We start from the raw sequence: 108,711 nt of genomic DNA, 5'->3' as shown, positions 1-108,711 counted from the left end.
AAACGTAACACATTTTCTTTATCCATTCTTCTGTTGAGGGACATCCAGGTTGTTTCCAAATTCTGAGTATTATGAATAGAGCAGCAATGAACATGTTTGAGCAAGTGTCTCTATGGTAGGATGAAGCATCCTTTGGGTATATGCCCAAGAGTGATATAGCTGGATGGGTTCCAACCACACTGGTTTCCATAGTGGTTGTACAAGTCTGCACTCCCATCAGCAATGAAAGAGTGTTCCCCTTGCTCCACATCCTTACCAGCATGAGCTGTCACTTGCTTTATTGATCTTAGCCATTCTGACAGGTGTAAGATGAAATCTCTAAGTAGATTTGATTTGCATTTCCCTGGTGACTGAGGATGTTAAACATTTCTTTAAAGTTTCTCAGCCATTTGAAAATCCTCTATTGAGAATTTTCTGTTTATATCTGAACCCCATTTTTAATTGGGTTATTTATTTTCTTGATATCTAGCCTTTTGGTTTCTTTGTGTATTTTGGATATTAGCCCTCTGTCAAGTTTGTAGTTGGTAAAACTCTTCCCCCATTCTGTAGGCTGCCCCTTTGTCAGAAAGATGATGTCCTTTGCTGTGCAGAAGCTTTAGAGTTTTATGAGGTCCCATTAACTAATTGTTGATCTTAGTGCCTGTGCTAACAGTGTTCTCTTCGGAAAGTCTTTTCCTGTGCCGATGATTTAAGGCTGTTCTCTACTTTCTCTTCTATCAGGTTCAGTGTAACTGGTTTTATGTTGAGGTCTTTGATCCATTTGGACTTGAGTTTTGTGCATGATGGTAAGTATGGATCTATATGGTGATATTTTATTTGTACTGAAATGTAATTTTATTTGTATGTTAATAAATAAAGTTGCCTGGGGGTCAGAGCTATTAGCAAGCCATAGCAAAACCTGGGCGGTGGTGGTGCACGCCTTTAATCCCAGTACTTGGTAGGCAGAGGTAGGTAGATCTCTGTGTGTTCAAGGATACAGCCAGCATTGGAGACACACACCTTTAATCTCAATACCAACCATAGAAGACCTGGAGGTCTGTACAGACAGGCAGTGACTAGGAGGTCATATGGTTGGGTTTACAACCAATGAGAAGGCAGAACAGAAACTCTATAAAAAAAAAAGACAGACACAGGAAGTAGCTCTTTTTCGGAGAGGTACAGCGACAGTGAAGGGTAAGGTTTTTAGCTCTTAGCTATTGCTCTGACCTCTTGGCTTTCATCTCTGTATTGGCGCTGTGTTTCTTATTTAATAAGATGGTTGGTTACATCTACAGATCTATTTGCATTCTTCTACATGCAGCTGTCCAGTTTGAACAGCACCATTTGTTGAAGATGCTGTCTGTTTTTCAGTGTGTATTTCTGGCTTTATAAAAATTCAGGTGTCCATGGGTGCTGTGGATTTTTGGCTGGGTCTTCAATTAAATTTCATTGATCAATATTTCTGGTTTTATGCTACTACCATTCTGATTTTATTACTATAGCTTTGAGTTATGACTTGAAATAAGGGACAGTGATATCCCCCAGCAATTTTATTATTCAGGATTTCTTTAGCTATCCCGGGTTGTTTTTTTTTTTTTTTTTTTTTTTGTTTTTTGTTTTGTTTTGTTTTTTGTTTTTTTTTTTTTTGGTGTGTGTGTGTGTGTGTGTGTGTGTGTGTGTTTCCACATGAAGCTGAAAACTGCCCTTTCAAGAGCTGGAAAGAACTGTGTTGGAATTTTGGTGGGGATTGGGGATTGTATTGAATTTTTAGATTGCTTTTGGTAGGATGGCCATTTTTACTATACTAATCCTAATGATCCATGAGCATGGGAGATCTTTCCTTCTTCTGACATGGAGGACGAGGGGAAGAAGGCTTCATCAGGTGTTCTGCTACAGAGCTGTGGATGAGACTGGGTGTTTGGACTTGGAAGGGTGGAAGGAGAGGTGAAAATCTGCAGTTATTCTACCTGTTCCCCTTGCCAGAATGAGAACATTTCCTAAAACTTAAGCAAGGATCTGGGTTCAATTCTTGGCACTCCCTCCCCTTGCCAAAGTATAAGAAGTCTTTCATCTTGTTCAAACATACTCAAGAAATTTAAAATGGGCCAGGCGGTGGTGGCGCACGCCTTTAATCCCAGCACTTGGGAGGCAGAGCCAGGTGGATCTCTGTGAGTTCGAGGCCAGCCTGGGCTACCAAGTGAGTTCCAGGAAAAGGCGCAAAGCTACACAGAGAAACCCTGTCTCGAAAAACAAAATAAATAAATAAATAAATAAATAAATAAATAAATAAATAAATAAATAAATAAATAAACAAAAAAAAAGAAATTTATAATGGGATCCAGGGAGCATTCAAGCATTACATTTTTAGGGGCTGGAGAAATGGCTCAGCAGTTAAGGGCTTTTCTTCCAGAGGTCCTGAGTTCAATTCCCAACAACCACATGGTGGCTTACAGCCATCTATAATGGAATCTGAAGCCCTCTTCTGGCATGCAGACAAACTCATATACACAAATAAATAAATCATTTTAAAAAGATTCACACTTGAAATTTTTATTGCATCTGTCTATTTATTTGTTTGCAGGGGTTGGGGGTTAGGAGTCAGCTTTTTCCTTCCATTATGTGAGATTCAGGGATTGAACTCAGGTAGTCCAGTTTGGGGACAAGTGATTTTAGCCACTGAGCAGTCTCACGGCCCCAGCATCCAAGATTTAAAAGAATCTTGTCCTAAAACAAAATTGACCTGTAACTTTTCTTGGAACCATAAGTAAAAGGAAATGAACACTTACAGAATGATTAATATATTCCAGAAAGTGGGGGGGGGGGCATGTGTACCTGTACATATGGAGACCAGAGGCTGATGAATGTCTTCATCTATCACTCTCCACCTTTTTTTTTTTTTTTGAGAGAGAGAGAGAGAGAGAGAGAGTATCTCACTGAACCTGGAGCTCACTCATTGGTTAGGCTGGTTAGCCAGTGAGCTCCAGGAATCTGCCTGCCACCATACACACTCACACCCACTCAACTCGAGGTTACAGATGCAACACTACCCAGCTTTTATGTGAGTACTGGGGATCTGAACTCAGGTTCTCATACTTGTGTACCATAATGATGAACCAACTCCCTAGCCTGAAATTTCAGAGATTTTGCTGAACACTTTATAAAGCTGTGTGGTGATATTTTATTTGTACTCTAACAAATAAAGCTTGCCTGGGGATCAGAGGACAAAGGCAGCCACTATATTAAACATAGAGGTCAGGCAGTGGTATCATACACCTTTAATCCTAGCATTCAGGAGGCAGAGATCCATTGGAATCTCTGAGTTCAAGGCCACACTGGGAACAGAGCCAGGCGTTGTGGCACACGCCTTTAATCCCAGCACTAGTTAACCATAGAGTTCTGAAAGTCTGTACAGACAGACAGGAAGTGATAGAGCTGGGCAGAAAGAGGAAGTGATGTAGCTGAGCAGAGAGAGGAAGTCAGATGGCGGGGCGCAGAAAGGTATGTAGGTGTAAGTATCCAGGAAGTAGCTCTCTTGGGCTGAGGATTTCTTAGCAGTAACAACTTGTGGCTGGCTTCTTCTGTTCCTCTGATCTTTCAGTTTTCACCCCATTATCTGGCTCTAGTTTTTTTTTATTAATAAGACCGTTTAGCCACTCGGGAGGCAGAGCCAGGTGGATCTCTGTGAGTTCAAGGCCAGCCTGGGCTACCAAGTGAGTTCCAGGAGAGGCGCAAAGCTACACAGAGAAACCCTGTCTCGAAAAACCAAAAAAAAAAAAAAAAAAAAAAAAAAAAAAAAAAAAAAAAAAAAAAAAAAGACCGTTTAGCAATTCGTGTTACAAAGCTGTCTTTACTTGATTTTCACACCCTCCTTGTGGTTTTGGTTTTCAATGATCTTTGCTTCTGGAATGTTTCTTTATTAATTTTTTTCATTTATTTTACATCCTAACCACAGTTTCCTCTTTCTCCTCTCCTTCCATTCCCTCCCCCTTCCCCTCTGCCTCTCTCTCTCTCTCTCTCACACACACACATCTACTCCTCCTCTGTTACTATTCAGAAAGGGGCAGGCCTCCCATGGGTGTCAACAAACATGGCATATCAAGTTAAGGTAGGACTAAGCTCCTCCCCTTGTATTTAGGCTGGGCGAGGCAGTCCAGTATAAGAAACAGGTTCCCAAGAGCCAGTCATAGCATTAGGGACGGCCCCTGCTCCCACTGTTAGGAGTCCCACAAGTAGACCAAGCTACACAACTGTCACACGTATGTAGAGGGCCTAGGTTGGTCCCATGCAGGCTCCCTGGCTGTCAGTTCAGAGTCTGTGAGCTCCTATGAGCCCAGGTGAGTTGTTTCTGTGGGTTCCCTTGTGATGACCTTGACATCCTCTTCCCCCCACCCTTCATACAATCCTTCCTACCTCTCTTCAACATGATTCCCAGAGCTTTGCCTAATGCTTGGCTGTCGATCTCTGTGTTTGTTTCCATCAGTTACTGGATGAAGTCTCTCTGATGACAATTAGGAGAATGTTTCTTAAAATTATGGGTTTTTAAAGGTTTGAAAACCACATAAATGGAACAAATGTTTTAAAATTGAGCAGATTAGTCAAATATATAAAAGTGACTTTAGGGGCTAGAGAGATGGCTTAGAGGTTAAGAGCACTGGCTGTTCTTCCAGAGGTCTTGAGCTCAATTCCCAGAAACCACACGGTGGCTCACAACCATCTACAATAAGATCTGGTGCCCTCTTCTGACGTGCAAACATACATGAAGGCAGAACACTGTATACATAATAAATAAATATCTTTTTTAAAAAGTGACTTTAATGACAGCATTTCTGTAGGAATAGGAATTTGTCTAATTTTAGATCCTAGTAATCTGAATACAGGACAATCTAACAGGTTACATTTGAAGATCAATCTAAATTTCTATTTATTTGTACAATTTATTTCACTGATATTTTCAATACATTTGCAGTTGCCTAGAAATGATGAATCAAAATATCAAAAAACATACTGTTTCTTAAAACTACTTTGAAAACCAGCACTCAGGAAGCAAAGGAAGGCAGATGTCTATGAGTTTGAGGTCAGCCTGGTCGACATAGCCAGTTCCAGGACAGTCAGGGGTACATAGAGACTTTGTCTCAAACAAACAAACAAACAAACAAACACAAAGACTATCTGAAAAAAACTGGCTATGTTCTGTCCTGAAAGACCAATAACTTACATCAAGATTCTAGCATTTGATTTGAGTAATAATTTTTTTTTGCCTATAGTCTTCATATTGGAATGAACTACATTTCATTAAATATGCATTATTTATACAGAGGCAGCAGAGAAATCTGCACGTCTATACATGACATTAAAGTTCAGATGTCCAATTTGAAAGGAGCTAGAGTACCTCCTTCTCGAAGCAGATGTAGTTTACACTACCTAATCACATCGATTCTCTCCTTTCCTGTAAGCCTCAACAGAATCCCAAAGTGTTTCAGAAAGTTCATACTGTCCTTCAGTCCAGAGGGCGGCTTGGCGCCTGTCGGTCCCTATAGCGGCCAAGTGCTGCAACAGAGCCAGTTTTAGGACAACCTAAGACAGAAGAAAATGGCTCAATGAGAAATGACCAAAGCCAAAGCGATGAATAAGGGTTCCCCGTGGGGTGCTAGGGAAGAGGCAAACTATCTTGGGCTTCAAGGCCACTTGAAGTCCTCCCTTCCCACTCTGCCCAGGGACTGGTGAAAGAGGCCACCAGCTCCTCTGCCCTGCCGGAAGCCAAACAGTCCCCACAACGTTTTACTTTAGTTTCTGCTTAGGGGAGTGGTGGCGGTCAAGGGGAGCTTTGCAATGACCTACTCGCAGGGTAAGGATGAAATTGACCAGTTGCATAATTGCTGATAATTTGCCCTTGACAGAGCAGGCTTAGCCACTGACACCCTAACAGCAGCATATCCACAGTGCAGTGCAGGGGATGAGAAAGCTCCTCTCTGGAAGTGGGGGAGGGGAGAGTAGAGAGGACCAGGAGGGTGACAGAGAGGGAGGGAGACAACTACTGTTCCTCTTACCAGTAGTCCTTCTTCCCCATTTGGCCTCCTCCCACTTTTGCTACCCTGCCAGGACCGGCCTGCCCTAGACTTTGACTAGCTTGGGAGTCCTAAGCTGTCTGTTCTCCTGAGCTCCCTGAAGCACAGAAGCATGTCTGAACCACGTGCACGTGCAGGTGTGTGCGTGTGTGTGTGTGTGTGTGTGTGTGTGTGTGTGTGTGTGTGTGTGTTTGCCCCATCTGCGGAGAAACAGAGAGACACAGGATCGAAGTGCCTCCAGTCCACCTCTAGCACGCCCTCCCTCCCCACCCCCAATGCACCATGAACACCTAGCAGTGGGAATGTTTGCCCTTAGCGCAATAGCCAACTAATTGTTTGAAGTTCCCTGGCCTAAAGAAACAGGCCTGGCTTCCTCCTTTACCACCAGTGGTCCCTTTGTCCAGCGTAGGCCCTTGAATACGTGAAGAGGAAGCTGCCTGTCCCTCAGAAAAGAGAGGGGGAGCCAGGACACATAGCTGCAGAGGCATGCTGTCCATGCTAGAGATGGCTGTCATCCTGCTGTCCTTAACTCTTGGAAGCTCAGATACAGGGAGGCTGAGCCCTAAGAGGCTCAAAATGGTGCTTAGCTCACAGAAAGGAGGATTGAGTGTCCTCGGTCAGATTGGATGTGTGCCCAGTTTTCGCAAGGCAAAATGGGCTTTAAGTTTCCAAACCCAGAACTCACTCAATTCCCCATGTCTGCAATACTTTCCAATATGACTTGGGGCCCCAGAATAACGCAGCAGGAAGGAAAATGGATCAGAAACAGTGCTCTTCATTTTACAGAATAGGAGCCGCTACCATTCTGACACAAGTTATGTATTTGGCCTGAGGAAGAAGCTTAAAACAGAGCAGAAAGGAACAGACTTCAATACTGTTCAATTCGGGAATGGAAGTAAAAATTTCCCAGAGACAAGCAGTCAATTTTGGGGTCCGTGGATGCAGTTTAGATTTAAAAGGCCCATGCAGAAGAGACATTGCTGAGAAAGAAGGCAATCTGGAATAGCAAATTGCAAGGAAAAAAGCAAAGATTGAGGACAATGGCGGGCATGGCGCAAAGGAGCCACTTGAACTCTGGGTTGGAATATAATGGAAATAATTTATTTTTCATTTTTTTTCTTTTGGTTTTTTGAGACATGGTTTCTCTGTGTTGCCCTGGAACTTGTTCTGTAGACCAGCAGGCTGGCCTCGAACTCACAGAGATGCACCTGCCTCTGCCTTCAGGCTCAAAATGATTTCTTACAACCCAGAGGTATTCAGCATGTGTGTGTGTGTGTGTGTGTGTGTGTGTGTGTGTGTGTGTGTGTGTATGTGTGTGTGTGTGTGTGTGTGTGTGTAAGAGGCAATTGTAGTTAGGGATTTCTGTGATGATGTCAATGGTTAAACCATGACCCAGTGTCAGACCCTGTTGTAGTCACCCCCAGTTCATTAGTGTCACATACTTGCCTGAGTATGTAGGTTTCCATTATAAATGAATTAGTATAATCCCAGCTTCATTCTAGGCTATTGTTTAGCTATGATGCAATTGAAGACAATGAGAGTTGGTTTTAGGAAAGTGTTTTTATCTTCTTCTGGGGGAATGTGCTGGCTATTTTTATGTCAGCGGACACAGAGTAGATAGTTATTGGAGAGGAGGGTGCATCAACTGAGAAAAATGCCTCTATAAAAACCAGACTGTACACAAACCTGTAGGGCATTTTCTTAATTAGTGATCGATGGAGAAGACCCATCCCATTGGGGGTGGTGCTGCTGGTCCTGGGTGCTATAAGAAAGCTGGCTGAGCAGGCCAGGTGGAGCAAGCCAGCAAGCAGCAGCACCCCGCAATGGCCTCTGCATCAGCTTCTACCTCCAGGTTCCTGCCCTGCTTGACTTTCTATCCTGACTTCCTTCAAAGATGAACAGTGATGATGAGAAGTCAAACAAACCCTTTCCTCCCCAGGTTGCTTTGGTCATGGTATTTCATCACAGCAACAGAAACCCTAACTTGCACAAGGAGTTTTAGAAGCAACTAACTCTTCTACATGGATTCAGAGAAACAAGGGACCCTAGGGCTGTGGGCAGCCATCTTCCAGCCACAAGAAAAGGCAAGGTAAAATTAACCAGACTTTTTAAAAAGGATAGGCAGAAAGCAAATCTCATTTGATTCCCCCATTGAGCCCCCAAATAAAAAACTTTCTGAATACAGTTCTACATTTACTGATTAGGGCATTAGAATTTGAGGTTTCTGTTACTTATAATAGAGTTGTTTCTAACTAGTATGGGTCCAATGGCCATTTTCTTTTTTGTAACAAAGACCCAAACATGAAATGAGTACATGGATTGGGTAAGTTTTGAGATTCCACAATCAATGGTATAATTCCACAGCTCAGTGGTGAGGCTACAGACCCCAGGGAGGAAGAGGCATATGATCATATCTGATAGATTAGCATTTCTTTTCCAGAGGAATGAGTACCAGTTTGTCACCTCTGCCAGACAACTAGTTCAGAAGAAGAAACAGCCATTTGCTCAACTCCTCAGCCGTGTCAGCTCCTGTGGGGGACTAGCTGGTGAAATGTTCTCATATTTATTATGACCCATAGTTTGCTTTATACTTCTTTCTCCTTGTTCTATGATGGATTTCTTGAAGGTTAGGGCTGTCAGGCATCATTTCTGCACCATTCAGTGGATGAATAGGACACTCGAAAAGTGAGGGCTGGCAGGAAAGCTATCTGTCTTCTGACGCACACCATTTTTGGATTTGTTTGTTTGTTTGTTTCGAGCTCTAATGCAGCCTGTCATTTTGCATATGTCATTTTGATGGGAGGATATGCTATTATTCCCACCAATGTAATTCCTATAATAACCACCTACTTAGTGTTAGAAGAAACAATATGATGTTTTTAAAAATGGTTTAATAACAATCAGATTCGTCAGTTCATGGCATACCAATCACAGCTGAATTCTCACTATTTTCCTCTACTGGGCAGCAAAAATGTACCACTTACATGGTTTCTTGATAGAATTATTTGCATTTATAATTATTCACATTGTCAGATACAAGAAATTCTCTAAGCTCTGTTAGTGTTCATATTTATTTTTAAGATGAAATTCAACTAACATACAAAGAACTGTTTTACAGTGTTCAATTCAGTGGCAAGCAATATTTTCATCCATCACTTCTCTAGAGTTTTAAATCCTTTTATTATCATAGGAACAATTCCTGCTCACTAAGTAATCACTTCTCATTCACCCTCCACCCACACCCTGGCAACCGCTAATCTGCTTGTCTCTATGGATACAACTATTCTGAATATGTGATATTTTTAAACATCGGATAGCATATGACTTTTGTATCTGGCTTCTTCATTTTAGTACTATGATTTCAAAGCTTACCTGTGTCGTACCATTTACTGGAACTTCATTCCATTCTCAGGTTAAATAATATCCCATTTATGAATGCATCACATGCCCCATGGGATGCCATGAGGAAAAAAAAATAGTATTTCCACATAACAAAGAAGGATTTTGTAACACACCCCTTAATACAAACATAAATCAATACAAAATAGACCAAAGACTTAAATATAAGAATTAAATATCTCAAAAGGAAATATAGATATGTTACTTGGACCTGGTATAAGGTCATAGCTCTTTAAACTTGATATCAGAGGCAAAAAAGAAAAAGGAGATAAATTGAGCTTCATCAAAATAAAAAAGAAATGTTTGTGCCTCAAAGGATACCCGCAAACAAGTAAAAATAAGGCCACACAATGAGAGAAAATGTTTGACAATTATTATTATGAAATTATGATTAAGGCTATTAAAAGAACTCCTACAAGTCAAAAATATAGGCAATTTAGTTTTAAAAATGGGGGGTGGGGGCAGCAAGGTGGATCAGCAGGTAAAGGTGCTGGCTGCCAAGACTGACAACCTGAATTCAATCCCTAAGACCCATGACATAGAAGGAGAAAACCAAAGTTATCCCCTGACTTCTCCATACAAGGGTTTTACACACACACACACACACACACACACACACACACACACACACACACACACACACGCACAGAGATTAATTAATTAATTAATTAACAAATAAACAAATAAATAAATAAAATGTAATAAAAATTTTTAATGGAAAAAGGACTTCAATACTTCAATATTCCTCCAAGGAAGATAAAATAATAGCCAGTAAATACATGAAGTTTTGCCCATCAATATTAATCCTGTGGTTTAGATTTGGTTGTTACCCAAGGACTCAAGCGGTTGAAATTTAGCCCTTACCATAACAAGGCTAAGCAGTAAGGGGAACTGAAGAGGTGGAGCCTAATAGGAAGTCTTTGTATCATTGAGGTTCTGGCCTCAGAAGAAAGTGACATCGATCACATTTACTTTGGTTAGTTCCCACAAGAGAAGTTTGTAAAAGGAAAAGCTGGACTATACCACATATGCTCTAGCTTCCTGTCTTGTCCTGTGATTCCTCTTGCTAATGCTTCCTCCATTTTCCTATCCACCAAAAGGGACTGACTTTTCTGAAGCTTTTATTCCAAGATAGCTCAGGGTTCAAAGCAGGGACAGAGAATGAATGATAAGCAGAGTAATTCCTATCATTTTCACCAGTTGTGCTCAGGGGGTAGAAAGTCTCACCCCTGGCTGCATGGGAACCATTTGCATAATGTTCTTGAATACTCTTAAGTCAGGGAAAGGAAACCTCCAACAGGAGGCATTCCTTGACAGGAAGAGGCAATCCTCCCAGGGCAGTAAACAAAGGTCTAAGGGAGCAAAGTTCATATGGCAGGCTACACACACACACACCACCACCACCACCACCACCACCAACAACAACAACAACAACAACAGCAACAACATTTTTTTTTTTTTTTGGTTTTTCGAGACAGGGTTTCTTTGTAGCTTTGGAGCCTGTCCTGGAACTCACTCTGTAGCCCAGGCTGGCCTCGAATTCACAGAGAACCGCCTGGCTCTGCCTCCCGAGTGCTGGGATTAAATGCTTGTGCCACCACTGCCCGGCTCAACAACAACATTTTAAAAAGAGAGACTGTGAGTTTGAGAGAGAGCAAGTACATGAGAGGGGCTGGAGGGAGGAAAGGGGAGGAGAGAGAAATGATGTAGTAATTGTATTATAGTATCAAAAAATATTTAAATTCAAACAAAACACTACTGCTTCAGGGATAGAGAGGCGGCTCAGTGCTTTAGAGCACTTGTTGCTCATATGAGGGAATAAAAAGAGCGAGAAACAAAATGACTGATGCTGATAACTCTAGTTTGACTGAGGCCCAGAGATGTGGTGGTTATTCAGAGATCAAACAGGAGACCCCGAAGAAGAGACTCTGGAAATAAAGTTGTAGGAAAGCCTTTAGTAATAAAAGAACATTAATAGCAGATACATATACTGGATAAGTTATCTGATGTCTTAGTTACTTCTCAGTTACTACGACAAAACACCATGGCCAAGATAACTTCTAAAAGAAAGTGTTTGAGTTGGTGCTCACAGTTCCAGAGGATCACAGTCAATGACCATCACAGCAGGTACCATGGCCTCAAGCCAGCAGGAGTAATGCTGGAGTAGTAAGTAGGAAGACCTCCTATCTCCATCCACAAGCCTGAGATGCAGAGAGCTAACTGGGAATTCCTTGAACTGTTTGACTCCTCAAAGCCCATACCCACTGACATACCTCCTAATGAGTCCCAAACAGTTCCACCAACTGGTGGCCAAGCATTTAAATATATGAGCTTATGGGGATCATTCTCATTCAAACTACCACATCTGGTCAGTCTTTGTCATCCAACCAAAGTATACTAAGGAAGAGAAAGGTAACATGAATGAGAAAGTTCTTCACTGACTAATCAGTTAATGTTCAGCACCATAAAGTTCATATCAGACAGAAAAATTGGGAATGTAACCATTAGGACAATGCCTTTGTAATCATAGTGTCCTCTGCACTGAAAATCAATGAGCTAACCAGAATTAGACAGAAGTCATGAAGGTAGGAAAGTGTATAGTTGGAACTCATACTGTGGTGGTTTAAATAGGAATGAGCCCCATAAACTCATGTGTTTGAATGCTTGGCCCATAGAGAGTGGCACTATTAGGAGGTGTGGCCTTGTTAGAGTAGGTGTGGCTTTGTTGGAGGAAGTGTGTCACTGTGGGGGCCAGCTTTGAAGTCTCAAATGCTCAAGCTAGGCCTAGTGTGGCATTCACTTCTGCTGCCTGTGAATCAAGATGTAGAACTCTCAGCTCCTTTTCCAGCACCATGTCTGCCTACATGCTGCCATGCTTCCTGCCATGACAATAATGGACTAAACCTCTGAAACTGTAAGCCAGCCACAATTAAATGTTTTCCTTTTTCAGAGTTGCTATAGTCATGGTATCTCTTCACAGAAATAAAAACCCCAGTTAAGACACATACTTTGCCAAATATCACTGTGAGAAGTGTAATGTACATGAAAGAGCCTTAATTCAGAACACATTTTTCATTCAACATCAGAGAATACAAAATGGAGAGAAATCTTATAAATGTAATGAATGAAGAAAAACTTTCAATGATGACTTAGTCTTTACTAAGTGTTGTGAGATATTTGTACACTGCATTACATGAAGGTGTATTGCTGTGGTTAGTGTAATAAAAAGCTGAATGGCCAATAGCTAAGCAAGAGGTATAGGTGGAACTTCCGGGAAGAGAGAGGAAGAGGAAGAAGAATGGAGGCTTGCCAGAGACACCAGGAGACAGGGAAGAAGTAGCTTGGGCAGTTCGGAGAGATGAGATAACGAGCCATGCTGCAAAATGTAGATTAAAACAAATGGGTGCTGAGATCAAAGGTGTGCGCCACCACTGCCTAGCTCAGGCTTTCATTTTTTAAGTTATTTAGACTGTTACAACTATCATACTTTTTAATTTGGAAGGATGGCATCCCCCACATAATTTCTCCTGCAAGGTTCTGTCTGCTAGAATATCACACATCCAAGGGAAAACCGATGATCCAAAAATCTAGAATAAACTAATCAAATCTCAACATAAAAGATGGTAGTGCTTTCTTTTTTAGACTGTTATTGTTGTTGACAATGTGCATTTATCCTTCTGAGAAATAGTGGTGACTAAGGCCTGAAGAGAACACTGATCACTTGGAGGATCTCCATACAATACCAGAGAAAAACTCAGCCTAATAGATGCAAAAATCATAACATAAAAAATATAAGAAATATGAAAACCAAGATAATGTTAATATTATAATATTACAAAGCTTAAACATTTCAGTTCAAATATATCAAAATGATTGAAATGCCAACTAATAAGTTCAAAAGCCTAGAATTAAAAGTTATTAGCTATCATAGTATCAAAGAAGACACAAATGAGCAGGTAGATGCAGGAAACAATTCAATTCAAGACCCGAACAAGAAATTTGACAAGTTGGATGAGAAATTCAATAAAGAGAAGAGATTCTGAAAAATGAAATCCAAACAAAAATCTCAGAGATGAAAAGCTCAATAAAAAACTCAATGAACACCAGGCAGCGGTGGCATGTTTCATCAAAATTAAAGATGATGGTACTACAAAAGGTACTTTCTAGGAAGCAATAAAAGAAACTACAGAACTGGGGCTGGAGAGATGGCTCAGAGGTTAAGAGCACTAGCTGCTCTTCCAGAGGACTTGAGTTCAAGTCCTAGCAACCACATGGTGGCTCACAACCATCTATAATGAGATCTGATGCCCTCTTCTGGCCTGCAGGGATACATACAGGCAGAACACTGTATACATAATAAATAAATTAATTTTAAAAAAGAAACTACATGGGCTGGAGAGATGGCTCAGAGGTTAAGAGCACTGACTACTCTTCCAGAGGTCCTGAGTTCAATTCCCAGCAACCACAAGGTGGCTCACAACCATCTATAATGAGATCTGATGCCCTCTTCTGGTGTGTAGAGATACATACAAACAGAACACTGTATACATAATAAATAAATAAATCTTAAAAAAAAAGAAACTTCAGAACAGAAGAAAATATTTACAAATCATTTTGGTTCAGATATGAAAGGTTCTCAAAGACCTCTAAACAGAATGATAACACTATTATACTAATATTTTTGTAATTATAGTAGCATGAATAACCAATAGTCAGATACTCTTCCAACTGTACTGAATATATTTTTCTTATGGTTTGTTTGATCAAACTGAGACTCAGGTATGTTCCACTAGCATACAGAAATACATACTGGGTTTCCTCTGTAGAATGACTCCAGCAGTTGAATGATGGACCCTAGTTTATTTTACAAGCCAAGTCTCTAGGGGCTTTGCAAATACTGAATTAAAAGTGGCAGCAGATATGAATAAAGTCTGAGGGAAGGAAATTATTTACAAGTAGCTCCTGGTACTCATTACTCCCTTAAGATAGTCTTGTAACATAATTCCTCTGAGGGTTCCTGGACCTTTCATTGTTAGTCAAGAGATAAACCTTGGTGAAAATGACAACTGAAAGATTATGTTGCTTGCTAAGCTTCATTGGAAATAGCTTGCTGCATGCTCATCCACATAAGTAGTTTTTAATCTAAAAACTATGCTGTTGCCACTAAAAATTATAGATAGAAAGTCATTCTCTTCAGACCACATAGAATTTGCTATTTGGTTACTTGGCAATGTTTATTGGCTAAAATGTAAGGATAAATTAAGCCATCCTACCTACACACAAATGGAGTTGGGTATGTATTTTATAGCACTAAATTTTTTTCTTTAAAATTTTTTGACATTGTGCTTCTGATTGACATATCATACAAACTGCCTCTTTCTAAACTAAATGTTTGAGACCTTTTTTTTGAGGTTTTTAGAGACAAGCAATAGTCTTTGTTTAAAAAAAAAAGTAAATGTTTTACAGAGGGAACTCAGTCTGTAGTGCACGTTCGTGTGCATGTGTGTGTTTCGTGTTCCTGCTACGGGTTGCATGTGGAGATCAGAGGACAACTTGAGTAACTCTGTTCTCTCCTTGTACCCTATGGGTCCCAGGGATGGCCCTTACCTACTGAGCCATTTCTCAGGACCGAAATTCTTATTTAACTTGCTGGAGGTACCAAGAGCAGAATCATTTGGGTTGCAGATTTTACCTTTTTTAATTTTTTCTGCCCACATCAAAACAGAAGCTAAGAATGATAGGAAATACTGTTTAAAATTTAAAAGACAAGGTTTAGAAAATGATCACTTAAGTGGTATTTTGGCAAGTGTTTTTCTTGTATATTTTTAAAAAGCCGGGCGTAGTGGTACATGCTTTTTAATCTCAGCACTCAGAGGCAGAGGCAGGTGGATCTCTGAATTCGAGGCCAGCCTGGTCTACAAAGCGAGTTCCAGGGCAGCCAAACAGCATGGCTACACAAAGAAACCCCGACGGAAACAAAACAGAAATTAAAAGGAACTTTATATAACTATAGGACTCTACACGACAAGAGTGACAAAGGAAAACAAAATTGTGTTTAAAACAAATGTGGTGGATGCCTTCAGTCAATGACTTAAATAAATCAACTTAATTTCTGTTTTCTGTTAAAACCTGAAAGACACAAACGTGGTAGATGCCATCAGTCAATGACTTAAGTCGATTTAATGTTTCTTTTCTGTTAAAACGTAGAAAGTGTATCAAGTCCAGTATCTTTATTCACAGGGAGATCTCAGAATTTCTATTTGCGTGTGTTCAGATACAGTATGCAGCCCAAATTAGGGGCTCAGTGTTCCCGCCGCTCCCTTCGGTTTTCCCAAGGCGGGTACCCCTGTCTAGCGCCAGAGCCTTCGAGGCTGCTTGTAGCGAGGCACATGTTAGCACCCACCATTGTCAAAAACGTGCCCGGATGTACACGTTAGGCGTCGCGATCTACCCATCAGGCAGTGCGCATTGTTATATTCTGGGTTTACTCAGAGTAGCTCCTGTGGCACTGGAAGCCGTGGGGGCTGTGGCCGCCGCCATCTGAGTGGCAGTTACCCGGTGTTTCCGCGCTCCTCCCTTTCCGCTCTTCCTCCGCCTCGGCCGCCTCCCCTCCTCTTATCCCCTCTCCCCCCCACCCCCGCTCCTCCCCTCCTCTTCCTCCTCCTTCTGCTCCTCCTCCTCCTTCTTTTCCTCCGCCTGCTCCCACTCCTCCTCCTTCTCTGAGCTCCCGACGTCCTGCAGCGTTGTGGGTAAGCCTCTCCGCACCTCCCCGCCTCTGAAGCCAGGGCAGCGGCCGTGGCACGCTGCTGGGGTTTCCATGGCCCTGGAGATTGGGGACCCGGCGGCACGATGGCCCGTGGCCTACCATCTTGTTTCGGCCCCGGGGAGGGGAGGGTTTTGGGAAAGGTCGGGGCAACACGGAGCTGGGGCTGGTCGCGGTGCCCGCCAGCGGCCACCTCCAAGGCCCGAAATGTGCGTGCGCCCCTCGCGGGCCGGGCCGCATGGGCCGAGGTCTACCATGGCCCGGGAGGCTGGGTGGCCTCCGTACCTTTCTGGCTCTGCTTTCTTGAGATCCCCCTCAGTCTGCTTTTTTTGTACATTGGATATATCTTTTGTACATTGGATAGCGACGAGATCCTCCCATCCGCTGGTCTCTGCAGCCCTGGGAAAAGCTGGTGGGCCAATCTGAACTTTCCAGCCTCAGGCTCCTGAAGCCCTTGGTTCTACCCAACCCCTTTCCCAGGACCCTCAGTAGTTTTTCTGTGCTGGTACCCTTATTCTTCCCAAAGGGGCTGCCCTCCTCTGTCACAGAAATCTTGCTCTATGTAGTTATTGTCTAGACTCTAGAGGATAAAAGCCCTGAGGGGACAGATGTGGGCTTAGATGCACGATTTTCCATCAGTGAGCAGTGCAGGGTTTTATTAGCGATGGGGCAAGCATCTCATCGGAGGAGAAAAACCTGCTGCAGACATGGGAGTCCCTCTCAATGCACCTCAAGTTTGAATTCTTTTCAGGAAGAAGTCTCAGTGTCAAGGGAACCAGTTTCTTCCAAGTGTGGGAGATTATCCAAAGATCTCTCTTTGTTTGGAAGATTTGCTAATTTTTCTTTTAAATCTATGAGCTTGAAATGTTGGTTTTGTTGGTTGGATTTTGGAATTTTGGGGGTTGGATTTGTTGGTTTTGTTTTGGGGGTTGGGTTATGAGTTTTAGTGTCTCTAAAACTGTATTTGATACCTAAAAACAGTTTTAAACTACAAAAATCTCCTAGGTATTTGTGAGGTGTCTTGCTTTGAGAATTACAGTATAAATTTAAGCCATCTTATGTAAAAAAAAAAAAAATACCGAATCTATGAAGGCGCTAGTTTGCTTATAAAATTCAGTTAGATCTGCGTGATTTGCTTTAATATTTGTGCAAGTGCGATTATCATAGCATTTGAATGTCTTATTGATGTTGCTCTTTTACAGGGCTATGAAGTATTAAAGACCTGTTTTACAGGTGAAGAAATAGCCTCAAGCAGTTATGTGGTCCGTAAATAGAACCAGTTGTGGTGTTTTTTCTTTTAAATTACATTTATTTATATTCTTTCTTTTTTGGTGTGTGTGTGTGTGTGTGTGTGTGTGTGTGTGTGTGTGTGTGTGTGTGTGTAGGTGTGCGCACACCACAGTTTGGAGGCCAACTTGGTGGTACTAAGTTCTCTCCCACTGTGTAGGTCCCGAGGGTGGATCGCTGATAATCAGTTTTTGCCTGCAAGCCCCCTTACCTGCAGAGCCCATCTCATTGACCTCCCTCGCGGTTTTTGGTTTTTTTTTTTTTGTTCGTTTGTTTGTTTTTGTTATTTGATAGGGTTCCATGTAGCACAGGCTGAACTTGATATGTAACTAAGGCTATCCAGAACTCTTGATCCTGTTGGCTCAGCCTCCCTAAAACAGTGATCACAAGTAAGAGCCCTCAGGCCTGTCCCCTTAGAAGCAGTTCTTGAACCAGTGCCTTCTGACTTTCACCTAAGGTTCAACTCATTAAATAATACCTCACTTTTTATTTATGGGCATCTCAAAGTGCTAGAGAAAGATAAGCAAGAGAGTCACCTAGAAGTTTTAAAGTATTGTTCAATTTCCCCTCTCTACATTTTTTTTTTTTGGTTTTTGTTTGTTTTTTGTTGTTTCAAGACAGGGTTTTAGCCGGGCGGTGGTGGCGCACGCCTTTAATCCCAGCACTCGGGAGGCAGAGCCAGGCGGATCTCTGTGAGTTCGAGGCCAGCCTGGTCTCCAAAGCGAGTTCCAGGAAAGGCGCAAAGCTACACAGAGAAACCCTGTCTCGAAAAACCAAAAAAAAAAAAAAAAAAAAAAAGACAGGGTTTCTTTGTGTAACAGCCCTGGCTGTCCTGGAACTCACTCTGTAGACCAGGCTGGTACTCACAGAGATCCACCTACCTCTCTGCCTCCTATGTCCTGGGATTAAAGGCATGAACAACCACGCCTAGCTCCTGTCTACATTTTTTTTTTTTTGAGACAGGGTTTCTCTGTGTAGTTTTGGTTACTGTTCTGGATCCCACTCTGTAGACCAGGCTAGCCTCGAACTCACAGAGATCCTCCTGGCTCTGCCTCCCGGGAGTGCTGGGATTAAAGGCATGCACCACCGCCCGGCCCCTACATTTTGTCTACATTTTGTAGACTTTATATTTTTGTACATTTTAGCATTTGAATAATAACTGCATCCAAGTATGTTGAAAATTGAAGACTAGTATTGAAAAAGTCCTGTTGATGAAGAGTTCCAAACCTCACCTTTTCCTGTTCAACTTCTTTCCTCCAGTTGTTACATTTTTCAATATAGACTGGCCTTTTCAGCCAAGTATTTTACCATTTAGCATTGCCTTTTTATTAAGGAAAGGGAAAGAGGTATAGAATTCTATGCCTTCCTTTTCTTCTTATTTTTCTAGGAGAACATTTAGAACCACACAGAATTTTGGGGGAGTTCTAGAGATCACTTTGTATGTACTAATTCTTTCCTGTTTCTTCATGCTTTAGAGAGGACTTTAAATTAATTGTTTTTCTGGAGCCAGCAAGATGGTTTACCAGCTACCACTAATCCTGACAATTTGACTTCAATCCCAGGGACCCACATGGTAGAAGGAGAGAACCAACTTCTTCAGGTTGTCTTCTGACTTGCACACGTGCTACGGCATATGCAAACACACACACACACACACACACACACACACACAATTTGAAAAATAATTGGTTTTTAGTTAGATTGTTGTAAGTAACAGTTTAGGAAGACTTGATTTACTCAGTGACTTGAATAAAAATGTACATCTAGACTTTTAAAATTCATTCTCTACAAATCAGTTTTATATTAAAGGGTATTTCTATTATTTTTATTGGGAAAAATTGTCATCACTATCTACCATCTGGGTTCAATGGGCCACTTTAATTTTTTTATATATTTTAAGTTAATTCACAAATAATTTACATAAAGGTAAAAGAGTTGCAGAAACAGCTATTTGATTTAAAAAAATTAGACATGGTATTCTTTTTTGTACTTATAAAAATGAAACACATCCAGGCATGGTGTTGCACACCTGTGATCCTGGCAATTGGGAGGCAAAAGCAGGAAAATCACTGCGAGTTAAAGGCTGGCCTGGTGTACATTACAAGTTCAAGCCAACCAGGGTTACATAACAAGACCCTGTCTCAGCGGGAGTAAGAGAGACAGTATGAAAGGGAAGGAGAGGGGAAGAGAAGAGGAGAGAAAGGAATGGAACTATAAACAAAGGCGAGTATGCATGTGGAAGTCAAAGGAGAGCTTGTATAGTTGGTTTTCTCCTTCCATTGTATGGGGCTCCAGGGATTGAACTTAGGTAACCAGGCTCAATGGCAAGTGTCTTTGCTCACTGAGCCATCTGGCTAACACAGCTAATGCATTTTAGGAGCTGAAACAATCTGTTTTCCTCTCTCAATCCAAAGAATCAAACCCAGACCCTAGTGCATGCTAAGCAAATGCCCTGTCACTGAGCTACATATCTAGCTCTTGATTTTTCAAGCCAGAGTTTCACTATGTAGCTCAGAATAGCATTCTCGAACTCATGATTTTTACCTTCTCAAATTCTGGGATTACAGTTGAAATGCCACCACATCTAGCTATAACCAAGATTTTTTTTTTAATTTTTAGAGAAAATTTGTAGAGTATATGGTATGAAAATTCAGGATATGACTTAAACTGAAATTCTTTTTTAATGAAGCTATTCAAAGTTTTGATCATTTTAATGTAACATTTGTTTGAAAAGGTGCAGAAAGGGCTGCAGGATGTTGCTTATGGAAAAGCACTAACTTATCACTTGTAAAGCTTTAAATTTGACCACCAACACCATAAAAATCGAAGCCCAAATACTTAGATTGTAAATTTCTGAAGAATAGGACCATGTTTTATTCTGTATTTTCCCCTAGAGTATAGAAGGTAATGGGGATTTGGTAGTAAATTAATCTATGAAGAACTAATTTTCTGTTACTTTTCAGCTAAAAAATGATGAAAATATATATGAGCAAAACATTTATATGTGTTTTCTTATAGTAATAATAACATTTATTTTTAAATTGTGAAAAATAAGTCATAGTTAAAGATGTCACTTATATTGAAATTCAGATTTACTAAAACATGGCTGGATAATTACCCGTTTTTATGTAGCCTTTTAATTTTTATTTCTAATTCTATAATTCATCCTATTTCTTCAAGTAGTAATTGCTTAAAATATTTATCAGTTTATTTGCTAAATTTACATTCACTCAGGAGTAAACCAATTTTGGAAAGTGAGATAACTATATATTACTATAGATTAGATGATGTGTACATTTAATTTAGTAGTCCCTATTTGGGGTGGGGTTACAGCTGTGAGCAGCCATGACTAGTTTTTTATATGGTACTAAGGCTTCAGAGTTAGGTCTTTATGTTTGCATAGAAAGTACTCGTACCCACTGAGCCATCTCCCCAGCCCCTAGTACTATGTATTTTTATTTTAATTTTTTATTATGCATTGTGTATTTGTGTGTGCAGGTGTGAGTGTGAGTGTGTGTGTGTGTGTGTGTGTGTGTGTGTGTGTGTGTGTGTGCATGGATGTATGCATGGCACATCATGCATGCAGTGATCAGAGGACAACTTGCAGAGAAGTTGGTCCTTTCTCAAACTAAGGTTTTCAGACAGCAGCACTTACCTTTATCGTGAGCAGTCTCAGCAGCTGATTTTCTAAGCACCTTTATTTTCTAAGTCCTAACTTGCTACCTTGTCAGGAGTTATATGATAAGTTTGCTCAAGATTGAAATTAGACCAAAGATTTCAGAGTCAAGTGTCATGGTTTTAGTATTTAGTATTATTTTGAACTAAAAAAAATTGATTGGCATCATGTGCTTTTTTTTTGTTTTCTTTCTTTTTTTTTTTTTTAGGATTTTTAAATTTTTTACGTACATTGGGGTTTTGCCCACACAAGGATGCCAGATCCCCTGGAACTGGAGTTACAGACAGTTGTGAATTGCCATGTGCGTGGTGGGAATTGAATCCGGGTCCTCTGGAAGAGTGGCCAGTGCTCTTAACCACCTTCAGCCTCCCATGTGCTTGTTTTTAGTTGGTTCTTCAGTTGGATAAAGACAACTGTTTTCACCACCACCAACAACAAAAAAATAGTTTCTGCAATTGATACTAGTATATATGGCTTCTTAAACTTACATTTATTTATTTTTTTTTTTTTTTTTTTTGGTTTTTCGAGACAGGGTTTCTCTGTGTAGCTTTGCGCCTTTCCTGGGACTCACTTGGTAGCCCAGGCTGGCCTCGAACTCACAGAGATCCGCCTGGCTCTGCCTCCCGAGTGCTGGGATTAAAGGCGTGCGCCACCACTGCCCGGCCTACATTTATTTTTTGTATGTGCCTGCAAACATGGCAGTCAGAGCACAGCTTGGGGACGGTCTTTCCTTCCACAACATGGGTCTTGGGAATCAAACATGTCATCAGGCTTGATAGCAAATGCCTTTTGCTGCCTGAGCCTTCTCGACAGACCACGAATGGTGTTTATATTGATAATCTTTCTTTAATAGGACTGCTGAGAGACATTTCGTGTTTACTTAGATTTACTTAGATTGATTAAAGTAACCCATATAGTAAAAAGTGAGTGATCTACAATAACAGTGTAAATAAATGGGCTAAGGTGATGGCTCCTTGGGTAAGAGTGCTGTTGTACTACCATGAGAATCTTGGTTCAAATCCTCAGAAACCAGGTGAAAAATCTAGGTGTGGCTGGGTTGGCATCTGCAATCCTAGCACTGGGTATAGGGGGCCAGGGAGATGTGGATTATTGGAGCTAAGTGGCAGCCAGCCTAGCTCCACATTCAGGGAGAAATCCTGTCTCAAGGAAATAAGATGGAGAGTGACAGAGTGAGCATGAGACTCTTAATCTCAGGGTCGTGGGTTCGAGCCCCACGTTGGGCGCCAGTTGCCCCGGCCAGCAGGGTGTCAACGGGGGCGACCCACCTGTGGGAGAGAATGAGAGGGATGGGGGAGACATGAGAGAAGACAGCAAGACAGTTTGTTCTGATCAAGCTGCAAATTTTATTCTCCTCAGCAAGGCTTATATAGCATGAGAGGGGGCAGGAAGGACCGAAGGAGTGCAGTACGTGCAGGTGAAGGGGGATGTGCAGGTGAAGGACTACGTGCAAGTCGTGAGGCTGCTAGGTGGTAAGGTCACTGGTCAGGGCCCATTGTTCTGTTGCTATGCTACCTGACCTGCCTGACCTGTTCTTTATCTTTGGGGGCATCTGGTTTAGGGTAGGGGCTTGTTCTCTGGCTTAGCTAGTACTTTTCCATGGTCCATGTTTGGTCTCTGACAACAGAGCAAGACACCTGAGATCTTCCTCTGGTTCTCATGGACACACACAGGTGCACATACATCACACACATACACACACAAATGTAAGGTAGGAATGAAATGTTAACTACTCATCCCCAAAGATAACTTTTATTTTTTAGGTTTGGTGTACATCATCACAATTTTCAAAATGATTCCTAAATAAGATACAGCTATGTTATTACATATTTTTCCAATTATAATATGTGAAATAGTATATTCAAGGATATATCTTTACATTATTGATAGAAAAAATATTCAATTAAATAGAGTTGGGGGCAAGTCCTGTGGGCATATGCCAAGTAGTGGGAGAGCTTGATCATATGATAGATGCCTTGATTCTTCAGTAGCAAATAATCACTCCTGAAAACATACGTATAAGTAACATTATAAAGGCTAAGCAGGTATTTAGAAATACATATGTGTGTGTGTGTGTGTGTGTATACATATCTATATATAAAACAAAAAATAACGAAAAAGAGGCCATGAATTTGAAAGAGCAAGGAAGGATATATAGGAGGGTTTGGAGGGAGAATAAGGAAGAGAAAAATTATGTAATTATAATAAAAATAAATAAATAGTTTAGCCAGGCGGTGGTGATGCATGCTTTTAATCTCAGCACTTTGAAGGCAGAGGCAGGCAGATTTCTGAATTTGAGGCCAGCCTGCTCTGTAGTGTGCCAGGAAAGCCAGAGCTGCTACACAGAGAAACCCTATCCCAGAATAAATGAATGAATGAATGAATAAATACGCGGATAAATAAATAAATTTAGGAGGCAGAGTTTCTCTATATAGTCCTGGCTGTCCTTAAACTCACTATGTAGCTGTCTGCTTCTGCCTCAGGAGTGCTGGGATTAAAGGCATGTGCCAGCTGAAAAAAATTCAAAAAAATTTTTTTTTAATTTTTCTTTTTTATTTTTTTTAAAATTTCATTTTACATACCAACCACAGTTCCCCCTCATCCCTTCTCCTGTTACCCCCTCCACCTCCCCCACTAGTCACTCCTCCAAAAGGGTAAGGTCTCCCATGGGGAGTCAACAACTGACAACCATCTGTCCAGGTCATCTGCCCAGCTTTTTCGTGGGCTCTGGGATCTGAACTTTGATCCATATGCTTATACAGTAAGTACTGTATCCGCTGAGCACTTTCCTTTGATTACCCTCCATTTCCTCTCAGTGTGTGTGTGTGTGTGTGTGTGTGTGTGTGTGTGTGTGTGTGTGTGTGCAGGCCTGTAGCATTTAAGGAGGTGAGAGGACAATTTGTCAGAGTCATTTCTCTCCTACTATGTGGGGTACTGGTACTCAAATTCAGGTGGTCAGGCTTGGTGGTAGGCATCCTTATCTACTGAGCCATCTTGCATGCCCTCTTTTTTTTTTTAAACTAGGGTCTCATGTATTCCAGGCTATACTGTAACTTTACTCACAATTAGCCAAGTGTTATGGGACACTGTGTTCTCTGGGAATGACATAGCCTTTACCTTCTTGAACTGTCAGCAGCTATGATTTCCTGAAGGAGACCTCCACAAAATTGGATCCATTAACTTTTCTTCACGGAATGGGAAAGGGGCTTATGACCCACAGGATTTATAGACAGTTAACAGTTACTAAAGGAGGGGGCTTGTGAGGCCACATCCTTCCCCAAAGTTTTATAGGCAGAAAGATGCTAGGGAGAGGAGCTCATAAGGCCTCTTCCTCCCGCAAAGATTTATAGGCAATTAAATATTGATGGGATTGAGAACGTGAGATGGCTCAGTGGGACCAAGCCTGATGACCTGAGTTCAGTCCCTGGGACCCACATGGTGGAAGGAGGGAGAGAATCAGCCTACTGAGTGATGCCCTCACAAATCAGTGTGAAACAAAAAAGTTGGCAAGGGAGGGGCTCAGTTAACAATTGCTAAGAGGAGGGCTCATGAGGCCTGCCCCTCCCCAAGGAATTATAGACTGTTACCAGTTGCACAGTTGAGGTTGGCAAGAAGAGGGCTTGATGGTTTTCTAGACAATAATTACTAGGGGAATGAGCTTCAGAGGCCAGAGATCTGGCCAGGATCCCTAAACAATAGGGGAACAGGTTCAGGGGCCCCAACCCTCTTCAAGACTTACAGGCAGTTGTTTCTGGGGGAAGGGTTCATGCCTGTCTCCAAACAGACAGAAAGCTTTTGCATGGGGGGAGGGGCTCAAGAGACTACTTGCTAGGTGCAGAGACTTTTTCTTCAGTAGTGAAGCCACCCTCCATAAGTTGCTCATGAGCTTGTAAATAACCCCCAATTAAAAAAAAATCTAGAGGCCAGATGCATGTGCCTTTGATCCCACTGCTCCAGAGGCAGAGGCAGAGGAAGTTGGATTGAGTTCAAGACCAGCCTGATCTACATAGCCACTGCTAGGCCAGCCAAGACTATCTATAAAGGAGAATGAGAGGGTTAAATAGGGATGAGGAAGGAGCTGGGGAGAGGAGAGTACAAAAGGATGTATAAAACAAAAGAGGAAAATGGGGGGGTTGGACAGGGGTAGCAGGGTAATTGGGAAAATTGGGAGGGGTGAGAGTCTACTTAAATACACATTGTTTGAAAAAACATAGTAGTACTGCTATCTAATACTTTGTATGCTAATTTAAAAAAACTTCATTGGTTCACCAAATTACACTTGCATTCCATTGGTTCCCTGTCTGGAGTGAGTGGACACCTTGTCTGGGTGCATAGACGTTTTTGTTCAGGAAAAAATGTTCACGAAACACTTAGGATGATCTTAAACTGCTGATCTTTCTGTCTCATCTCTACAATACTGAGATTGTTGCAGATGTGTGCTTGGTTTATATGGTTCTAGGAATTGAATCCAGGGCTTTGTACATACTGGACAAGTACTCTATCAGCCGAGAGACATCCCTGGCCTTTTTTTCTATTCATTTTTTTTCCTGGAGTTTTCATTAGATGACTTTGTACATTTAAAAATTGTATTTCTGTTTCTAGCTGAGCATGGGGGCATATGCCTGTAACTCTAGCATTTGGGAGGCTGAGGCATTATTTTATTTGTGTGTGTGTGTGTTTCAGTTCCACATATACTCAACTTTTACTTTTAGGAAACATTTAGTTAATGTCACCTGGTTTATTTTTAATCATTTTCTGAATGTTATTGTTTCTATGCTTAAATTTAATTTTATTGTTATTGGTGTGTGTATATTCTGTGTGTGCACACATGTCATAACACACATGTGGAGGTCAGAGGATACCTTTTGTGAGTTTTTTTACCTTCCACTTTTTTACATGGGATCAGGGAATTGAACTCAGGTCATCAGCCTGGTGCAGTAGGCACCTTTACCCACTGAACCACCTTTCCAGCCCCTATTTACTAAATTTTGTCAAATCTCTAGAAGATTCTCATTATATAGTCTTTAATATTTTCTCCTCCTCTGTATTATCTGTTTTGTTTACAGTCTTTTAATTGGTTTTATTGCTTTGGTCTTTCACATTAGAAGCTTTCCTAAAATTTTTGGTGCTTATTAGTTATGCATATCCATTTTTGTTATTTTTTTCTTAATAGACTTTTAAAGATATATTTATTTATTTTACTTCATGCGTGTTTTGCCTGCATGTATGTATGGGCACCATGTACTTGCCTTGTGCTCTCAGAGATCAAAAGAGTAGGGGTCAAATCCCCTGAAACTGGAGTTACAAGTAGTTGTGAGCCCCAATGTCAATGGTGAGATATGAACCCAGGTCCTCTTGCAAGAGCAGCAAGTGCTCTTAACTGCTGAGCCGTCTCTCCAGACATTTTGGTTTTGCTTTTTGTTGTTGCTGTTTTTGTTTTGAGACAGGTCCTTGGCTAGCCTGGAACGCACTGTATAGACCAGATTTGCCTTGAACTCAAAAAGATCCACCTACCCCTGCCTCCTGAGTGATGGGACTAAAGGTGTACACCACCATGCCTAGCTCATCTCTATATTTTAAGAATGTGGCGGGGTTGGGGATTTAGCTCAGTGGTCGAGCGCTTGCCTAGCAAGCACAAGGCCCTGGGTTCGGTCCTCAGCTCTGAAAAAAAAAAAAAAAAGAATGTGGCACTGAGCTGGCATGACAGCACACACTTGTAATCCTGTCACTCAGGCTGAGGCAGGACAATTGTGAGTTTGGGGCCAGCCTGAGGCTCCATAATGACTTCCAGGACAGGACAGCCCAAATTACATAGAAAATCCCTATCACAGAAACAAAACAACAACCCCAAAGGAGTGAGGCACTAAAATGTTTGTTATGAGCTGTGTGATTATGCAGAACTGGTAGTATTTGCAGTACATCCTTTGTTTAATTTCTTGGGATGAGAAATGTCTACTCTACCCTGGAATAGAATAAACTTCTCCATTTTCCCTGTTTTCATGCTAGTATCTCATTTTTCTTTGTTCTGTACCCTAATATCTCTGAATCTGATGCAGTATTTTCCTTCTTCCAATCTAATTGCCTCTTATTCTTGGTTTATATACCTTTTTAAAATATAAGTGATGGGTTATTGTTTCAGGTAATGATTATATATCCTTTTTATAAGTATAATCATATCCTAGTCATGTAACATGAACTTAGTTTGATTGGATTTGATCTTAAATTTTTGGCCACCTGGGGCTAGAGAGATAGCCTATCAGTTAAGAGCACTGGTTGTTCTTCCAGAAGACCCCACTTTGTTTCCCAGACCCCACATGGCTACCAAAAAACTCCAGTTCCAGATGATCTCACCTCTTCTAGCTTTTGCAGGTATCACATGCATGTGGTGCACAGACATACATGCAAAAATGTAAAGCAAAAATCTCCAAGAGAAAATTTTGGCCACTGTAACTCAACTGCTGTCCCCAGTCTTCTAGCTACTTAGCCATTTTTTACTAGATTTGTTTTGTGACAGGGCTTCATTGTGTAGAGCAGGCTGGCCTCAAAAAATGCTATCCTGTTAACTACAACCTCCTGAATGAATGGTAGGTAGAGTGGCAGGCCTACACCACTACACTGAGCTCCTAGTTTAGATATTGCAGATTGTTTTCTCAATTTATTCTTGCTATGATATATGTTATGTAGTTATTCAGTTATTCAGTAGTTTCCTTTAGGATTATTAAAGTTTACCTTTAATTCGCATACTTCCTATTACAAAAAAGTATTTTTCCTTTTGAAAATAAGGGTTGTTTCTCTCCTTTTGGAAATTAGATAATTCAAAAATGGCAGAACTTTTCATGGAATGTGAAGAAGAAGAGTTGGAACCATGGCAGCAGAAAGTAGAAGAAGTTCAAAATAAAGATGATGATGATGAGTTGATCTTTGTTGGAGAGATATCAAGTTCTAAACCAGCCATTTCAAGTAAGCATTTATTTCAGTGAAGTTTCATATGATGCTTGTTTGTTGTTGTTGTTGTTGTTTTTGAGTGGGAAAAACCTGTGACTTTTATTTTTAGTATTTGATGTATATGTTCGGTACAGAGCTTAGATGAAAAGCAAGGTAGGGCTAGGGAAATGCACTTGCCATGCAAGCTGCAAGGACATGTACTGGGATTTGGATCCCCAGAAGTCATGTAAATGCCAACTGGGACTGGCAGCCTTCCTCTACTCCCAACTCTTGGAAAGCAGAGACAGGGGCATCCCTGGAAGGAAGTGACTGGCTGGACTCTAGACTCATTGGCCAGCTCTGGATTTAATTCTTTGCCTCAGTGAATAGAGTGAAGAGAGATTGAGGAAGACCCCAGCATCATGATGCTTTGGGCCCTCTACAAGCACATATGCCCACACAGGTGTGGACATGCATGTACACACACATACATACACATAACACCGAAAAAATTTAAAAAAAAAAAGCAAGGTAAAGGTCAGTAAGAACTTAAGATGTTCATGGGAGTGATGTGGTTGGGACACAATAATGAAGGTGAGAGGTTAAAATATCATGTGTAAGAAAAGGGGAAATAATTAAGTCAACTAAGGATTAAGTTTACCTGACTGCATTATAGGGCTTATATGATAGAGATCCTACTTTTAAAATATTTTATGACATACATTTTAGTGCATGTGTGTGTGAGAAAGTGTGTGTGTTTGTGAGAGTCTATGAGAGTATGTGTGTGTGTGAGAAAGAGTGAATGAGTGTGTGTGTATGTATGTGAGGGAGTGTATGTGTGTGTGTGAGAGGGTGTGTGTGTGTATGTGAGAGAGTGTGTGTGAGAGAGTATATGTGTGTGTGAGGGTGTGCATGTTTGTGTGTGAGAGAGAGTATGTGTGTGAATGTGAGAGAGTGTGTGTGTGAGAAAGTGTGAGAGAGTGTGTGTGAGGAAGAGAGAAGGTGTGTGTGAGAGAGGGTATGTGTGTATGTGAAGAGAGAGGGTATGTGTGTATGTGAGATAGAGTGTGCGTGTGTGTGAGAGTGTTTGTGTGAGAGAGAGAGGGTGTGTATGTGAGAGGGTGTGAGAGAGTGTGAGAGAGTATATGTGTGTGAGAGAGTGTGCATGTGTGTGTGTGAGAGAGGGTGTGTGTGAGAGAGGGTGTGTGTGAGAGAAAGAGTGTGAGAGAGTATATGTGTGTGAGGGAGAGAGGGGATGCATGTATGTGAGGAAAGGGTGTGTGTGTATGTGAGAGTGTGTGTGTGTGTGTGAGAGAGAGAGAGAGTGTGTGTGTTAGAGAGTGTATCACAGAGTGTGAGAGAAAGTGTGTGTGTGAGCGAGTGTGTGTGTGTTAGAGAGAGAGAGTGTGTGTGTGTGTGTGTGTGTGTGTGTGTGAGAGAGAGAGAGAGAGAGAGAGAGAGATGTACATGTACATGAGCTTGCTGTGGCATGTGAGTGGAGGTCAGGGGTCACCCTGCAGAAATGGGTTTTCTCTCTCTACCATATGGGTCCTGGACATCAAACTTAGCTTGTCAAGCACCTTTACTTACTGATCCATCTCACCAACCCCCCTAGTTTGTTTGTGTATGGGGGGGTTCCTTTCATTGAAAATGTATATTTTTCTCACATCATATATCCTGATTATGGTTTCCCCTCCCTCTACTCCTCCCAGTTCCTCCCCACCTCCTCTTCCATCCAGATCCATACCCTTTCTGTCTTTCATTAGAAAACAAATAGACTTCTAAAGGATAATAATAAAATAAAGTAAAAATTAAAAAAAACTCTAACACATCATAATAGGACAACATAAACAAACAGAAGGAAAGGAGCCCCCCACAAAAGGCACAAAAAACATATAACTGTAGAGACCCACTCTTTCACACACTTAAGCATCCCATAAAAACATTAAGCCAGAAGCCATAATATATATGCAAAGGACCTGTAAGATAAAAAGAGAGAAGAAAAATATATACATATATATTAAATAAAATAAAATGAAAATGAAAAATAAGATACAGTTTTAAAAAGAAAGAGCCCTGAGACGACATTATGAAATAAGGAACCTCCAAATATGTGTTGAGTTCATTTTCAGGGCTTACAGCCTAGTCTTAAGAGTAGTTAGTTCCCCCAGTGAGACTCTCTAAGAGAAAACTTAATTTTCATTTGCAAGTGGTTGTCAATTGGAGAATGTTTCTGGGTTAGTGGTGGTAACATGTATCCACTTCTCCTTCAAGCTCTAGGACTCCATCTGATGCAGCCCTGTGCAGGTCCTGTGCATGCTGCCTCAATCTCTGAATTTATATGTGCATCAGCCTTGTTGACTTAGAGGGCCTTGTTTCCTTGGCGTCCTCCATCCCCTCTGGCTCTTACACTTCTGCCTCCTCTTCCCAAGGGTTCCCTGAGTCCTGAGGGGAGGGATTTGATGGAGACATTCTGTTTAGGGCTGAGTGTGCCAAGGTCTCTCATTCTCTACATGATTCTGGCTGTGGGTCTCTGTATTTGTTCCCATTTGCTGCAAGAAGAAGCTTCTCTGATGATGGCTGAATAAGGTACTGATCTATAAGTATAACAGAATATCATTAGGAGTCATTTTATTCCTATACTTAATTATTTGTTTGTTTGTTTGTTTGTTTGTTTGTTTGTTTGTTTGTTTGTTTGTTTTAGAACAGTAGTATTTGGTTTTACCCTAGGTCCCTGGGCTGTCTAGTCTCAGATTGTCACCCAAGCAGTGTCAGATATGGGTTCCATCTTAAATCAAATCAGGTATTGTTTGGTTACTCCCACGAGCTTTATACTACCACTGCCCTAGCATGTCTTGCAGGCAGTACCCCATTGTAGTAGAGGGTTTGTGGCTGGATTGGTGCTAGCGTTTGTCTTTTTAGAGCATGTCTGTACCAAAGACATTGGAATGTAGGGGTGAAGGCTCTATGAAGGCACCAGCTCAACAACTCCAAGTTCAATGAGTTGTGTAGGTGTTGTCTTCAACTATGAGGCCTGTTGTCAGTTTGCAAAGAGCAACCTTTTGTATTGGCAACAGCCTGGGTTATCTGGGGATTCCCATGGGACCCTTTTGGCCAACAACTCAATTAGATATAACCCAGTCCCAGTACTGGAAGCTTCATGTGGTGACAAGAGATACCCAGTTGTGACTCTGTCTCATCCATTATTTCGTAATTTCATTAGATTACTATAGTAGACTCCCCTAAAACTCCTCAAATGGCCCTTGATTTTAGCTGTCTTTTCCCATATTTTCTCCCTCATCCCCCACTACCCTCCCAATCCCTACTTGATCCTCCCCATTCCAGTTCCCCCATGCATGCATAACTATCTATTTCTCTTTCCTTATTAGTCTGTGCTCCCACCCCCAGTCCCTTACCCCATACCTAACCTCTGTGAGTTTATGGATTGTAGCTTAAATAACATTGACTTAAAAGCTAATATCCACATATAAGCAAATGCATACCATATTTGTCTTTCTGGGTCTGGGATACCTCGCTCAGGATGATTTTTTTTCTAGTGCTATCCATTTATCTGCAAATTTCAAGATTGGATTTTTTTAAACAATTGAATAATATTCCATTGTGTAAATGTATCACATTTTCTTTATCCATTCATCTGTTGAAGCATCTATATTGTTTCCAATTTCTGGGTGTTATGAGTATGGGCATGGTTAAGCAAATGTCTCTGTGGTAGGATGAAGTGTCCTTTGGGCATATGCCTAACAATGGTGTAGCTGTATCTTGAGGTAGATTGATTCCCATCTTCCTGAAAAACAGCCACTCTGATTTCTATGGTGGCTGTACAAGTTTGTACTCCCACCAGCAATGGAAGAGTGTTCCCTTTATTCCACATCCTCTCCAGCATGAGCTGTCACTTGATTTATCAATTTAGCCATTGTGATAGGTGAAAATGAAATCTCAAAATAGTTTTGATTTGCATTTCCCTGATGGCCAAGGATGATGGACATTTCTTAGTGTTTCTCAGCCATTTGAGTTTCCTCTATTGAGAATGCTCTGTTTAGATCTGTACCCCATTTTTAAATTGGGTTATTTATTTTCTTGATATCTAAATTTTCTAGTTCTTCATATATTTTTCATATTAGCCCTCTATTGGATGTATAGTTGGTAAAAAAAAAAAAATCTTTTCCCATCTACAGGCTGCCACTTTTTCTGAATGACAGTGTCTTTTCCATGGAGAAGCTTCTCAGTTTTATGAGGTCCAATTAACTAATTGTTGATCTTAGCACCTGTGCTAACAGTATTCTCTTCAGAAAGTGCCAATGAGTTCAAGGCTAGTCTCCGTTTTCTCTTCCATCAGGTTCAGTGCATCTAGATTTATTTTGAAGTCTTTGATCCATTTGGAGTTGAGTTTTGTGCAGTGATGAGTATAGATCTATTTGGATTCTTTTATCTACAGGCATCCAATTTGACCAGCACCATTTTTTGAAGATGCTTTCTTTTTTTCAGTATGTATTTCTGGCCTCTTTGTAAAAAAAAAAGTCAGGTGTCCATAGGTGTATGGATTTATGGCTGGTCTTCAATTAGATTCCATTCATCAATATGTATGTGTTTGTGCCAATACTATGCTGTTTTTATTACTATACCTCAGTAGTTCAACTTGAAATCAGGGTCTGTGATACCACCAGAAGTTCTTTTATTGTACAGAATTGTTTTAGTTATCCTGAGCATTTTGTGTTCCCATATGAAGTTGAGAATTATCTGCTCAAGATCTGTGAAGAATTGTGTTGGAATTTTGATGGGGATTGCATTGAATCTATACATTGCTTTTGGTAGGATGGTCATTTTTACTGTATTAATCCTACAGATCCATGAGCATGGAGATCTTTCCTTCTTCTGATATCTTCTTCAATTTCTTTCTTCAGGCTTTAACATTTTTCTCATACAAGTATTTCATTTGTTTGGCTAGAGTTATTCCAAGATATTTTATATTATTTGAGGCTATTGTGAAAGGTGTTGATTCCCTGATTTCTTTCTCAGGCCATTTATCATTTATATATAGGAGGGTTATTAATTTTTGTGAATTAATTTGTGTTCAGCTACTTTGCTGAAGGTGTATATCAGCTGTAGGGGCTTTCCAGTAGAATTTTTATGGTCACTTATATATACTATTATATCATCTGCAAAATACTTTGACTTCTTCCTTTCCAGTTTATATCTCCTTGATCTCCTTTAGTTGTCTTATTGTTCTAGCTAAGACTTCAAGTACTATATTGAATAGGTATAGAGAGAGTGGATGGCCTTGTCTTGTTCCTAATTTTAGTGGAATTGCTTTGTTTCTCTCTATTTAAATTGATGGACTTGCTGTAAATTGCCTTTATTATGTTTAGGTATGCCTCTTTTATCCCTAATCCGAGTACTTTCATCATGAAGGCTGTTGGATTTTGTCAAAGGCTTTTTCAGCATGTAATAAAATGATCATGTGGTTTTTGTCTTTCAGTTTGTTTATATGGTGGATTACATTTATCGATTTGCATATGTTGAACCATCCCTGCATCTCTGGGATGAAGCCTACTTGATCATGCTGGATGATCTTTTTGATGTGTTCTTGGATTCAGTTTGCAAGTATTTTATTGAGAATTTTTGCACCTATGTTTATAAGGGAAAATGGTCTGTAATTCTCTTTCTTTGTTGGGTTTATGTGGTTTGGGTATCAGGGTAAATGGCCTCAAAAAGAATTGGGCAATGTTCCTCTGTTTCTATTTCGTGGAAAAATTTGAAGAGTATTGGTGTTTACTCTTCTTTGGAAGTCTTGTGGAATTCTACACTAAAACCATCTGGGTCTCAGCATTTTTTTTTTGGTTGGGAGACTTAATTACTGCTTCTATTGCACTAGGGATTATAGTTCTGTTTAAATTGTTTATCTGACATTGATTTAACTTTGCTAAGTGGTATCTATTAAGAAAATTATCCATTTCTTTTAGATTTTCCAATATAGTAGAATATAGGTTTTTCAAGTATATTTTTATGATTCTCTGGATTTCCTTGGTGTCTGTTGCTATGTCCCCCTTTTCATTTCTAATTTGGTTAATTGAGATATTCTCTTCACTTTTTAGCTACTTTGAATAGGGGTTTGCCAATCTTACTGATTTTTCTCAAAGAACTATTTGTTTCATTGACTCCATTTTTTTGTTTCTATTTTTATTGATTTCAGCCCTTAGTTGATTATTTTTTGCCATCTATTCCTTTTGAGTATAATTTTTTCATTTTGTTCTAGAGCATTCAGGTAAGTGACTAGTGTGAACTCTCCATTTTTTTTTAATGTAGGCACTTAGTGCTATGAAATTATCCTTAGAACCACTTTCATTCTGTCCCATAAGTTTGAGTATGTTGTATATCCTTTTTTGTTCAATTCTAGAAAGTCTTTCATTTGTGTCTTGACCCATTTTTCCATTCAGTAGTGAGTTGTTCAGTTTCCATGAGTTCTTAAGTTTTCTGTTGTTTTTGATATCCAACTTTAATCCATGGTTATCAGATAGGATGCAGTGGTGTTATTTAATTTTTTTGTATCTGTTAAGACTTGCGTATGTCTGAATATGTGGCTAGTTTTGGAGAAAGTTCCATGATGTGCTGAGAACAATTTATATTCTTTTGTGTGTGGGTGAAATGTTCTGTAAATATCTGTTAGGTTCATTTGATTTATAAAGTTAGTTAGCTCCTGCATTTCTATGTGTAGTTTTTGTCTGGATGCCCTGTCTATTGGTCAGGTAGGGTATTGAAGTTTCCCACTATCAGTGTGTGAGAGCCAATATGTGATTTAAGCTGTAGCAGTATTTCTTTTATGAATTTGGCGCTTGTGTTTGATGCATAGATGTTGAGAATTGCAGTGTCCTTGGTGGATTTTTCCTTTGATGAGTATGTAGTGTCCTTCCCTATCTCTTCTGGTTAGCTTTAGTTTGAAGTCTATTTTGTCAGATATTAAAATGGCTACACCAGCTTGCTTCTTAGTTCCATTTGCTTTGAATATCTTCTTCTATCCTTTTACCCTAGGTGATGTCTATCCTTGATGTTAAGGAGTGTTCTTTGGATGCAGCAGAAGGATAGATCCTATTTTTCCATCCATTCTGGTAGTCTATGTCTTTTATTGGAGAATTGAGACCATTGATGTTGAAAGATATCAATGAGCAGTGTTTGTTGATTTCTGTTATTTTTTTTTTTTTTTTGGTTTTTTCGAGGCAGGGTTTCTCTGTGTAGCTTTGCGCCTTTCCTGGTACTCACTTGGTAGCCCAGGCTGGCCTCGAACTCACAGAGATCCGCCTGGCTCTGCCTCCCGAGTGCTGGGATTAAAGGCGTGTGCCACCACCGCCCGGCCTGATTTCTGTTATTTTGTTGTTGTTGTTGGTGGTGGTGGTGGTGGTGGTGTGTGTGTGTGTATGTCCTCTTTTGATGTGCTGATCTGGGATTATTTATTCTTTGTGTTTTCTTGGGTGTGGTTAACCTCTTTAGGTTGGGGTTTTCCTTATAGCACCTTCTGTAGGGATGGATTTGTAGATAGATGTTGCTTAAATTTGGATTTATCATGGAATGTCTTTTTTTCTCCATCTATTGTGATTGATAGTTTTGCTGGGTATAGTAGTTTGGGCTGGCATCTGTAGCCTCTTAGAGTCTGTAGACTATTCAGACCCTTCTGGCTTTTAGAGTTTCCATTGAGCAGTCAGGTGTCATTCTTATATGTCTGACTTCATATATTACTTGATCTTTTTCCCTTGCAGCTTTTAATATTCATTCTTTGTTCTCTAGGTTTAGTGTTTTGATTATTATGTGCCAAAAGGAATGTTTTTCTGGTCCAGTCTATTTGGTGTTCTGTATTCTTCTTGTACCTTGATAAGATATCTCCTTTAGAGTAGTGAAATTTCTATCCATTATTTTGTTGAAAATATTTTCTGTGCCTTTGACCTGTGTTTCTTCTCCTTCCTCTATTATTATTCCTAGATTTGGTCTTCCCATAGTGTCTCAGATTTCTTGCATGTTTTGTGCCAGGATTTATGTTTAGATTTATTTTTAGATTTTCTTTGACCCACGTATCTATCTCTTCAATTGTGTCTTTAATGCCTGAGATTTTCTTCCATCTCTTGTATTCTGTGAGGCTTGCTTCTGAGGGTCCTGTTCAAATTCCTAAATTTTTTCATTTCCAGATTTCCCTCAGTTTGGGTTTTCTTTATTGATTCTATTTCCGAGTTTTAACTCACTTGGTAGCCCAGGCTGGCCTCGAACTCACAGAGATCCGCCTGGCTCTGCCTCCCGAGTGCTGGGATTAAAGGCGTGCGCCACCACCGCCCGGCCTATTTCCGAGTTTTATTCATTTCCTTCCAGTGTGTTTTCATAGGCTCTTTAAGGAATCTATTCATTTCCTCTTTAAGAACTGCTAACATATTAATAAAGGCTATTTTAAGGTCTATTTCTTATGCTTCAGCTATGTTGCAATATCCAAGGCCCATAGTGGGGTCGCTGAGCTCTAGTGAAGAGACATATTGTCCTGGCTGTTATTGTGTTTTTATGTGGGTGTCCAGGCACCTGGGTTTGGGAAGATTGTAATTCTAGGTGTTGATATCTGTTCTTGTCTTTGTTGGGTGCAGGTTTTCTTCCTTGATTTCTTTTCCTCTGTCTGTTTTGTTTGTTTTAGTTTGTTTTTTCAAGACAGGGTTTCTCTGTGTAGTCCTGGCCTTCTCTGGTTCTTATTGCCAGGTAGGGAATTCTTCTGGAGTCTTGATTGGTATGGCCACTGAGGGTTCCAGGTAAAATATGTTTCTAGATATTGAGATCTGATACTTAGGGAATGGGAATGGGCTAAGCGAGTGGCAGGGGAATCCCACAAGAGGATGAAAGCAGTGTGTACCACCAGGATCTGCTTAGTTCTCTGGGAATGGTGGCAGAGAATGCATAGAGGCCTGTGTAGAGGCCCTCAGATGGTCTGCTACAGAGCTGGGGATAAGACTGGGGCATTCAACTTGGATGAATAGAGGGAAAGGTGAAGATTTTCAGTTAGCCCATCTTCCCTGGACAGAGTGCACCCCCTAGTTTTTAAAGAACTCAAGTATCCTGTTAATTCTTTGTCTTTTCTCCTTTTAGTTCAAATGTGCAGAACAAGAAGTATTTGGAATGCTTAGATTGTTTGTGTCTGAAAAGGATTCTCATATCCAGATAACTGCTTCATCATTTATACAGTTTTATCAGAGGTAGAATGATGGAGTACAAGTTGTAAGATGAAATAAACCCTTCCCTCTCCAAGTTGCTTTTGGTCATGGTGTTTTATCAACAGCAATAGAAACCATAACTTAGATATCACCTTCTTGTGATAAGAAATTTTAATCAAATTTTAAAATTCTAAATTTAAATATGATTCCTCAGTAATCAGAAAATTACATTCACACAGGGACAAGAGATAACAGTCTGAAATGATCTAAGAGTATCCTGTCAGGCCCAAATTGACTTCTAGAGTAGTGTATTTAACCACTGAAACTAATCAAATAATAAAATCTAGGTTTGACTTACTCTGTTATCTGATAATTTTCCTTTCAGAGCTCAAGTAATGATATTGAGAATCATGAGATAAGCAATCCAGTCAGCTGGTCCATAATGAAACTTCCAGACATCTAGAGGTGTAAAATGTGGCATGAGGATTGGGCATGGGCTTGATTTTTGAGTAACAAGAACTTGAGTCTTAAAATCTTGTCAACATTAAGAGGAATAAATATATTTCTATCATTGGTTGTGTATGTCTATTTTTAGACAGTTTTCCATTATCTTACTGTGTTTCGTTTCAGTAATGAGTTTTTAAATATTCTTGTAGATATTTTGAACAGATGTAGCCCTGGCTCATCTTCAAAGGGACTAAAGAATGACTCACTCAATCCAGGTACAGTATTACTGTACTGTCTTACTACTATAGATTTGTTTAATTGTTTATTTATGGGTATGTATTTGTACCTGTGTGAGTTTTTTGTGCACCATGTATGTACAGGTACCCATGAAGAGCAAAAGAGGGCATTGAATCCCCTGGAAACGGAGTATATATACTATATGGTTGTTAAACACCTGACATAGGTGCTAGGAACTGACCATGGTCCACTGCAAGAGCAGTGGGTGTGCTTAATGGCTAAGCCCTTACTATTCATTTTAAATTCAACTATTTGACACAGTTGTATACCAATATGTTCATTATATATTTTTTTTTACGTATAGCTATTTCAAATATATTCAAGCCTGCAAATCGACACTATAGAAATCCATCACCTAATCCAGTGGCTGCTTTGCCTAGATTTCATCCTGAATCCAAATCTTCAGAGAGTTCTGGTATTCAGACTGTGTCTAAACCTGTAAGTATTTTTTTAACTTCACAGTTAATTCAGAAACACATTGGATAGTATATATCCAGCTAGAATTGAAAATGGTCATAGCTAAATACCATAGCTAATTACCCAAAGAAAATGTCATTATCTTAAGGTTTTCTTTCTTTTTAAAAAAAAAAAAAGATTTATTTATTACATATACAACATTTTGTCTGCATATATCCCTGCAGGCCAGAAGAGGGCACCAGATCTCATTACAGATGGTTGTGAGCCACCATGTGGTTGCTGGGAATTGAACTCCAGACCTCTGGAGGAGCAGCCAGTGCTCTTAACCTCTGAGTCATCTCTCCAGCCCTAGGTTTTCTTTTTTGTTTGTTTTTTTCTAGAAAGGGTCTCACTATGTATCTCTGGCTGTCCTAGAAATCACTATGTAGACCAAGCTGACCTTAAACTCAGAGATATCCACCTGCTTCTGCCTCCTGAGTAATGTGATTAAAAAGCATGAGCCACCACACTCAGCTTCATTTTTAAACTAAAATTATTTCATTGTGTTAAAGAACACTATTATGCTGACACAATTATATAGCAATAAAATCAATATATTTTGTGATTTTTATATACAGCTTTTCCCGGTATATTAAAGTCAACACTACAAATCCAGTGGCTACTTTACCTAGAATTTTTTGTATCAAAGTCTTGACTATCCCCCTTTGCCTTTCCCAGCCCCAGTAGCCCATATTCTACTCCTAGTATTTGACAAAGAAGCCAAAAACACATCATAGAAAAGCTAGCATCTTTAAGCAATGGTTCTGGAAAACTGGATATCCACATATAGATGATTGAAATTAGACCCATATCTATCACCCAGCACAAAAATTAACTCAAAGTGGATCAAAGACCTCAATTTGCAACTTGAAACATGGAAACTGCCAGAAGAAAATATAGGTAGTACCCTAAGTGATACAGGTATAGGAAAAGACTTGAATTGAAAAGTGGGACCTCATAAAACTAAGAAGCTTCTATCCAGCTACAGAAAGAATCAAGTAACGAGGAAACACACAGGAAATCAACTTTTTAAGAGAGTAAACTTAGGTGTTCTTAAATGGGACGATTATTCCAACAAATCATGGCTGTTTATTCTCAAAACCCTTTTCATTGTTTAGTTCTTAAACATTTTAAGCCAGCATGGTTGTTACCATGCCTGTAGTCCTAGGACTTGGGGAGCTAAGGGCAAGAGGATTGGGAGTTTGAGACCAATCTCCTCATAATGAGTTCTAGACTAGACTGGACCACATAGTGTGACTCTGTCTCACAAAACAAAATAACCCCCCAAGTAGAGCAATAACAAAAGACTTTTCATAGAAGTAAGAATTAGTGGTAATTCTTAACATTTGGAGGGAAGCTGTTAATATGTGTAAATGTAATTCTCATATAATCCTTAGGACATTCCTGTGAGGCAGGCTATTATTCCCAATTTATGGTTGAGGTGACTGAAACTCAAAGAACATAAATGATTCTCCAAAGGCCAGCTAGTAACTAATAGACATGGGATTTCAAACCATATTAACCCAGAGGTTTATACACATATCTGATCATACATTTCAGTACATACTTTTAAAAAAGTTATGGGTCACCACTGCCCAGCTGATTTAGGTAATTTCAATAGCTGTCTTTAGAATTATTAAGTCTATGTGTATGTATGTACACCATGTATGTGTTTGGTACCTACAAAAGCCAGAAAAGAGTGTCACATCCCCTGGAACTAGGGTTGTATTCAGTTGTAAGCCTCTATGTGGGTTCTGAGAACTGAACCCAGGTCCCTAGCAAGAACAGCAAGTATTCTTATCCACTGAGACAGCATCTCTCCGGTCTCTGTCTCTGTAACTTCCTAACAAACTTATATGAAAATTCAGTAACAAAGCCAGGCATGCTGGCATATGGCTGTTACTAACACTCAGGAGACTGAGACAGGAGGGTGAAGAGGCCACTCTCTTCTACATAGTCAGTCCCAAGCTATGCAAGGTTATATTGAGAAACCCTGTTTCATCTCCTCTCCCTCAATTAAAAAAAAAATATTTAGTAAGAAAGTAAAATTCTTACAACCTAATCATCTCTCAACTTGAAAACATAAAACATGCAAACAAAATCTTTATGTTCCTATTGTGAAAGTTATGTATATGAAAAGAATTAGAAACAAGGAAATATATTTTATGTTTTGATTTTTATTTTCTATAGATAGTATAGTTTGCCATTCAGGACCATATTTACCTAGATTTGATAACTATTCCTCATCTTTCACTGAATATTGTATTGAAAATATATTTCTTTGTCATTCATTGTGTATTCCTCAAAATTATGATGATGCTTAATCGTCTGTCAAACTTATTTAACTGTTCTGTTGGTGAACACACAGGTTTTCATATTTTGCTATTATAAATACTCTGTTAACATTTTCATTTCCTTAACACAAATTCTTAGAAGTGGAATGATTATATCAGAGGATAACTACTTTTTGTGTTGTTTTTGTTTTTTTCAGACAGGGTTTCTCTGTGTAACAGCCCTGGCTCTCCTGGAACTTGCATTGTAGACCAGACTGGCCTCGAACTCACAGAGTGCCTCTGCCCGCCAAGTGCTGGGATTAAAGGTGTTCGCCACCATCGCCTGGCTGGACATGTATTTTTGAAAGCCTTTAGTAGATGCTGCTAAAATATTCTTGCAGAAAAGTTATACCAAAATGAAACCTTGCTAGTGTTATCACTTTTTTTATTTTAACAATTTTTACAACTCATTTTTAGTTTTCCAGAAAAATTACAAAAATAATGAAGAATGCCAATATGCTTCTCACCCAGTATGAGCTCATTTTAGCAGAGAGTAGTAATTGGATTTGTGTTTTCTAACTTGTCTTTGTAGTACTAGCATCCAGTTTGGTTTACATTTCTAATAATTGACAAAGTATCTTTAATGTTTTACAGAGTTTTTCAAAGACTTCATCACAAGATGATCCAGGTGCTTCTTCTGTCTTACAGTTAGACTCAACCAAGGATACACCACCCTCCAGCATACTGAAAAAGAGTACAGAAGGTTGGATTTAGTATTTCTTCTTAAAATCTATAAAAAGAGACTTTGTTAATGTTCACATAGGATTTCTATACAGGGCCTGAAGATGGCTCGGCAGGTAAAGGTGCTTGCTGCCAAACAGATAGCCTAAGTTGGATCCCTGGAACCCACCTTGTAAAAGCAGAGAGTCGACTCCATGCCATGCACAGATGCACATTAAATAAACAAATTAATAAAGATTTTAAAAGCCAGCAGGATGGCTCAACAAATAACGGCAATTGTCGCCAAGCTTGATGATCTGAGTATGATCTTTGAACCCACAAGATAGGAGGCTAGAACTGACTCAGGCAGGTTATCCTCTAACTTCCACAAATACACCCACATACATACACACATATATTTTTAGCTCTCTTCTGATCCCGGTGCCTTCATGTTATTTTTGCATATAAGATGGAAATAGAGCTGGTCATTCCTGAATGCTTTTCATGTACAATCTTATATTATTTAATAATAGACTATTTTAGACTATTTTCTTTCTTTCTGTTAGTTTAGCTGGTGTGTGCTACTGGAACTTATTCTCCCTTCCTTTCTTCCCTCTTTTCTTTCTTTCTCTCCTTTGTTCTTTCTTTCTTTCTTTCCTTTTTTGACTTTTCAAGACAGGATTTCTCTATGTAGCCCTGGCTGTCCTGGAACTCAACCTGTAGATCAGGCTGGCCTCGAACTCAGAAAGCCTCCTTAGTGCTGGGATTAAAGGCTGATTCACCACCATACCTGGCTGAGCTTATTCTCATTTAGAACTATCTGTGAGCTGTGAAATCTTAATATAATTTCTGTGAATCAGAGAAGTCACCTGATGTCTTAAATACTCTGTAACAAATGTATTTGTTATTCAGAGACCATTAATTTATGAAAATTGCATAGCTTTAGTTTATTTCTTAGTAAACTTTCTATATAATAAATGACATATACACATGAGATAGTTAAATGTGATACTTGAGTGGTATGACAGGACTAAAGAGATAATGATTTGCATATGACTAGTACATACCCATTGAAGGAGCAGAAATTGGACAATTGAAAGAAAACTCATTTTTGAAATTTTTTTTTACCATGACAAAATTCTTCGTAAATGTAGAATAAATTAGTATGATAGTGGAAGAATGTTGCCTAGATAAAAAAGGAATTCCCTATAATGGAATAAAGTAGCTTCTCTATTAGCTAACTTGATATATTTCACTAGAGAGGGACATAATTATCTTTTGAATTTTTACTTACTAATAAGCAGTATGGTACATTTTATCAAATGAATGAAAAGGGATTTAGTGATTTGGGCGACAAAATATTTTCTCATTTTGCTAAATAAATACTTCATTTGATATTAACCTATGTCCAGGTAGCAAAATAGACAGGGAAATGAAATAGTTGTCTTAAATTTGATTTTACTAAGCACATGATCTCATTCCTAGAACAAGTCTCAATTTGTGAAGCTTCTAGAAGTCAAAGATAGTAACTCCTATTCACTATTTAAAGATTTCCCACTGGGTGTGGTGGCACATGCATGAAATTCCGTCACTTGGGAAGTGGAGCCAGAAGGCCCAGGAGTTTGAGGGCCAGTCTTGGCTGCATAGCAAGTTCAAGGTCAGCATGGGCTAAGACCCTGTCTCAACAGAAGGGTCTTAAACTGTAGAGGAGAGCTTTGTCCTGAATAATAGACACTGTCAAAGTTGGAGTAAAAGATACAGGTTTAAACTTCGGTTATACAGATTTGTGTAGGCTTTATCAAGTCACCTAACTTCTTTTTTTTTTTTTGGTTTTTTGAGACAGGGTTTCTCTGTGTAGCTTTGCGTCTTTCCTGGGACTCACTTGGTAGCCCTGGCTGGCCTGGAACTTACAGAGATCCGCCTGGCTCTGCCTCCCGAGTGCTGGGATTAAAGGCGTGCGCCACCACCGCCCGGCGTCACCTAACTTCTTACACTTCACTTTTCTCACATTGTTAAAGTATCATTTTATGTTTCTCATATAATACATTCATTCTCTGGACCAAATATGAGCCATTTGGAGATAATGTTACTCATCTTAGAATTTTACTGAGTTTGGAAAAATAAGAAAAGTGAAAGCTGTTTTATAAACTTTAAATGGTTTATTAAAGTTTACCATAATAATTATAAATATGTGATATGTTTGAAAGCACATCTTGTCTAGGATGACCATAGAAGATTCTTAGGGAAAATTAGATTTGAGCTTGAATTTGAAGAAGAGAAATAGGATTTTTATGAGAATAAGATACTTGTTTTTTTAGCCAGGCATGGTGGTGCATGCCTTTAATACCAGCAGAGACATACACATTTCTGTGAGTTCAAGGCCAGTGTGGTTTACACAGCAAAGTCCAGGATAGCGGGAGCTACAAAGTAAGACTTCATCTCAGAAATTAATTAATTTCAAAAAGGTTCTTTTTTGCCAGGCGGCGGCGGTGGCACACGCCTTTAGTCCCAGCACTCAGGAGGCAGAGCCAGGCAGATCTCTGTGAGTTCAAGGCCAGCCTGGTCTACAGAGCAAGATCCAGGATAGGCACCAAAACTACACGGAGAAAAACCAAAAAAATAAAAAAGCTTCTTTTTCATCAATTTATTATTGGACAATTTCACACATGTATGCAATGCATTCTGACCACATTCATTCCCTCCTACCCCATACCTGTCACACCCCCATCAACCCCCTAGTCCTCTAACGAAGTCCCCATCCCACTTTTTGTCTTTTTGTTTGTTTTTGCTTTTGCTGTGTGATCCACTGGATTTAACTAGGTCCACCTGCTCGTTTTTATTTGTGTAAATAGGAAGACTTGAAAGTAGGGAATAGCAAAGACCAAAAGCAAAGAAAATTAATAACTTGAAGGATCAGTATTTAAAACTCATTATCTCAGAGTAATTTTCTTGAATTGAGATATCCCTGTGCTTCACAAGTTATTTATTAGGAGGCTGGTGAGATGGCTCAGTGGTTAAGAGCCCTTGCTGCTCTTCTGGAGAACCTGAGCTTGGTTCCCTGCACCCATGGCGTGTTAGGCAGCTCAAAACCACCTGAAGCTCCAGCTCCGGGAGATCTGACACCTTCTTCTGGGCTCTGAAGACATGTAACATACATTCACAAAGATGCACCAACATGCATGTACGGTGGTGGCGCACGCCTTTAATCCCAGCACTCGGGAGGCAGAGCCAGGCGGATCTCTGTGAGTTCGAGGCCAGCCTGGGCTACCAAGTGAGTTCCAGGAAAGGCGCAAAGCTACACAGAGAAACCCTGTCTCGAAAAACCAAAAAAAAAAAAAAAAATAAATCCTTAAACCTTATATATTAAAATGGTCTATTTTTATTACCTAGCATATTGTGTAATACTACCTAGTGCAAAATGCCAACATTTATTGATTATTCAAGTGACACAGGAATCTTAAAAAACATTAAAGTAACGAAACCAAAGTCAGTTTCAAGTGCTGGCAGTAATCAATCATTCAGTAACCATAGCCTCTAATGATAGGGAAAAGAATTCTGTCATCTCAAAAAAATGAAAAAAAACATCATAATTTGACAGAGGAGTCTCTTACTTTCCAAGAATATGTCTCCTGCTTCTCCTGTGAATGTACACTTGAGAGCATTAAACTATGTATGGTTTTAGAGCCTTTGTCACAAAGTACAATTTATTTTGAGTTATTTTATAAAATAATTTTTTGGCATAAAATAATTTTTCCTGTGTCTGTGCCTCTTTCTCAGACAGATACCATGGATTATTTAATCCTTTGCGTGCTAAGATGATAGTTTTCAAACAGAACTTTCTCCCAAGGAAATCCCTAGTTTTTAAATCACAAAAGTGAGATAAAACATAAAAGGAATGGCCCTGTCTGAAATGCCCTTTATATCTAATTAACTTGGGATAGTGGTTGGTAGGCCATTGAAGACATTCCAGATTTTTTTTTTTTTTTTGGTTTTTCGAGACAAGGTTTCTCTGTGTAGCTTTGCACCTTTCCTGGATCTCGCTCTGTAGACCAGGCTGGCCTCGAACTCACAAAGATCCACCTGCCTCTGCCTCCCAAGTGCTGGGATTAAAGGCGTGCGCCACCACCGCCCGGCAAAATGAGTATTTTTTAAGTTTGAATGTATTTAATCACCAAAACATAAACTCATTTATAAGAACTTAGCTCAGAGAAAGTTATCTACCTTTTATTTCTCTTTCTTTTTTGTTATATTGTTGTTGCTTTAGGTTTTGTGGGGTTCGTGCTTTTTTTTTTCCCTCAGTCTGCCTCCTTTAATGGATAGCTTTATTTGAAAGTATCTTTATAGTTTTCCTGCATCAAGTTTATTTTGTGAATCTAAAATATATATGATCCAAAGAAGCTGCTTCCTTGTATAGTTTCTGCTTTCTTATTATATAATTTTTTCCATTAAGTTGGCTCCAAGGCATTTTTACTAAATTTTAAATCTAAGGACATTTTTATAGCAATTCTAAAAAGTAATATTCTATACTAAAGCACTTGTAAATATCTTTCCTGATGTTCAAATCTTTGTAGGTATCGATCAAGCTTCATTAGGATTAAAACATCCTTCTACTTCCAAAGTAAACAGTGTTAATCCAAAAAAGCCAAAGACCAATACAAGTGTTTCTGAAGCAAGTCCTTCCTCTCCATCATCTTCAAGCAATTCTCCTTCAGAGGCTTCCTCCCAGCTTACAGTAGCAAGTAAGTATGACATCTCACATAGAACAATTGATTAATTAGAAACAAATTTTAATAACTGTGATGGATTTTTTAAACATATTTAAGTTTTTTAAAAGATCAATTTTTACTCAAAGTCCTCAATTTATTTTAGATGAAAATACCTCATCAATTCAGTCTGAAACTGGAGCCCCTTCACTAAGATCTTGCCCAAAGTGCAGTGTGAAGTTCAGTTGTTTGGATCCTCTGAAATGCCACATGAAGGTAAAATAGTTTCAAATTCTGAGTTTTAAAAATGTTTACGAATCAATGAAATATTAAGAATAATAGAGAGTAAATATTTGTTTGTCTAGATATTTAAATAATAAAGCTCCTTTTATTGTCATTTTCATATGAGTAAAAAATTAATTTTCATAATGATTATACAAAATTTAAATTCTTCCCAATCATGAAATTATAAAACTTAAGTTCATCATACACACACTGTAGTATGTGTGCATTGCATTTTAATTTTAATTGAAAATTAATAAACCATTGTATTTTATTGAATAAATAATGCCATTCTTTTTACTTCTCATAAAGCAGGCATTTTGTTAATCTTTTTTTAAAAGATTTATTCATTTATTATGTATAGTGTCCTGTCTGCATGTATGCATGCATGCCAGAAGAGGGCACCAGATCTCATTACAGATGGTTGTGAGCCACCATGAGGCTGCTGGGAATTGAACTCAGGATCTCTGGAAGGGCAGCCAGTGCTCTCAACAGCTGAGCCATCTCCTTAGCCCCACATTTTATTAATCTTAAATATAACTTAAAATGTCCTTCTATTTTACTTTTTCCATGTTGTCATATTTATTTCATATTTCTCAATGGAAATCTTAGCTTTATGTCATAATTTTCCACAATTTCCTAATGGAACATTTCTTATGAAATGATAGTTTTAACTCAATCCAGAATAGGATATACAGAGTTATAAATGAATTATAGCTTTATATTGGTATTTCAAGCTCCTGAACTTAGGTTTTACATAAATTTGAAGCTACTAAGAAAGTATGGGATTTAGAGGGATTTCTACTTAAAGTATGTTACCAGATAATATAGTATTCTGTTGTATCTTCGTAAAGAGTAAAGTCTTCTCTTTGCCTGCCCTGTGTAAATGGCAGTGAGGAAGGAGGAGAAAAACAGTAAGATAAGTAGGATAGGTGATATGTGGAAAAGAAGGATAGGGAGAATGCAAAGAAGCATCTTAGGAAAAGGTTCTGCTCACTGTTCCAAAGGCAGATGTTTATTAAATCCCACATCTTGGAGAAAAGTAGAGGGGTGAGAATGAGTTCTCAAAATTTCAAATACAAATATCTATTCTGGGAGCAAAACTGATATTGGATGTTAGTCCATCTTATCTCCCTGAGCATGTGAGAATAGTGAATCCAGTCTCACATCCTCACATCATCAGTTCTTTCTTTGATAAATTGGCAGTTCTATTTTGTATTCTCTTTAGGATATAGCGCTCTCTCTCTCTCTCTCTCTCTCTCTCTCTCTCTCTCTCTCTCTCTCTCTCTCTCTCTCATAACTTCCCTGGCATTTTAAATAAAGTATCCTTTTTGCCTTGTTGCTTAATGCATTCTGGCCTCAATTCCATTTTAATTTACTTATCTAGTCATTTACTTATTACTTATCCTTTATGTGTAGAGTGTATGGATATGTCTGTGCACATTTATGTGTTTGAGTGTAAGTGTGCACTTCTTGTGTACACATGTGGAGATCAGAGGACAACCTCAGGTGTTAGTCCTTGCTTTCTACCTATTTAGAGACAGGGTCTCTTTGTTGGTGGTAGCCGTGTATGCTAAATTCTCCTATCTCTGCCTCCCATCTCTCTGTAGTAGCACAGGGGTTACAGACATGTGTTACCATGCCTGGCCTTTCTCGGTTCTGGAGATCCAAAGTCAGGTTCTCACCCATGTACAGAAAATGCTTTACCCACTGAAGCATTTTCCCAACTCTCATAATCTTTATTTTCTTGTTTCCATTTGCTTGCTAAATTCCTTTATTTATTGATCTATTTATTTTTGAGACAGGGTCTCTATGTAGCCCTGGCTGTTCTGGAACTTGTTATGTAGACCATGCTAGCCTTGAACTCACAGAGATTCATTTGCCTCTGTCTCCCAAATGCTGGGATTAAAGGCATGAGCCACCTTGCCCAGCTACTTGATATATTCTTTCTTTCTTTTTTTTTTTAAGATTTATTTATTATGTATACAGCATTATGATTGCTGGCAGAAGAGGGCACCAGATCTCATTACAGATGGCTGTGAGCCACCTTGTGGTTGCTGGGAATTGAACTCAGGACCTCTGGAAGAACAGTCAGTGCTCTTAACCTCTGAGCCATCTCTCCAGCCCTACTTGATATATTCTTATTTTATCCTTTTATTTTCAATATTTCCAAAACCCTTTATTGTTTATGTTTCTAATTTTTGTCTCTGTTGCTTTTTCTTTCTAACCCTATGTGAAAACTCCTTTTCCTTCAGGAGTTTAGCTAAACCTATTTGCAGTCACTGATGTAAAAGATTTAACTGGTAGTACAGGTATGTGGACAGAAGTGAAACTGTAAGCACACACACTTTTAGAAACTTCCTACCTGCCCATTTTGCATTTTCTGTGATAACAACATGAAATCTATCCTCTTAGCAAAATTTTAAGCATCCAATTAAGTGTTGTTAGCTATGCATATTAATGCTGTACAGTAGATCTTTAGGGCCTTGAATAACTAAACCTACATATCCATTGAGTAATAATTCCCCACTTGCCTTCCCCAGATCGTGGCACTCAGCATTCTACTCTTTGTAGTTTTATTTAGACTATTGTAGATTTCTCATGTAAGCGTATTCATGAAATAATTGTTCTGTTACTGACATATTTCACTTAATATAGTATCTTCCAAGTCTATCCATTTTTGTTGAAATAGGTAGAATTCCCTGCTTTCTTAAAGCTGAATAATATTCCAAACTGTCTCTACAGCACATTTTCTGTTTCATTTGTACATTAGTAGACTTAGATTACTTTCATGTCTTGGCTATGAATAATTCTACAGTGAACTTGAGCCTGCAGCTTTGTCTTTGATATCCCAAATTAAATTGTTTTAGATGTATACCCAGTGTGACATTGCTGGATCACATAGTTGTTATATTGTTTTTAGGAACGTCTATATTTTTGCATAGTGGTTTTACTGGTTTATAGTAATATGCACAGTGTAAAAGAATTGGCTTTCTCCACTTCCCTTTTCTCTTTTAGATAGAGCCATCCCAATGAGGTGAAACCTCATTGTATTTTTGACGAATTACTGATTTCGAGTGCTTTTTCACATATCTATTGTTCATTTTGTATGTCTTTTTAAAAAGAAATGTCTTCTCAGTCCCTTGGCCTTTATTTATTTTCCAAATCTTTATTAGAAAGTTTAAATAATGAGAACTAATGAAAAAAGTGAGGAAAAGGTCAAGCATCCAGTAGTTAGTTGTTCAGTGTCAGCAGTCCCAATCTGGTGCTGAAGTCCCAAGTCTAGAGAGCTGCTGGTTTGTAGTCTACATTGGAATCCCAAAGAACTGAGTTCTAACACCAGCGAAGGAACGACTCAGGAACAGGATCGATGAACTGGCCAGTGAGAGTGAGGGGAAGAAGGCAAAAAGCCAAAAGCTTCTCCTATGTTCTTTTATGTGGACTGCTCCCAGAAGATGTGACCCAGATTTAGGATGGGTCTCCACCTCCAATGATCCAACCAAGAAAAATCCCTCACATGTGGGCCTAGTTGCTTGGGTTTTAGTTAATTCTAGATTTAGTCACACTGACAAGCAAGATTGGCCCTCACAGTCAGTAATGTAAAATTCTTTCATAAATGGCCGATGCTAAGCCAATCAATCATGATTTTATGTTTTAAATACAGAATAGATAACATTTACTGAAATTTAATTATATGGTCATTTTCTTCTGAAAACCATCTGTGTCTATTTTTAGTTGGTTTAGGATATTTTTAATGTTGTTGTTCGTTATTGCTGTGCTACTGAGTTCTAAGAATTCTCACAGTTGTTTTCTAACACTTTAAATAAAAATGTGAATATTCAACAATTATAAGAATTCAATGATTTGCAAATATTTTTCCTGTTTTATTTTTGTTCTCCAGTTACTGTTTTAAAGATTTATTTTTTTTATTTTATGTGTTAGGTGCTTTGTTTGCGTGTATGTCTGTGCACCCCTTACATGCCTGATGCTCCTGGAGGCTAGAAGAGGCATTGGCTCCCTTGGGACTACAGTTACACACAGTTGTGATGATGTGGGTGCTCAGAATTGAAACCCAGGTCCTCTGGAAAAGTAGCCAATGCTCTTAACTGCTGAGCCACCTCTCTTGTCTGCTCCAGTTGTCCTTAGAGAATCCTCCTAGAGAAATTCTACCACTGAAAATTATATATAATAAAAAATTATTTTTTTCAATGAGAAAAAACTTAGGTGTGAAAAGTACTCTACATTAGAATCAGTTTAAGTGCGATTTTGATTTTATTTGAGGTAAATTTCCCCCGTGAAATATTTAAGTGTTATAGATAGAATGCATTGAGATTTTGAGGATATAACTGATAAATCTTTCTTTGTGGGACATACATTATCTAGTGCCTTATATTAGGAGAATGACATATCAATTGTGCTCAGAAGTCTGGTTCCAACTATGCTTTACAAAAATATTACTATGTCATTAGGTAATTAAGCTTCATACAGAATGATATATAACTTTTAAGTTATATCTTGACATTAATATGAAATGTATGTTTTTTTGTTCAAAAAGCAAATTAATAAATCTTACTCTAAAAAGAAAAATTACAAGGTAATTTAAAGTTTAAAAGTCTTCCATTCATTTTGAAAGTTATTTCTTTCATAAAAATAGTGGTGTTTATTGTTGGAATTTTTGCAGTTTATAATGAAGGAGGCTAGTGTATTTAGTGGATGTCTTCCCATTACTAAGCATAGCTTTATATGATCTAAACCTGTTGTAAATATTGAACTCATTTTTGACATCTGATTTTTTTATAAGAGGTACAAATAAAATATACTATTTCTCCACTTTTAGCATTGCTGCCCAGACATGATAAATAATCTTCTGGAGACTCTTAAGTCAGAACATTCAAGGGCTGAAAACAAAGCTAACATTGACTCGGATAAAGAAAAATTGATCATGCTAGTTAGTGATTTTTATTACGGAAGACATGAAGGAGCTATTGGGGAAGACCTGAAGACTCACACAACTTTTAAATGCTTCAGTTGCTCCAAAGTTCTTAAAAATAATATTAGGTATGTAAATATTTCTTTTTGTTTGAAAATTAAGAAATGATGATTTGCATCTTGATCTTTTCATATAAATGTTATGGTTTTTTTCTTTGCTATCCTAGGTAAACCATTGTAACACTTCTACTAAGAAAGGCTATTCATTATGCTGAAAATTGTACTAGACTTTTTCTTTTGTGCCACCAACCAGCTCCCAAATCATGACTTGGGGACTTATTATTAGTTTTAAGCGCTCGACCTAGCTTTGGCTCTTTTCTGGCTAGCTCTTTTAACATAAATTAACCTGCTTCTCTTTATCTCCCTTTGCCTCGGGGCTTTTTATCTTTTCTTTCCTTCTGTATATTTTACTTTCACTGTTTCTTGTCTCTGGCTGCCTGGCCCTGGGCATGGCCCTCTCTTTCTCCCTTGGTCTTTTCTCCTTTTTCTTCTTCTCTCGTCCTCCTCTCGTATTTATTCCCTCTGCCCAGCAGCCCTGCCTAGCCCTCTCCTGCATAACTATTGACCGTTCAGCTTTTTATTAGATTAACCAGGTGCCTTAGGCAGGCAAGGTGAAACAGTAACACATCTTTTTCATAATTAAACAAATGCAGCATAAACAAATGTAACACACCTTCACATGGTTAAAATAATATTCTGTAGTATAAATGAATTTAAGACATCTTTGCCCAGTTAAAATAATATTTCAGAACATAAAGTTTTTATTTTTTCTTGTATTTCATAGTGATAACTGGATCTACCCAGTTATAATTTTTTTCAGATAGCTTAAAAAAAGACAATAGTATTTACTGTAACTTAGGAAAAATGACATATATTCTATTTGTCGGAGTTACTTAATTATTGTTGTGATAAAACACTATGACCAAGGCAACATATAAAAGAAGATATTTGAATCAAACCCAGGTCCTCTGGAAAAGCAGCCAGTGCTCTTAACCACTGAGACATCGCTCTAGCCCCAAGAAAATAATGTTATGTTACCTTCTGATTACACGGTCCAGTGAGGGCTGAATTCCCCCCCAGGTCAATACTACATATTTGTAGCAATAAAAATCACATGGGTGGTACGTGTCTTTCGTCCCAGCCCTGAGGGGGCAGAGGCAAGGGGATCTGTGCCCAAAGTTCCAGACAGCAAACAGAAAGATTTCTGTACCAATTTTTACTTTCAAGAATAGAATTACCCCTAATTTTAAAGAAGTCCAGGCAGGGAGTTGAGCTTCGAGGTGTTGCAGGGCCTTGTGTGGTCTTAGCCACAAGCTGTTCCTAAGGCTCAGCTGGGACAGACAACTGGGTGCTCCATTGCAGTAGTAACACAAAGAAGTTTGGGTATTAGCTGCTCTGTCCCTTTCTGTCATTTGAAACATCAATGAGTCAGGGATCGGCCACTTACCTAAAAGAGCTGAAGAGTCAAGATTCACTTGAGGGTAAAGTAAGACCTTACAGAGTTCAGGTACCTATATATCTACACCAGGCCCTTGGCAGAGCTACACCAGGCCATCACCACAGTTACACCAGGCCCTCAGCAGAGTTGAGCTTATTGTTTCAGAGTCAGAGCCCATGATGGTAAAGCAGAGGCATGGTATCAGGAACAGCTGAGAGCTCATATCTTTATTCACAACTAGGAGGCAGAGAGAGATCAAGACACTGAGAATGACCAGAGTCTTTTGAAACCTCAAAGCATGCCTCCAATGACACATCCCTTCTAACAAGGCCACACCCCTAATCCTTTCCCAACAGTTCCACCAGTTGGGGGAACAAGTATTCAAACATATGAGCCTTTTAGGTCCATTCTCATTCAAACCACATTCCAATCTGTATTAGTCAGGGTTCTCTAAAGGAACATAACTGAAAGCATGAATATATACATCTATATCAAAAGGGGAGTTGTTAGAGTGGCTTACAGGCTGTAGTCCAAGTAGTTCAACAGTGGCTGTCTTTTGATAGAAAGGCCAAGGACCTGGTAGTTGTTCAGTCCACGAGACTGGATGTCTCAGCAGTTCACAGTCTGGTGCTAGAGTCCCAGGGAAGTCCTAGAGTGCTGCCAGTCTTCAGTCTTTGTTGGAATCTAGAAAAAGTAGGTTCTAATATCAGCAAAGGAATGGCTCAGGAACAGGATAGATGAACTTGGCAGTGAGAGTGAAGGCAAGCAGGCAAAAAGCATAATCTTCCTTCCTCCATATCCTTTTCTGTAGCTCCCATCAGAAGGTGAGTCTTCTCACCTCAAATGATGCAGTAAAGAAAAACCCTCATGGATGTGCTCTGCTGCTTAGGTTTTAGTTGATCCAGATGTGGTCAAGTTGATAAACCAAGATTAGCCTTCACATCCCTATATTAGTTTTCTTGTTGTGTTGAATCTTACATTTCTTTAGTAACAAGAACTACTTTATCCTGCCTAGTATCCTCCATACTAGTCTTATTTTCAATATTAGCTCAAATTTTTATACTAGCTCAAATTTTTTTCCACTCATATTTATAATCTCAGCATACTTATCTCAGAGAAAAAATGTTTTTTTTAATTATCTTCTTTAGAGAAGTTCATGTTTTATACAACATGTCTGCTTTGCTTTTGTACAATTTTGATAACACATATACACAATTCCCAGTGGAGTTCTAAAGGTTTTCCCAAGACAAGTCCTCACTATATACCCAAACTCATTATGGAGACTAGGCTGGCCTTAAACTCTGAGATGTGCTGCTTCTGCCACCTGGTTACGGGGTTAAAGGTGTGCGCCAACATGCCTGGTTGCAATTCTAAAGATTTTATAAATTTTTATCTTAAAATGTAAGAACTTACATTTTATTATCTGAGTTACATGGCGTGTTGAATGTTTATCATCATAAGTAAGATAGTAACAGAAAAAATAACAAGCCAATTGACTGATATTTTCATTGCTTTTATAGCCTGGTGTTTGTGGTAAGTGACTTTGTTTCCCAAATTTGTGTGTGTGTGTGTGTGTGTGTGTGTGTGTGTGTGTGTGTGTGTGTGTGTGTGAATTTTCTTGATATTTATTGTTAATATTTCTGAGATTTTTCTAGAGAAAACATTTTTGAGACAAGTTCTCTCTATTTTGTAGCTCTGGCTGTCCTGGAACTCACTATTGTAACCTAGGCTTGCCTCAAATTCACAGAGATCCACCTGCCTCTGCCTCCCAAGTGCTGGAACTAAAGGTGTGCACCACCATGCCTGGCTTAGAGAAAAAAAAAATTGAGACAGGCTCTCACTATACCTGTGACTGGTCTAGAACTCACTATGTGAACTAGACTGGCCTTAAAATGACATCGATCTGCCTGCCTCTGCTGTAATCCTGGGTACTGAGTTTAATGATGTGTACCGCCATGCCCCACTAGAATTTTTTTGTAACTGTAACCTAGTAGACTGCTGAAAACCTGATCTTTTATTCATTCTTTCATTCTATATATACTTATTAAATTACCACTATTTGTAAGATTTGGGCTATGAGCTCTGTCAAATACAGACATGAGTCTAGTAAAATCTTCACCTGGCTTGTAGACATTATAAAGACTATACAGTACAGCTTTAGGAATACTAAAAACCAAAGTATGGGGTAGTAGCCTTCTTCTGGTCTTTTTCGTTATTTGAGAATTTTATACATGCATATAATACATTTGATCAACTCCACCCCATTCCTTCACCCTCAATACTGCCCCACCCCCCATACTTTTCCCTCCCAAGGTCATTGCTTTTTTTCCCTTAAACCCACTCGAACCACCTAGTGCTGCTTGGTGTAGGGTGTTGGTGCCTTGCACTGGAGCATGAGCAATCTTTCAGAGACCACATTTCTGAAGAAAACTGACTCTCCTCTCCCAGCAGCAGCCATTAATTGTCAATAGTTTCTCAATTAGAAATGAGACTTCATGAACTCTTTCCCAATCCATGCTGAGATTTTGGCTGGTTTGATCTTGTGCAGGCCTTGTGCATAGTCACAACTACTGTGAGTTCATGTGTGTAACAGCGCCATTTTCCCAACACTTTATAACAAAATTGTTTAAATATTCAACAGTGTCAAAAATGTTTTACAATGAGCATCTATTTACCATATTGATTTTACCATTCACATTGTACTATATAAATCAAATACATTGATTTTTGTGTCTCTTACAGTTTTATTATATATAGCCTAAAGATTCACCTATATTTTTGTTGTTTGTTTTTTCCAGACAGAGTTTATCTGTGTAGTTTTGGTGCTTGTCCTGGATCTCACTCTGTAGACCAGACTGGTCTCGAACTCAGAGAGACCCGCCTGGCTCTGCCTCCTGAATGCTGGGATTAAAGGCATGCACCACCACCGCCCGACCTTCACCTGCATTTTATATTAACATGTGTCTTACTTTGGGTTTCTATTGCTGTGATGAAACACCTTCACCAAAAAGCAACTTGGGGAGGAAAGGGTTTATTTCAATCACAGTTCCATATAGCAGTTCAGCATCAAAAGCAATGAGGGCAGGAAATCATGCAAGGCAGGATCCTGGAGGCAGGAGCTGATGCAGAGACTATGGAGGGGTGCTGCTTACTGGCTTGCTCCCCTTGGCCTACTCACCTGCTTTCTTACAGAACCTAGGACCACCATCCCAGAGATGGCACTACCCACAATGGGCTGGGCCCTCCCTCATCAATCACTAATTAAGAGAATGCCCGACAGGCTTGACCCCAGCCCAGTCTTATGGAGACATTTTCTAAATTGAGGCTCTCTCCTCTCTGATGACTCTACCTTGTGTCAAGTTTGACATAAAACTAACCAGTACATGTCACATGTAGTAAGGTGCACTTTTTGAGTAATAAGATGCTCAAAAATTTTTGGTTTTCAGATCAGAGTTCAACAGGTACTTGATTTACTACATCTATACTCATCCACAGAACCATGTAATATTTTGTATACTTTTCAAAGTAAATTATAGACATCTACCAAAACCAAAGGAGTAGAGAAGATATTGTACTCAGCATGATGGTGCATGCCAGTAATCCCAGTACTAGGAATGCTGAGACTGTATGATTGTGAAACCATCCTGGGCTACCTAGAGACCCTGTCTCAAAAAAAGTAGATATTATAGATTATAATTATAACCAGCTATGAAGAACAGCATTTTGAAGTCTGTAATCCCAGCACTCAGAAGGTAAAGGCAGGAGGGTCAGAGTTTCAACATAGGCATCAGCTGTGTAATGAGTTCAAGGCCATCTTGGGCTACATAAGACTTCGTCTCAACAAACGGAAATGGAGTGCTTTGGTGGTGGTGTGAATAGATGAATGATCAAAGCCTCTGTGATGATTGCTTCTCTAAACTGATAATATTACCACTCCTTGTAGGATGGGTTTCTAGAGAGACTCATAGTGATTTATTATAAATAGTCAACCTAATCTTAAAATTGCTTTTGATTGTTGTTTCTCTTACATCCTGCCTTAGCCTCCCTAGTTCTAGTATTATAGGTGTGAGCCACCACACCCCGCAAAGTGTTTTGATTGATTGAGTTATTTTACTTTGAAACTCAGTCTAGTAAAGGCTTTAAAATAGGTATGCCCATTCAAAGCATAAGCTTTATCAGGAAAAGTCAAACGAAGTTCCTTCTCATAAGCAGCCATTTTTAGGGAAGCTGAAATAACAGAATGTAAAACTGAGCAAATGGAAGGTGTTAGAAAGATTAACACACTGAAAGGAAAATAATATTTTCTGAATTACAATTTTTGACCTTGTGGCAGAAGAAAGGATTGTTTTGGTTCGTGCTTTCAGAGTTTTCAGTCCAAAATTAGCTGAAGCCTATCTCAAGGCAGAAGCACCTGGAGGAAGGGCATAGGGAAGGAAAGTTGTTCACCTTTTGGTAGCCAAGAGGCAAAGGAAGTGCCAGGGGCAAGGTACATCATTTTAGGGCCTGCGTCCAATGACCTACTTCCCTCAGTTAGGTCCTGCCTCCCAAAAATCCTATCTCATTACATGAATTAATCCATTGATAGATCAATCACTTCCCCAAAAGCCTGTCAGCTGGTATCCAGGCCCTCACTCAATACATGAGCCTTCAAGGAATACCTCAGATTCAGACAGTAGCAGGTAGTTATAACAACAGTAACCCAGTATCATTAAATAAAACAAAACTCCTTCTAATTACAGGCAATACCATTTTTAATTTCAGGCATTTTGAAAGCAATTCATTTAAGACCTTGAAAAAATATATAAGTCATGCTACCTTTGATGGTAGATTGCCTCCTCTAAGTATTTCATTTTGAAATAAAAAGCAAGGCATGGTGGTACACGCCTTTAATTCCAGTACTTGGGAGGTGGGCAGAGACAGATCTCTAAGTTCAAGGCCAGCCTGATCTACAAAGTAAGTTCCAGGACAGCCAGGGCTGTTACACAGAGAAACCCAATATAAATAATATTTTAAATATAGAAAGGAAGCTTGCAATTTTATTTTTACCAACAATAGCTATAAATCTGAAATGATGATAATTATAGCAAATTAGTGGTATTTAGTATTGAACATATTACTGGATTATTTTTAAAACAGAAATGGAAAAGATGTTTAAAGAACTCCTTAATGAAGTTAACATTTGTTTTAGGCAGAGTCTTAGACTGGCCTCCAACTGACTGAGTAGTAGAGAATAACCTTGACATTATGATCCTCCTGTTTCCACCTCCCAAGTGTTGGGAATAAATGTACAACTTTTGATTGGTGATAGAATCTGCTGTGTTTCCCAGATGAGCTGTAAACTCATAACCTCAAATAAATCCTGCTTTCTCAATATCCGTTAGTTCTGTAGACACAGGATGCCAAGCTAAAGTATTGTCTTAGTTACTTTTCTTTTGCCATGACAAAATACCATGACCAAGACAACTTATATAAGAAAGCATTTAATTTGGGGCTGATATTTACAGAGGCTAATAGAGTCCATGACGGTCACGGCATGGAGCCTGGCAGTAGACAGGTTGGCGTGCAATAGCTGAGCGCTTACATGTTGAGACAACATCACAAGGCAGAGAGAGGCAGAAAGACAACCTCCAAGACCATCCCCAGTGACACACCTCCTCCAACAAAGCCACACCCAATCCTTCCCAAACAGTTCCTCCAACTAGGAACCAAGCATGCTAATATATAAGCCTATGGGGACCAATCTCATTCTAACCACACCACAAGTATACACTTTTCTAGGGGGATTTAAGGCCATAGAGATAATATTTTGAATTGCAGTCATGCAACTACATTTTAAAATTTTACGATCAGATAATTATTTGTGAATCTTTTGTTGTTTTAAATCTTCATTTTTGCACCTGTTTTACTATCATTTATAGGTTCATGAACCACATGAAACACCACTTGGAACATGAAAAACAGAACAGTGAGTCCTGGGAAAGCCATACTACATGCCAGCACTGCTACAGGCAGTATCCCAACCCATTCCAGCTACAGTGCCACATTGAGAGTACGCACACTCCTCATGATTTTTCTAGTAAGTGACAGTTTTACCGAATTTGATTATCTGATTATGAGGGAACCTTAAGAACCACCCATTCCTATTACTATTATCATTAGTAGTGTTACCTTATTACTTTATGTATGGTTATACCAAATGAATCTTGTTTGCATATGCATCTGAAAAATGGTATAATATGTTTTTTCTCTTTCAGCTATTTGCAAAATCTGTGAATTGTCATTTGAAACAGAGCATATGCTTTTACAACATATGAAGGACACTCATAAACCCGGTGAAATGCCATATATTTGCCAGGTATACATGTTTATTATATACTTTGGTGTTTGTTCAGTGTCTGCATGCCATGAAATAGTATTGTTTCTTTTGATTTCTGAAGCATTTAAATAAAATTAGTTAGTATACTAAAATTGAAAAGCCTCTGTGTTTAGTGAAATTTCCCTTTGGTTGAACTCATGCATTGTATACGAAGTGTAATGAGCTAGATTCGGCCTTCCTGGCCACAGTTCTCTGACTACTGTCATAGACAATTGTCCAACTGGAGAAAGAAAGATGGGCTTATCATATAGGGAAGAATATAGATGTTTTGGGGAAACAGGAAATATTAGTGAACCTAAATAAATATTTTTTGACCAGTGTTTTTCTAGAGTTTGAAGTGACTCCCAGTATTAAGAAAGCAACATAAGCCGGGTGGTGGTGGCGCACGCCTTTAATCCCAGCACTCGGGAGGCAGAGCCAGGCGGATCTCTGTGAGTTCGAGGCCAGCCTGGTCTACAGAGAGAGTTCCAGGAAAGGCGCAAAGCTACACAGAGAAACCCTGTCTCGAAAAACCAAAAAAAAAAAAAAGAAGAAGAAGAAAGCAACATAAAAATAAACTGTCTCTGGCTTAACCTTTAAAATCCAAATAAAAAAATACTGTTTTATGTAGCAGTAAAAAGCATAGAATAAGAGGTGTCAGTGCTTGAAAATTTTAAGTCAATGTAAGGGGTGATAGATATGAAAAGAGAAATAAAGTCTAGCTCTAGTTTGAAATATCCCTAGTGCAGGATGTTTTTCTAAACCAATGATATATCACTACTCATTTGATGTAAATTATATGCAAATCTTAAAGTTTGATGTTCAACTTCAACTTTATTTATTTTTCTAGGTTTGCCAATTTAGATCGTCAATATTTTCTGATGTAGAAACTCACTTTAGATCATCCCACGAAAACACTAAGAACTTGCTATGTCCATTTTGTCTCAAAGTTAGTAGAATGGCAACCCCTTATATGAATCATTACATGAAACATCAGGTGAGATTTATACTTTATTTTTTCATATTGTTTTATTGAAAAGATATACATACTTAGAACATTAATTAAATTTATTCCAAGGAAAGAAAACTGTTCCAAATGACATGTTTAATTAACAGTTTATGCTGATTTATGAAACATCTACTTTTTCTTTTCTTTCCTGCTTTCAGGTAATACTGAGGTCCATAACCAGTGAACTTTCTGAAAGATATCACTAGAAATAGAATAGAGGGAAAAGGGGTAAATGAGTGGAATGTGTAAGCTGCATGTTTTGGCATCCAAGATTGGTAGGCATCGTGTCTTGTAGATAATTTTGAAGAGCAGAGGAAAGGATTTGAACTGAAAAAACTAAGATTTAAGATTCATAACCTTGTGATTTTCTTTTTCTTCAAATTTTTTCACTTGCTAGTCCATTTTGTTGTTTTGTTATGAGAAGACAGTATTTGTCATCAGTGACCCAGGACGGTTTCTAATAGTAGCTGCTGAAAGAGGAACAACTGTGACTCTTACTAGCAGATTTGTAAACAGTCAGGGGACAGGACTGTTCTTCTGTTGTAACTTGCTTCCCATTTATATATATATATAACAGTTCTACTAAGATCCCAGTATCAGTGCTTACACCTTTCTCTTGAGTTTTGATTTTGTAATCACGTAGTCTTTTTTGAAATCATTAGCCTGGACTTTGGCTGAAAGCTTTAATGAATCTGTGAGCCTATTATATGCTTGACAGAGCAACAACCAATACGTTGATTTATTGCCCACGTAGTAAACTTTCGCTTCTCGCTGATTGGCTCACTGTGTTTTCTTGTCCATTGTGTTGTCATTGCCAGTTTACTCAGCACCACTGCTTAGTATGACTTTGGTTCCGGTTGTTAGATAACCATGCGTTTAACTTCTTGTTAACGGGAAAACAATCACCTTTCACCCTTAAAAAGTTCTGACAAATCAATGTCTGCCTACCTTCCTTTTTTCTCTCTACCCCTCCCTCCTTCCCTCCCTCCCTCCCCTTCTCTTCCTCTCTCTTGCTCTTTTGATGGTAACTCACTGTTTAGCCCTGGCTGGCCTGGAACTCTGTGTAGACCACACTGGCCTCAAATTCAGAGAGCCACCTGCTTCTACCTCTGCCTCCCAAACACTAGGAAATAAAGATATGTTCCACCACACCCCGCAACAAAATCTAGTAAAGAATTTCCCTAAGACAGTTCTCTTTCAAATACTTTCTGATAAAAGAAATGACTGGAGTTTTAAAATTCAGAATTTAGGTGTGTGTGTGTGTGTGTGTGTGTGTGTGTGTGTGTGTGTGTGTGTGTGTGTGACAGGATCTCTGTATATAGTCCTAACTGTCCTGGAACTTACTATGCAAACCAGGCTGTCATTGAGCTCACAGAGATCCTTCTGCTTCTGCCTCCTGAATGCTGAGATTAAAGGCATGTGCCACCATGACTAGCCTAAATTTTTTTTGCTTATATATATATATTTTTTTCAGAGCTGAGGACCGAACCCAGGGCCTTGCGCTTCCTAGGCAAGCGCTCTACCACTGAGCTAATTCCCCAACCCCTTGCTTATATTTATAAAGAGAAAAATTTAAAGAACGTATTTTTTATTTTATTTAACTGGGTCACATAAAGTTACTTTCATGCAAGTCTATAATGTACTTTAAACAAAACTGGGAGTATAGCAGCTTCTGATTCTCATAAGTAATTCCACTGAATCAGCAAACCTGGGGTATTCATGGGGATCATTGACGTACTATGAGTACTCTCTTAGTCTGTTCAGGCATCTGTAACACACTATCATAAACTGGCTCAAATAATAAATAATTATTTCTCACGGTTCTAGAGAATGGAAAGTCTGAAATCAAGGCAAATCAAGGCACCAGCAGAATTGGGTCTGGAAAGGGCCTGCTTCTCATCGTGTCCTCATATGGCAGAAGGGACAAAAGACTTCTCTTTTGTAAGGACACTATCCCACTTATGAGGACTTTGCCTCCATGATCTAATAACCTTCCGAACACTCTGCCTCCCAGTGACATTGCATTGGCTCTCAGTCCATTCATTAAATTAAGAGTACCTAAGACATAAACATTCTTTAGGAAAGAGAAAAAAATAATTTCATAAGGCTTATCATGTATTTCTCAGGTATTTTCAGTTTGAGTAATTATTCACAAAAGACCAAAAAGCCAGAGCTGAGGAGTTTTGGTCTTGTAATGGAAATTACATTATTAACACACTAATAATTATTGAATTTGTACTTTGTTATTATTTTTGAAGATTTTGGAAATAGTACAGTTTATGTAATGTTTTAAAAATATTAAAGTTTTTAGATATGCTAAATATTTGTATTAACTTCTTAGTAGTAAAAGTAATTACCAACTGTTAATCACTTGCCTTATGACAAATAGTGATGCTTTTATGTTCATTATTTTAACATATTAAAATTAAGTGGGTATGTGATTATTTCCATTTTATAGAAGGGAAAACAAATCTTTTTTTTTTTTTTTTTTTTTGGTTTTTCGAGACAGGGTTTCTCTGTGTAGCTTTGCGCCTTTCCTGGAACTCGCTTTGGAGACCAGGCTGGCCTCGAACTCACAGAGATCCGCCTGGCTCTGCCTCCCGAGTGCTGGGATTAAAGGCGTGCGCCACCACCGCCTGGCGAAAACAAATCTTTATAGCAAATAATTTGACCAATATCATAGTCTCCAACAAATGACCGGTAAAAATTGATTCAGAGCCTAATCTTTTACCATTGACTCAAAATCCACAATGGTAGGTGGAAAGGCAGGAATTACAGATAGTTAATATTACCCCTGAAAATCCTTCAAATCCATCAAAGAGTATAGTATGCTTGTCAAAAATTTCAATGCAGGAACCTTTTTGTTTTTCTTTTTTTTTAAAACCTTTGGAACAAATCACTGTTTCTTTGGTTGAACATCATGTTATTTCTGTATCCTTATCAACCTTAGTGCCTTGCAACATACATACACAAGACAGACATTCAAATTTTAAGTTTAGTTAATTTGCATATTAGATTAATATCTCCAACACAAGCCTCTAGGAAAATGTTCTTTGAATGGAATAGCAGACATTTTAAACTCATTGTGCTCAGTGCTTATGTTTATTCTTCCGTTCTCTTGCTGCCTGACTTGCTATTTATTTAACAAATAATTTATAGTGTATAAATTTTGGGATACAGAAGTAAGAAAAGCAACCTTTGCTGTCTGGAATTTTCATTATAATGGAGAAAGGTGTATGTGAAATTACATACATACCAGTTAGTAGTAAATACAGTGGGAAGAAAATATAGGTAGGTGGATTGGGACTTCTAGATCTTTGGTGAAGGGGTAGCTTCTCTTTTTTACATGAGTTGGTCAAAGAAGACCTCTCCAAAGGGGATAAGAGAATATTCTAAACACTGGGACCATTTTTAAGTAGGTTAGATAGTGAGGTGAGCATATATTTGGGGTATTGAAGGAATAGCAAGGATGTTAATATGACTGGAGGACAGTAAAGAAGCAGTAAGGCCAGGTGGTGGTGGCACACACCTTTAATTCCAGCACTTGGGAGACAGAGACTGGCAGATCTCTGTGAGTTCAAGGCCAGCCTGGTGTATAAAGCTAGTTCCAGGACAGCCAGGGCTACACAGAGAAACCCTGTCTCAAGAAGAAAAGAAAGAAAGAAAAGAAAAAACAGTAGTAAGGAAAGTAGTAGCTGAGGTTTTGGTAATGGAAGATGGAAGGCAAAGCCGATGGAGTAAGGCCTTGTACACCAGAGTCAGGATTCCTGAGTGTAATGGAAAGCCACCAGAGGGTTTCAGCAACTGAGAAATGTATAATGTGTTTAAGATCACCCAGCAGCTATGGAAAGGAATGACCATACTAGGGGTTAAAGGATAGAAACAGGGAGAAGATAGAAACCTGTTTCAAAGTTCACATTTATACTAGTATGGATGGTAGCAGTGGTTGGAGGTAATGAAAAATAGAAAGAGAAATGTTTTAAATATATTGCTAATAACTTATTATAGGTTGTATTAATGTGTAAGAAAGAGAAGCGTTAAAAGTGACCAGGTCTGGTTTTTTTTTGTTATGAGATGCAAGAATGGAATTTTCATGTACTGAAATATTAGAAAAATATGGAAGAAATAGATTCTTAAATGTATATAATTTTTTGAAATTATTATATTATTTCCCCCTTTTTTCCTCCCTCCAACCTCTCCCTTACCCCTTCTCTTCTTGCTCTCTCTCAAATTCATATCCTGTTTTTCTTTACTTGTTAAACACACAAACACACACATACAGACCCCTAAATATATAACCTTCTCAGTCCATGTCATGTTAACTCTATGTATATGATCTAGGACTGACCATGAGGTACTGGATAACCAATTTGGGGCCATTTCATGATACTTTTACATGGAAGCATGTAGTTCTGTGTTCCATTCTGGACATGAAGTAGAAGTTGCTATTTCCTAGAGAATATGTAAATTTGCATCAGTGACATATAAGAGATTCAGATTCCAGTTATTCGTGACATCACTGAATATTATCTAAAACAGTAAAACAGACACTTTACATTTATGTTGTATATCAGTCTGCATATCATGAAGAACTTTTATCTGCCATTTGCCTGCTGCACATCAGTAACTGCTAGATACTTTTGTGTATATATATAGTACCTTGTTTTGGTTTTCCTCCATGATTATTTATTTACAAAGAAATACTTATGTGCTTGTGGACATACAGATTTATAAAAAAAATGACTATTTTGCATTTATTTTGCTTAAGATTTATATATAAATATAAGGTATGTGTAATCAGTGAGAATATGTACATAAATATTGCAATTAACAGATAAAGAACACTAACTGGCTATAAACAAGTGACTTGATTTTTCTGGAGTTCTATTTGTATCAGCAAAGTAATAATATTTCTATTTGAAAAATCAAGTCAAAGGATTATCAAACAGTAAGTTGGAAAGAGTTATTTTATGCTTCCATATGCATGCAGCTCAACCTCATAATATCTAATGATGTGTGTCTATTTAAATTTATTTATTTATTTGTTTATTTATTTATTTATTTTGGTTTTTCGAGACAGTTTCTCTATGTAGCTTTGCGCCTTTCCTGGAACTCACTTGGTAGCCCAGGCTGGCCTCGAACTCACAGAGATCCGCCTGCCTCTGCCTCCTGAGTGCTGGGATTAAAGGCGTGCGCCACCACCGCCCAGCTAAATTTAGACCTACAAAAAATAAAATTACAAGATTATCTTCTCCGTTGCACTTCTCCCGTTTAAAGCACTCACTGTCCATTTGTAAGTGGTCGATTTCACAATGGATAATGCAACTGTAGAAAGTTTTTTTACATAGAACTGCCATTTAGAACTATATTGCATAACTTTCTTCAGAGTTTCTGGTTAGATTTTTTTTTTCATTTTTTGTTTTATTTGTTTGGTTGGTTGGTTGGCTGGTAAGTGTTTGCTTGCTTGCTTGTTTGTTTGTTTGTTTGAGACAGGGTCTCACTGTGTAGCCCTGGCTGGCCTGGAACTTGCTATGTAGACCAGACTGACCTCGAATTCGCGGAGATCCACCTGCCTCTGCCTTCAGAGGGCTGTGATTAAAAGCATGCGCCACAATTCCCAGCTAGACTTTTTGGTTTTAAAAGTTAATTTTCTTTTACCAACTTGTGAAATGAATGGAGATAGCAATAAAGAATTTACTTTTTCTAAGGATAAAAATAAAATGTAATTCATTTTTGTAATTTTGCATGTTTGAATACTTCATACATCAAACTTATAATCAGAAGTGCCTTTATACCACAATAGATGTAGAATTTTTCCCAGTAGATTCTAGTTGATATAAGTTCGTGTTGAGTACTTTGTATCATAACAAATACTTTTGAAATTCAAAGACATCCTTTTTTTAAAAAAAATGGAATAAAGTGCTTACCTAGTCTACATGAAATCCTAGAATTCATCTTCAGTATTTCACAAACAAATGAATGATGAATGAATGAATGAATGAATGAATGAATGAATGAATGGCTCTGTATAGCCCAGTGGTAGCATAAGAGCTTGACTATAATCCCTAGCACCAAAAAGAAAAAGAAAGAATATTATAGCATTATTTATGATGGGAGATGGTAAAATAGTCACTTTTTAAAATTATAGAGATGTTAGTCAAAGAGAAATTTCAGGTCTCAGGGTTTATGATTGGCAGTTGTTAGTGTCTCTAGAATATGGTGGTGCATAGCTATAATCCTAATGCTTGGGAAGCTGAAACAGGTGGATCACAAGAGACCGACAAGGTGTACCACATACAGAGTTTCAAGGGTAGCTGGGGCTGGATAGTGAGACCCTTTCTCATAAAAGAAAAGAAACATATTTTAATATCATTCTAATAATTTTTATAAACAGAATAAAGGAATTCATCGTTGCCCAAAATGCAGACTACAATTTTTGACCTGCAAGGAAAAAACAGATCATAAGTTAGAACATCGTACATTTATAAAGCCTAAAGAACTAGAAGGATTGCCTCCTGGAACAAAAGTGAGTATTAGATGTGTTGTATTTTAGCATTTTGTCTAATAAACTCCTCGGCTGGGTATGGTGGTGGATGCTTTGAATCCTAGCACACAGTAGGCAGAAGAAGGTGGGTTCTCTGAGTTCAAAGATAGCCTGATCTACAGAGTGAGTTCCAGAACAGCATGACTCTGTCTCCAAAAAAAAAAAAAAAGAAAGGAAAAGAAAGAAAAAGAAACCCCTGTCTGGTCTTATCTATTGAATATAATATATAAATTTACCTAACTTTATTAAGAACTAAAGTTAAGGTTTTATTATTCTTTTTAATTTGTGTGTGTATATATGTATGCTATATGTTAAGAACTAAAGTTACTGTTTTATTACTCTCTTTTAAAGTGTGTGGGGTGTGTGTGTGTGTGTGTGTGTGTGTGTGTGTGTGTGTGTGTGTGTGTGTTATGTGTTATATTAGTACCTGGAGAAGCCAGTGTGTGTGTGTGTGTGTGTGTGTGTGTGTGTTATGTGTTATATTAGTACCTGGAGAAGCCAGATAAGAGCATCAGATACCCTGGGGTTACAAGTAGTTGTAAGCCCCATCCTACATGGATTCTGGAAACCAAACTCAGGGCCTCTGCAAAAGCATCAATTGTTCTTAACTGCTGACCCTTCTATCTCTTCAGCCAGGTTTCGTTATTCTTATGCTTGAAAAGTAAAACTTTTGACTGTTGTTTGAGTTGATTGACAGATGCCTTGTTGAAGTGACATCCTTTTTAGAGTCATTGTAGGATGAGTCCCTAAGTTGTTTTAGTATTCTGTAGGCTGTTTTTCTAATCTATTACATGCCTCCACTGCTAGACTACAAAGTATTTGAGACTGGGAATCATGTTTAATTTATCTTTGTGTTCTGAGCATCTATCATAGTGCCTTGAATGTTATGGATGTGTTGAGGTTGATGTCACTGAATCTACTTTCAGAGAAACAAGTTCTTTTACTGGATAACATTACTGTTTTTACTGGATAAGCACACATTTGACTATAAGTTTCATTTTCTGTGTTTGCCATGTTTTTTCTCTGACTTCTTTATATAAAGTTTGCTCCTGAATATTTGGTCCAGCAGATGGATGAATAATCCAAAATTATATTGTTCCCAAGCTTTCATATTTGGCTTTTAGCACATACTTTTGTGAGTATATCTGCTATTAGAATTACCTAAAATCAGATTACCTAAATTAATATAGAGCAATTGCCGTGAACATCTAGAGTAAGAAAAGCATTCCAGTGTAACTTCTTGCAATCCATTTATCCCATGTTGAGACTAGACATAGAGAAAACTAATGTGAACATTGCAAACCTCTCATATTTTCCATATTGTAATACAGTGATAGTAATAATATCGATAAAATCCATGTCTTTTTTAATATCTTCTAATTTATCCAGTCAGCCATCCAACAAGACAGGAGGGTTAGCGAGTATTGTCCCTGTATTTAGATAAAGGAACTTAGATGGAATTAATTCTTTATTTAAAATCACAGGGAGGGGGCTGGAAAATGCATTTCTTTAGATACTCATATAGTTTACACTAACTTCTAATTATCCATTAATATCTGTGTTTACATATAAATGTTGCCAATATAAAACAATAGCAAATAAACATCCAACTAAATTTCATTTAACTGATAAGACCATTTAAAATATATGGAAAATGGGGCCAGTGAGTAAAGGTACTTGCCACCCAACAATGCAAGTCTGATGACCTGATTTCAATTCAAGGAACCCATATAAACAGAAGAGAGAATCAATTCCAGAGTTATTCTTTGACCTCTACATGTGCACCAAGTATGCACACACACACACACACACACACACACACACACACACACACACACACACAAATAAACTACAAAAAATAGAGTAAATGGAAAATATATCTAATTGTACCGTGTGTTTACTACTTTAAATAAATGATATTTGACTTTTTGAATTATACTGGTTTTTGTAACAGCTTATTTAGAATATAATTCACGTACCAGACATTTTTCCATTTAAAGTGCTCAGTTCAGTGGTTTTATGAACATATTCAGAGTTGTGGAAACATCATCTTATGCAATTTTAGACCATTTGCATTATCAGTGAAAGGAACTCTACGTCCATTAACAGTGACTGTATTATAGCACCACTCAATTATAGCAAGCTTTAGTCTCTTCCCTATGAATTTTTCCAGTTTGAAAATTCCATGTAAAGGAAATCCTACAACAGATAGTCTTTGAGGATTTCTTTTATTTGGCATAATGTTTTCTAGGCTCATCCATCTTGTAGCATGTTTCAGTGCTTCATTCCTTTCATAACCGAACATATTCCATTGTGTGTGTATATTTTCATTCATCAGTTGGTGGCATTTGATTTTTTTAGGCTGTGACAATGATACCATAAATATTTTTGTAAAAGTTTTTGTGTAAGCATATGTTTTCATTTTTCTTGGGAATGTACCTAGGAGTAGAATTGTGAGCTTCTTTGCTAACACTTATATTTAGTGTTTATATCTTCTTTGAAAAGATGCCTTCTTGTCTATTTTGTTGTTTGCTTATGCTTTTGATGGCATATTTAAGAAGTCATTTCCTGCAGGCCTGGTGGTGCCTTCAGTCCCAACACACATGGGAGGCAGGTGGATCTCTGTGAGTGTCCAGCTTGGTCTCTATAGTAAGTTCCAGGACAGCCAGTGCTACATAGAGAGACCCTCTCTCTCTCAAAAAAAAAGTAGAAGTCATTGACTAACCCTCATGGTATGAGAATTTATTTCCATATTTTCTTCTGAGAGTTTTATAATTTTAACACTTGAGAGTTAATCCTTGATATATGTTAATTTTTGTGTTGAATATGAAGTAAGATTTCTAATTCATCCTTCTATATGTGGACGTCAGTCTTTACAGCACTGTTTAAATGTTGACAGAACTGTCATCCCTGCCTAAATTGTTTTGGCACTCTTGTAAAACCAAGTATTTGACCATAAGTGTGAGGGCTTGGGCTGGCTGGAGAGATGCCTCGGTGGGTAAAATACTTGTACAAATGGGAAAGCTGACGTTTTGGATCCCAAGCATCCCCATAGAAAAAAATCTGAGTAGGTGTGGTGGCCCAACTGTAGTCCCAGAATGTGGGAGGAAGAAACGGGGGATTCTGGGTGCAAGCTAGCTAGCTAGACTAGCCAAATCAGCAAGCTCTGTGTTCAAGCGAAAGGCCCTGCTTCAGTATATAAGGTGGAGAGCAATTGAGGAAGACACCTGGTATCAAACTTCAGGCCTCCACATACACACGTGTGCCCCCACATACATGACCACACTCACACATATTAGATAACTAAATGTGAGCCCTTATAGGCAGTGGTTTTTGTTTTATTTTTAAAGATTTATTTATTTATTATCTATACAGTGTTCTGTCTGCATGTATGCCTGCAGGCCAGAAGAGGGCACCAGATCTCATTACAGATGGTTGAGAGCAACCAGTGCTTTTACCGCTGAGGCATCTCTCCAGCCCCCAGGTGGTTTTTTAATGTCACTTTAATAATCTAAAAACACATCCTGCCTTTGTTTTCCTAGGTTACTATTCGAGCTTCATTTGGATCTGTTCAGTCAAGATCATCAACCCCACCTCCTAGTCCTATTCCAAGTACTTCTCTTCAAGTCTCATCTCCAACGTCTAAAAGTACAACTACTAAAAATAACACAAAAGTATCTGCAAATAAAAGTAAGATAAGTAAGGCTCAGACAGTTTTAAGCACGACGATAAGTAAACCCAATGCAAGTAAATCAGGTACAGGTGCAACTAAATCCAAAGCCAAGCCATCCTACAAGCAGAAGAAACAGCGCACCCGGAAAAACAAATTCAGTATAGCGTTGAAGAACTTGAGGTACTATCTCTATTCATTGTATGTGATACTAACTTAATCTCAAAAGTTAAATGTTTCTTTTAATGACTTACCATGTCACAGAACCTTGCACACTGAAAGGACAATTACTCTTCTACTATGAAGACTAAGCAGATAATAAAATGGTACTTTTTTACAACTACTGAGCAGAATTTGAACTGCTGTGTTTATTCTGTGATTTTAATCTTTTTCACTAGTCTTAAACTTCGTATTTTTACCTAATGACATTAAATTGCTTAACTAAGCCCCCCCCCCCTTTTTTTTGGTTTTTCGAGACAGGGTTTCTCTGTGTAACAGTCCTGGCTGTCCTGGAACTCGCTTTGTAGACCAGGCTGGCCTCGAACTCAGAGAGAGCCACCTGCCTCTGCCTCCCGAATGCTGGGATTAAAGGTGTATACCACCACACTGCTTAACTAGGCCTTTTTATTCTAGGGGAATATTTACATGTGTTAGATTTTTGCACTCGTTTTAGCTTATTGCTTCAAAGCAAATTTTCAAAATTTAAATATCTATTTTTTTAAATTCTTCTCTCATACAATATACCCCGACCACAGATTCTCCTCCCTCCTCTCCTCCCAGTTCTCTCCCCTCTCCCCCAAATCCACTGCTCCTCCATTTCCCTTCAGAAAAGAGCAGGCCACCCAGTGATACCAACTGAACATGGCATTACAAGATGCAGCAAAACTACTAGGCATAAACCCTCATATCAAGGCTGGATGAGGCAACCCTATAGGAGGAAAAGGGTCCCAAGAGCAGACAAAAGAGTCAGAGACAGCCCCCACTCACACTGCTTGGAGTCCCACAAAAAACTCTAGCTAAAGAACCACAGCATGTATGCAGAGGGCCTGACGCAGACCCATACAGGTTCAGTGATTGCCGCTTAAGTCTCTGTGAGCCCCTATGGGCCCTATTTAGTTGATTCTGTGGGCTGTGTTCTCCTGGAGTCCTCAACCCACCCCCCACCCCCGCTTCTACAATCCTTCCTCCCCTCTTCTGCAGGGTTCCCTGAGCTCCACCTAATGTTTGGTTGTGGGTCTCTGCATCTGCTCCCATCAGCTGCTGGAGGGATAACAGTGATAACAGTGGGGCCAGGCTCCGATCTATGAGTATAGCAGAATATCATTAGGAATCATTCCATTGACTTTTGTTTTGCTTTGTTTTGTTTTGGTCAGTCATGTTTGGTTCTACCTTAGATCTCTAAGCTGTCCACCTTCCAGTTCCTGGCCATCCAGGCAGTGTTGGTCATGGACTCCCTTTCATGGCTTTGGCCTCAAGTCAGACCAGTTATTGGTTAGCTACTCTCACAATATTTTACATGTGTTAGGCTCTTAACATCGTTTTAGCTTATTGCTTCAAAGCAAATTTTCAAAGTTTAAATATCTATTTGATAATCTTAAACATCTTCGTTTCAATTAAATAATTATTAATAAAGGTTTCCTTATTATTTTGTTGTATAACATATTTTTATTATTTTTTTGTCTCCATAAGATGTCACCAGGGAATTCACACGTGTATGGAGTGCCATTCCAAAATAAAAGATTTTTCAAGCCACTTTTCCACATACAAAAATTGTGATTTTTGCAAGTACATCACTAACTGTAACAAAGCCTTTACAAATCATATGAGGTAAGTTGAGCATGTAAGGTGCCAGTCAAAATTACCTTTCAGAGCTTGGGGTGTAACTTCCTGATATACCATTGCCTAGCATGTGTAAAGCCCCAGCACCAAAAGAAAAAAAATTGCCACCCATATTTGATGGCGAATGCCTGTAATCCCAGCATTTGTGAGGTGGAGGCAGAAGGATCCGGAATTCAAGCTTATTCCCAGCTATATATTAAGTTTAAAGGTAGCTTGGGCTTTCATGAGACCCTGTATCCAAAATTACTACCCTTTGAGGAGTTTGTTGTTTGTTTGTTTTAAAGACAAGTAAGTGTGTCTCATCATGGAAGTGTGAATCTAGAAATACAGAATGTCTAGGATCTTCCTTGTATGTTTTCAAATGTAATAATTCATAAAACCACTGCGACAGAAATTATAAAACCAGCTAAATTAATACAATTAGACTGATTTTATTAAATAAATGCATTTTTAAAACTTCTTTATTTCGTATTAGTATTCTGCCTGCTTGTGTATACATACACTGAGTAGGTACAGTGCCATAGAAACCAGAAAAGGGTGTCCGATTCCCAAGGGCTGGACTCAGAGATGCTGAGATGCCATGTGGGTGCTGGGAACTGCCTATCTCTGCCTCCTGAGGGCGAGATAGAATTCAACACATTTGTTACTACAGCTAGCTTTTCTTGAAAACGGTGATGCAAGATTGCTGTTATTTTCTCTCCATAGTAGGTCACTTTGAAGGACTTGCCCGCACGTTTTGACGACTTCAGCTTTTTCTTACCTCGGTATCGGCCTGGCCTCGGGGCACTTTAGCTTTAGTGTAGTACTTCATGTACACTTTTGACTTACAAAATATTACCTCATTATATGAAACACTGGTTTCAGTTACTTATTGACATAGCTCTTGGAACCTTGACCTCCCTCCCTCCCTCCCTCCCTCCCTTCCTCCCTCCCTCCCTTCCTCCCTTCCTCCCTTCCTTTCTTTTTATAAGGGACACAAATCCTATGTGTAAGGATTCTACCATTGTGACCTAATTACTTCCCAAATATTTTCTTCTAATGCCATCACATTGATTGAGGTGAAGGGGAGGTTAGGATTTTAATATATTAATGGGTAGATCCTTGCTCAGACCATACCAGGATCAATATAATCTCATCATTTATGTCATTAATTTCTATTCAAAATTAGGAAATTAATCATAGACTTGAAAACATGTTCATAAAATTAATATGACTAATTCAATAATAAAAGTAATAAAATCTTGTTTGTCTTTTATCTGTCAGCTCTCATAGTGACCACCCAAGTAAACAGTTTTGTATTTTTAAGAAGCATTCAAGAGCAATCAGGTAATTAATTGATCTTTTTCTGCTCTTTGTATTAAAAAGTTGTAATTCCACTTTTTAACCAGGTGTTGGCATACCTAATTTGAAAATCTAAACAATTGTCACTGAATATGATAGACTTGTGTTTGTTATATTCTTAGAACAACAAAGGAAGGGATAGCCTTTTATATGACTAATCTCTGTTTCAGTGGTGCCAGATATTGAATTGAAACTTTCATGCATTCACACTGTAAAATGAAAATACAAGTCTCTTTAGCAATACTTGATTGGGAGTAAGTTTATTAAAATACTAACATATTTGAAATTAATATACAGTGTTTATAAATGTCAGTTTTATTCTTTTTAAATGTCCTTTAGTTTATTATGTGTGTATGGGTGTCTTGCCTGTATCTATGTCTGGGTACCACATGCATGCCTGGTATCCACGGAAGCCAGAAGAGAGCATTGGATCCCCTGAGACAGGAGTTTCAGATGGCTGTGAACCACCATGTGCATTCTGACAATCTAACTTGGGTCCTCTGGAAAAGCAGCCAGTGCTCGTAACTGAGCCATCCCTCCAGCCTGTCACTTTTATTCTTTATGAAAAAAAAGTATACAACTTCTTACTATACAGAACAACTGTTCGGTTACTATTTCTAAAGGCATTCGTTTTTGTTATATCACACATTTTGCTCAGAATCAACTAAGTATTGTGGGATTTTTCAAATTCTTCTGATTTTTTTTTACTCCATTTTCTTTTTTTTATTATTATCCCACTCATGTTGTCAGACACTAAATTGTGCCTGGCACATAATAGACACTTAGTTAAGTTAGAATATGTACTAAAAATATATATGTCTGTGATATTAGGTCATTAGCTCATAAAAGAAAAAAAGTTTGATGCCATTTTTTAAAAATCAGAGTTGGAGAGGTGGGTTATGGGTTAAGAGTACTTGCTGCTCTTGCAGATAATGAGAGTTTAATCCCCAGCACCCATATCAGGCATATCATATCAAAAGCCTGTAACTCCAGCTCCAGGGGATCCAGGGATCTTCTGGCCTCTTCAGGCAATGCATATATGTGCGCATATACTCCTCCCATGCACATAATTAAATACAATCTTAAAGTATATATATTTATTGTTGTAGCACTTAGGGAAGCATGCCTTTGACCCAAGAGTTAGGGAATCTAAGACAGAAGGATAGTGAGCTCAAGGCCAGCCTGATCTACATAGCAAGTTCCAAGCCAGCCTGTTACCTGTCTCAAAGTAACAACAATTAATAATAATGGTAAATAAATGTTATTTTTAAAACATGAGTGATTCAATGAATTAGAAAAGAAAAGTAAAAAAAAAAAAAAAAAAAAAAAAAAGAAAAGAAAAGTATATTAGATAGTACATTTACTGGAAATATTTGTAAGTAATAGGAAATGGATTTTTAAATATTTTATGTTGAATTGTTAATTCTTTACCTATTTATTGTTCGTCTATCATGTGTAATACAAAGTATCAAGTCATGTTCAGATCAATGATGAAGAAGACTTGGTACCAACTTTCAAGAATGTACAATTTAAGCTGGGTATGGTGGAAGCATGCCTTTGTCCCAGCACTCAGGAGGCAAAGGCAGGTGCATCTCTGTGGATTCACGGCCAGCGTGGTCTACATAGAGAGTTCCAGGACAGCCAAAGCTACATAGTGAGGCCCCGTCTCAAAACAATGTACAATTTATTGGGAGGATATAAACAAATGAACATAAATAAATCCAGTGATATCAGGAAATTTGTCATAAATACAGTGAGAGTTACTTATTTCAGAGGAGATAGAGGTTTCTACTTAAAATATGCATGAAGAAGCAGGAATTGACGTGCAGAAACAAAAAGAAGAAAGTTGACATGGACTTCTGAGTCACATTGAATAACTACTAATAAAGTTTGACTGGAGCACAAAGGTCATGATTAGATCAAAATATGGTGAAATCATTTTAAGCTTCCAGACACATTTTTTTTATTCCAAAAAATGGTTCTAAGGAATTAAGAATTAATTTTACTTTGAAAGACATTGAAAAAGTCAAAACAGATGCTTTGAGTAGAATCAAGGACATGGAAAGAAGATCAGTTTGGAAGAGTATACATGGTGAGTTGTAGCTGCATAAACGACACAGTAGTTAAGGCTGTTATTTAGTCATTGATTGGGCTGCGACTAGAGAGATGGTAAAGTGGTTAAAAGCACTTGTTGCTCTTACAGAGGATCTAGGTTCAGTTCCCAGCACCTACACATGGTGGCTTACAACCATACATAATTCTAGTTTCAGTGGAATCTAATGTTCCAACTTCAATGGGCACCAGGCACGCATGGTGTATGCATGCATACATACATGTAATCAAAACACTCATACACAGAAAATAAAATAATAAATCTTTTTTTAAAAATCCCAAAAGAAGCCGGGCGGTGGTGGCACACACCTTTAATCCCAGCACTCGGGAGGCAGAGCCAGGCGGATCTCTGTGAGTTCGAGGCCAGCCTGGGCTACCAAGTGAGTTCCAGGAAAGGCGCAAAGCTACACAGAGAAACCCTGTCTCAAAAAACCAAAGGAAAAAATCCCAAAAGAAAGAACAGGGGGCCTAGTGAGATGGCTCAGCGGTTAAGAGCACTGGCCACTCTTCCAGAGGACCCAGGTTCAATGTTCAGCACCCACATGGCAGCTCAAAATTGTAACTCCAGCCGGGCGGTGGTGGCGCACGCCTTTAATCCCAGCACTCGGGAGGCAGAGCCAGGTGGATCTCTGTGAGTTCGAGGCCAGCCTGGGCTACCAAGTGAGTCCCAGCAAAGGCGCAAAGCTACACAGAGAAACCCTGTCTCGAAAAACAAAAAAAAAAAAAAAAAAAAAAATTGTAACTCCAATTCCAGGGAATCCAACACCCTCCTACAGACATACATAAAGGCAAAACACCAATGAACATAAAATAAAAATAAATTGTATTTTTTTTAAAAAAGAAGTCCACCCGGGCAGTGGTAGCACATGCCTTTAATCCTATCACCTCAGGAGGCAGAGGCAGGCGGATCTCTGTGAGTTCGAGGCCAGCCTGGGCTACCGAGTGAGTTCCAGGAAAGGCGCAAAGCTGCACAGAGAAACCCTGTCTCAAAAACCCAAAAAAAAAAAATTATATAATTAAATTAAAATCTTACAACAAAGCTTATGGGCTATTTTTTTAAAAAAAGAACAGAAAATGGGTTTTGGAATCAAAGGGCTAATTTTCAAGCATGGGGCTAGCCTTAGATAAGTTACTAAATGTGACCTTATCCACTTTAGAAAAGTGGTCATTATAGCACCTAACTTTTAGGGGTGTTTAGGTCATTTGTTTAGAAGAGATAGGTCTAAAACCTCCACTTTAGTACAGTGTAAATGATATTTGAAATTGTTATTAGATATTTGAAATATTGAAGTATTGTTTTTTTGTTTGTTTGTTTTTTTTTTTTTTTTTTGGTTTTTCGAGACAGGGTTTCTCTGTGTAGCTTTGCGCCTCTCCTGGAACTCACTTGGTAGCCCAGGCTGGCCTCGAACTCACAGAGATCCGCCTGGCTCTGCCTCCCGAGTGCTGGGATTAAAGGCGTGCGCCACCACCGCCCGGCCGAAGTATTGTTTTTATTTGAACCTCAGAGCAAGGAAATGGCAGCATAAGAGAAACCAGGAATAAAGGGTTGTTTCTGGGAGGAAAACATGATTTTGATTGTTCAAGGACACTTTTTTATGTGTATAACACCTAGTCTTAAATATAAAACAGGATGGTAAGACCAGAGCTGCAGAGAAAAAAGTCAGCATAAGGTATACTACTGGGTTTTAGACCTATAAAGGTAAGGTGTTTTATATGATAAAGCCGGTTGTGGTGGCTCACACCTATAATTCTAGAACTGGGGAAAGGAGGTAGGAGCATCCTGAGTTCAAGGCCTGCCTGGGCTAATAGTGAAACCCTGTCTCAACGCAAACAAAACACAAGTAAAATATCAAGTATGTATATGCTTTATTGATAAAGCAATAATTATATTAAATGGCTAAATTTAAGGCCTTCACACCTCATCTAACTTTATTCGGACTTAAATACACTAGATTATATGCTTCATGAACTGTACTGTTTTGTTTGCTGTTGTATCCAAAATGCCTAGCATAGAGAACATCCTCGGGCTTATTTTTAGTTTGTTAAAGAGACTCCATTCTGTTTTCCATAATATTACAAATGTACACTTCTAACAACATTGTGTAAGAGATTTTTCTCCGTTATCTTCACCTGCATGTGTTATGTTTTGCATATTGATATAAGCCATTCAGACTTGAGTGAAATGATATCTCATTGTGATTTTCGTTTATATTTCTTTGGCTAATGATTTTGAAATCTTTTTCAGACCTCTTGACTATTTATATTTCTTATTTAGAGATCTTTTGCTCAACTGTTTGTGAAAAATAGTGCTGTGTTTTGTTCAGGTGTATATGCATCTGTAATAATATGAAGAAACAAACAAGGTCTTCAGCCAAAATGGATTTTGAATGAATGTTATGTTCTTGCTTGGCAGATAAGCCAAGCCATGGAATCACTGTGACTTATACAAGTTATACAAGTTGCTAGTGGATCCAAGACTGCTTTCGGTCTCTGGATGCCCATCTTTTAGCAACAGATTGGGAGTATACAACTTATAAAGCACTAAGTAATCGCATAATTTAGCAATGGCTAGGCCAATTTCTTGAGAATCTTTTTTTGTTTTCATGGTCAAGTGATCAAATCTAGAGCTTTGCACATGAAAGGCAAATACTGTCTACAACCCAACTCTTTGAGAAACTTATTAGATATATCTATAACAAATTGGGAAATGACAGTGATAGCAGATAAAATAAAAATCAAGAGTTATTACATGAAGCAACAATTACTGAATTTATGTGTGGATTGCCACATGATCTTCTGTCTTACAACTCTTCTCTCTTTTCATAGGGGCATCACTCTAGTGTGCCTTAAATGTGACTTCCTAGCTGATACTTCTGGCTTAGACCGTATGGCTAAACACTTAAATCAACGTAAAACTCATACTTGCCAAGTTGTAATAGAAAATGGTATGTACATGTGTCTATTATTATGAATTTATGATGTGTATGAGCCAGTAGTTTGAATCGATTACAGTGTGAGCTCTTACAAATTAAACTGATACTCGGTCTTCATGTGTTACATTTATAAACATAAAGCCTTCTCTGATTTCAGTTACTGAAAGAACTTCTGAATCCACTTCTGAGTAAGTTTATTTTCATTCAGCACAATTTACTTTGATAGATTTTAGTATTGTTGCAATTTTTAAATGTATCATTAATAGAAATGAAAAATATTAAAGTATTTTGTTTTTGTTTTTGTTTTAAAGCGGCTTGTTGAAATAGATTCCTGCTCTATGGAGCTCGTGCAACCTGGTGCAAGACAAGTTGGAATTTCCTAAGTTCAAAGTTCTGCAGTGTTTGCTTTCACAAATCCAGTTTCCTAAGTTCAAAGTTCTGAAATGTTTCACGAAGGCAGTTAAAATCCACTACACTAGCTCTCTTTACTCAGCTCTTTTCAGCTTTCAGATGGCAGGAGACTCTTATTCCACCTTATCTTTGTGTCAGGTTAACATATCTTAACAAGTACTTTTCCTCTCCAGTTGACTCTGAAAAAAAGAACTTTTGCTATAGTCTTTTCTTGCTTTGCTTCACATAAGTTGTGTTTTTCTCGGCTGTACTTGCCTTCAGAACATTACATATGAAACAGAGTAGCTCTTCCTATTTCTTTTTGTGTGTTTTGTCTGCTTCTTAATTTCTTATAAGTCTTGCTGGTCAGTTAGCTACTTTTTCCTTCATTCTTTGTCTGTCATTGTTCTATTTTTCATATTTTTCAGATGCAGATGCAACACAGAAATTTCAAAAAATGTCCAGTGTACTCCTGGACAGTGTCCCCCTTCGATGGACACAACTGATGCCTGTTCTCTCTTTCCAAGGAATGTGAATTGTTTGACTGTGAGACCTGTTTCAGTTTGTGGCCTTGGGAATTTATCAGTTCTTAGGCACAGTCCTTTCCTACCTGACTGGCCTTACATAAGGCTGATGTTGATTTGGCCATCAGTGACTTCAAGGGCCACCAAATTGAGCACAACTTCTCTCTGGGAGCTTTGGTTCTTAAGTTTAGGCTTATGGATTGATTATAACCATGAAACTCCATCAAGTAAGTGCTTTAACATCCAAGTTCAAGTTTAATCATTCTGGCTGCAGCCTTTTAATCTTCCTCTAGCATGAATGCAGTCTGAGGTATATGAAAAACCTGATTGTGTAGGGAGTGAAGATTACTTTCATTTTCTTGGAAAAGCAAGCTTTGTGAAGTTCTAGCTCCAAAGTAAGTTATTTACGTTGGTTGTCCTTTCAAGTTTTAGCCAGTAGTTCAAGAGTTCTCAGCAGTGCTAGGATTTAAATTCCTAATTTTTAAAAAATTAAAGTTTGATAGCTTGATTTTTGTCATTCACCAAATTTATTGATGTCTACTTTGTATGTCTACTTTTGTGATTTCTGATTAAATCTTTTGTTTTGTGTTTGTTAAAAATGCCAAGAAATTTCTTTAATATTTTCTTCAGATTTCATGCAGCTACCTGTTGGTAGTTTCTTTCTGTTTTTTTTCTTTTCTCTTGGTTTTGGTTTTGGTTTTTTGAGACACGGTCTCTATTATATAGACCAGGCTAACCTTGAACTCACAGATTTCCACCTGCCTCGGCCTCCTAGGTGCTGGATTTAAAGGCATTGTGGTACTTGTTCAGGTCATCAGACATTAATATATGCTCTGTCTGTCTTGAGACTATCAATAACATCTTAGGGGTCCGGAATTCTAAGACAAGAGCAAACGCTCCCCTTACAAATCTTAAAACACATTTGAAGTTACATTGCTATTCACTTAGTAGTTGTCTTCTTAGCCATTAATGTAATTCCTTTAGATAAAGATAATATATTCAAAAATATTGGGACCAAAAATGCACTTGTTTCTTGCCCACATATATATAGAGAAAGATGTATATTTTTTTATTTTGGTGTTTGTTTATTTTGGTTACATCGAATATAGATTTTCTGAACAGTTTTGATGTTGCTTATTTTTTTAATAAAATTTGTATTGTTAAACACTCTTGGGAATTATTTTATAATAAGTTGATAGAAAAGACTATAGATTGTATCATATAACAAGAAGAATTGTTTTCCCTTTACACGGAAGCCTACCTGCTTTGCCTATAGACTGAGATCTTTATCTACGAATCTTGTACTGTTTCTTTAAGCTCACTTAAAAGCTAGCTAATTTGAACTATTTTACAAGCTAGCAAAAGATGGGCTGAAGAGATGGCTCAGCCGGTAAGAACACTGACTGCTTTCAGAAGACTCAGGTTCAATTCCAAGCACCCATATGGTAGCTCACAACCATCTGCAATTTCCGTGCCAAGGAATCTTATGTCCCATTCTGGCTTTTGCACACACCAGGCACACATGTGGTACACAGATGTACATGCAGGCAATTATTTTAAAAAAGAGTTGAATTCATTGAGTTAATTTTTCATACTGATACCTGCTACCAATGTATTTCAAAATCTTTGGGATTGACTTCCTTTGAAGTAGTGACTTTGGTGATGCTCTAGACTTTTATTTCTGTACCTGACTCAAGGAATTTTATTAGTTACTACTTTTCCACTCAATTTTTAAAACATTTTGTTTTAGCAGTATTAATGAAAACCCAATTTTTAAGTTTGAAACTCATAACTTTCTTTAAATAAAACATTTCAGGCAATCAGTCCTAAGCTTGCTTATATAAGTTGGAGTTGGTAGTGAAGAGTTGTAGCTTGACATTCCCTCTTTTCCTTCGGGCGATTCGAAGTCTTTTCAATTCCATATAGCAGCCCATGACACTACATAGTGGCTTTTTCCCCAGGTGAATACAAAGAATATAATTGCTTACTTTTAGTTCATTACCTTTATTAGAAAAATAATCACTAGCTGGGTGGTGGTGGCACACACCTTTAATCCCAGCATGCAGGAGGCAGAGGAAGGTGGATCTCTGAGATCAAGGTCAGCCTGATCTACAGAGTGGGTTCTAGGACAACCAGGACTACACAGAGAAACCCTGTCTCAAAAAACCAATAATAATAATAATAATCACTAAACTATACAGACTTATTTCCTTGCCCTCCATTTTGACAACACATAGTTGGAGTTCATTGGTTTGTTCAGCAAACATTTATTGAGAACTTACTAACTGCCACTATTCTAGGTATTTCAGTTACTGAAATCACTGCCCTTGAGAAATTTGTATTTCAATAGTGGGGGACAGACAATAGAAAATAAATAAGTCCTAAATACTTCAAAATAAAGGAATAAACAAAGATTTTTTGAAAATAACTCTAACAGCTCAATAAATGTTTGTAAGAATCAATAAAAAGGATAGCTTGAAATTAAAAAGCTTCTTTGGAGCAGCAAAAGAAGCAGCCAGAGTGAAGTGACAGCCTAGAGAATGGGGACAGACATCTTTGCCAACTATATATCTAACATGGAATTAGTATATAAAATCTATCAAGAAATACGTTGTTATGTGTAGTTAATATATGCTAGTAAAACTATAAAACTACCAAACAAAAGAAATACAAACATTGAACAAATAATCCAGTCAATAAATCAAAAGACATTCTTCAAAAGAAATGGAGGGATGGTTCAGCATTTAAGAAAACTGGCTGCCCTTTCAGAGGACCGAGGTTCAATTTCTGGTACCCAAGGGCAGCTATAACCATCTACAACTAATCAGATGCCCTCTACTGGCCTCCATGGGCACTACATGCATATTGTGCACAGACATGGAAAAAAACATAAAGTAAAAATTCATCTCAACTTTAAAGAACATGGCTGTTAGGATTGCTCAGTGAGTAAAGGTCTTGCCACCAAGCCTGATAACCTGAATTTGACCCTTGGGACTCACATTGTGGAAAGAGGGATCTGGCTCCTACAAGTTGACCTCTGACCTCTACATGTGCCCTGGCATGTATACACACAAAATAAATAATGTATCTTTTCCTTCAAAGATATACAAATGGCTGATAAATACAAAAAAATATATTCAACACCCTTAACCATCAGGAAAATGCACATTTAAACTGTATTGAGATTACATCTTGCCACAGTCTATGAATGGCCATCATCATAAAGTTGTGAGGAAAGAACACTTACATACACTTACATGTAAACTCATGAAAACACTGTGGAACTCAATGAGGTTCCTCAAAAAATAAATAAAATAGAAGTGCCATATAACCCAACTGTACCTCTTTGACCTAGATACCTAAAGGACTCCAAGTAAACATACCACAGAACTATTTGTATATTTATTTATTGCAGCCAGCACTATTCACAATCGTCAAGATATGAAATACCTGATGCTCATCAACAGGTGAATTGGGGAAAAAGTGAATGACTAAAGAAAAGATAGTATATATGTACAATGGAGTTTTTGTCAGCCATCAAGATGATGGTAATTGTGTCATTTGCAGGAAAATAGGTGGGACTAGATCTTATTGTGTTGAGTCAGTCAGATTCAGACAATTATCACTTTTTCTTTCATATAACTAGTGGTGGTGGTGGTGGTCTTTGTGTGTAAAGGAAGGGGACCATGGGATGGGGAACAAGCCAGGATGATGATGGGATAGAAAAAAGAAAAAGACCATGTTTTCTCATGTGGAGCCTAGAATAAACCATTACTTTTTTCTGTGTATAGGTATTTTGCCTGCATGCATGTCTGTGCACCATGTGTATTCAGGTGTCCTTGGAGTGTCATCACCCCTGGAACTGGAGATATAGGTATTGTAAGTCACACACTGTGGGTGCTGGGAATTGAAGAACCTGGGTCCTAAGAAAGAGAATCAAGTGCTCTTTACCACTGAATCCACTCTCCAGCCCAGGCAGAATGTCTTTTATAAAGAGTTTGGATTTAGTTTTCCTTAAATTGCGTGGAACTTATTCCTAACTACACCGTGTTCCTGATCTCATAATACCTTAGTTCTCTGAACTCGATGCCTTTCTGTAGCCTTGCTCTTCTTGCTTTTGTGTTTGACCACCTTGAAGAGTTTCCTGAACAAACTTAGGGTGGCTGTTGTGTTTCTCTCCTGCTATAGCTATCACACTGTTATATATGATGGTGTGTTTAGAGAGCAGTCTTGAAATCAGCATTCTAGGGGTCAGGCTGGAGAGATGGCTCAGAGGTTAAGAGCACTGTCTGCTCTTCCAGAGATCCTGAGTTCAATTTCCAACAACCACATGGTGACTCACAACCATCTGTAAAGAGATCTGGTATGTGGAGGCCCACAAAGGTTTCCTAGTGAGATCTGAGCTTTCTTTCCCCAGCAGGGCTGCATTAGAGGATTGCGTGGTTACAAGGTGATTGGAAGGATCTACACTTGGCTAAGCTAGGGGGAGGTCTTTTGCTTCACCCCTTGGCATTCCTATAAATAGCCCTTTAGAAGAGACAGAAGGATGTGAAGCCCTGGAGAAGGGTGCCAGTGCCTGTCAGAAGGAGCCAGTGGATAATGATCCAGGCCCTCCCAAGGCTATCCTGTGTTTCTATCTGTTTCTCTCTCTTCCATCCTTCTATCTAGTACCTCTTATCCCTCTCAAGAGTACCCTGTTGTAAAATGTGAGAGCCTGTCTCCCAGCTGGGTTTCCACAAATGGCACCTGAACAGGGACAGGGGACTTGGCGAAAGGAGAGAGGGGGCATCACGAGTGAAAGGGTGTATGCCCGATAAGGAATTAAAAATAAAGGTGGTGGTATTTTATTCTTGGGAGTGAAAGTAAGGCAACTGAATGCCCAAGTTGAAAAGTGAGGTGCGACCGGGCGGCAGTGGCACACGCCTTTAATCCTAGCACTGGGGGTGGCAGAGGCAGGCGGATCTCTGTGAGTTCAAGGCCAGCCTGCTCTACAAAGAGAGTTCCAGGAAAGGCGAAAAGCAACACAGAGAAACCCTGTCTTGGAAAAAAAAAGAGAGAGAGAGAGAAAAAGTGAGATGCAGCAAATATTTCTATCTAGGCTTCTTTCTGTTTCTCTTAATTTCTATCTAAAAAAATTAAGGAAATAATATAAGGTAGAATGTAGGAATATAGTGTAAGAAAATAAAACTTAGGATAAGAAAAGCAACAAGACAGAGGAGCTATGTTCTTGGGACTCTGACCGCAAACTCCTGGGGAAGAATCCCAGTCATGAAAAAATACTATGAAAAAAAATAAAAACAACAGGCAGAAAAAGATTCCTGTGGAAGCTTGAGCCTGTGAAGATGCAGAGGTCCACAGCCAAGCACCCAGATTCCATCATAATCTACCTGATTAGATGCTATTCTAGTAGGAAAGAGTTTTTGTTTAATTTTATTACATTTATTTATTTAATCACTTATGTGTGTATGTGTATGGGTGTGTGCACGAATCTTAAAAGGTCTTAGTAATAAAATCAAACATAGACCCAGGTATTGGGGTGAATGCTGGAAGATCAGAGAAGCAGAACAAGCCACAGCTTCCTCACTTCGCCAATTTCTCAGCTGATCCTTTTCCTCAGACTGGAAGTCTCTGAGTCCTCATCCAGAATGAATCTCAGCTGAACTGCTGCTCAAAAGCCTAAAAGCTTAACCAGCTCTAGTTCCTGGTCCTCACGCCTTATGTATCTTTCTGCTTTCTGCCATCAGTTCCTGGGATTAAAGACGTGAGTCACCATGCCAGGCTGTTTTCAGGGTGGCTTTGAACTCACTGAGGTCCAGATGGATCTCTGCCTCTGGAATTCTAGGATTAAAGGCGTGTGCTACCACTGCCTAACCTCTATGTTTAATATTATGGCTGTTCTGTTCTCTGATCCCCAGATAAGTTTATTGGAGTGCACAATATATCAACCACAGGTCTGCAACATGCCATAGCTCATAAGTGGAAGTCAAAAGATATTTTTGGAAGTCTGATCTACCATGTGGATTCTGGGGATCAAACTCAGGTTTGACAATGGGCTTTGCTGGCTGAGCCATCTCACTTGCCCTGGAATGAGATATTACTGTTTAGCAAATCTTCAGAGCCTCCAAACAAAATAATTGTTAGTAAACGAGTAGGATATTTAACCAGTTGTCTCTCATTGATTGGATCAAATTCCCTAAAGACAATTTGAAATAATTTTTAAAGTTGACTTAGATCTCTTAGTAACCTGCAAGTGCCTCTGAATAAAAGAAATAGAAATTCAACACAGAATTACTTTTTAAACTAAATGGGGAAAGATTGTGTGACCTTCCATTTTCATTCATTTCAATCAAAAGAATTCGGGGTTTCTGAAGGTGTGAGTACATCCTTTAATCCCAGCACTCAGGAAGCAGATAGATCTCTATGAGTTTGAGGCCAGCCTGGTATACATAAAAAGCTCCAGGCCAGTCAAGGATTCATTGAGAGGCCCTGTCTCTAAATAACAATAAATATAAATACATATATGGAAAATACAATATACAAATGTATATCCAAAATGTACATTTCACATAAGTTATTTTCTTTTGAACCTTCAAAAATTCCTGAACAGATGGGTTTCCAAAATTATATATATGAGGGTAACATCATTCTGGAAGATAACATCGTTATCAGGAAGTACTTACATTGCATGGTAGAAGTACCATTTTCCTTGCCTCGTTTTAGGAAAATCAGAGCATTTTCTTTTTACTAATAAAGGTTTTTTGGTGGTAGGGAGTTTTTTTGGGGGAAGACATGGAGATGAGTCTTGGGGGTTTGGTTGATTTTTTGTGGAGGTGCTGGAGATGGAAATTAGGGCTTCATGCATGCTAGGCAATACTCTACCACTGAGCCGTACCCCAAGCTGGAGCATATTGTCGCATAGCCCTCAGGTTGACCTCAAACTTGCTACTAGCAGACAAAGTTTTTGTTTGTTTTTTGAGACAGAGTCTCTACATACCTTTGGCTGTCCTGGGACTCACTATGTAGACCAGGCTGGCCTCGAACTCACAGAGACTCTGCCTCCTGAATGCTGGGATTAAAGGACTGAGCCACCATGCCTGGTGAAGGATGGTCTTGAACTTCAGATTCTACTGCCTCCACCTCCTGAGTGTGGAGATTACAGGCATGTGCCACTATTCCTGGTAATGGGAATTGAACCCAAGGCTAAGCAAGCACTCTGCCAAATTGAGCTATATCCTTACCTGTTGTGGAATATTAGTTTAAGATGTGTTACATTCATTTATGCTGTGGAATATTGGTTTAATGATGCAAAGATGTGTTGCATTCTTTTATGTTGCATTTGTTTAACTCTGTAAAGCTGTGTTACATTGCCTGCCTAAAACACCTGATTGGTCCAATAAAGAGCTGAATGGCCAATAGCTAGGCAGGAGAGAGAGAGAGGTGGGGTTGCCAGGCAGAGAGAATAAATAGAAGAAATCTAGGGAAGAGAGCAAAGAAGATGAGTGAAAAGCAAGAAAAGGAGGAGAGGAGAGCGCCAAGGGCCTGCTACACAGCCAGTCATGGAGTAAAAAGGAAAGAATAAAGAAAAGTAAAAAGCCCAGAGGAAAAACGTAAAGAGAAACAGGATAATTTAAGTTAGAAAAGCAGGCAAGAAAAAAGCCAAGCAAAAGCCAGGCATTCATAAGTAAGAATAAATCTCTGTGTATTTATTTGGGAACTGGGTGCTGGGCCCCCAAAGAGTAAAAAACCAACTACACCTATTCCCTGAAGCATTTTCTTTATCAGAAATTTTACACTATTTAAAGCTGACTTCAGATCTGTAAACAAGCATGCAATCCTTATCTAGTGGTCTAAATCTTCATTATCTTCATAGTTAGCTTAACATGCACATGTCCATAAAAAGTATTGCACAATCCTAATATTTTTATTTTTCATGAGACTAGTGAACTGGAAAGAATCTTACAGGTCATATCTTCCCATTTCCCAAATGGTGCAAGAAGTGTCTGTAAAATACCTCTTCTTTAAAAGCTCCATAGTCTACTTCCTAGACTTCCCATCCCTTGCCATTCTCTTCTCTCCTAGGATATTTTGATCCTCACGTGCCTGTGAACTCCCAGGTTCTAGGACAAAGCCTGTTCTAAGGATGATTTAACCAACCCAAGCCCTGGCATCCTGTATCAATCCTCATCTATTTTGCTGATCCTAAATGACACAGATATGGGATCACTAACCTCAGGCCAAGAGCATTTCCTCCTATCAGGTTTGAGATGTAGTGGGGTAAGAGAAGTATGCATTGTGCTTCAGGCTGTGCAGTTAGACTGAGCGGGGTTCTACCCTATTCCAACACTTGGCAGCCATGTAGCCCTAGGCAAAATAGTTGGCTCATTATGTGCTTCAGAGGTTATTGTGAGGATTAAGCATGACAGCCCATGCTAAGACCATCATGTAGTACTTAGATGTGGTAGGGCATGCCTGTCATCCCAGCACCCAAGAGACTGAGGCAAGAGAATTGAGTTTCAGCCTGAGCTGTTACACATTGAGTTCCTGGACAGCCTGAGCTACAGAGCGAGACACTGATTCAAAGAGCCAAAAAAAAAAAAAATAATAATCTAAGAGCTGTCATTAATTTGGTGGGAAACATAGAGAGTGAAAATTAGAGTTAATCCTAAAGAAGTGCCAGGTCCAAATAAGCCAGGCTGGTCAATTGATTATTTCAAGCTGAAATCACTTAAGGATATGTAACTTGGAGAAGGACCATTTGGCCTGCATTTTCGACATGCAGCAAGTCATAATGATTCTTTCAGGAGGGATGGCCTTCACATACCAAAGCTGGGAAATGGCCTTGCTCACAAGAGACTGATCATTAAGGCTTCAGTGACCTTGAGTAAACAAACTCTGATGTAACCTTTATCTTACAATAGTGACTACACCCCCACCATATATCTCTGTAAGGACATCCCTATAATTTACTACCCAAACCCAGATAACAATCATGTTATTTCTTTACAGATTTATTGTCCTTGATCTAAAAAGTATGAATGCATCATGCTTTGATCATTTCTTCAGAATTCAAAGTTGTGAAAATTTCAGTGTACATGTAAAATTAATTTTAAAAAGTCTTGCCAATCAGTTCTTGTATTTAATTGGGTTCATTGATCTTGCCAAGGAACCCATGCACAAACTGAGAAGAACAGAGCTAATCTCTTTGTCATCTAGTCTGATATTGCTCTCATTCAATGAGGTCCCTGGAAGAATAAGCAGGGCAGTATTTGAGGTAGCTCCTCTTTATTTGAGTTTGTGTTTTATTTCTTTTTTTTTTCTTTTTTTTTTTTTTGTTTTTTGACACAAGGTTTGTCCTGGAACTCCCTCTGTAGACCAGGCTGGCCTGGAGCTCAAAGATCCGCCTGCCTCTGCCTCTGCTTCTTGAGTGCTGGGATTAAAGGCGTGCGCCACCACCGCCTGTCAGTCCTTTATTTGGATATGTTAATTTCCATATGGAGTTTGTGGGTAGGCTCAAGTAAAGCAGGTTTCTTAACCATGATAGTGCCTAAAGCCTCCTCTGGTCATCTGAGAGTAAATGCAAAGTCATAATGCTTGCTTCCTTCTTGGGGAAAAAATAAGTACCAACCACAGAGCCAGAGCCAGTCATAAAGTTCCATTTCTTGTTCTGGCTCAGCTGCTATGTTCCACTCTGCTGCATGCTATAGTTCTTAGCATAGCAGGTTCACAGGCTTCCCCAGGGAGAGTTGAAGCCCTAGTGATTTGACAGGGAGTAGTGTCAGGACACCTTCAGGCCATTTCCTTTTGGGTTTTTTTTAATTATTTATTTATTTTTATTTTATGTGCATTGGTGTTTTGCCTGTATGTCTGTGTGAGTGTCCCCTGGAACTGGAGTTACAGACAGCTGTGAGCTGCCATGTGGATGCTGGGAATTGAACCCAGGTCCTTTGGAAGAGCAGTCAGTGCTCTAAACTGCTGAGCCATCTCTCCAGCCCCGCCATTTCCTTTTGTAAGGCTATCCTAGCTCCTGGTGTCTATGTGCCTGAGTTGGGGCCAGGATTTCTTCCTGCTACTTAGGCAAACAAAACATTAAGGAAATAATCAGTACCAGTCAAAAAACCACTTTGCTCAAGACCCATCCCTCCATCTTCCCCTCCCTCGCCCCCAGTTTACCCAGAAGATCTCTTCTATTTCCCTTTCCCAGGGAAATCCATGCATCCCTCTCTGGGCCCTCTTTGTTGTCTAGCCTCTCTGGGACTATGGATTGTAGGCTGCTTATCCTATACTTTACTCCTAATATCCACTTATGAGTGAGTACATACCATGTTGTCTTTCTGGGTCTGGGTTACCTCACTCAGAATGATTTTTTTCTAGTTCCATCCATTTGCCTGCAAATTTCATGATGTCTTTGTTTTTTAACAGCTGAGTAATACTCCATTGTGTAAATGCACCACATTTTCCTTATCCATTCTTCAGTTGAGGGGCATCTAGGTTATTTCCAGGTTCTGGCTATTACGAATAATGCTGCTAGGAACATAGTTGAGCAAGTGTCTTTGTGGTATGATTGAACATCCTTTGGGTGCCCAAGAATGATATCATTAGGTCTTGAGATAGATTGATTCCCAATTTTCTGAGAAGTCACCGTACTGATTTCCAAAGTGGCCGTACAGGTTGGGCGGGCTGGGTGTGGAAGCAGGTTGGAGGAGGGACAGAGGTGGAGAGTAACAAAAGAGATGTCTTGATGGTGCCATTTGGGGGTTAAGGAGAAACCTGGTGCCAGGGAAACCCCCAGGAATCCACAAGGATGACTCAGCTAAGACTCCTAGCAATAGTGGAGAGGGTGCCTGAACTGGCCTTCTACTGTAATCAGATTGGTGACGACCCTAATTGTCATCATAGAACCTTCATCATCCAGTAACTAACGGAAGCAGTTGCAGAGATCCACAGTCAAGCACTGGGCTGAGTTCCGGGAGTCTTGCTGAAGAAAGGGAGGAGGGATTGTACGAGCCAGGGCGGGGGTCATGTTGGGGACAGCTGACCTGAGCTCGTGGGAGCTCATGGACTCTGGACCAACAGTTAGGGAGCCTCTATGGGACCAACCTAGGCCCTCTGCATGTGGGTGGCAGTTGTGTAGCTTGGTCTCTTTGTAAGGCTCCTAACAATGAGATCAGGACCTGTCCCTGGTGCTTAGCTGGCTTTTTGGAATCGGTTCCCCATGCTGGATTACCTTGCCCAGCCTTGACGCAAGGCGAGTTGCTTGGTCCTGCTTCAACTTGATGTGCCATGCTTTGTTTAAACCCATGGGAGGCCCGCCCCTTTCTGAATGGGGACAGAGGAGGAGTAGATGGGGAGGGGGGTAGATAGGAAGGGCAGGGGGCGGGGCGACTTGGAGGAGAGGAGGGAGGAGAAACTGTGGTCAGTATGTAAAATAAATAAAAAAAATGTTATTTAAATAAAAACTGAAAAAGAAAACAAGAAATCGCTTTGCTGCCTTCACTAACTTGGCCAGCAGGGGGAGTGCGGTGGATGTGCATTCTCCTTGTAGTGTCAATTTTGTCTCTTGCTGCATCTAGAGTGGCACTCAGTGTGGAAGTGTTTATACTCAGGATTAGTCTTCCCAAGTCTCTTGAAGTTAAGAGGCTCTTACCTACTAGTTTCAGGCAAACAGCCCAAGGACAATGGGTATGACCAAAATAGTTTCATTTTTCTTGCTTAGGGCCTGAAAGGATCCACTTCACCAGGTTGAGTTCCCTGGAAACCCAGAGTGTCCTATTCACACAGCTGGCTTTAATGCTGTGGCTCCAGAAAGATAATTCCTGCTGTTAGAGCTTGTCAGAAAGCTTAGGGAAAGCTAGACACATACAGACATGGGGGCACCGCAGAGTTATCTGTGGACATTTTAAAAATTCCAGTTCCTGAACACTTTAGAGCTTCCAGATAGGGTGGTTTGGAAATATGTACCGTAACTAATTGAGATCCTGCAGTTAGCTTGAACCAGCACTTGAGAACCACTAATCCAAAAGAATCCCAGATGAGATATTTCATCAATCCTAATGCCCCTGCCCAGCCTTAGGGCCATACAGAGCCAAAGGACTTGGGATCAAAACAAGAGTTTAACCCTGGTGGTTGCACTGTATAAATCATGCTGACATCATCAAGAAACTTCAAAGTTGTTCAAGAGCCTAAAGCTGGCCCTTCCCAAAGGAACAAGTACCCTTCCAAGAAGGTGATGAGGGATGACCAATGGAGGAGGTATCTATGAAGGAAGGCAGCAGCTCTGTTGCCTTAGGTCTTTCCAGATAATAAACTCTACCTCTACTGGCATTTGCTAGTAAACATGGCAGAATTTAAGCCTTGCTTTCTAGAAAGCTGTCTTTCTAGACATGGGTGTACCCACCGCACCCCCAGTAGGCTTAAGTTCCTTTCCTGGGCTTATCCAGCTATTCTGGACTAAGGATCTTTTCTGCCCTAGCCCTGGGCAGTGGTGCTTAGATCAGCATATGACCCTGGACTTTCTGAGTAATTGAGGTGATGGTCCTTAACCTCACTGACCTTGGCCACAGTCTATCCCCATGTTGGATACAGGCCTCTGAACAAACAAGTATAGTCTGAGTCACAGTTGTAAAGTATTCACTCATGGAAAAGCATACCAACCAGGGTTTCATTAGTTATCAAACCAACAGACAACAGGACCCCAACTCTTTTGGTAAGATGCAGAGGCAAGACATTGTGTAGGGACAACTGACAAGAAAACCACCTCTAACTGGAATACTAAAGACTGGGATCCAGGCCAAGAAACAAGAAGCATACTGGTGGTGATGATGAACCTGGGGTCAGGTGGTCTTGGCGAAGGACTGTAGAGGTGAGCTGGACCTTTCTTTGGATGCGAAGCCCTCTAAAACATGTTACATTTTGCTGTCTGGGGACAGAGCTGCACAGGCCTAACAGGAAAGAACGCAGGATCTGTCATCTCAGGACTCTGGCATAGCAGGATTCCAGTAAGACCATTAAAGGAACATCTTCAAACAAGGACACCTGCCTGGGACTATTGTACCCTCACTAGACATTTTTAGTTTACAGTTAGACAAAGGACCGGATGTATAGAAAACAGCTATTGGACTCTCCTGCTGGAGAATCACCCAAAAATCAAACAAAATGTTCCACCTGACAGTAAGGCCATCCTCCACCTCAGCACCCCTTAGGACAATAATACCAAAAGAAATGAAATGTTTCAAAATAAATTTAGCCAAAAAAACATAATGTAGACTTGTATACAAAAACTCTGAGAGGCATGAGATGACTCAGTGGGTAACGACATGTGCTGCCAAGTCTGATGACCTGAGTTCAATCCTTGGAACCCATATGGTGGAAGGTAAGAATCAACTCCTGCAGGCTGTCCTGTGACCTCACATACTGGCATGCTTAGTGCACTCTCCACACACAAAGAAATTAAATAAAAAATTTTTAAATAAATTAATCCAATTATTTTTTTTCTGGGAGCAGTCAATGATGTTGAGTATATGTTCTCAACATATATTATCACAACATTACCTTGTACTCATTGTTGTCTAATTTTATTTTTTAAAGATTTATCTTATGTGTGTGTGTGTGTGTGTGTGTTTTGCCTGCATGTATGTATGTGCACCATGTGCTTGCAGAGGTAAGAAAAGGACGCTAAATCCCCTGAAACGGAGTTACAGACAGTTGTGAACCATGATATAAGTTTTGGGAATCGAACCTGGGTCCTCTCCAAGAGCAGCAAGGGCTCTTCATCACTGAGCCATCTCTCCAGGCCTCTGTTATTGAATTCTTGTTTCTAAGTAATTGCATTATCCTGTAACTGGGTCATGGGGCCTTTGAACATAGGAGATGTGTCTTCCTTTAACACATATTCCATGGCATTCTTTGCATAATATGTATTTGTTAGCTTGAGTCTTGCCTCATGCAAGAAAGGGGAGAGGGCCACAGGGAACAAACATCAACTTCTCATGATGAAATGTGTGAAGAAGAGTGGAATTCTTGCTAAAGAACTGGAATTGTAAGGCAGCCTACTTTTACACTTTTAAAAAAAAGGGGGATGGAGATCCAAGGCACACACCTGGGGGATGCAGGAAATGTTAATCTACATCTCCTTTCAAGACTTCACAGAGCCAGGTGGAGTGGGACACACCTTTTAATCCTAGCACTTGAGGGGCAGAGGCAAGAGGATCTCTATGTGTTTGAGGCCAGCCTGGTCTATAGAGTGAGTTCCAGGACTGTCAGGGCTGAATGATTAGACCCTGTCTTTAAAAACAAACAAACAAACAAACAAAAAACATACTTATGACTGTCAAAAACCTCTTCTTGTGGCTAGGGATGTAGCTAAGTGATAGAGGTCTCTATCATCAGATGCAAGGCCCTAGCTTCTAGCCTCATAACTCCAAACAAAGTCTTCCTGGAAGAAAGCAAGACATAAAGACATGTGATAATCTATACAAATTTTATTTTGATATCAGTTTGTATGGAAACAAGCAGGTGTCAGCATTATGCAGGCACAGAAAAGGGGGAAAGACAAAACTCCAGTGCTGATTCTCTTGTATTTACACCATTTGGTTTCAACAAGGACAGGAAGCTTTGCTGTTAGCTTCCTGTGGGAACTCCAGTTTCTGCACCTTGCCTTGCTGCCTCTCAGCATCACGATACAACAGGGATTTCTGGGCCTTCAGCCGGCAAGCCAGGCACATGAAAATTGACTCCACGTTCTGGCTTTCTTTGGGGTCCTTGGCTGAGGTCTCAAACAAGAGCATGTTGTGGGCATCAGCAAATTTCAGAGCTAAGTTGGAGGGTACCTGGATCTGTTCCCTCAAGTCACACTTGTTACCCACAAGCACCTTTGGGACTAGTGCGGGTACAGCATGCCCATTGCATTCTTGGATCCACATTTTTAAGTTGGTAAAGGAGGTCATCTTGGTGACGTCATAGACAAAGACCACAGCATGCACATTGCGGTAGTAGTGCTCGACCATGCTTTTACGGAAGCGTTCCTGTCCTGCTGTGTCCCACACCTGAACCTGCAACAAAAACCCACATATGAAGTCGGAAAGGGAAACATGGGCATATGAGAAAAAGCATAGTCTTAAAGCATTAGAAAATGCAGTTACAAGTCCGGATACAGCAAGTGGTTCTGGACAGATGAGCACAATGGACCTATCAAAGCTCAGAGAGAAGTTTTAGAGTTCGCTAAGTTTTTTTTTTCCTTAAAATTTCTCGATGAAAATCTAAGAGATTTTTTTTTATAGTTTAAAAATAGCACACAAGGACTGGAGAGTTGGCACAGTGGTTAACAGGATTTGTTGCAGAGGACCCAGGTTTGATTCCCAGCATCCATGCCTGTGACCATAGTCCCAGGGCATTGGATGGCCTCTTCTGACCTTGGCTTAGCACCAGGCGTGCACATACTGCACTTTACATACATGCAAGCAAAACACTCATACACATAAAACAATGAGACTTTTAAAAATTAACAAAAATAGTACACAGATGGATCAAATTTTCTTGAGGGCAATGTGACAGTTTTATCAATAATCTTAAAAATGTTTCACAACCTTAAGATCTGTAATCCTACTTCCAGGAATCTGTACTAAAGACATTGAAAAGATGATCTCAAATACTTTAAAAATATGATCACAGTGTTACTTTTACTGAAGGAAAAATATTCACTGTGAGAGGAATAACACACGTATGCACAGACACACACACTAAAAGTAATATTTGCACCAATTCACACCTACAATTTCAGCACTCAAGGGCAAGGCAAAAGGATTGCTGTGAGTTCAAGACCAGCCTGGGCTATATGAAAAAAAAAAAAACCTGTCTTAAAAGTCCAAAGAGAGCCGGGCGGTGGTGGCGCACGCCTTTAATCCCAGCACTCAGGAGGCAGAGCCAGGTGGATCTTTGTGAGTTTGAGGCCAGCCTGGTCTACAGAGCGAGATCCAGGAAAGGCACAAAGCTACACAGAGAAACCCTGTCTTGAAAAACCAAAAAGAAGTCCAGAGAGAGAAAGTAAGAAAGAGGTATTTTTCAGGGCTGGTATGTTCAATTTTTAACTGGCCCCAAATATTTTCATAGGATATAATCTCAATTTTAAAAAACATTAAACACAAACATATTTGTCGGAATGCTAAAATTATATATACCAGAATGTTAATGGCTATTTGAATATAGGTAATATTTATTCTCTTTGGGTTTTTTTCCTTTCCCAAGTTTTCTGGTTTAAAATACATGTTACTTTGTAGTGTTTTCTTTGTCATGGTTGTTGTTTTGAGACAGGGTCTTAATGTATATACATCCCAAACTGGCCTCAAACTAGTGATCCTCCTGCCTCACCTTCCTGAGCTCAGATTAAATATATGGCATGCACCTTCTTACCTAACTTTGTATTACAAGATTAGAAACACTAAACTGAGTCAGGCCAGACTAACCAACATAAATTGGAGGTCAGCCTGAACTACATGAGGACCTGCTTTACTCCCATTAGAAAAGCAAAGTTAGTGTTAAAAAAAAAAATCTCACCATTGCTGCATGCCTTTAACACCAGCACTCTGGAGGCAGAGGCAGGCAAATCTCTGTGAGTTCAAGGCCAGCCTGATCTGTAAAGCAAGTTCCAGACAGCCAAGGGACATAGAGAAATACTGTGTAGAGTTGCCGGGCGGTGGTGGCGCACGCCTTTAATCCCAGCACTCAGGAGGCAGAGCCAGGCGGATCTCTGTGAGTTTGAGGCCAGCCTGGGCTACCAAGTGAGTTCCAGGAGAGGCGCAAAGCTACACAGAGAAACCCTGTCTCGAAAAACCAAAAAAAAAAAAAAAAAAAAAAGAAAGAGAAAAAGAAAAAAAAAGAAATCCTGTATAGAAAAACCAAAAACACCAAAAAACAGAAAAACTTGCCATTTAGCTTTATTTGCTTATTTAAATGAGATATTATTATATAGCCCAGACTGCCTTCAAATTCATGATCCTCCTGTCTCAGCCACCCTGATGCTGGAATTACATGCTTGAGCCACCATGGCTGTTTTTCAATTTATTTTTAAACTCACTTCTTTGTTATGTAAAAGATAATTTAATTTGCTCTATTTTTCTTCTGCATCTTGGCTTTTGGGATAAAGGCCAACTTATGAAGAGAAAAATCTGGTATCAGTAGCACATGCACAGACATAATTTCCAGGAGGAATACTCTGGAAGTCAACATATATTCAAGCCCAATGTTATTTTCTGTGACATATTCAGGGTCTGGGACAGCAGATATTCATGCTCAGAATGATGATCTCAAAACCCTATAAAATGAATAAATCCTCAGTTATCAAACAAAATTTTGTTATGACCACTAGCTTGACTACTATGACTCTTCAAATGAAGTCTGTGGTTTTTATTAGGAATTAGCAGTCAGTGAGTGTAATCTATGGAATATAATTGACTCTCTTTGCTGAGTGACGATCTTATAAGACCATCATTCTGAGCACCAGGTTCCATTGTTCTGGCTCTCCTTCATCATGCTCCAGGATCTTTTAGTGAAGCTCACTTCTAGCCTGGCCTGGCCTCGGTCCTTCTGTCTCGGCCTCCTAGTGTTGGGCTTGCTGATATTTACCACCAGCCTCAGCTTCCGCTTGGACTCTCACAGACCCTGGTCGGGCTCTCCTCCCCATGTTTCCAGACTACAGCGGTCATTTGGTTTCTGGATGTCTCCACTCCATTGCTCCTTGAATGTTGCTGTCACAGTAGGCACCTGCATCCCTGCTTGCACCTGTATGCCATCTTCCTCTTCAGGAAATTAGGGCGGCCTCTAATGCATGTGGTGTCGAGTGGAAACAGTTAAATCTGTCTTAATTTGACCCATCCCTACCTAGGTTCAAGATGCTCAGCCACATCTTTCTCAGTGACTGTGGTCCACTAGCTCACCCTTCCACAGCAGATCCTGAGCCCAATCTCATCCACTCTTAAAGACGCAGCTTCTGCTTCTGCCTTCATCTTCAACTCTTTCTTTAGGGGAGGAGGCCTTTTTGTGAGACAGGGTCTCTCTATTTAGTCCTGGCTGTCCTGAAACCCACTATGTGAACCAGGCTGGCCTTGAACTCACAGAGATCCTCCTGCCTCTGAATCCCAAGTGCTGGCATTAAAGGTATGAGCCACTATGCTTGGTTCAAATCTTTATTTTTTTATTTTTAATTTTAAAGATTTACTATTTTATTATTTCTATTTTATGTGTTTGGATGTTTTGTCTGCATCTCTGCCTGTGCAGCACATGCATGCAGCGCTTGCAGAGGCCGGGAGAGAGCAACAGATCCCCTGGAGCTGGAATTACAGATGGCTATCAGCCACCATAAGGGTGCTGGGAATGGAACCCCAGACCTCTGGAAGAGCAGCCAATGGTCTTAACCACTGAGCCCTGTCTTCACTCTCCCCATCTGAGAATCTTTTATAACTTCTCTACTATTCTCTTTTCTTAGGAATTTTGGTTGCACTTTGGGTCTACAGCATACCATTAGAATACATTTGTGTGCTCTCTGTTCCAGCCGCGCTGGTCTCTTGCTGACTGAACTGTAGGCAGTGTTTTTCAGCTTTGGATTGTGCATCACTGAGGTGGTGGTAGATCAAAAGCAGTTTGGGCCTGAGCCACTAGAACAGACAGCTCAGGTATCTGCCAAAGACATTTCAGAGAAAGCATCCGACTTTGATTACATACAAAATCAAAAATCCTCAAAGACTTTTTCGTTTGTATAAGCAGAAACAAAAAAATGATTTCTATTCCTTCTACCTCTCTGGTACTCTGAACAGGAAGAAAGAGAGGCAGATGGGGAGAGGGATGGAGGTCAGGGGGAAGAAAACAGGCCCAGTACAGGAATATCATTTCCACTTGGCTCCAGATCTCCACTTCCCACCCCCACTCTCCAGTAGTCTTAACTCTTGCCTCTGAGTGAAGCTGAATCCCTGTCGGCCCTCAGGCATGTGGCAGATGCTTTAACACCATGAGCTCAGGATTCTAAAAATACCTGCAGGAACGCGGGTGGGAATGTGTGCGGTGTTTGAACTGAGTAAGGTCGGCTGTTTGGCTTTTCCGTGGCTTCCTAATTGTGTACACCACCCAAGTTGCCAGAACTGTAGGGAGAGCCCCTCTGCTGGAGCTCTCCTCTGCCTTTCTGAAGCTACAAAGAAAGCCTTGAAGCTTTCATGTAGAGGCTTGGGAATTCAAGGGTAGTTACTGCTCCAATTCCAGCTCTATATAAACCACATCCAAAGTTTGTGCACCCCTGCCTGTGATGAGACATAAGCCCGGAAGCAGGCTACTCCCAGCAGAAAACACTAGCGGGTATGGCCTTAAAGCCTCTAAAACGGAAGTAAACCAGTCAGGCTCACTGGATTCAGGGAATGGGTTCTCAATGTCTGGGGATGCAGTTTTCCTGTCCTCAGCATCCTTACGGTTCTTTCATCCTTGCTAGGGAGTGAAAGGAGATGTTTGCCCTCCTCTTTCTTTCCTTCCCAGTGGACATGATTGAAGCCTGCCCCTTAGCTCCACATGCCTGAGATGCTCATGACTCTCAGAGGGCCAGTTGGGTACAGTGGAAGCAAACCAACTGGAATGCAAATCTCTCCCCAAACCACGTACTAGTTGTGTGTCCTTTCTCTACTTCAGCATCCTCATCTGGCATGTCTTGTTGGCATTCCTTGAATATGCATGACACGAATACAGATTCCAGAACCCTCCAGATGTCCAAATCATGGAAGCTCAAATGCCCTTTGTAAAACAGTGCACTGTTTACACATTACTCCACACACCTCCTTCTACATGATGTAAATTATCTCATAATATTTGACACAACGCAAATGATCAAAAATACCTGGTATAATGTATTGTTTAGGGAATAAGAAAAAAGGCTGCATATGTTTAGGTAGATGTATGCATATGCACACACACACACACACACACACACACACACACACACACACACACACACAAGATCTCATATAGATCAGGCTGGCCTGCCTCGAACTCCTTATGCAGCAGAAGATGACCTTGACCTTCTGATTTTCCTGTTTCTACTCCCTGAGTGCTAGGATTTCAGACATAGATCACTGGGCCAGGATTATGTGTCAATGGGATTGAACTCAGGGCCTCATACTTGTTAGGCAAGCATTTTTACTAACAGAGCTATACCTTTAGTCCCTACTTTGTTTTCTAAATATTTTATTCTCAGTTAGTTGGACCCCTTGAGTACAGAGGGCTGACTGGGTACATTCTTTCTTCCTCTCAGGCCTGACATCACTGAATCTACACGGACGGCTGACGGAGTAAGTGCAGCTGGAAAGAGCACTCTGCCTTCTACTGCGTAGCTGAGTAAACCAACGGTCATTCCTTAACTGAGCCTCACTTTCCTCATCTCTACAGTGGGAACTTGAGCTTCTCTGTGGTTGCTAGGATGATCCCATGAAATGAGAAATGAGAAGAAGCTTTTGTAAGATGTGAAGTGCTCAGCGAATATTAGTTGTTATCATTGTCTGGGAGAGCACATCAGCCCTTAGTGCTGTGCCTCACATCTACTGGTTCTCGTTCTGGAAAGCTTGGCTCAGAAGCTTAAACAGGGCAAGAGCAGCCATGAAGAAGAAGCAGGGAGAAAGATGCATTATCTTGCCTTGAGTGGCTTGGATAGGCCAAGATTAATGAGGTGACGGGCAAAGGTTGAGGGGCATGGGGTGGAGAGCTGCCACATCCCTGCCTGAATGAGTCTCAGCAAGCCCTCCATCCCCTGCACACACTCTTAGCTGACCTGGGTATTTTTTTATTTAGGAGACATATCATTCTATAAATGGGCTGTGAATGGCCTTTGGTTGGAGGCCAATGGCAGAAGACAAAGGTGCAAAGAAGAGAAACCTTTGCAAACTTTGCTGGATATTCCCATGGATGATGGGAACGTTTAAAAGAAATTTTTCTTTCTTTCTTTCTTTGCTTTTTTTTCTTTTTGTTTTTTGAGACAAGGGTTTTTTTTGTGTAGCCCTGGATGTCCTGAAATTAGCTCCATAGACCAGGCTGGCCTCGAACTCACAGAGATCCGCCTGCCTCTGCCTCCCGAGGGCTGGGATTAAAGGTGTGCGCTGCAACCACTCAGCTAAAAGAAATATTTTTTTATTAATTAGCTGGACTGTCACCTCTGTATCTATGACACACACATACACAAAGCTGACACATCTGGCAATGACAGAACAGAGACAAAGACAGACAGACAGGCAGGCAGGCAGGCGCACACACATACACACATGGGGGAGGGGAGAGAAGCAAATGGAGAGGAGGAGTGGAAGGAAGAGAGAAAGGAGGAAAGAGGAGGAGGCGAAGAGGACACACACAGTGATGGATAATTAACCATTAAACTAGCTGACAGAAGATGGAAGCTTAGAAGCCCCCACAGAAGACATGATGTCATTCTGACTGCAGGCAGCTTGTAAGGAACACTGAGCTCAACCTCCTTGCACTTACTAATGTAACACAGGACGGTGTTTTCCCCAGTGATCCGCAGAGGGGGAGAACCCTGCATCTGGGCCATGCCTGCCCAGATGGGTCATAGCTGACCCACTGTGGTGGTACTCAGCCTGTAGGAGTACCCAAACTAGGCAGAAGGGCTACTTTCTGGAAATTTTACTAAGAATGGTTCGGCAATGCCTACCCACCCCCAGCCCTATTCATTGGTTTCTGCTGCTTTTAGCCCGAGCCAGACACAATATGGTTTAGCTAAACCTGTAGGTGACACATCCATAATGCATAATGGTTATTAACAGAAGCTCCTCCCTTCCTCTGGGAGTTGGAAGATGTCTCCATCTTTCCTGGATTGATCAGGAAAAGCTGTCAGCTTTCCTGGTGTTGTGTCCCTCGCACAGATAACCTCCTGGGTTAAATGGACTTAGGACTTATGTACTCTTCTAAGCCTGGCAGTGGGAAACCCAGACAGAGCGGCGGAAGGAAAAGGGATTAGCAGGCCCTCATTGTAGGCTTGATCTTGTTTGATCTTAGGTAAGTCACTTTCGCTCTCTGTGCTCCAGTTCCCTACCTATAAAATGAGGATTTTGAATTAGAGACTTTTTTCTAAGGTCTTTTCTAGCTCTGGACACCTGTAATTCTCATGCCCAAAGTGAGATAGCCAAGGTATGAAAAGTAAACTCCAGGTACTCTGGTGAGTGTCTGGAGTGCAAGCAAAACAGATTTCTTGCTTGACTTTTATTTTATTTTTTATTTATTTAGTGGTGCTGAGGCTATGACCCGAGGCCTCACATATGCTAAACACACACTCTACCGCTGAACTACACCCCCAAACCTGAAGGCTCCTGGATCCTTGCGCCATAGCCTGGAGTTCCTTGCCTATATGCAACAAGACTGACTGCTTGGTAGTCTATCATCACTTCCCATCTAGGGGGCTAGACATTACCGTCTAAAGTAGAGCTCATTGTAAAGAACAAGGGCTCTGGATCTCAGTCGCAATCCTAGCAATCACAAAAGATTCCTGTGCCTTTGGGCAAGCTATTTCTTCCATCTCACACTCAGTCTTCGTTTCTGTCAAAGGGGAATGATAAAAATCCCAATTCTACGCTGGCAAGATAGTTCAGCACTTGGCACCCAATCTTATGTCCTGACTTCAATTTCTGAAACGCACAGGTGGGGGGAGGGGGGGGAGAGAATGGGTTTCACAAGCTGTCCTCTGACTTCCACACGTACACTGTGGAACATGTGTGACTTCACACACACACACACACACACACACACACACACACACACACACACACACGCACACACACGCACACACATTACATTTACATTTTTTTAATTAAAAATATTTTAGCAGGGCCGTGGTGGTGAATGCCTTTAATCCCAGCACTCGGGAGGCAGAGCCAGGAGGATCTCTGTGAGTTTGAGGCCAGCCTGGTCTGCAGAGCGAGATCCAGGACAGCGGCACCAAAACTACACGGATAAACCTTGTCTCGAAAAACCAAAAAAAAAAAATTTAAATCTTAGTTCCTAGGGTGGCTTATCAAGTAAGACATAGTATGACTATCTTGGGCTTTGTTTAGTCAATAAACAGAAGATTTTTTGTTTAGTTTAGGTTTGTTTTTATTATTTATAATTATATGTAGGTATGTGCACATGAATGAATGTGTCTGCAGAGGCCAGAGGCATCAGGTATCTCTAGAGCTGGGATTACAGAGTCCTCTGAAAGAGGACTTTTATGTGCTTTTAACCACTGGGCCACTTCTGCAGCTCCAATAAATAGAAGTTTATTACCCCTAATTATTAAAGGCATTTCTTTTACATTTTATTTTAGATTTCTTTTGTGTGTATGAGTGTTTTGTAGTGAACGTGCAGGTGCTCCTTTCCCTGAAACCACAGTTATGGATGATTATGAATCACTGTGGGGGGCCTGAGAGTTGAACCCAGGTCCTAGAGTGGTTGGTATTGCAGAGGGTCTGGGTTCAAATGCTCTTAACCTCTGAGTTACCTCTCTACCACCCCATGGGGGACTGCTTGAGTATGTGTTAACCAGGAAATGTTGGACTGTAAATGTTATGAGGTACAAGTGGAGACATGGTGATTAGAGAAACAGATGGGGCTTCAGACTCCTGAGGATAGTCCTGGTAAGGAAGCTGTAGCTCTGAGTAAGTCAAAGCAGGCATCCCCAGCAGAGGCTGCCATGTGTGCCACCCCTGGGATACAAGGGGGCAAGCCTAGGAGAGGTCCTGCAATTCTATTCTAGAACTGAGGAGTCTCTAGCACTCCCCTGCCAGGGCTGGTATTCTATCATCTCTTTTATAAGCTGACAGCCTACTACTGCTGGCTGAACTCTAGGGCGCCTCAGCCTGCCACACTGCACCTTTCTCTCTCTCCCCCAAAGGGCGACCAGCTTTGACAGCCATCTTCAAAGCAGGTGTGGGCACTTGTTCCTTGCAAGCAGTCAAAGCATGAGCTACAATCTCCTCCTTCTTCATCTCCTGCCGTTTGCCATGCTCTACCATCTTCCAGACACCCTGCCAGTTTCGGCCTTGGTGCTTCAAGAGCTTACCAGGGAGCAGGTTCACCATCTCCCGGGTCTCAAGTGCCACTGAGGGCTCTTGCCGAATTTCTCCTCAGAGCTTCCTCCCTGAACTCTGTTACAAGGCTTTGTCCTCCTGAAAATATCATCTTCCCCCAAAAGCCCATATTAAGCACTTATCTGCACGTGGTGTTGTGCTGATCTCTGTTTCTAGTGAGTCACGCTGTCACAGGCTCTGCCCTCTGGGAAAAAAAGTCTGGGGTATTTGGCAGAGACTCTGAATCCAGTTTGGTTAAATCCAGGGGTGACAGGAAGGAGGAATGGTTTAAAATCCTCCCTAAGGCCACTGGGTAAGGACTCTATCCACTATTCACCTCCCACTCCTCTTTTCTCTCCCCTTCCCTCCCCCTTCCTCTCCCTCTGCCCCTAAACCCCACATACTTCTTTTGTCCCACTCTCAAATTCCAGATGATTTTACCACCGTCCCCTGACCTGTAAGCCCAGGGAACTTTTTAGCTCATCGTAAATAAACGATAACATTAAACATGAATGATTTTGAAGGTGTTTCAAAATGCATTCATTGATTTATTTCTACTTTGGCAAAAAAAAAAAAAACCATGTCTTAGACTTTCCAGTGTCTGATATCCATATATTAAAGAAACTAGACACCATACAGGAAGAAGCCCTGACTTGTGCAAACATTCAACATGAGAGTCCTTGAAAAAGGTAGGGACAGATGCCCGCATTGATTTGAAAAGGACATGAAGCAATCCCCCTCTCCTCAGAAGTGGAAGAAAAAAACATGGCAAGTTCAAAAGAATGGACTGTCTCCCCAACTGGGAGGCTCTTCCTTATCTTCTCCCAGTCTTCCTGAAGCACAGTGTTTGGGTTTGTTTTCTGAAGCCATTTGAAAATGCAATCATTTTAATCACCAAGAAATCTTGCACAATTGGGAATGTTTCCTAGTTCTTCTCTCCACTTTACTTAGAAGACAGGCCAGGACATGTGGCTGCTTCAGTTGTTTGACCAGCAAGAAGTTTACCTTCCCCTCTGGCCCTCCTTGGGGTCCAGCTGCAGGCTCAAGCAAAGGCCAGCTATGAGTCTAGAGGAATTGGTCTTTAGTATCCCTGGTGCCTTCTTAGAAGATGTCCAGAACACACAAAGCTGTCCTTGCCATGTCCTGCTTCCTCCACCCCTCCCTGCACACTGACATATTCCTGTCTTACTGGGTTTCTACCTTTCCTGCACTCAATGAACATACAAAATATTTTTGCTTGACCTATTTAATAAACTGTGGGGAGTCAAGGCACTTCCCCTGGCCCTCAGATAAGTTGTTTTATGTTTTCCCAATAGGCCTTCTGAAGACAATACCAGCAGAATGAGCAATGGGCACTTGGTTTGTTAGGTTCCCCAAAGCAAGCAAAGAAACAAGCACTGGAGGGGGACTGCCCCCAAAGAACTAGTTTTGGTGATTATGAAGAGCCAGCGGGTGACTCTGTCTCAGTCTTCAAAAGGGCTCACAGCTCTGTGACACAACCAGCTCTCCACTCCACCCCCATTCCAACTCAGCCCTAATCTGAAGTGTAAACTATAATTTAAAATAAAACAGTTTTCACGCTCCATGAATTTCCAACCTTCCTAATGTCACAGGGCTTAGCCAAGATGATTTTTTTTGGAGCCTATTGACACCCAAGAGGTAGAAAAGACCTCAAGATTCGTAAAGCGCTTTGGGATCCATCCCACAAGACTAACAACCAGAGATATCTCAGGCCTTCCTGTGTTCAGGGGTGTCTCTCCTGCTCAGGGTCGAGGACAATTTCAAACCTGCTTTTCCAGGCAGGAGCTCTAGGGCGAGGGCAAAGGGTAAGAATGCAACTACTCTGCCTTGCCAGAAAATTTGGGTTAGGTAGGGATGGGGGCCCCCCGAAAGAAGCTAAAAAAGGGGTGAGGATGTAGCCAGGGTTTTGAGCTCGGCAGGTGGCGACACAACCAACGCTAGACATTTATTATCACTAGAGCTATACCTCAGGCGAAACCCCCTCCCAGGTCCCTCCCTTCCCGGACCTGACCAGCTGGATCACCTTGATCTTCTCGCCCTCGATTTCCACGGTCTTCTCCCTGAAGTCCACACCGATAGTGGCCTCAGTCTTGTCTGGGAAAGTACCCCCGCAGAAGCGGAAGGTCAGGCAAGTCTTGCCCACGTTGGAGTCCCCAATCACGATGATTTTGAAGATACGAATCTGCACATACTGGTCCATCGATGAGTCAAGCTCTAGGGATGTCAAGCCAGCAGCTGAAGCGGGCTGTAAGCTCCCATGGCCCAAGATGGGCTGCGCCATCTCCCCGGGACAGGACCGGGGTCCCAACCCCACTCGAGGGCTCCACACAAAGAAAGCGGCCACGTTAGTGCGCTCAAGGCGAGAGAGCTTTGTGCGTGTGTGTGTGTGTGTGTGTGCGTGTGTGTGTGTGTATGTGTGTGTGCGCGCGCGTGTGCGTGTCTGAAGTGTGTGTCTGCCTGTGTGTGCGTGCGCCGGCAACGTGTGTGCACGCGCACTTGAAGGGGGTGCTCTCACCCTAGGCACCCCTCCTCCTTCCCCAGTGCACCCTCCTTGCAGCTCCCAGGCACAGACACAAAAGCTTGAGAGAGAAGAAACGGAGAACCGGCCGGTCTTGAGCCGCCTCCTTCTGCCTGTGTGTGAGCTTCAGGACTGCAGGCTCAGGCTGTGCCGCGCCTTCGCCTAGACCCTCCCCTGTCTGGACCCCAGGGACACACTGGAAGGAGAAAGCCCAAGCAGCACAGGGAAAGGGATGAGGAGAGTGGCACACGCCACCCCAGAAGAGCCTTCCCTTCTTGTCCCCAGTTCTGTGGTGGGATTCAGGTTTCCCACTCCCACTTAACTTAGAGCGCATAGGGTCAGTGGGCAGTGAGCACAGCTGGGGAGGACAAAGAGAGCTGTACCCTAAGGCATCACTGGAGAGCTTCGGGTCCGGTGCAGCACTAGGCGGTGGGGGATCGGATATACCTCTTTCACCTCCACAGCAGCTGACAGCTGTGCCGCTGTGGTTCCCTGCCTCCCCCAAGTCTTAGGATAAAGAGGTGTTCAGTCTTACTGAGTAAGCAGGTGCACTTTGGGGGCCTGAGGAATTGGGGAGGGCACTGACAGGACACCAGTACACGCAGTGGCTTGTGGAAAGCCCCCATGCAGCTGAAAGGAGGCAGACATGGGGCACGGGTGTGAATGTGTAGGGGATGTTACAGTTTCTGTCAAAGACTTGCCAGATGTAGGGGGGCGCGTACCAGGCGCCAACCTCCCCTCATCACACCACGAGCACCCACCCTCTGAATGTTCAAGAGGGCGGCTCCCATTGGCTGCTACAGTCGGTTGTGTTTGGCTAGCCAATGGGGAAGGCCCGCCGCGGGAGAGGGCCATACAGAGCATAGGAGAGGGGGGAAACTAGTGGGGACAGCTCCAGCAAAGGCAGACTTTGTTTCTGTAGCTAACCATGACAGGCCCAGGTGAGGGCACATAGGACATGACATAAACCCCACAATTCCTAACACTCTGAGCCCTTCATAGAGCCATAAGTTGTCCCAGAATGGCGGAGTTTCAAATGGAATTGAGAATCCCAAGGAGGGTTCACCCACCCCCTGAAAGTGAATGTAGAACAAAGTGGTTGGGTCTAATTTGCCAGAAGCCTAGATTATGCTTGGAAGATGATAAATGAATACAACTTTCTTACAGTGTCAGAGGGCAGCTTCCCAAGGCTTGCTAACCATCACACAACTTGGTCTAGACCCGTATTCCTTCTCCCAAGTGAGTTTCGGGTTCAGAATTAGTATGAAATCAACTTAGGTACAATTTGCATACAATAAAGAGCACCCATTTTATGTTTGTTTTAGGAATTTCCTCATCTCCCTCATATTTCATAGACTAAGGTAGTACTAACATATGCCATTAGCATCCATGTATGGCATATTGCTAATGTCTTCAAGGTCAGGGGTTCCAGCAGCACACATGAGCTGCCATTTTGCATGTGAGGCTGATCTACAAGGAAGAGACAATGTGATTAAATCCATTTCCTCTAAGGAAAAAAATAAAACAATTCAGTATCTCAGTGATGTGTGTGTAAGCATATTGGAATGTGAATGTTCAGCCAAGTTCAAGTTATTCAAAATAAGTCTTCTATTTAATCTTATTCCTGAGTTAGGAGATGTATTTATAGCTCTTTATCATACATGTGGGTCACCCATTTCTAAAACCCTTGATTATATTAGTCAACATTAAAACCATCCAGAGAAAGAGTTGGTTAATCCAAGACCATCACTATGCATACCAGCAATCATCATGGCACAGTAGTTTTGTTTTTCAGTTGACTGCTTTCTATATAATAGAAATTATTATTCGATTATTTCTTGTTCAAAACAAAAAAACCTCTCATGCCTCAAGTGATCTATGCTCTTAGAAGAGTAACTGTAATGATAAGATAGGAGGCCTGGCCCAGTTGGTACAGTGCTTTGCCCTGGCAAGATAGAGGCAAGATAATCAGAGGTTTAAGGTCATCTTGGCTACAGAGTGAATTCGAAGCCAGATTGGGCTATAGGAGACTGTCTCCAAAAAAAGTGAGGGGAAGTAACTATTAATGCCACAGCCTTTACATTCAGTGGAAAGAGGTTCTGCCAACTTACGGGTAGAATTTACCTCAAGAAAAAACATTCTGTGTACCTACAATTATTCAGATGCTTCTGGCAAAAAAAGTTGTCAGCCGGGCGGTGGCGGCGCATGCCTTTAATCCCAGCACTCGGGAGGCAGAGCCAGGCGGATCTCTGTGAGTTCGAGGCCAGCCTGGTCTCCAAAGCGAGTTCCAGGAAAGGTACAAAGCTACACAGAGAAACCCTGTCTCGAAAAACCAAAAAAAAAAAAAAAAACAAAAAAAAAAACAAAAAAAAAGTTGTCACTGGGTCTACCTTTACCTTTGTAAGTTTAAAATTTTGATTTCTAGAAATATGATATTTCACAATGGGTTTTTATCCTAATGAAATGTTTGTTACCAC

At 39.9% G+C, this 108,711-nt stretch overlaps 2 protein-coding genes across 5 annotated transcripts; one reads left to right on the top strand and one right to left on the bottom strand.

Annotated features, from left to right (window-relative positions):
• The first annotated feature begins 16,059 nt into the window (after positions 1–16,059).
• Positions 16,060–80,789, top strand: Znf280c (zinc finger protein 280C). 4 transcript variants are annotated; one of them, XM_052739103.1, is made up of 18 exons: positions 16,060–16,192; positions 27,998–28,147; positions 37,959–38,024; positions 38,351–38,484; positions 41,430–41,538; positions 46,067–46,234; positions 46,365–46,474; positions 51,318–51,538; positions 58,826–58,983; positions 59,162–59,262; positions 60,113–60,259; positions 66,666–66,797; positions 70,358–70,668; positions 72,175–72,312; positions 73,588–73,650; positions 78,604–78,722; positions 78,868–78,898; positions 79,529–80,789. In XM_052739103.1, the coding sequence occupies exons 2-18, from the start codon at positions 28,009–28,011 to the stop codon at positions 79,881–79,883; spliced, it is 2,502 nt and encodes an 833-aa protein (XP_052595063.1). In that variant the 5' UTR covers positions 16,060–16,192; positions 27,998–28,008; the 3' UTR covers positions 79,884–80,789. The 4 variants fall into 4 exon arrangements, with proteins under 4 accessions (XP_052595063.1, XP_052595035.1, XP_052595042.1 ...); XM_052739075.1 differs by lacking the exon at positions 16,060–16,192 and adding an exon at positions 17,447–17,468; XM_052739082.1 differs by lacking the exon at positions 16,060–16,192 and adding an exon at positions 23,779–23,948.
• A 13,297-nt stretch (positions 80,790–94,086) lies between these two features.
• Positions 94,087–106,398, bottom strand: Rab33a (RAB33A, member RAS oncogene family). The gene is made up of 2 exons (XM_052739063.1): positions 105,740–106,398; positions 94,087–94,671 (listed from the first exon to the last, which is right to left on the bottom strand). The coding sequence occupies exons 1-2, from the start codon at positions 105,995–105,997 to the stop codon at positions 94,216–94,218; spliced, it is 714 nt and encodes a 237-aa protein (XP_052595023.1). The 5' UTR covers positions 105,998–106,398; the 3' UTR covers positions 94,087–94,215.
• Positions 106,399–108,711: the final 2,313 nt, after the last annotated feature.

This window comes from Peromyscus californicus, unplaced genomic scaffold, assembly GCF_007827085.1.
Source record: "Peromyscus californicus insignis strain IS unplaced genomic scaffold, ASM782708v3 Scaffold_10__1_contigs__length_136768540, whole genome shotgun sequence".
NCBI lineage: Eukaryota > Metazoa > Chordata > Mammalia > Rodentia > Cricetidae > Peromyscus > Peromyscus californicus.
Note: the sequence above shows the minus strand (reverse complement) of the source record. Positions and strands in the feature narration are given on the sequence as shown.

Excerpts from the sequence above, each read along its gene's own strand:
- Rab33a (XM_052739063.1), bottom strand. The coding sequence starts at position 105,997 with ATGGCGCAGCCCATCTTGGGCCATGGGAGCTTACAGCCCGCTTCAGCT. Across the intron at positions 94,672-105,739 it reads TCGAGGGCGAGAAGATCAAG|GTTCAGGTGTGGGACACAGC; the intron begins GTGATCCAGCTG and ends TTTTTGTTGCAG.
- Znf280c (XM_052739103.1), top strand. The coding sequence starts at position 28,009 with ATGGCAGAACTTTTCATGGAATGTGAAGAAGAAGAGTTGGAACCATGG. Across the intron at positions 38,025-38,350 it reads GAATGACTCACTCAATCCAG|CTATTTCAAATATATTCAAG; the intron begins GTACAGTATTAC and ends TTTTACGTATAG. Across the intron at positions 66,798-70,357 it reads GATTGCCTCCTGGAACAAAA|GTTACTATTCGAGCTTCATT; the intron begins GTGAGTATTAGA and ends TTGTTTTCCTAG.